Source organism: Podarcis liolepis (assembly GCF_965112155.1).
Source record: "Podarcis liolepis genome assembly, chromosome: 16".
NCBI lineage: Eukaryota > Metazoa > Chordata > Lepidosauria > Squamata > Lacertidae > Podarcis > Podarcis liolepis.
In genome coordinates, this window is record NC_139567.1 from 22,820,794 (window position 1) to 22,964,499 (window position 143,706).

Consider the following 143,706-nt stretch of genomic DNA (forward strand, 5'->3'; position numbering starts at 1 on the left):
GCCAAATGAAAACCATACACTTACTGTTGGGAGCAAACAAACAAACAACTTAAAGCAGGAACCTGGTTTATCTATCTATCTGTCTGTCAGTCTACAATATGCCAAAGTAATGTAGCATAATACTGGCCGACCTTGCAGGTTTGTTGAAAGGATTACTGAGATTACGGACGGGAATTGCTTTGAGCACATTTAAAAAATGTGATATAAATATTTGTTTATAAATTTTCAGTTGAGAAAGCTGTTTATTTCATAGAATCATAGAGTTGGAATAGACCACAAGGGCCATCGAGTCCAACCCCCTGCCAAGCAGGAAACACCATAAGAACACTCCTGACATATGGCTGTCAAGCCTCTGCTTAAATTACATTGATTCTATAGTAAATCCTCTAAAATTTTATCTATGTCTTCTAACAAACTCATTTCATCATGCATGAGGTTTGTTTTATTCTCATGGCAGTCCTGGGGGGTAGGTTTGGGTGAGAGATTGGCTGTTTACCTTCCCGCCGGAGTGGTAGCTATTTATCTACTTGCACTTTGACGTGCTTTCAAACTGCTAGGTTGGCAAGAGCTGGGACCGAGCAACAGGAGCTCATCCCGTTGCAGGGATTTGAACCGCCGACCTTCTGATCGGCAAGCCCTAGGCTCTGTGGTTTAACCCACAGATAGTAATACTTGCCTAATCATCATCATCATCATCATCACCCACCCTGATCTGAAATCTGAAGTGTTAAACAGTTCAGGATTCCACCACACAATTCTGTGCTGTGCTAGAACAGCTTTTTTAAATCTTTGGGGATCTTTAATGAAGCTCTCCTCTGCCATGATCACAGAATATGATCAACCCTTCTATAAGGTCAATTAGCAAAAATCTTGCTGCAATCAGGGTTTCTTCCCCCACCCTGCCCCATTCCTATCCAGCACTGCCTTCCAACTGAAGCTTGTACCGTAGAAATCTCGTAAGGAGAAACAATTTCATACCCTCCTTAATATCACGACCCCTAATACTCTGGAGAAACATTTCTCACTGATTGAGTCAGAACAGCTGAAAAGTACATAATTGCAGTTCACTCAATCAGTTAAAAAGAAAGAAAAAGGATGCTAACTAGATTTGGAAGTATAAAGCAGATCACAGGGAATGGCCTTGGCAAGATAAACACCAGTCCAATAGTAGGGATGGTCTGGCTTTAAGATCAATGTGTCGATGTACAGATGTTTTATTATGACTTTCTGTACTGGATCAGATTATTTCTATACCGCCTTATATTTTAAAGGAAGAATCTCAAAGCGGCTTACAACACATCAAAACATCAAATGAAACAATCCAGGATGAAACATATTCAAGCTTCAAGGAGAATATTTCAGATAGATAGATAGATAGATAGATAGATAAATTTATTGTCATTGTCCGTATATACACAGTATACACAACAACGAAAATCAAACACCCACCCAAAGACCGGGTTCACATATACATTTGCACGTATCTCCGACACTCTCATCCTATTTAGACATAATCTATAAAACATAACATAATCCAGAATATAGCATGACCTATTAAAGGCATAACATAACCTAAAACCTATCTCATTCCTTCCTACTCCCTGCTTACTAAACCTTGCAACTGGCCCTGAGATCATTATTTAGTGCAATCAGAGCTCTTGGATAGAAACTATTCAGAAGGCGTGTGGTTCGTGTTTTCATTGTCCTATATCTTCTGCCCGAAGGCAATAGTTCAAAGAAGTTGTGAGCAGGGTGGGTGGGATCTCTCAGAATATTATGTGACTTCTTGAAGATGCGAGACGTGAAGATCTCATCCAGGGTTGGTAGTCGGAGCCCAATAACATTCTGGGCAATTTTAATTGTTCTCTGTAAAGCTTTTTTATCCGTTTCAGAGCTGCTCCCATACCACAATAATATACTATAGGTTAAGACACTCTCGATGGTACTATGATAATAGAACAGAAGTAGGTGCTGGGATAGATTCAGTCTCCTGAGCATTCTCAGGAAATACAACCTCCCCTGCACCTTCCTCACAACCATATTAATATTTGCAGTCCATGAGAGGTCCTCCGAGATATAAACGGGTCAAAGATTATAAGGTGTGTGTTCTTTGTTGTATATTTTGTTGCTGTAAACTGCCTTGTGAATAGTAATATAGAAAGGTGGTATACTAATTAAAAGTGAAATAAAATAACATCAAGTCTCCTGCCCTTCCTCGACTCTCCCAAGCACATATGGTGGGGGGAAAGGAAGAGCAGAGGAGAGCCCCCCCTTTTTATTTGCTAGCTCAGCAAAAGTGCTTTCTCTTTCATCATAACACCCTTGGCATCAAGATCAACCCTCTGAGCATTTTTGAGAGCGGTAGGAAGAGAGGTTGATGGGGACGAGAATATTTAGCATAGCTTTAATATTCCATAATGGGCCCCTGCCACCTGCACAGGGAGAGTCAATCACATTCCTCTTTGCCTCTAACCCTAGGAGAAGCCGAGTGCTTCATTCTAGCCATTTATCATACAAAGCCCAGAGACGGAGGAAAAGACCTCAAAGGTCAGAAAATCCATCTTCCCGTTGTCAGGGGAGAATTGGCCATATATTATCATATATCATCCCGCAGAAGGTCTGACCTGGCTCATGCAAACGTCAGGAGAAAGAGGCATGGCAGGATGTGTTTGACAAGAGTTTGGGCCACCCAAAGGATCCTGGGAATGTTTGCTGGATTTATTTACTTTCCCCATTTAAATCCCATCTTCCTTCCAAGGAGGCAACAGAGGGGGAACACACAGTTCTCCACCTCCCCATTTTATCCCCACAACAACCCTAGGTTAAGCAGAGATACTGTGATTGGTCCAAGGTCACCCTGTAAGCTTCGTATCTGAGCAGGGATTCAAACTAGTCCCCCAGGTCCTAGCCCAACACTCTAACCACTACACCACACTGCCTTCTCCCACTCTGGCTCAGGTCCTGTTCTTGTAGCATCAACCAAACCACCCATTAGGACAGGGGTCACCTATGTGGCACTTATGGGTGTAACGGTGACCTTGAGGTCTGCCTCTGGGGTACATAGAATCATAGAATTGTAGAGTTGCCTAGACTGGACCATCTAGTCCAGTCACCCCCAAATTTGGCCCTCCAAATGTTTCCGGACTACAATTCCCATCATCCCCAACCACTGGTCCTGTTAGCTAGGGATGATGGGAGTTGTAGTCCAAAACCAGCTGGAGACCTAAGTTTGGGAAACACTGCTTTAGGATTTAAGGCAGGCATAGGCAAACTCAGCCCTCCATCATCCCTAGCTAACAGGACCAGTGGTCAGGGATGATGGGAGTTGTAGTCCCAAAACATCTGGAGGGCCAAGTTTGGGGATGCCTCATCTAGTCCAACCCTCCACAGTGCAGGAATATTTAGCTGTCCCTTACAGGGATCGAACCAGCAACCTTGGTGTTATCCGTATCTCCCTGCCAGCCACTGCCCCTTTGGTCATGAAGTGAGGGTGATTACCTTCTTCCCGAAAAATAACATAAGAGAATGGAAGTAGGAACTTGGAAGAATGATGCTCATTCCCACTTGAATCTTTCACTTCCATGTGCTTTTCAGTGTGTGTGCCCATGGCTCTGGCTCAAAAATCCAAATGTGCCCAGCAGTCTAAATAAGTGGGCAGCCCTTGCATTAGAACATCAGATAAATCTTTACAGAGTGTCTTGTGTTGACAAACGAGATTAACAGTCCCCTGTTGCCTGCCTTTTGTATACGGGAAACCGCATTGGCTGAGCAGTTGTGACATCATGGAATGCTCCCCCAAGATTCTAAGCACATGGGGGGAAGGAACCAGCTATAGATTGTGGCAATTTAGGAGCCTGGCGAACGGTCCAAGGGAACTGGATGCTGCAGCACCAGTGAAAACTGAAAAGATGGAGCAAGGAAGATGGGAGAAGCGGTGATCAGGTATGTGTGAACCACCTCTAAAGGAAATGGAAACACTAAGCACACAGTAGCAGAACGTCATTTTATACCAGGGTGGCTAACCTATGGTTAGCTAGATGTGCCTGGACTCCAAATCCCATCAGCCCCAGCTTGCACGGCCAATGGTCAGGTATGATGGAAGCTATAGTCACAGGTTAGCCACCCCTGTGATCTATGTGTAGTCAGATCACCACCTTTCCCATGAGTGCTCCTCCTCACTACTTAAGAGGGCCAGTGTGGTGTAGTAGTTAGAGTGCCAGACTAGGACTTGGGAGAACAGGGTTTGAATCCCCACTGGGCTGTGTAGCTGACCAGGTGTCCTTGGGCCAGTAGCTGCCTCTCTCTGCCTAAATTATCTCAAAGGGATGAAATGAATAGGTAGATCTGTGCACGCATTACTATGAGTTCCTTACTGAAAAGGTGGGATATAAATGCTGTAAGTAAATAGATACAGATATTGAATAAGCAAACATAACTCTACAGCAAAACAGATGCATCTTTCAGCTGCAGCATATTTAGTATACTGAACTTACCCGCTTTCGTTTTACAACATAAGAAAGTAAAGGAAGAAGAGCCGGCTGGATCAGGCCGCTGCCTTCATTTATACCCCTGCGTAGCTTCAGAAAAGCGCTTGTGACATGAGACCATGGGCTCTTCTGTAAAGCTCTAAAGGTGCTTTGAAACACACACGTGCACGCACGCACAAACACACACACACACCGCAGGGAACCCGGAGGAACCTTTCCAAGGCTTCACGTTCTTCTTTTTGCGCTTGCAAAGAAAACATTTCTGCGCGGGGCGCAACAAATAAAGGCGATGTTATTGACTTTTTTTTTAATTCGCGAAAGCCCTTTCGCTTTTAAGGTCCTGCTGCTGTACTTCTGGGAGGTCAAAGCCAGGAGCAGGCAAAGAAGATTATGGAGAAAAGCGTGCGTGCGTGTGTTTTGTGGGGGTGGGGGATGACACGTGACTTGCACCCGCACACCGTGGCCGGCTGGTGCAAGCCAGAGGCTGCGAATGCAAATACAAACAACAACAACAACAACAGCCAAGCGGATAATTTCGCCACGCACGCACACGCGCGCTCGCTGCTTTGCCCCGCACCGCGCAAAAGGCAAGGAAGGGTTGCAATGCCCCGGGAAGCGGCGCGTGCAGCCCCGGGCCCTAGGCGCGCGCCGGAGCCGAGCTGCCTGCAGCTGGCCTGAATCTGCTCGCTGCTGTTGCTCCCTCGCCACCCCTCCTTCCCCGCCGCCACCGGGTTTCCCGGCTTTGCAATCCTATTGCACATTCTGTCCTGGCGGCGGCGCCCCACTTTGCAGCTCGCCAAGCCGGCGGAGCGCGGAGGCAGCGAACATGGCGACAGGGAGAAGCCGCGCCGGGGAGCCGCGCTCTCCGCTCCGGGAAACGGCCGCCCGGCTGGCGATGCCGCCGCCGCGTCTCGCTCTCCTCCTCCTCCTGATCTCCGCTTGCAGCCTCCGGCCGGCCGAGTCCGCCGGCAGGACCTTGCGGCTGCACGCCGCTTTCACATCCCGAGCCCAGGACCGGGGCTTCGAGGTGCTGCGGGCGAGCAGTCCCGATGGCACAGTCAGGCAGCCGACGCCGGGCGAGATGCTGCGGAGCAAGCGGAGCGCCAACGCCGCCGCCCAGCAGCAGGAGTCCATGAAGGTGTACGGACAGGTGAGCGGGCACCTTTGGGACCACCTTCTGGCACCCCTCCATCGCCTTGTCTCGCAAGGCTCCCCCCGATTTGGCAAGCCAGCCAGCCAGCCAGCCAGCATCGCGCGGAATTTGGAGCGGGGAGGGGGCGCGCGCTCTGCTTCCAGGTCCTTGCGTTTTCTTTGCAACATCCTCCACTCCACCCCCTCTTTGCAAAAGGAGCTTTTGTTATGCCCCCCCTCCTCTTTGCGCGGCGCTGTCTGGTTGGAATGCACGCAGTTCTCAGTCCAATGTTCCTTCGTTCCCCGCCGCCTTTGAGCCACGCGCGGTTTTAAATTGGGTAGTGGGCGCCCTTCAGTTCGCCCTGCCTCTTCCTCTCCCCACCATCATACTCCGCATCCCCCCTCCTCAAATGGATCAGGGGCTCTGGGCTTCCTGGCTCTTAGGCGATCTCTCTCTTTGCTTTTTTTTGTGGCGGGGGGAGGTTTGCGACTCAGGTGACTCGCGGGTCCAGTTGCAAGGGTGGTTGGTGGTTGTTGTATCACACGCGTAACTGGTGGGAATCGAACTGTAAATATTTCTTCTTTGGAATCGTTCCGTGTGAGATGCAAACAATGCAGTGCGGGGAACGGAGCGCTGCTGCAGCTTCTCAGCCGCTGCTCGGGCAGGAGGCCAGTTTTGGGCAACCTTGGACCACACTGTCATTTTTATTATTTATTTTTTTTGCTCATCTTGCAGCCTTCTCCCTCCCAAAAGTTTAAAAGCGTCAGACTGGGATTCGGGTTGCCACTGTTGCTTTTTGCTCTGGAAAAAATGGCAAGGAATTGGTGCAACTCAGGTTAGCTTTGCAAATTAGTTAACTAGTCCAACATTGTGACACAGCCCTTTTTGTTTGTTTATGGTCGATGGAAGGAATGAAAGAAAGATATCCAACTTTTGCAAGACCTCCTTTCATGGTCACCTGATGGCAGTTCTGCATCGCCATAGGCGAGTAGCTGTGTACAGTGCCTTTCACCTTTTTGTCACAGGTTACTCTTTCTGAGATCCATCCAAACCAGAGGTTTAATTCTCATCTTAAGTTCTGGTGTAGCTTAATTGGCACGTCCCCCCTGGGAACAAGAGAAACACACCTGTGATTTAACTTAAGACAGTTGTCTCAGGAGTGGGTCTGACACACCTTGCTGTTGCTTATGCATGTGAGCAGGGGGGGAGTTACTTCAGGAGAAAAAAGCCCTGGGGTAGCAATTTCTGGATTTTGATTGTGCAAACATCTTATTGTTTTGCCTGTTTGCAAACCTGGGATGGCAGCCGGCATCTCATACTGAGAGCTTTCAGAGAAAATAAGTCTTTTTTTGCTTTTGCTTTTCCCTTTCTCCTCTTCCCTCCAAATCCCTTTTCCTTTTGTGTTGTGTTTTTGGTTGTAAGCCCTGAGGGTGGGGACCGTTTTTATCACTGACATTGGTAAGCTGTTCTGGGAACCTCCCTTCCCCAGCCGAAGAACAGGATAAAAGAGTTTAAATAAAAACAAAAACAAACCAGACCCCTTTGAATGATTTACCACAGCGGAAGGTGTGTAAGAGGATAATACCACATTCCTCTGAACATGAAATCTCTCAAATGCATCAAGTTGCATACCTCATAATAAACAGGTGCAGGTTGTGTGTTTGATCACTTTAGGCCGGACAGTAGTGATAGGTTTCTGGGTACCAAATACAGTGGTATCTCAGGTTACAGACGCTTCAGGTTACAGACGCTTCGGGTTACAGACTCCGCTAACCCAGAAATAGTACCTCGGGTTAAGAACTTTGCTTCAGGATGAGAACAGAAACCGTGTGACGGCGGCGCAGCGGCGGCAGCGGGAGGCCCCATTAGCTAAAGTGGTGCTTCAGGTTAAGAACAGTTTCAGGTTAAGAACGGACCTCTGGAACGAATTTAAGTTCTTAACCCGAGGTACCACTATAGTCTCCAGCTATTGTTGGACTACAACTCCCATCATCCCTAACTAGCAGGACCAGTTGTCTGGGATGCTGTGAATTGTAGTCCAAAAACAGCTGGAGACCCAGGTTTGGGAAACACTGATAGAGATTTTTCATCTGGCCTCCATTGTAACCTCTGATCCCAAGGTACAACTCCCCACCCCCGCTCCAAAACATGCACAAAAGAACATAGGAAGCCGCCTTATTTCATGTCTGACTGTGGATCCACCTAGCTCAGCACTGACAGGCAGCAGCTGTTCAGGGTTTGCAGCTTGAGAACATAACTGGAGATGGCATGGATTGAACCTGGAACCTTTTGCATGCAAGGCAGGTGTTCTAGCACTGAGCTAGGGCCCTTTCCACATGGGAAGCTGCCTAACACCATGTCAGACGGTTGGTCCATCTAGCCCATTATCGTCTACACTGATTGGCAGCAGCTCTCTGGGACTTCAGAGAGGCCTTCCTCCCAGTCCTGATCCTGGGACCTTCTGCAAGCAGAACAGATGATCTGCCTCTGACCCATCCCCTAAAAACACATGGTTCTATGCCTTGGATACCTCCACCCAAGTTGAGATGCAGCCAAGGGACTCCTTAACCTCCTCTTCTGCATCGTTAACACAGCATGGGATTCCTGCCTTGCAGGGGGTGGACTAGATGACCCTCGGGACCTTTCCAACTATACAATTCTATGATAGTCTCTCTCTCTCTCTCTGTCTGTCTGTCTGCCTCACGAACAAGATGCAGGGAAATGGTACTGAGCAGCTGAGTTCCGAAGGCCTGTCTTGCTGTTCTGGGGAATGAGCTTAAAAAGCCTATATTTTCATTATGACATTTGGATCTCCCTTTCCTCCAATGTGGTGTGCAGACTTCTTCACCCCCTGCCTCCATTTTACTCACACAACAACCCTGCATGGTAGGTCAGGCTGAAAGACAGTGAGCAGCAGCTTCCAAGGTCACCCAGCGAGTTTCGCAGCTGAGTGGGATTTTGGTCCCTGATCTCTCAAGTCTGTGCCTGATTCACTATACCTCAATTGTGGATCCATGGTTTGCTGGCTGGTGCCTCACCCTATTCTGTATGAACTGTTAAAAACAGCCAGGGCAGAGCATGGGTGGGGAGCTTCCGGTCCCTGGGCCCCAATATGGCCCTCCCAACCTCTCCATCTGGCCCCCTGGACTCTCCACATCCGGCCACAGCCATCTGTCGCCTTGCTTTGTGCCTTCCTTGAGGCTTCTTGCCTGGCTGGACTTTGCCCTTGAATTCTGATCATGCCTCTTGCTTGCCTGCTGGAAGGACAGAGGGGAATGTGTGTGTGTGTGTGTGTGTAGAAACTACCCCACTGTAAAAGGTAATATTTACAATTTTTTGCTTTGTCCACTTTTGGTTCCGGCCCCACCCACCACCACTGGGATGTGGCCACTGGAAGATTGTTGAGAAGGGAAGGTGGCCCTCCGTCAGAAAAAAATTGGAGGAACGTGTAGTCCCCCCCCCCAGTGAATTAGAGGACTTGTGTTTTGTTTTGGGAGGAAGGGTGCTGGACTTGTACGAAGTGTTAGAAAGGAGAAGAGTTAGAACATCCTTGTGGAAAGACTGTTCTTATCCGTGCTGAAATCAAAGAGTTACTTGCATTTCTAACAGGCTGCCGGATCCGTTTTCAGAAATGGCAACCACTATTTTTAGGCGATACAGAAAAGGAGCATTCAGAGCACAGTTATGCTTCCTTAAAGGCATTCCCAGACTTTATCCAAATTGTGCTTATTTGGCTCTTCCCATTAAAAAAAAATTGGCCTTTTGTTGATGGCGTGCGTCCACATGTTGGACTGGTTTGCATTTATATTCCTTCTTTCCACCTAGTTTCACAGATCTTTTATATATATATAAAAAAACCAGAAACTGGAAGCAGAAGTGACCCCCACTGTGAACTATAGAGTAGACCGTAAAGAGGTTTATTGATCCAACACATTTCAACTCCTGCTGGACTTCCTTCAGAGAAATTCTGAAAACTGATTCAAAATATATAGGCGCTACCTCTCTTCTATTTCTTATGCTACCTTATTTCATTTGCCTACGGCAATCGAATGGTTTTCAATTTTTGCTTCTGCTTTCACTTCCTTTTGGGGGTTCCTGTTTTTGTTGCATACTTTATTTTTAAAATAGTCCTGTAAAGAATAGTGAAATGTAGCCAGATTGAAAGGACAGCAGCAACTCACTTCCAATAGCAGAGGGGATAGCGGTACAGAAGGTATTCAGGCCAAAGATGCTCTGCAACAGAGAAGTTTTCACTTGTCATTTTAAATGCCGCTCAGTGAAATCTCCTGGGGCAGGGAGTTCCACAGGGGCACTTCAGTGGCAAAGGCCCTCTCCCATATTCCCATCTACTGTGACACAGATGATGGTGGAATATAGAACAGACCCCAGCCTGATTTTAAATTATTACGTGTATGGTTTTCTGATTTTAAAACATTATATGGTTTTTTAAAAAATTGTGTGGTTTTATAGATGATTATTCTAAAGCTCTCTGATTTTTCTTCTTCTGCGTAAACCAAGGTTTACAAGCCAACAGCAACAAACTATGGATTTAAGCTGTGCTTTGTTGCCAATAAACAAGCCACAGTTAAGCCTTCCCATGGGCTCTTGAATTGTAAGCCATCACAGTATACCGAACCGTGATTTATTAAACAATGGCTTAGCATTATGTGTGAACCTTTCCCAGTGGCTTAACTGTGGTTTGTTTATTGGCAACAAAGCGTAGCTTAAATCCATAGTTTGTTGCTGTTGGCTTGCAAACCTTGGCTTGCCTTAACTATGGCTTGGCATTCTGTGTGAATCTAGCCCACTTCCTTAACCATGGTGTATTTGACCACCCACCCCAGACCCTCATCAGGCTACAAAGACAAGGTCAGTTAGGGGTGACAGTCAGTGGGGGAGCAGGCATGAGCCCCCTCCATCAATTGTCCAAGACTGGCACTCTTGGAGCATTCTTTCCCCCTGCAAGATCAGCATTGTCCAAGAGCCTTGGGGATCCAGCTTGCTAGAGGCTTCACAACCCCACCTACCATTTTTGCAGTCCCAGGTAGGCAGCAAAATCAAGAAGTAGGGTGGCTGGATAACTAGGAACATGGGAAGAAGCTGCCTTAGTCCATCTAGCACACCATGAATTTGCCTCCATCTCCTCCAGATGTACGGGACGCGGGTGGTGCTGTGGGTTAAACCACAGAGCCTAGGACTTGCCAATCAGAAGATTGGCGGTTCGAATCCCCATGATGGGGTGAGCTCCTGTTGCTCTGTCCCAGCTCCTGCCAACCTAGCAGTTCGAAAGCATGTCAAAGTGCAAGTAGATAAATAGGTACCACTCTGGCGGGAAGGTAAACAGTGTTTCCGTGCACTGCTCTGGTTCACCAGAAGCAGCTTAGTCATGCTGGCCACATGTCCTAGAAGCTGTACGCCGGCTCCCTCAGCCAATAAAGCGAGATGAGTGCCGCAACCCCAGAGTCGGTCACGACTGGACCTAATGGACCTTTACCTTTTACCTCCAGGTGTTGCTGGACTGCAACTCCCATCAGCTCCAGCAAGCACGGCTGATGCGTAGGGATGATGGGAGTTGTAGTTCAGAAACGTTGGGAGAGCCAAAGATTCCTTGTGCCTGGTCTGCACTGCCAGGCCATGACTCTCCAAGCTTTCAGAGGGCACATTCCCAGTCCTAGCTGGAGATGCTGGGGATTGAATCTGGGACCTTCTGCAGGCATGTTGTTGTTTAGTCGTTTAGTCGTGTCCGACTCTTCGTGACCCCATGGACCAGAGCACGCCAGGCACTTCTGTCCTCCACTGCCTCCCGCAGTTTGATCAAACTCATGCTAGTAGCTTCAAGAACACCATCCAACCATTCACAGTTCCATGAAACAGGCAAAGCAGATGCTTTTCCACTGAGCTGTGGCCCCTCCCAAAATAGATCCACTGGATCCACTGAGGTAGATCCACCTACTTCAGTACTGCCTTCACTGAATGGCAGCACTTGTCCAGGATTTTGGACATGGTTCTCCTATAGAGACAATGAGGATCGAACCAGGAAGCAAATGTTCCACTGCTGAGCCACAACCCTTCCCATAGCCTCCTGTATTTAGAACGGTGGATCGCCAGACCCCTGCTTGTGCCCTCTTTATTTCTTTGTTCTCCGCTCAGATCCACACACCCCGTTCTGCTAGCAGAAATTGAAAGCTTATCTGTCCGAGGATTTACTTTCAGGCAGATAACTTCCCACAGTTATTACGTGTCACATGGCTTTTATTTACCTCCCACCCCACAAATAAAAGCAGACACAATGGCAGCCTTTTAAAACCCAAAGAAAAACAAAAGCTCATTACAGTCCCCTGCATTACGATTTCTCCTTATATCGACATTGATGGGTATTTTTTTTTAAAAAAAAACCCAGTTATTCCCAGAAGTGTTCTGGTTATCTAAATTTCATGGCCAGGCTGAATATGTCATTGTAACCTTGTGTCAACAATGTGTTGTGTTGCATCAGCTGTCTGGATATCCAAGTGTTTTTCTCCGTGCCCCTGGGGCTGTTTGGATGAAGGGAGTTTGCATGGAAATGCTAATAGCTTTCCAAGATCAAACAGGATTCTTGCTTATTCTCCCTCATCACGTTTATGTTTTAGGGCACACCTGCACTATTCATTTAAAGCAGCATCGTAGCACTTTAAACTGTCATGGTTTTCTCAAAAGGACCTTGAGAACTGTCGTTTGTTATGGGTGCCAAGCAGCTGTTTGTTTAGTCGTGTCCGACTCTTCGTGACCCCATGGACCAGAGCATGCCAGGCACTCCTGTCTTCCACTGCCTCCTGCAGTTTGGTCAAACTCATGCTGGTAGCTTTGAGAACACTATCCAACCATCTCGTCCTCTGTCATCCCCTTCTCCTTGTGCCCTCCATCTTTCCCAACATCAGGGTCTTTTCCAGGGAGTTTTCTCTTCTCATGAGGTGGCCAAAGTATTGGAGCCTCAGCTTCAGGATCTGTCCTTCCAGTGAGCACTCAGGGCTGATATCCTTCAGAATGGATAGGTTTGATCTTCTTGTAGTCCATGGGACTCTCAAGAGTCTCCTCCAGCACCATAATTCAAAAGCATCAACTCTTCGGCGATCAGCCTTCATTATGGTTCGGCTCTCGCTTCCATACATCACTACTGGGAAAACCATGGTTTTAACTATACGGACCTTTGTTGGCAAGGTGATGTCTCTGTTTTTAAAGATGCTGTCTAGGTTTGTCATTGCTTTTCTCCCAAGAAGCAGGCGTCTTTTAATTTTGTGGCTGCTGTCATCATCTGCAGTGATCACGGAGCCCAAGAAAGTAAAATCTCTCACTGCCTCCATTTCTTCCCCTTCTATTTGCCAGGAGGTGATGGGACCAGTGGCCATGATCTTCGTTTTTTTGAGCGGTTGTTAGGAGGCCTTTATTCCCCTTGTAGATCTACAGTTCCCAGAGTTCCCTGGTAAGAGGGATTGATTGTTAAACCACTCTGGGAATGTGGCATTTCAATTTGGAATAAGAATATAGAAGAGCCTGCTGGATGAGGCCAGTGACCCATCTAGTCTAGCATCCTGTTCTCACATGGCTAACCAGATGGCTGTGGGAAACCTGCAAATCAGGATCCGAGCACAAGAGCTCTCTAGCCTCCTATGGCTTCCAGCAGTTAGTATTCAGAGTTGTTCCTGCCTCCAGCCATCCTGGCTAGTAGCTGTTGATAGAGCATGTTCTCCTTCATGGAGAGCATGTGTTGCGGTGGGAGCAACCATGACATCCCCTGTTTGCTGGGCGGGTTAGTTTGGATGGCCACGAATTTGAATGGGCACCTCCAATGTTGCTGGGGAAAATTGACTGTTGCAATTTTATTTGATTGATGGGGGTGCTATATAGGTCCCTGTGCGCAGCGTTGAGCTTCCTCTTTTCGCTGCACACATGGATTATCTGCCCACCCTCCCTTTATTTAGGGTTTGTTTGCTATGCCTGTCATGGGGTCGTCTGCTTTGGAGCAGGGGCCTGGTAGGAATTTTACCATTTGGCTGATTGGCTGGTGCCATTTGGGTTTTGCCTACTGTGTAGCAAATTGTCACAACTTGTAAAGTTGTGGTTAAAGGTAAAGGTAAAGGGACCCCTGACCATTAGGTCCAGTCGTGACCGACTCTGGGGTTGCGGCACTCATCTCGCTTTATTGGCCGAGGGAGCCGGTGTACAGCTTCTGGGTCATGTGGCCAGCATGACTAAGCCGCTTCTGGCGAACCAGAGCAGGGCACGGAAACGCCGTTTACCTTCCCGCCGGAGCGGTACCTATTTATCTACTTACACTTTGACGTGCTTTCGAACTGCTAGGTTGGCAGGAGCAGGGACCGAGCAACGGGAGCTCACCCCATCACAGGGATTCAAACCGCCAACCTTCTGATCAGCAAGTCCTAGGCTCTGTGGTTTAACCCACAGTGCCACCCGCATCCCTAAGGTTGTGGTTAGGCATTGGTTAATTTTTTGGTTGGTGGAGGGGATGTGGTTGGCTGTGCCTGCCCCTCCAATGCTGCTGCTGCAAGGGCATTCCATTAAAGGAATCCAGGGGCTTGCCATGCTTTTGTCCGTATCCCTGACAAAGGGCTAGGGCCACGCAAGAGCCCCAGGGAGCATTTGGGGAGAGGTGTGAGCCTGGCACCCAGCTTTATTCTCTCCTCAAAATTGCTTACCCTTACTGACTTCTGCACGGGTGTGGTTGCCAGTTCTGTTCCTACCTCCAAGTGGGAACAGATAGTCGCTAACCAATGCCTAAGTAACCACTCACTTACTGTAATTCAATAAAGTTGTGGCCAAAATTATGCCAAAAACCAAAACAAAAATGATGTGTGAACCTGTTTTTATCCAGGGGTGTCTTGGGGGTCCTTGGCACGCAACCTTGTCCTCCATGAATTTGTCTGAGCCACCTTTAAAGCCATCCAAATTCATGGCCATCACTGTGGGAGTGAGTTCCATAGCTTAACTTCCCGTCTTGGTCTTGCTATTTTTAGTAGCAGTATTGTGTCTCAGTGCAGTGTCCAAAATATAATAAAAACAGCTAACAAATAACAGAGAAAAGACAACAGATAACATTTTAAAAGCTCTGCTCCCAAGTCACTGTGGTGTGTTGCCTCCTGAGATCTTTCGAACTTGAGAGAGACATTCTCCTGCAGACTGCAGTGACCCCACAATCGAGATGTAGGGAGCTTTTGGCAGACGATTTGGATTCCACCTTTAAATTATCTGGACTGAGCACATGGCCTAGGAATCTTCTAGGCCTGGGGCTTTAGAGGGAGATGGCGGGCAAGCTGTAGTTTATTGAGAGTGCCGGCAATTGAAGCTCTGTTAAGGGTAAACTACAGTTTCCAAAATTCTTGGGTGTGTGTGTAAATGTGCATTAAATGTGGTTCAAATGTACGGCGTGGATTTGTTTGTTTAAACCTATATTTTGTGCTTCAGTTATTGTGAGCTGCTCTAGCCTTTGCAGAGTAAGGCTTGCATTCAGCTGAATTCTTGAAGCAGACAGGTTGAAATTAATGAACCTAACTTAGTCGTGTCCATTAATCAAGGGGTCTACTTTGAGAATGACTGGCATTGGATACAACAATCCTGTGTGATTAGATTATTTGTGGTTTTAGACTGAATGAGGAAAGAAAATAGCTTGGGCCTGTTTAGCTTTTTTAAAAATAACAACAGCAACAACATTTAAAGTGGTTTGTGAAGCCAGCTTCGTTAGCATAGTGAAAATGGATTTCTGTGTTTGCCATGAACCATAGTTAATTTTAACCCAATTTGCTGGCTTGTCAGCCATGGGCCTTTTCCAAGAACAATCAGACCTTAACCTCCTAGTATTCAATTTTCTTCCTAGCAGGATCTGTTTGGCATCTCATAAAAACGGCTTGATTAAGGGGGAAAGCTCTATAAACATTAACTTTTGCTTAGTTTAGATAATGCCCCCCCTTTACAGCTGTTAAAAAATTAGTTATTACACAGAATTAGTTCCTTATAACCCTATTTCACCATCTCATTACTGCTCCAGCCCTGCAGGAGTGAATTATTATTTTAATTATGCAGATCAGGAAACTGAGGCTTGAGAGGTGAATTCTTGGCTCACGGCCACCCAGTAAGTTGGCAGCGGTTGGGACGGGCAGCTGGATTCTACAAAAAGCAGGCAGAAGTTCAGTTCCCTTCCCATCTTTATCTCTGCGCATCTGACTCCCAAAATAGCTAAACATTTCATCTCCATCTGTTGTTCTCAAGGCAGTTTGCAAGTTGAAAGTGTCTCTGTTGTCCCACCAGGGAGCTGGTGATGGAATAGAGATATCTTGACCAAAATGGCAGGATAAGGAAGAAATCCTTTTTTCTCTGAAAGTCCCAGACTTTTATTCTCCCTACCTGCCTCATTACAGTTGTACCTTGGATCCTGAACGCCTTGCAAGTTGGATGTTTTGGCTCCCGAACGCTGCAAACCCGGAAGTGATTGTTCCGGTTTGCGAACGTTCTTTGGAACCTGAACACTTCTGCGGCTTCTGATTGGCTGCAGGAGCTTCCTGCAGCCAACCAGAAGCCGCGTTTCCATTTCTGAATGTTTTGGAAGTTGAACAGACTTCGGGAACGGATTCCGTCCAACTTCTGAGGTACGACTGTACTTCCTTTCCAAAGGATGATCCTGCATCGTAGTAGAGTGGCAAATTCAGAAGTGCAGTCCCTCCATGATAGTCACAGCCGCACACCCTTCTGTGATTATACAACAGGATATTTCTATGATTATTTGATTCCAACCTTCTAAGACTATACAATAATAATAATTAGGGATGCATTGCAACAATCAATGCAGATTTCTTTGTGTTGTCTTTCGGCTAGATCTATTTTCTGTGCATGTAGATGGGCAATTGGATTTAGAGTGTTTCAGTCACTTCTTTTGGAGTGACTTAAGTTGTGTTTTCCTTGAACTTCTGTTGTACACAATAGGACTTGAACACTATTCTCTTGAAAACGAAGCACCTTGTTTGCAAATGCTTAGCTTTGGAGCACAGAGCTCCTCATTGTTCTTCCCGCGCGCCTTCTCCAGAGTAACCTCAGGAGCCAATCCTCGGTGGTTGACTCACCTCCTTTCATGCTGAAAGTACGCTGGAGACTGGGACCCTGCAGCTGAAATAGTAATGGGTTTTGGCCCCTGTGACCCCCAGCCCCATACACCTCTATCCTGCATCCAGCATTATTGCACCATCTGAGTGGGAAAAGGGATTGTTTTATCTTTTTATGAAAACATCCAAATGGGACCGCTTTCTTGTGTGAAAAACGTGGGAGAAAGATCTGGGTTATGTAATTAAAGACAGAATTGAGACAATTGTGGTCAAGCAACCATGTGAAGACAGTTTTTGCTAAAATTAAAGAGATTGCAGTAAAAATCATACACCAGTTATATAGGATATCTGTTAGGGTTGCCATATTTCAAAAAGTGAAAATTCAGACAGAAAAGTTTTGGGGAGGCAAAGTTGTTGAGCTTTTTTTAAATTAGTATGACAACCCTAATATCTGTGCAGTTGGCTCATTTGACCTCCACAATTAGCCCTGGGTTCAGGAGGGTATACCGCACTGAAAGCACTTGTCTGATGTGCATAAGGAACTGATTAACATTACAAGTGATAATATTGAATTTACTCCAGAATTATTTTTTATTTCTTTGTTTAAGGGTCATAAGGATCTCAAGTCTAAGGACTGGATTTCACATTTGTTAACTGCGGCTAGACAAACCGTCCCTCAACAGCAGAAATTTTTGGATTCCCTAAACCTAAACTTACTTGCGTGGTATAAAAGGATTTGGAGTTTAGCAATAGCAGAGCAAATTACACGTAAAACCCGGTTTGTGCAGGGAAAAGAGAACCCACAATAATTTTACGCCACCTGGCAGAGCTTTATTACATATGCACCAGGCCAACATACAACAATGCCAGTCATGGATATTTGGGAACTTTCATGTATGTGACATGATCCCTAGAACTTGTTAATCTTGGATCCTGTATAGTGCACTGGACTTATTGCTATAAGCGTTTTCTGTTTCTTATTGTGTTTAGTTTAGTTTCGGCTAAATAAATTCAATTTTTAAAAGCCCCATGGATGACAGAGAATTAAATACTTACTTAGTTCTGCTACCTGAAACACTGGAATTTTCAGATGAGATCTGTGCTGTTTTACCTGCCAATATGCCTTCCTGATCCAATGCAGTAAGTCCCATGCAGTGTAAAAACTGAGATATGAAAGCTAGGAGCTAAATGCCACCTTGAACCTAGGTTATGGGTGCAACAATGGAATGCCTAGGCACGCTTTTTTATAACAAGAAAACAAAGCCAAAAATGAATGAGCTGCAGCTAAAGTATTGTGTTCATTTTTCACATGGTCTAGTCCTTTCCCTGCCCGCCTACCCCTAATATTCTTAAGAGGGTCTCGGTCAGGTTTATCTCCATCTGATTGTGTCCTAGGTCTAGGTTTCAGCCCATCTGTTTATGTCTAGAGGGGTAGCTGTGCTAGTCCGTTCTAGCAAAAACAACAAAGAGTCTTATGGCAACTCAAAAGACTAAGAAATCTATTCTTTATTATGTATTTAGAACTCAGTGACCCAGTGCAGAGTCAGACATAGTGTTCTTGATCTGCAGATTGTGACCGAGAGACTAGGAACAGGTTGCTCACCTGTATTTTTCATCCTTTCCGTCTCTCATGTGGATGGAATCTTGTTGTTTATGCATAACTGTTTAGCATTGCACTTGCATTGGGCCAAACAAACTGTGGTTAAGGCTAAGGCTTTGGGAACTGTGATTTGAAAGCAGATTTTGATATTTATTTGTAATCTTTTGTACCTCGCCTCTTAAGGTTAAAGATCTCCAGGGCGGATTACCAAAGGCATGATGCAAATAAGAGTAATTTGAAACAATTCAAGCTATTTCAGAAGAAGTTTAGTAGTGAATCAGCGGGGGCAGGCTGGGGGAGCTCATTTTAGAATGGATGAAAAGCACCGTCTTCCATGTCTGCAGCACTTTGCAAAGAATGAGTAGTCATAACATATGTTTGCATGTTACTTTCTCTAATGTATAGCCCCTTTTTTGCAGACTTTCCCCCTAACATACGCGTTTGTTTACACATTGGTTGGTAGAAGAACAAAAATGCGAATTTTGAGGATAGTGAAAGTGTTTCGGCTTGTGTATGGGACTGAGAAGTGTGAATTTGCTAGTTTCTCATTAAATGCAAAACAACCACTACAACCCCAAACACTTTAATTTCTCTGCCATCCTTAGTGACCCCTAACCTAGAACCAGATGCTAGGTACACCACAGGGAAAGGGAAAGGAAATGGAGACTGGGAAAAACTTAGGTCCTGGCTATCTGCAGGGCTGTATTCTCCCCTACAAACCTGCCCAGGCTCTGAAATCTTTAGGGGAGGCCCTTCCCTTAGTCCTGCTACCTTTCAGGCACTCTTGGTGGGGATGTGGGAGAGGGCCTTTTTGGTGGTTGCACCCAGACTTTGGAAGTACCTCCATAGAGAAGCTAGACTGGCTCCCTCCTTGTTGTGCTTCCGCCAGCAGGTGAAGGCTGCTGCATTCCTTTTTAAGGGAAAGGGCTTCAGTGGTGACGTTTTCATTCTTTTAGAGTTTAATTGCAACAATCTTTTATAGGTTTCTAGCTTTTTGTGTTTTATTATCGGTGACGTTTTAATTAGTGTACGCTGCCTTGAGTCTCAGTCTGGGGAAAAGACTGAGTATTAATCATAATACAAATCAGGGCAAGAATATGCAGTTATTTTTAGTTGTATGGACTTGGGATTCGTTACAGTGCGGCAGGGGTGGGGAGTTGCTGGCCCCTCAGAAGTTGTAGGGTTATAATTCCTACTGTTCCTGAGAATTGGCCATGGTGGCTGGGACTGTTTAGCATTGCGCTTGCATTGGGCTGAACAAACTGTGGTTAAGGCTAAGGCTTCGGGAACTGTGGTTTGAAAGCAGATTTTGATATTTATTTGTAATCTTTTGTACCTTGCCTCTTAAGGTTTATGATCTCCAGGGCGAAGTCCCTTCTCCTCCATGGGGTTAGAGAGTTGTGCCAGCACTGAAAAGGCATTAAAGGGGTTCTAGGTAACCCTGAAAGACCCTCTCCACCTGTGGGGAAAGGCTGCAATCTTACAGCAATCTTAGTTGGCCTTGAGTGTACGTTGCTACAGATGTAACATGATTTGCTAATGCAAATCTCTTGTCGAGGGGGTGAAGGAATTGTTCTCAATAGGAGAATGAAGAAGAGCCAGTCAATTCTAGGTCCCACAGTCCGTCCTGCAATGCTTGTACCATACCAATGAGGGTGAAGCGACTGGCACATCTCCTGTCTCTTGCCGGAGGTTGGCAGAACAATGAGAATGGCCTTTTTGTGTCTGCTGACGTATGGTTACCCTCCCTGTCCCCAATCTCCTCCTAATGCACATTAAGGCCTCGCTGGAGAGAGGAGAGGGGGTGTAACGTAGCTCTTGAAATAGTTGCTTTCACGCTGGAACCTGGCAGGTGAAGTTTCACTAAGGTTGGTTTATGGAACGGCATTCAGGCGATGCTTCTGTTCTGCCTCCCCGCCCCCTTCTCCTTAGAACAAAAAGAGGAAAGCTGCAGCTCAGCCGTTCAGATCCAGGGTGGATTTGTTATGCAACGGCGTATTTCCCCCCCAGCATTTAGACTTCGGGCAGCATGTGGATTAAATTCTATTCTGCCAGTCTGGTGGAACTGGCTATGGACGGTAATTCCAAAACAAGCTGGTGGCTTGTGCAGATGGGCTGACAGCCCTGTGATGTTAGAAGCCCGGAAAACTGCCTTAACCCAAGGCTACATTCACACAGTAGTTTATTCCATTCCGTTTCCCTAACTGCTATATTTGAGCTTTCTCACAACGTAAAATCTGCATGCAGAAAACTAACTGTACATAGCACACCTTCAGTGCTCATTTCTGTGTTATTAGGTTCCAGAAAAAGAAAAATCAGTTTGCAGCCCCCTTAACCCAGAAAATGTCAGTTATTAAAGTGATGAAATTTGGTGGGGGGGGGTATTCTGCCATATAGATGTTCCCTGCTGTTTTCATGGGGGAACAGAAGCAGGCATGGGCAGAAATGGGGCTGGGGTGGGGGAGTAGCAGCGATGTTGTCCAGTGGCTTCCATTGTTGTAGCACACCATGTCCACTGATGTGAATGAAATTCATTGTGAAATGCTTATTTCTTGGACAAAAGGCCACAGTTCCATAATGCAACAGGTACCGCAGTGTGAAAGGAACGCTAGAAAATGGAACAGAAGCACTAGCATTAAAATCAGGAAAAGTGACACAATTATCCCTATGTCTGAATGGACCCCAAGGCAGACCATTGGGTCCATCTAGGGCAGTATTCCAGGGTTTCCCAAACTTGGGCCTACAGCAGTTTTTGGACTACAGTTCCCATCATCCCTGACCACTGGTCCTGCTAGAATGATGGGAGTTGTAGTTCAAAAGCAGCTAGAGAGCCAAGTTTGGGAAACCCTGGTCTACACTGACAGGCAGCGGCTGTCCAGGATTTATTGCAGAAGTCTATTTCAGACTTATCTAGAGATGTGAGGGATTTGCATGTGAGGAGTGTTCTTTACCGTTGAACTGTAGCCTTTCCTTTCAGTAATGTTACTGGCATTTATTTATTTCAGACAGATACACACACACACACACACACACAAACAAACAAACACGCCACTTAATTATTTGCATTTCTAAGCAGTGTACAGAGAAACAATCCACAGAGATGGAACGATAAAAGAGTGTCGCAACATGGGTGAAAGGACTGCACCGCTTGCAGCTGCTTCCCCAGGTAGCAAAACTCCCTGCCAGTAAGAAATAAACCAACCCTAGGCCATTTTTTGATGCGCAAACATTCACAGATCCTTCCCGTTGCCCTGTGAAGCAGCACAGTTCATTCTGGAGCCTCGTGCTCTGTCCACCTCATTTCGTTCTGCCAGGCCTGATTCATTACAGGGAAAATAGCTATTTACAAATCAGCCTTTCAGAGTTTTATGACTCAAATAAACCCGGCCTCCTCAACATGATGGGGATTAAGACATAAATTTGGGCATTGTGGTCTTGGGGTTGGGGGGGGAGAGAAGCCAGGAAGCCCAGATTTTATTGACTCATCACAAAAAAGAAAAAAAAAGAAAGAAATCCAGTGAAGGCGTTTATTGGGTTTGGGATTGTGAAGGTGGTTTTCGAGTTCAAAAAGGCTGGTGTCTTGTGGCTTCTGCTGCTTGTCGTTCTCTCCTGCTTCTAGTTTCCTTATTCAGTCCTATTGCATGATTTGGCGGCGCCAGATTCACATTGTGGTTTTGCGAAAGGCACAGGCGTCTGTTCCCTCCTCAAAACCTAAAGGAGGTCTGAAACCTCCTTGTGTCCACATCTTCAAATCTGTTCCGACCCTTTTGGCTGAAGCTGCTTCTTTGTGAAAACACAATTTGCCTCATTGCATCCCATACACTGGGGCTGGGGGGAACCTCAGGCCTAAGGGCCAAACATGGCTCCCCAGTCTTCTCTATCCGACACCTAGGACTCTTCTCAGGCCGTATCCCTCAGTAAGCTGCACTCTTCACTGACTCTGTCTGCACCTTCCTCGAGTGCTTTGGCTTGGCTGGAATGAGTCCCTGAACCTGGGAGACCAGAGTTCGAATCCCCACTGGGCCACAAAGCTCATGGGGTGACTTTGGGCCAGTCACAGCCTCTGACCGTAACCTGCCTCTCAGGGTTGTTGTGAGGCTAAAAAGGGAGAGGAGGTGAACCATGGACACCATGGAAAGGCGAGATAAAAATGTAACAACAACTAAATGAAAACAAATGTGGCCCTCCGGTGAGAAAAGGTTCTCCACCCTTGACAGAACATCATGTATATTATTGAAAGAGATGGTCGTGTTTTGGGTTTAGATGCTGAAATTCACATTGTAGAATCATAGGATGGTAGAATTGGAAGGGAGCACGAGGAACAACTGGTCCAACGCCCTTCAATGCAGGAATCTTTTGCCCAGTGTATGGTTCGAACCCACGACCTTGAGATTAAGTCTCGTTCTCTACCGACTGAGCAATCCCTCCGGTGCGTCTTGCCTCTGCTGCGAACTCGCAAAGCCGCACATAACTCTCTCAGCATCGACTGGCAGTGCGAATAAAACTGGCCTGCCTTACACAATTGTGGTTAAGGGTTGCTGAAAGAGTTTATGTGAAATGCTCTCAATTCTGAAGCATTGCAGAAGGGCTGAGTATTATAAATCAGTTTGCCAGGATCTCTGTACAAAGAGGAATAGCTGAGATGCAGGCAGGGTAGCAAGATAGCCTGTTGTCTGCTCCAAGCATTTGGGATTACAGTGGTACCTCGGGTTACAAATGCTTTGGGTTACAGATGCTTCAGGTTACAGACTCCGCTAACCCAGAAGTAGTACCTCGGGTTAAGAACTTTGCTTCAGGATGAGAACAGAAATTGTTTGGCGGCGGCACAGCGGCAGCGGGAGGCCCCATTAGCTAAAGTGGTACCTCAGGTTAAGAACAGGTTCAGGTTAAGAACGGACCTCCAGAACAAATTTAAGTTCTTAACCAGAGGTACTACTGTAGTGTCAAACCTATCTGCCTGGGTGTGTTCCCTGCTCCCCAATTGGAATAAAACTGGGAAGAGAAGTGCTGGGGTGCCGGTGTTCATATCTCTCGTATGAAAGAAACTGTTTTTGTATTGAGGCTTCCTACAAGTAGAGATGAGAGAGGCTGAGCAGAACAAATCTTTCTGCTGCATGCTCTGCTCAGTGCAGGGTTAACGTTACCAGCAGCAAAACACCTGCTTCCAACTCCTGTTTACTTCTTAAGGGCGGCTCCATTAAGGAAAGCTGTTCCTGGGGCAACTGAGTCCAACCACATTGTCTGAGTCACGAACAGGTGATTAATTAACAGCTGAATGAATGCTTGAAAACACCTCCGGCAGGCTGAATCTTCTGGGAGCTAAGTATAAATATCAGGGTGGGTGTTGAGGCGTCATTGTGTTGCAAGCTTCTGAGTGCTGTCTATCACACTGTCGAAATATATGTGACATGCACGCACGCACATACATGGGGCTGATCGTGATGTGGCACTACAGAACCTCCAATGGGGGGCTGTGTGATGACAGCCTTACATTTTTATGTGTATGGGAAGATATACATGACTTGCAGCATTGATGAGAGGTGTAGGGATACAAGGAGAAGGAAGCAATGGATGACCCTGGATGGACTATATGACATGGCTTGCAATAAGCTGTCTTGTTCGGGGTTACAGATATTTATAGGAACAGAGGACAGGATGAAAATTAAAGTTTTGGTCATGATGTGTGTGTGGGGGGGGGGGGGGAGAAGCCAGTGTATTTGAAAGATTGGTTTAGCATGAGTGAAAGCAACTACAGTAAGCCTTTTGAGGAGCTCTTGAAGGAGCTGGTTGTATTTAGCCTGGAAAAGAAGGGACTGAGAGGAGAGATGATAGCCATCAAATACCTTAAGTGCTGTCACGTGGAAGAAGAAACATGCTTGTTTTCTCCTGCTCTGGAGGGTAGGACTCAAACCAATGGCTTCAAGTTACAAGAAAGGAGATTCTGACTAAACATTCGGAAAAACTTTCTGACTGTGAAAGCTTGTTTGACAGTGGAACAGACTCCCACGAGAGGTGGTGGACTCTCCTTCCTTGAAGGTTTTTAAGCAGAGGTTGGATGGCCATCTGTCATGGATGCTTTATTTGAGATTCCTGCATTGCAGGGGGTTGGACTAGATGACCCTTGGGTCCTATCATGGGAATTGGGGTTGCTTGTGTGTAAACCTCCAGCCGTTCCCAACTGCTTGGGGTGGTTGCGTCTTTCCCTGGCTGAGCAGCCCTTTTGTGCTGCTGCTCAGTCGCTGGCAGAATCCGTCAGTGGGTGTCTCCTAAATTTCCTCCAGCATAAGAATTCCTTAACGGACAACCTTCGCCTCGCCTCTCTGCGCGGAAGCCTTCTGCGCAGAGTGGGCGTGCCAAGCGGTGGTCCTCCACTCTCCTCACTGACTTCACTGGAAGAGTCTCGGAGCCTCCCCTCCGAAGTGCTCTCTGCCTCTCCCTTCTTCCTGGTATCACCTGGACTTCTTTCCCCAGAGGACGTCCTCTCTCTTCCCTTACTCGTTCCCTCTCCTGCAGAATCTGGGAGCCTCGCCTCTCCCCTCTGCTCCGATGTCAGTTCCCTGACAGGCCCCTTCCAACTCTTAAGATTCTATGATTTATTTGTGATTAAAGTATCTCCTGCCCTTTGTTTCATAGGGGCCTAGGGTGGCAAACAAATGCTAAAACCATAAAAAACGTCTTTAAAAAAATCTAATACAGATGCAGACTTTCATGCAAGTATCTTGCAAGCATGACATCCGTGGCTATGCATGATGGCTTTCTCTGTCACACATGTTTCTGACCGCCAGTTGCTGGAAAGGTAGGAGGAGAGAGGACTCTGGTGCTCAGCTCCTGATTGAGGTTCCTATGAGAAGAAAATCCTCACCTGTACAATTGAAAGGGAAAAGTGACCAGCTTCTAAGCTTATTTTTGTTTGTTTCCATGTGTGAAAACATTTGAATCCTTCTGGCCTGTGTTTTCAAACACCCACAAGGTAACAAGCAATTGCTTAACATTTGATATGGGATATAAAATCATGCAGCATAAAGAAAACCCACAGCACTTCATCAAAATGGCAACCAGCTATTCCCCCAAAGAGCAGTTGATAGGAATCAATTGTTGGATGTCTTGTGAAACGTGTTGGTCTTGGCCAGCCTTGCAAAAGGCAACAGTCCACCATCTCTTTAGGGCAGGCACACAGTGTGAGGGTCAGAACTGAAAAAGTCCTTTCTGGTGCTTCCAGTATCTGGAGCCCAGACTGGTTTTGGCAGAGATGGGGAAACTGTGGAACTCCCTGCCTGTTGACACCAGGCAGGTGCTTTCACGCTACTCTTTTTGCCTTGTTTAGTTGTTTAGTCGTGTCCAACTCTTTGTGACCCCATGGACCAGAGCACACCAGGCACTCCTGTCTTCCACTGCCTCCCGCAGTTTGGTCAAACTCATGCTGGAATCTTCGAGAACACTGTCCAACCATCTCGTCCTCCGTCGTCCCCTTCTCCTTGTGCCCTCCATCTTTCCCAGCATCAGGGTCTTTTTCAGGGAGTCTTCTCTTCTCATGAGGTGGCCAAAGTACTGGAGCCTCAGCTTCAGGATCTGTCCTTCCAGTGAGCACTCAGGGCTGATTTCCTTAAGAATGGATACGTTTGATCTTCTTGCAGTCCATGGGACTCTCAAGAGTCTCCTCCAGCACCATAATTCAAAAGCATCAATTCTTCGGCGATCAGCCTTCTTTATGGTCCAGCTCTCACTTTCATACATCACTACTGGGAAAACCATAGCTTTAACTATACGGACCTTTGTTGGCAAGGTGATGTCTCTGCTTTTTAAGATGCTGTCTAGGTTTGCCATCGCCTTTCTCCCAAGGAGCAGGCGTCTTTTAATTTCGTGACTGCTGTCACTCTTTTTGGCCCTGCTAAAAACATCATTGTTTCAGCAAGTCTATCCAGACATGTATAATGTGTTTTAATATGGTCTTTAACTTATCGTTGATTTAAATTATTTTTTGAATGTTTTAAGTAGCTGTGGTTTTTTTTAAAAATAATTTTTATTAAATTTTCTAAATTACATTTCAAAATATTCATTTAAACAACCTTAAATCAATGACTTCCCTTCTTCTCCTTCCGTGGTTCATTTTGCATACCATACAGTACTATACATCCCTGCATATTTTACATGAACTAAACAATTCAGTAATCCATTGTTTTATCCATCAAAACTTATTTACACTGTTGAATTTACCTTAATGCTACCAGCATTTTAAAATAAACACAAATTTCACCTGTATATTCAGTAAACATTTTCCAGTCTTTTTTAAACTTGCGTTCTTCTTGTTCTCTTATTCTATAAGTCTGCAAGGTGCGCGTATTCCATCAGTTTAAGTTGCCTTAAATAGCTGTTTTTTTAAAGTTTTTTTTTTTTAAAAAAACTAATACTTTTATTATTATTTTCTATTTGTAAACAGCTTTGAGGTTTTATTACAATCAAGCAGTTTCTGCACTTTTTGGAAACAAATGAATACATTTTTCCCCCAGCTGGATAAATGAGTCTGTACCATGAGGCTCTACATGTTAGAGTTTTAAGTCTTCTTTTAAATCGATTTGTTGTTTGTGTTTTTAAATATCTTATGTGTGAATCACATTGAAACAGAAGTTTAGAAGGCTATTGATAAATGAATTGCAATTACATAATAGTGAAATAAAATTAATAATACTGAGCCAGGCCATTGGTCCAACTAACTTAGTATTGTCTGCACTGACTGGCAGCAGCTCTCCAGGGTTTCAGGCAGGGGTCTCTCCCAGACTTGCCTGGAGATGCTGTGGTTTGAACCAAAGACATTCTATATGTGAAGCAGATGCCCCACTCCTGGGCTGGGGCTCTTCTCTCAAGACGCAGGTACCCATATGGCTGCCTTACATTGTCAGACCATTGGCCAGTCTAGATCAATATTGTCTACACAGACTGGCAGTAGCCAGGGATGATTGGTGCTGTCACTGAGCAACATTTGAAGGGCCAGAGGTGAGCTATCCTTGATCTAAGGCTCTAACCATCAACACCAGCAGTTGCTATATTTAAGAAACGTGGAATTATATTTTGAAATAACTACGGGCCACAGAACGGAAGAACACAGAGAACAAAGCAATAAAACCACTAATTAAGGGATGAGGGCCTGTCACTGATTATGGTCCTTAGTATATAATGGGCGGAACAATTAGAATAAAGCAGCTCTAAAGAAATGTTAATGGAGTTCTGCAAAGTTTGAATGTCCCTGAATCACAGTCAGAGTAAGATGTTGGCATCTGAACTCAACTGGGATGTGGTCAGAAACTTCCGCTCTCCTACACGGGCGATAAATGGAACCGCGGGGCTGCAATACCTTTGATAATTCTTTGCTTGTTGCACTTTGCTGAGCAGCTTTGCACAGAATGCTAGCTAGGCTCTCAAATTTGATCAATCCACTGTTGAGAAGGTGGCTTGGGAGGCTTCCAGCTATGTTCTGCAGCATGCAGTTACCGTATTTTTTGCTCTATAAGACTCACTTTTCCCCTCCTAAAAAGTAAGGGGAAATGTGTCTTATGGAGCGAATGCAGGCTGCACAGCTATCCCAGAAGCCAGAACAGCAAGAGGGATTGCTGCTTTCACTGCGCTGCAATCCCTTTTGTTGTTCTGGCTTCTGAGATTCAGAATATTTTTTTTTCTTGTTTTCCTCCTCCAAAAACTAGGCGCGTCTTGTGGTCTGGTACGTCTTATAGAGCGAAAAATACGGTACTTAAGAAAGGTCTTGAGGCAGGAATCCAGGAGTCCTTTCGTTCCAAACCTATGGTGATGTATGGCTGCATCATGTCTTTTGAACTGGGACCTGGCGTAGTTATTTCACATTTGGTGATTAAGCTCTCAGCCGATGACTCCTGGTCAATCTGGTTTAATATTGTCCACACTCACTGGCAGCAGACCTCGAGGGTTCCAGGCAGGAGCTCGACATTCCTACCTAGGGATGCCAGGGATTGGATTTATTTATGTCATCAGTTTGTGAATCACCTTCCACACTGACCTCAAGGCAATTTGCATAAAAGCAACTAATAATATCTTTTTTAAAAGTGCAGAAAATGAGAACTTCAGATAGGTTTAAGAACAACACCTGAGGCAGAGATCTATTCGCCCAGCTGGAAAAAAGCTTGTAGAATCTAAAACGGCTTCGATTGTTTCCAGAAAGGACAAATAGTGGGTACCTGCTTTATCCCAGCCTCTCAGTGAGGCTGAGTGGTGTAGTGGTTAAGAGCGGTAGTCACGTAATCTGGGTAACCGGGTTCGCGTCTCCGCTCCTCCACATGCAGCTGCTGGGTGACCTTGGGCCAGTCACACTTCTTTGAAGTCTCTCAGCCCCACTCACCTCACAGAGTGTTTGTTGTGGGGGAGGAAGGGAAAGGAGATTGTTAGCCGCTTTGAGACTCCTGAAGGGGAGTGAAAGGCGGGATATCAAATCCAAACTCTTCTTCTTCTTCTTCAGTAGGCCTCTCAGTAGACCCTGCTCAGATTTATGGTGGAGCCGCCTTGAGCCCTCTGGCTGCGGAGGGCAGGGTATAAATTTATTATTATTATTGTTGTTGTTGTAAATTTATTATTATTGTTGTTGTTGTAAATTTATTGTTGTTGTTGTTGTTGTTGTTATTATTATTACTACAGTGGTACCACGGGCTACATACGCTTCAGGTTACAGACTCCACTAACCCAGAAATAGTACCTCAGGTTAAGAACTTTGCTTCAGGATGAGAACAGAAATCGTGCTCTGGCAGCATGGCGGCAGCAGGAGGCCCCATTAGCTAAAGTGGTGCTTCAGGTTAAGAACAGACCTCTGGAACGAATTAAGTACTTAACCAGAGGTGTTGTTGTTTAGTCGTTTAGTCGTGTCCAACTCTTTGTGACCCCATGGACCAGAGCACGCCAGGCACTCCTGTCTTCCACTGCCTCCCGCAGTTTGGTCAAACTCAAGCTGGTAGCCAACCATCTCGTCCTCTGTCGTCCCCTTCTCCTTGTGCCCTCCATCTTTCACAACATCAGGGTCTTTTCCAGGGAGTCTTCTCATGAGGTAGCCAGAATACTGGAGCCTCAGCTTCAGGATCTGCCCTTCCAGTGAGCACTCAGGGCTGATTTCCTTAAGAATGGATAGGTTTGATCTTCTTGCAGTCCATGGGGCTCTCAAGAGTCTCCTCCAGCACCATAATTCAAAAGCATCAATTCTTTGGCGATCAGCCTTCTTTATGGTCCAGCTCTCACTTCCATACATCACTATTATGCTCCAGCTCTCACTTCCATACATCACTAACCAGAGGTACCATTGTATTATTATTATTAAGGTACCCCTGCCCATCAGGGCCAGTCGTGACCGACTCTAGGGTTGTGCGCTTATCTCTCTCAAGAGGCTGGGAGCTAGCGCTGTCCAAAGACACTTCTGGGTCACGTGGCCAGCGTGACTAAGCTGCATCTGGCGAGCCAGCACCAGCGCCGCACACGGAAACGCCGTTTACCTTTCCGCTAGAAAGCGGTCCCTATTTATCTACTTGCACTTAAGAGTGCTTTCGAACTGCTAGGTGGGCAGGAGCTGGGACATTATTATTATTATTATTAATTATTACTATTATTATTCAGCAGTGGCGGCAGGCAGCAGCGCTTCCAGAGGGTCAGCACCACCATGGCCCCCCAAAGCACCCCTCGGCGGGCTAAAGCCAGGCAGCATCTCGGGCTAGCGCCAGTCGCAGCACACCAGCTGGGATCTCCTGTTCCTCCTCCTAGCAGACCTCGCTCTCTCGCTCTCTCACTCTCGCTCTTCACCTCCTTCCTCCTCGCCTCCTTCTGGCTCCCTCTCAGGGAGCCAGCCCAGCCAAAACCAGGCAACACCCAGGGGCAAGCCTGTCGCTCCAAGCCAATTTTTGTAAGGTGGCGAATATAAGCCATACTTTTTAACTTTTCACGGTCAGAATATGGAAGGAAAAAAAAGTGTGGCTTGTATTCAGGCCAATACGGTACTACTTCCATCCTTCACTGAAAGGGGGCCAGGATCCACACTTTCTGGGAAACAGACCTGGTTTCCCTGCAATCATGCTATGGGGGAGATTTTAATCCTGTGATAATATTTGCACTCCAGATGGATTTATTTTTAGCACATGCTCCTCTGTTCGCTTAGTTTCCCTTACTGTTGACAGTGTGCCATGCTGGGAAGTGGTTGAGTTGTCAAGATTTGTTTCGGTTTCTTTCTCCTTCTTACGTAGGGGAGGTAACTGGTACAGACATTAATTCATATCTACAGGTTCAAGAAGAAACAGGAAGGCACACTTCCTGCGCTTGCACACGATGTAATGAATGGTAAATAAAAAATAGGGGCTTGCATATCTCTCCTGTGGAAAGATGCATTTTCTCTCACAGCTCACAGGAACCTAAAGAAGAGCCCTGCTGCGTTATTTGTTGAAGTGGGCTTCTTAGAATTTGACAGCGTTTCCCAACTGGAGGAGTCCTCAAAGCAAATGTATTTATATATATTTCAGAAGCCGAAGCATCATGCTATAAGACTTCAGAATTTCTGTTTTGTTAGGCAATGTAATAGAGATGTGTGTGTATCATCTGTATATATCTATATATAATTACTGCAAGAGTGTTCTGCAAATATTCCTTAACTAATTTACATGGTTTTCAAATTCCTTTAATCCTTCCTTTCCGGTAATTTTGTTCCTCTGCTACTCTTTCTGGCTAATAGGCACACACGCACCATGTCTATCTCTCTCTCTCTTTTCCATCTGAGTGTTAGGATTCCCTTGAGCGGTTGTGTTGACCTGATGTAGCAGCCGGGTGACCGGCTGGTTTAGGATCTGGGACAGACACAAGCAACAGACAGAATGAGTGCAACTGAGCCTATGCACACAGATCCTCCCTCTCCCCCCCCCCCCATCCAACATAAGAGCTTGCCCATAATTTTTTATTTTTCTTTCTTTAAATGGCAGACAGGCATCTTCATAAATAAATTAGAAGTGTAGAATCGTCGAGTTGGAAGACACCTCAAGAGACATCTTGGCCAAGGCCTTGAAGCAGCAAAATAATGATTGGTCTTGACATTTGCTGTGTTTAAACAACCCTGCCATGGGTCAGATCCAGAGGCAGCAATGCACATGGGTTGTGGGGTTTTTTTGGTGTGTATGTGTGTGTGTTTGGTGGATGTACTAAAATAGTGGGATATATAGGCAGCTGTTGTGGTGGGGAGCCAGGCTTTCTAGTTAAGAGCGTGAAACAGACCATTAGTAGATTCAGGACAAAAGGAAGATATTATTTACACAATGCAGACTAATAATAATAATAATAATAATAATAATAATAATAATAATAATAATAATTCTATCCCACCCCTCATCCAAAGATCACAGGATGGTTTAAAGTTTAATTAAAATTCTAGAATCTTCCCTTTTATCCCACAGCCACTAAGTTTACTCAGGAGCCCCGGATGAGTGACCTTGTCAAAAGGATTTTGAAAATTATCAGTACTGCATCATCCAAGTCTACATGTTTACTGACACTCCAGTTGCAAGAATTCCCTTTGCAGAAGCCATGCTGATTCTAACTCTGCAAGACTTATTCTTCTAGTGCAGGGGTCAGCAAACTTTTTCCGGAGGGGGCCGGTCCACTGTCCCTCAGAACTTGTGGGGGGCCGGACTATATTTTGAAAACCACCCCCCACGACTCTTCCCTCCCTTCTCCACAGCACCGGACGAGCCCCAGTGGCTGCTTACCTGTGCCTTGTGAGCAGCGGTGGCGGCGGAGGGACGATGAGCGGCACGAAAGGGTTGACTCCGGAGAGGGGCTGCTTAAAATGGTGCTCAGCCAATCGCAGCTCAACAAAGCCCAGCCCACTTCCTCCTCTAGGCAGGGTGGGGAGAAGCCAGGAGGAGGAAGGGAGGAGGCGCCGCCACGGTGTGTGTATGTGTGTGTGTGGGGGGGGGGGGGAAATGGCGCAGCCCGAACAATCAGAATCCCCACGCCAATCCATGCGGCAATTCCCGGACTGTCCGTGGGCTGGATCCATAAGGCAATTGGGCCAGATCCAGCCCCCGGGCCTTAGTTTGCCAACCCATGTTCTAGTGCATAGGTATTTCATAGGATAGAAATACTTTTACAAATAAAGAAATAAGATGCACTTGGTAATTTTATCTTTAAAACTTCCCGTCAACTTGTGTGGGACAGTACAGTGGTACCTCTGGATGCAAACGGGATCCATTCTGGAGTCCCGTTTGCATCCTGAAGAGAACGCAACCTGCGCCTGAGGGTCACGATTTGCCGCTTCTGCCCATGCACGTGATGTCATTTTGAGCGTTTGCGCATGCGCGAGTAGCGAAACCCGGAAGCAACGCATTCTGTTACTCCCGGGTCGCCGCGGAGTGCAACCCGAAAACACTCAACCTGAATCAACTTTAACCCAGGGTACGACTGTATTGGCTCCTACTGTCCTGGATCTTAGAGATATGGTTACACTGGCCGTTTCCCAGACCTTGGGGACAGCATCTTTGGAGAAGTTACGTATTTATGTGAGAAGATTAGCAATATCTAATTTGAGGTGTGTGTGTTTTTTTAAAGAGCTCTCAGGTGGATACCATCCAGACGTAGCGATGTGTTCATTTTTTCATCTGTCATAAGGCTCGGAACTCAAAAGCTCCGCTTGAACCAGAACTCCATTTCTCATTATTCCTTGATTGCAAAGCTTTCTGATGAGATCAAGGCCAAGCATCAAAAGACCCTCAGCGAGGTTTGCTTGTCTTGACGTAACCCAGAGAGGCAAGAGCATCCCCTATGGGCTTGTTCTCACAACCGTTGAGCGGCAGCCCAGCTCTTCCTTGAAAAGAGGTTTTTGGCTTTGATATCGTTCATAATGTTTGGAGTGTTTAACATGCATTAATACTTGAGCTCTGCTCAGTACCACTTCAGAAGAGCGTAGGTGGTTCAGCTGCGGGTTTTTAATGAAAAAGGAATTAAATCGTTAAGTGGAAGCCTTCTAGCAAAAGCAGGGTTGGAAATGCGCGGTCCTTCAGGGGAGGTGAGCTCGCCGACTGCAGCCCATTGTCTCGAGAGTGCCTTCTCTTAGCATCACCTTCCACATGATGTAACAAACAGGTTTGCAGTTGCCTCGTGGGAGACAATCCCTGTCTCCTGATGCACATGCCTTGCTGAATAAACAGTGGGAAAGGGATGGCCAGGAGCCAGAGACCTGAGGAAGTGAAGTGATAATAGAGCAGGGAAGTGGCATGTTATTCTGTTTTTCTTTTTAATCCTGGGAAATGAGAAAGTTTGTGGGGAAATTGCCTGGTAATGACCCCCTGCCCTCCTTTTGTGTATCAGATTATTTTTCGACGAACCGTGTAGGCTGCACACTTTCTTGGGCGAAAAAAGATCTCATCACTGTTGTACATGCCTTGATTTAGCCTCGACTTGGACTGCTGTAGTGCTCTCTGCTTGGAGCTGCCCTAGAAGAGCGTTTGGAAGCCACAACGGCTGCTTGTAAATGACTGGTACCATGCTTGTTTTAGTTTGCCTGACTCCCAGTTTGTTTCTGGGTTCAATTAAGAGTGCTGGTTTTAATCTTTTACAGAGAAATCATAATCCTTAAACCTGTTTGCTAGTGAGGATTATGATTATGAATTGTGGCTTTTTGATCAATACACTGGCAGACTGTGCTGAAATTTGAAAGGTGGGAAAGAACTGTATGTTGGTCTGTTGCCTCAAATTATGTCAGCCTCCAGACATTTTCAGGGTTAACAAGGTTGCAAACAGATCCCCCCCCCCCCAAGGAACAAAACCAAACTGAGGGCCAAACTTTTGCTAGATTCCTCCAGATTTCTGGAAGTGGCTTTCACAACGGCGAAAGATCACATAAAATGTGAAGAACAGGTAAGGAAATGTCATGAAAATGGGATAAAATGCAGTCTGAATGCAGCTGTAATGTGACAAAACTCACACTGGACGTTCTTTTAACAAGACTCTTTCTTTCTTTCTTTCTTTCTTTCTTTCTTTCTTTCTTTCTTTCTTTCTTTCTTTCTTTCTTCTGCTTCCCCAGGTCAGCCTGAATGATTCCCACAACCAGATGGTCGTTCACTGGGCTGGAGAGAAGAGCAACGTCATTGTCGCTTTGGCTCGTGATAGCTTAGCCTTCCTAGGCCCCAAGTTAAGTGATGTAAGTAATTATGTCTGTGTGTGTGTTTTGTGTTTTTTGTTTTTAAATAAGTTTAAGGTGGAAAATAACACAGATAACCAAACTTCAACACAGTTAGTTGCTTAGCATGGATTAATGCTCCAGCCCTCAAATCAGTTTCCAACTAGTGCCTAATTTCTGTTTTGCACTGTTTTTGACACCTTGCTAAAATCTTCTTCATGTAGGCAAGTATAGCCAGTTATGTAAAGCTGACATGTATTTTTACGTGTAATTTTATTTTATAGCATATCTTTTAAACTATGGATTTAATTTATATTGTGGTCCCCTCACTCTGGGGTCATTGCTTTTAAGTTCTGACTTAGTAGTAATCTTAATGCATACTTTATGTAATCCACTTTAGAGGGTTTTTTTAAAAAAACACACACACAATTAAACAGTATGGTAATGAGATGAAATAATAAAGTAGGCCTTGATAAGTAGGCAGCTATCAAAGCCGTTTCAGGCTATCCCCAAAGTGTGCCCCAATCTTTTAGGGAATATTAACTTGTACTTGTTGTAGGCACGGCTCAATTTAGTTTATTGTAAGCTTCCTTGTTAGGGACGTGAGTGGCGCTGTGGGTCAAACCACAGAGCCTAGGACTTGCAGATCAGATCAGAAGGTCGGTGGTTTGAATCCCCGCAATGGGGTGAGCTCCCATTGCTCGGTCCCTGCTCCTGCCAACCTAGCAGTTTGAAAGCACGTCAAAGTGCAAGTTGATAAATAGGTACTGCTCCGGCAGGAAGGTAAACAGCGTTTCCATGCGCTGCTCTGGTTCGCCAGAAGCGGCTTAGTAATGCTGGCCACATGACCTGGAAGCTGTATGCCGGCTCCCTCGGCCAATAAAGCGAGATGAGCGCCGCAACCCCAGAGTCGGCCACGACTGGAGCTAATGGTCAGGGGTCCCTTTACCTTTAATGGGGAAAGGACCTCTTTATAGGAACTACCCATATAGATTGCAAAACACCATTTGTTTTGGAGCTGGGAGTGGGCAGGGAGGAGTCGGAAATCTTTAACGAAATCAGAAGGTCAAATTTCAAAGTAATTACGTTTTATCAGCTCAGTATAACAAATAGTAAAGGTTCCAGAGACATGACATTTGCCCTCACCTTCTCTGTTGCTGGAAAGCTCCACAAGGGCACAGAGACCTGCCTTTTGTTCACTTACATTATTCTGTGTAAGTTGCCATGGCTTAATGGCTCTGTATAAATATGACAAAAATAATACTGTTTAAGAACAATGAGGAAGCTGATCTGTTGAGCAGGTCCATCTAGCTTGGTGCTGTCTAGGGTTCGAGACAGGGAATAATTACCAGCCGTACCCAGAAATTCTGGGGATCAAACCTGGAACCTGCATACAAAACAGATACTCACTACCAGTGAGCTATGGCCCTTCAGGAACAAGTGATTGTTGTTGTACAGTAGCCTGTTCCCTGATTTGCAAACTCACTTCCCTACTCCCTCCCAGACCCGCTCCTCTTCCATTTGTTGTAGCTAAGGGGGAGCAGCTGCAATAGTCCGCCCTGTCTCCTGAGCAAGCCTGAGGACTCTCAGTTGACACCGTTCTTAATACAAGAAGGCAGTTGCCATAGCTCTGCACCAGTGCAATGCTATAGCCGCCCCTTCCTCTCATCCTGGTAAAGAAAAATAATTCTCAAATTCCTTGGTTTATTTTTTTTATTTTTTTAAAGAACCACATGATTTGGTGGGGTGGAACGGTCTTTTTGTGTGTGTGTGCGGTTTGTAACATTAGCATCTTTCCTTGCCAGGTTTATATTTCTTATGACTACGGGAAAACCTTTAAAAAGATATCGGAGAAGTTCAATTTTGGCCCGGGGAACAGCAGCCAAGCAGTGATTGCTCAATTCTACCACAGCCCAGCCGACAACAAGAGGGTAGGAAATTAGAAATCGTTTGAATGTGTAAACAAAGGATTTCAACTGCACACCCCCTAGATTTAAATAAGGGTGTTCTAAATATTTTGGGGTTGAAACTAGGGTAGGTTTCACATTTTTTCCTGAAAAAGATCTAATGCAAGTATTTGGCTTTCTCTCCCCTGCGCCACTTTGATCTTCACTTCTTTGTCTTTTCTGGGCTGGTTACATGGTTGATCCCACCTAACTGGGGGATCTCCTGAGCGGCGCTCAATGTGGTTTGACAATCCTTCTTCCCAGGGAACTCTGGGAACTTGTAGCACTGTGAGAGGAAAAAGGGTCTCCTTACAACTATGAGCACCATGAATAATCTACAGCTCCCAGGATCCTTTGGGAGAAAGCCATGCCTGTCGTGTGTTGAATGTGTGGTGTGAATGTGGTAAAGGCAAGAGACACATCCGTTGCTCCACCCACTTTTGTCTCTGGCTCCACCCACCCCAGGCACGCGGCCCCTGGAAGCCTGCCTGTGAGGCCATGTGGCCCTGCTATGATAAGTAGATATTATGGAAGGAGAAGCTGTACTTGTGGTTTCCATTTTTGGCAGCGGCTGCGAGGTTTGTTTTGTAATGTCTAGTTCCATCATTGGATGAGCTTCTCGGTTTGTGTAGAAAATGTCAATTAAACTCAACCCCCCCCCAGCTCCTTGTTTTGACCTCTGCGAAGTCTTCGCTTCGCCGTTTTGGTCAGTGATGTAGCGTCTCTGCCGTGCCTTCAGAGCAGACCAAGAGGTCTAAGTGTGTGCCATGCTCAGGCAGAACAGTAGAAATCGCTGCAACTAAACAGCTGTTTACCTAACAGCTAACGGGTTCGTGTAGCCGAGGGAAAATATTTGTCTCCTGAGGATTACAGATTGCGTTGGATCAAGAAAACTGACTGAGTCGCTTCTTATTTTGCGGTGGGGAGATGGGAGAGGGCAGAATAGAAAACAAAAGTCTTCCGTTGTTTTTTTACAAAAATTCTCTCCTTAAAAGCAAAGTCTGCACAGTTGTCTTCTGTGACAGATGTGAATCCTAAACTAGCTTTGCAAGCCAAGCTGATGGGTGCCTTGAAGAAATGAAGTCGCCAGGCTTGTCAACTCCACCACTGAAGGAGGGAGGCCTAGTCTAGCATTTAACTCCATAACCTGCCCGTCTCCGTCCCCCGTCCCCCCAACCATCCGATCCTGAGGGAAGGTCTAAATTACACGTTTTGAATTTTATTGTGCTATTATCTTCTTTAGTGGGTTGTGCAAACTGCTGTTCTGAATAATGCTTTGAATAGGGTAGGGGGCACTGGGGGATGAGTTTGTAGAACCAAGAGGGCAGTGGATGAATTTTTTATTTTTTTATTTGGAACCACTGTTTTAAAATACAATTTATTGTATCGGTGAGGGATTCTGGCTACAGAAACTGGTGAAAATGTAACAAAAAGTGGCACACATTTTTTTGTTGTGTGTATGCAACTTTCACATCCAAACAATTCTGCCAAGATCCGCGTGCTGATTTTTGAAGACCCACTGATTTTTTTTTTGTCCTATCCTTTCCTCCTTTTCCTTTTACAGTACATCTTCGTTGATGCCTTCACTCAGTACCTCTGGCTTACCACGGACTTCTGCAACACCATCCAGGGCTTCTCAATTCCGTTCAAAGCGGCAGATCTGCTTTTGCACAGCCGGCTCCCAAACCTCATCTTGGGATTTGACAAGACCCATCCCAACAAGCAGGCGAGTAGATCACTGGCGGATGCGTATGCCGAAGGCTCCCAATTTCTGCCTTTCTCTCTGTGTGTGGGGCGTGGGTGTCCTGCGAAAGAGATGCTCTGTGTGGGAAGGAGCCTTGGTGATCACGTGGAGCGCAGTTAAACTGTGGAACTCCCTCCTACTGGATGCAATGACGGCCGCCAACTTGGATGGCTTTAAAAGAGAAACTGGACAAATTCACAGAGGATACAGCTTTCAGTGGCTACTAGGCATGATGGCTGTGCTGTGTCTCCATAGTCAGAGGCAGTAAGACTTCTGAATGCTAGTTATTGGGAATTGCAGGTGGGGTGAGTGCTGCTGGTGCACTAAGGTCTTGCTTGTGGACTTCCTATAGGCATCTGCTTGGCCACTGTGAGCCAGGATACTGGCCTAGACACAGCATTGGCCTGATCCAGCAGGGCTCGTCTTATGTTCTTAATCATTTGTCTGTCTTTTGTGTTTTGGATTGTTAACCCCATTCAGAACCCAACTCTTTTAGAGCATGAGACTCTTAATCTTAGGGTTGTGGGTTTGAGCCTAACAACAACAACAACAACAACAATAATATACGATATACTATATACGATATCTTTATTGTCATTGTCCCATGCAGAACAATGAAATTGAAAAACTACATAAAACTACTGCAAAACTACATAAAACTACTACAAAACTACATAAAACATTCAAAAACCCCTAAAAACTCTAATAATAATAATAATAATAATAATAATAATAATAATAACCATAATAATAGTAATAATAATGATTTTATTTATACCCTGCCCTCCCTGGCCAGGGCGGCTAACAGCAGTAAAATTACAGTAAAAACATAATAGAGAAAAAACGCCAATTTAAAATACAGGTTAAAATGCATCCCATGAGAAGCAAAAGATGCCTGCATTGCAGGGAGTTGGACTAGATGATCCTTGAGGTCCCTTCCAGCTCTACAATTCCATGATTTTAACTTGGTGCCCTCTAGATATTTTGAGCTGCATCTCCCACCACCCCAGATCCTCGGCCATGTTGCATGGTGGCAGTTGGAGTCCAACAACATCTGGCAGGCACTATGTTTGATAGAGCATCTGCTTTACATGTAGAAGGCCCCCAGTTCTGCTCCTGACATCTCCTGTTGTTGTTGTTGGGGGGTGTCCCCTGCCTGGAACTCTGGAGATCTGCTGCCAGCCAGTGTAGACCAAAATGAGCTGGGTCGGCCAGTGGTCTGACAGCTTCTCAGTTCTATGGAAAAGAGGCCTTCTGCGACCCTGCTCTTCCTCCTGTTCTCAGCCATACTGTGTTCAGAGCCTGGTGAAGGAAGAAATTAGGCCAACGATTCCCACTTCCCAGCAAGAAGCCTGCCTTTGTTCCTCTTCAGGCCTGCTCTGCATTGTTCTCACGCCTGGCTCTCGAAAGGGGCAGGAGCCCGGGAGGTGGAGGGACGCCAGACAGCCTAACTCCGCTGCCCTGGTACTTGGCAGGAACAACAGTGTTTGTCTTGTGTGGTCACATTTGGGTGGTTTTGCTTCCCCGCTCGCGCTTTCAATGTTTGGATGTTTCCTTCACCATAACTGAAAGGCGGTTAGCGCCCTGGGGTTGGTGGTCAAAGCTCGGAGACGATTTCTCGCTTTGACTCGGTTAGCCAGAGCGACACTTCTCGCCCTTGAAAAGAAAAAAAGGGAGGAGAAATATCTCCCAGCTCCCAGCAGCAGAGAGCCAGAAGGAAGCATCGCTTGCAACCTCTCCCTGGTCCTTTCTCTTGCCGGCGAGCTCTCCTCTCATTGTGTTCCTCCCTTTCCACCGACATCAGCTCTCCCTGATCTCAGCAACCATGGCGCTTGCTACTCACTGGCATGGTGAAATTGCTCATAAGCGCTTTCTGCACCAGATCCGCTTGGGGTTAAAAGAGGAGGCTGGCTCTGCAAAGCTTTCGTGAGATTTCACGGGGCCACCGGAGTTCCCACAACCATCCCCGGCCTTCCAGGACCGTCACACTGAGAGGGTCTTGCCTCTCAAGCAAGGCCTTTCCCCCCTGCCAGGTTATCTGGAATAATAATAATAATAATAATAATAATAATAATAATTTATTATGTATATCCCGCCCATCTGGCTGGGTTTCCCCAGCCACTCTGGGTGGCTTCCAACACAATAATAAAATACAACAATGCCTCAAACATTAAAAGTTTCCCTAAACAGGGCTGCCTTCAGATGTTGTCTAAAAGTCTGGTAGTTGTTTTCTTTGACATCTGGTGGAAGGGCATTCCACAGGGTGGGTGCCACTACCAAGAAGGCCCTCTGCCTAAAAAGGGCTTCAAGCACTCCGGCTTGCAACCTGGGCAAGGAGCTCTGGGAGCACAGGGGGTTTTCTCCCCCTCCCCCACTTGCTACCTGCGGGGCAGCTCCAAGGATTTGGGTATCCCTGATTTTTGTGTACACATGGAGCCTTTGGAACCGAAGCCCTGTGTAAGATGCGACTGCACTGGGCTTGCTTCGTGGTGCTCAGGACTTTGCAGGCTTACTGTAATTTGAACCAGAGTGTTTCACTGGATGGATAAGGGGATAGTGTCTTCTTAACCACTGTGTGCTCATGTGGGGGAACACGGCTGTGGCCGCCAGACCCCTAGCCAAGTATAATGTGCAGCATATGCACTTTTAACTCCTTCCTGAACCCATCGTCGCATATTTCTTTCTCTCAGCACCGGCCTTTGGCAACCTGAGACAGCTTAATGCACAGCATCCAGGATCCACTTTGATCCATGCATTCCCCGGCCATCTGTGTTTGGCCGGTCCACCAGAATCCAAACATATTTCTCCATGTTCTAATTTCTTGCAGCTCTGGAAGTCGGATGATTTTGGGCAGACGTGGATAATGATTCAGGAGCACGTGAAATCGTTTTCCTGGTAAGTTGTGGAATTCTTTGCAGGCTTCTTGGGAGCCTCTTCTTCCTTCCCACCCATTGCAATGTCATCTACACCTCTTTCTGAGCAAGGGGCTTCAATCCCGGGCTCTGCTACTCCAGGATGAAGGCGGAGTGTGTGCATCGTCTCCTTCCTTAAAAAAGATAAAAAGTTCCTTGCATGGATTATCAGGGACAGGAGTACTCTAAATGTTTCTTTCAGGTGTGCATGAGGTTGCCTTTGTGCCTGGTTTATGAATTTCCTAGGCATCTGGCTGATTATTGTTGGAAACACAATAATGGGATAGTAAGGCCTTTTGTTCTGATGCAGCTGTGCTGTTCTTATGCACTAAGTCTTGACTACAGGAGAAAAGTCAATGAGCAGCAATGCTTGGCTTTCACTTTGGAGGTGTAGCCATTGTGTTTCTTGGCATTTTTGAAATCTGAAACCAAGGCAATGTGTGTGTTTTATTATTTCCTGCATCAGTGAGGGCTAGAAACTGTACAGTGGTACCTCTGGTTACGAACTTAATTCATTCTGGAGGTCCGTTCTTAAGCTGAAACCGTTCTGATCCTGAGGCGCGCTTTCGCTAATGGGGTTTCTCGCTACGTGCGCGCCTCCGGTGCACAATTTCCATTCATATCCTGGGGCAAAGTTCGCAACCGGGAGCAGCTACTTCCGGGTTAGCGGAGCTCATAACCTGAAGCATTCATAACTAGAGGTACCACTGTATTTAGAAGTGTTTATTATACAGGTCTATCTCCCAAACAGATTACTGATCGGATCTAAACACCTGTCAGGCTGTACACTGGACAGCCAGTTTCATGGACCTGGGGATTAGAAACGTAAACGATGAAATTTTGAGCAGCGGAGGTTTTCAAAGGCCACTGCAGGTTCCACCAAACTATCTAGGAGAAGCTGGCACTATTGCCCATTAGGTAGAGTAATGAAAATGATGAGCAGTAGATTTAGAACAGACAAAAAGGTGGGGATATAAAGGTAATGCAACAAGAATGGTATACATAGAAAAGATGGCTTCTTTTCTTTTTCTGACAAGGGGTTTTGAACCGTATGACAAACCCTACACAGTTTACATCGAGCGGCATGAGCCTACCCGGGCCTCCACAATCCTCCGCAGCACCGATTTCTTTCAAACCAGAGAAAACAAAGAGATTCTGCTCGAGGAGGTTGAAGACTTCCAGCTCAGGGAAAAGTATCTGTTTGCAACAAAATCTGTGGTAAGGAGCATCAAGTTGACGATCTATAGAGCAGGAGTGGGGAACCCCAGGCCTGGAACTGTGAACACGGCCCTCAAAGCCTCTCTGTTTGGCCCCTGGTACTCTTCCCAGGCCATGCAAATCTTGCTCCTCTTTCACTAGGTCAGTGTTTCTGCTTAGCCAGATCGTACCTCTTTCTTCCCTGGATGAAGGGTAGAGAAGGGCTGTTGCTCCACCCACTTTTTCCTTTGGGCATGCCTAATACTGGCAGAAGGTCAGCGGTTTGAATCAGAATCAGATCAGAAGGTCGGTGGTTTGAATCCCTGTGACGGGGTGAACTCCTGTTGCTCGGTCCCAGCTCCTGCCAAACTAGCAGTTCGGAAGCACGTCAAAGTGCAAGTTGATAAATAGGTACCGCTCTGGTGGGAAGGTAAACGGCATTTCCGTGCACTCCTCTGGTTCGCCAGAAGCAGCTTAGTCATGCTGGCCACATGACCCGGAAGCTGTACGCCGGCTCCCTCGGCCAATAAAGCGAGATGAGCGCCGCAACACCAGAGTCGGCCACGACTGGACCTAATGGTCAGGGGTCCCTTTACCTTTACTACTGGCAAGTGGCCCTCTGAGGATTGCCCAGAAAGGAATGTGGCCCTCGGGCCAAAAAAAGTTTCCTGTCCCTGCTGTGAAGGGAGCAGCTTAAAAGAAAAGCACAACCCAAATTTATAAAGCAGCACAGTGCATAGATGTCAAGGAAGCAGAGCCAGATTTTTGAGCATCCACCACTGTCCCAAAGCAATGCTCCAAAAAGCTCTCTGCGTTAGCTGCAGAAGAAGAGGAGGGGAACATGCTGTGAGCCTCAAAGGAAAGCATCAGAGCCTCCTTTGACTTGTGTTTGTGATCCAAATTTATTATCCCTTCATGGGGGTCTGGCAGGCAGCCTGTATGTGCTGCAATACTTTTCTGCTTAGGGAAGATTAAAATCACTCGGAGGGATGTCAATATAGACCACAGATAGGGAATCTTTGGCCCTTCAGATGTTGTCAGACTACAACTCCCATCATCCTGGAGGATTGGCCATGCTAGCTGGGGCTGATGGGAGTTGGAGTCCAATATCTGGAGGGCGTCAAGTTCCCCATGGATGAGCATCTTGGTCCAAATGCAAAATTTAACTCAGTAAGACATTACCATTGATGACTGTTTTAAACAGGGAACCCAGAATTTTTGGGTTAAAATTTCTCCTGTGCCTGACACATTTTATGATCAGAAAATGCACATTATGTACAGTGGTACCTCGGGTTAAGTACTTAATTTGTTCCGGAGGTCCGTTCTTAACCTGAAACTGTTCTTAACCTGAAGCACCACTTTAGCTAATGGGGCTTCCTGCTGCCGCCGCGCCACCGGAGCCCGATTTCTGTTCTTATCCTGAAGCAAAGTTCTTAACCTGAAGCACTGTTTCTGGGTTAGCGGAGTGTGTAACCTGAAGCGTATGTAACCTGAAGCATATGTAACCCGAGATACCACTGTACTTGCAATTCTCTTGTGTGAGAGTCAATGTGGGTACAGTGGTACCTCAGGTTACAGACGCTTCAGGTTACAGACTCCGCTAACCCAGAAATAGTACCTCAGGTTAAGAATTTTGCTTCAGGATGAGAACAGAAATCGCGTGGTGGCGGCGCAGCGGCAGCTGGAGGTCCCATTAGCTAAAGTGGTACCTCAGGTTAAGAACAGTTTCAGGTTAAGAACAGACCTTCAGAACAAATTAAGTTCTTAACCCGAGGTACCACTGTATAACGGTTAGCAAGCTGGACTGGGGCTTGTTTTTCAAGTCCACACCTCAGCCCCTAATCATGCTTGGTGCGCTTCTAACCTACCTCACAGGGCCGTCGTGAGGATAAAGCAGGGAGCACGTTCACTGCCCTGACCTCTTTGTAGGGAGAGTGAGCAGAAATAGCAGAACGAGCCTGAGTTTGTGGTTCAGGAGCATGCAGGATGCAAGAACAGGGTAAAAAATTGCCAGCCTGCTTCTATTTGATTTTAGTACTTTAGGCAGATCTAGGTCAGTGTGAAACACGGAGGCTCTGGGAAGGAGAAGTTTAGATGCCTGTAAGTAATAGGCATATGTAGGTGGGAATGGGAGAGGGGAATGGATGGGCAGGGTGTCATGGGAGAAGAAGAGCTTTTGCAGTACTATTGAGGAAAAGTGCTGTATTTTTCGCTCTATAGGACGCACTTTTCCCCCTCCAAAAATGCAGGGGAAATGTGTGTGTGTCCTATGAAGCGAATGCAGGCTCCTTGGCTTTAGCGATAGCAACGCGAAGCCTCTGAAGTGCAGAGGGAGAGCTCCCCCCGCGCTCCTTGGCTTCGCGTTGCTTTCGCTGAAGCCGTCTGAAGCCCCCGGAGCGCAGGGAATGCCCGCTGCGCTCCGGGGGCTTCAGGCAGCTATCCGCAAGCCTTTGGAGCGCAGCAGAAGTTCCCGCTGTGCTCCGAAGGCTTGCGGATAGCCGTCTGAATCCTGGAGAGCGAGAGGGGTCGGTGCACACCAATCACTCTTGCTCTCCAGGCTTCGCTTCGCTGGAGAGGCGCTGCACAGTTTTCTCTCTCTGTGCAGCGCCCCTTCAGTGAAGCGGGAGGAGAAATGGAAGGGGCTCTGTTTCTCCTGCCGCTTCGCTGAAGGGGCGCTGAGCAGAGAGGAGGAGAATCCCCCCCCCCCCTGTTCTCCCCTTCCTATGGTCCGGTGCGTCCTATAGTGCGAAAAATACGGTATGTTGGTCAAGCAGAATGAGGCCCTGATAATATCTCCTGATTGTCTGGATAGAGGATGGAGAGGAGCGTTTGAGCGTGCGTAGAAACTAGCGTACTGCATACAGGCAACACTTTCGTATGTTGCCCCACCCACTTTTGCCCCTGGCCCTGCCCACCTTTGCACACGGCCCCCAGAAGGCGTGTTGTATGCTCACATCTGGGAGAGTAGCCGTAGCTCAGAGGTAGAGCTTGTCCCCCTCATTGCTGGACACGTCATGTTATTTTTCTTTCAGAGCTCTTAACATGGGATGCAGCTTGCCGACCTAGAAATAAGCTTTGCCACTCCCTCACTCCCACTGCCCCGATTTTTCTGGTGCGGACGTTGCAGGCAGCGTAGCCCACTTTTGATCCCTGATATCTACAGTTAAAAACAAAAACTGATGGGAGAAAACCTTCTCTGCTTCGTGGGGATTGGTATCCTTGTGGGACTACGACTCCCATCATCCCTTCCTCATTGGCCATGTTGGCATGGGCTGATGGGAGTTGGAATCCAACATCACATTGAAAGTCACAGGCTCCCCCACCCCTGAGCTGGATGAAGGGCAACTTCATATATGGGCCATGGTACAAAATGACTTCATATATGGGCCATGGTACAAAATGATGAAAATCTCTTTCCCCCTCACTTCCGCCCCACTCTTAAGCCAGTTAAAAGTGCAGCCCTATGGGCTAGTTAGGGACGCGGGTGGCGCTGTGGGTTAAACCACAGAGCCTAGGACTTGCCGATCAGAAGGTTGGCGGTTCGAATCCCCGCAACGGGGTGAGCTTCCGTTGCTCGGTCCCTGCTCCTGCCAACCTAGCAGTTCGAAAGCACGTCAAAGTGCAAGTAGATAAATAGTTTCTCCTCCGGCGGGAAGGTAAACGATATTTCTGTGCCCTGCTCTGGTTCGCCAGAAGCGGCTTAGTCCTGCTGGCCACATGACCCGGAAGCTGTACGCTGGCTCCCTCAGCCAATAAAGCAAGCTGGGCGCCGCAACCCCAGAGTCGGCCACGACTGGACCTAATGGTCAGGGGTCGCTTTACCTTTACAGGCTAGTTAAAACATTGCAACGCCACTTAATGGCTTGAACCAGCAACTATGTGAATGTTGGCATAGGTGGGAATCCCAGAACCATTGTCATGTAATCCATCCCATTGTGGGTTTGGGTCACAACGAGTTTGGAGAGGGAAAGTGGTTCCTGGCAGACTCCCAGGTAAGAGGGCAATTTAAAAAATAATAAAACCCAGAAAACTGTGGTGTGTGCATACCTGTAAAAATAACTTGGCTAGATACAACCCAACATAGTTCCTTCCCCCCCACTAGTGCTTCACTCCAGATGTGCCTACATTAGTTACTTGTAGCTTGGGATATTGGAGAATCCCACTGGTGGCAGACACAGTGAATGTTTGCTTATTCGTCTCAAGTCTGCAAATGCTAATGTCTGCATATGAATCCCCACCCACTCTCAATTTGCATTGCATTTCCTTTTCATTGAAATGAATGGTGTGGAGTAAGGCAACAGGATCATAATTAATAATGTGATCTAACAACATAATTAAATATGTCAAATCCGCCACAGTGGAGAGCAAGCTGAATAATGTAATTTTTGCTGGAAGCCGAACTGCAGCAGAATGGAAACATGGGTCGGGATGGAGGTCATTGCATACGTCCTTTGCTTTGTGACATTGAAATCCCAAAAGAGAAAGATTCAAAAGAACCAACTCTCTTCCAGTTTACAATGGCTCCCCTGTCTGGTCGTCTGACTTTTTTTTTAGGTTCGCCATAGGTGAGCAAGAAAGTAGCACTTTCCAAGAAGTGAAAGGTTGGAAATGGGTAACACCATTCAGGAAAGAAACCCTATGACTTCTCTTGCCATTTTATTCCATTGCTAAATCTAACTACGTCTTGGGAACTGTCACCAAAATGTGCTTTCCTTTAACTTGGGAATGGGCATCAGGTCAATGTGGGAAGCTGTGCCTTTGTTGCGTGGCTTTGTTTATTTGTACAAGCTCTTATATCAGGCACAGGCAAACTTGGCTCTCCAGATGTTTTGGGACTACAACTCCCATCATCCCTGCCACCGGTCCTGTTAGCTAGGGATGATGGAGGGCTGAGTTTGCCTATGCCTGCCTTAAATCCTAAAGCAGTGTTTCGCAAACTTGGGTCTCCAGCTGCTTTTGGACTACAACTCCCATCATCCCTAGCTAGCAAGACCAGTGGTCAGGGATGATGGGAATTGTAGTCCAAAAGCGGCTGGAGACCCAAGTTTGCGAAACACTGTCTTAAAGCCTTCTTTTGTAAACAGTAACAAACTTAAGATTAACGAGGTACTCACTACTTTGATTTCTTCCCCCCAACCCCTTTTCTTCTCTCAGCATCTTTTAGGGACGCAGCAGCCATCCGTTCAGCTTTGGGTATCCTTTAACCGCAAGCCGATGCAAGCAGCCCAGTTTGTGACGAGGCATCCCATTAAGGTATTGACATGTGGGAGGGAAATCCTTTTACTGTCAAGGGCCACATTATGGCAGGAATAATCTGCTGGGGGCCGCATGTTGCTGGTGGGTGGGGTTTAAACCAGTTGTGGGCAGAGTCAAAAGTGGGGGGCATCACTCCTTTCCTTTCTCATTCCCTCCCTTTTTCTCTCCACCTTCTTCCCTGCCCCAGGGAAGGACAGATTGCCCTTGCAGCAAGTCTGAACTTGCGGGATTCCCCTGCCCCAAATTTCTTCCGTTATCCCCTCCCTCCATTTCAGCCTTCTTCCTCCATTTCTCCTGGCCTTCTTTGCCTACGGGTTTATCCCTCTTCCCCAGCATGAAATCAGATCATGTGCCACATATCCCTTATCCCCGACTGTAAGGGATGGCTGCAATCCAAAGAAAAGGTTTGAAGAGATGTTTCAAACCCTTTGCTGCTTTTCATAACAATGGCTGCACTCCCATGCACCTATTTTTCTTTTCTTTTTTAAAAAAAATATTTATTAACACTTTCCACAATACAATAAAAGACAAGCTAATTTACACAAAGAATACCACATTGGCCAGAATATAAGCCTCACCCCACCCTCCAAATTCTGACCGTGAAAAGTTAAAAGTGCGGCTTAAATTCACGACCTTACAAAAATTGGCTTTTATGATATCTCTGCTGAAACAGACATACGGTAAAACGGAATGGGTGTGAGTGCCTGTGGAATTTTAAGGGAGCAGCTTATGTTCAGGTATCGCCTTTTCTCTCTCTCCCCGCCCCCCATTGAATTTTAAAGGCACAGCTTATAATCAGGTGCGGCTTATATTCGGGCCAATACAGTAATAAAAAAGAAAGGAAAGGAAAAGATATAGAAGAGACAGAATAATAAAAGGTCCTCTCTCACAAATATATTTTACCCTCCCAGCTCTCACCTGGGAGCATCCCTCTCTTCTCACAGCCTCTTGCCCTGAGAGATCTCCCCTTCCCCGTCTCTCTCACACAGACTGTATATCTCCTTTACTCTCATGCACCTTTAATGTGGGAATGGATCCCATTGAACGGTGTGGGGCTTGCTTCCTAGTAGGCATGCATTAGGATCACGCTGCATGCCACTTTTTAGGTCTGTTTCTTTTTATAGTTGATGTTTATAGTGTGAGTTTCAACCAATTTAAAATTCACATAAACGTACGTGTCAGAGAAACAATAGGGGAAGAGAACATTTGTTTGTTTGTTTTTTTAGATGATGCTTAATGTGTAGCCATTGTGTTGCCTTAGAAAAGGCACCTCCACTCTGGCACAGAACAATTAGGTAGGCATGAGGCGGGGGCCTCTTCTAAGATAGCTTCCTTTCTATCTTTGAATGTACAGCTTACAGTCGTCCATCTTCTTTGGCTTCCTATTCGAACGTACACCCATACATTTTTGTTTGTTTGTAATCCTCAGAAGAGCCCCGAAAGGCAGTATAATTATTACCCCCATTTTACAGATGGGGGAAACTGAGGCTGAGAGAGAATGGTTTGCGTAAGGCATGTGATTTCGCGGCAGAAGTGCGAGTGCTGAACTGGCGGTTTCCTGGCTTGCGACTCACATTCGCATGCCTTCAGTGGAAGAAAAAGATTTCATTTTTTCTTCTCAACTTTTTCTTGAAGGAATACTATATTGCGGACACATCTGAAGACCAGGTGTTTGTGTGTGTCAGTCACAGTAACAACAGTACCAACCTCTACATCTCCGAAGCGGAAGGCCTAAGGTTTTCGTTGACTTTGGAGAACGTCCTGTACTACAGCCCTGGAGGAATGGGGAGTGACACTTTGGTCAAGTAAGTAGATAGATGTGCTCCACTCAAGTGGAGAGATGTGTCTGTGCTACTCTTGTGGATTTTGTCCTTAGCTTGGAAAGGTCAGCAATGGCCTCAAGAAATCTCTGTACCGCACCTGACTGCCAAGCGAAGGTGCATTAAAATGAGAACAAATAATTCCTGTTTAAACAATGATGGCAAAGCACAAAATTATTCCAGCCAGCCAAGGAACAAATCTAATAAGGGTTTCAGCTCCCTCCTTGCAGGTAGTGGGAAGTCTTTGAAGGATTTAACTTCAACCAGCTCCCACATAACCATCCAGCCACAGCTTCCAAATATCTGATCAGTGTGTCTGGGGCCGAGTCAGGATGGCTGTCCATCAACAGATAGAGTTGGGTGTCATCAGCATACTGATGGCAGCCCAAACCAAAACTCCAGTCAAGCTGGACGAGGGGGCACATAAAGATGTTGAAAAGCATCGGGGAGAGTATCGCACCCCGCGGCACTCCACACACCAAGGAGTGGTGTGACGACAGTTCCCAAGTGCCACCCTCTGTCCCCGACCAATGCCCCCCTAATTCTTATTATTGTATAATTACTCGATTATTATTTAATCTGTTGTGTAATCTTAGAAGGGGGTACGGCTGTGACAGGGTGTAGCTGTGACTATCGTGAAGTGGCCCTGCAGTTCTGAATTTGTCGCTGCACCACTGGTCATGATGGGGAATTGCAGCTAACGGAGGTGCGTGGCTCAGTGCTTTTGTTGTCGTTCCCCCCACCCCACTTTTGGCAGGTACTTTGCGAACGAGCCCTTTGCGGACTTCCACCGCGTGGAGGGGGTGCCTGGGGTCTACATTGCCACCTTGATCAACAGCTCCTTCAGCGAGGAGAACATGCGGTCTGTCATCACCTTCGACAAAGGTGGGACTTGGGAATTTCTCCAGCCGCCAGAGTATACTCGCTACGGCGAAAAGATAAATTGTGAGGTAATAATGCTGCGATGCAAAAGATGTCTCGCCGCCTCTTTGAGGGCTTTTGGATTGGGTGTTTATGTTCTTGTTCCCTGGCTAGGCTCAGCTGAAGCTTGTAGATGCATGTGATGTATATACCTGCTGGGTTGTGAATGGGCTATTCCAGGCTCCTGGGGAAGTGCAATGCTTCTTCTAATAATAAATTTTTATTTATTTATTTATACCCCACCCGTCCCGGTTCAGGGCGGCTAATAATAAATAATACAACAGAAACCAGCATAAAATACAGTATAAAATGTGAATAATAAATTCAGATTCAAAAATCAATTTAGGGCGGAAATCCATCCAATAAACATTAGATGATCACCAGGGCTAGCTGGCTAAATTAGTCCTATTTGGGCCAGTTTTTGAAGAATATTCTCCGGAGAATTTTCTAGCAGAGAATATTCTCATTCTTAAGTGTGAAAAACCTTTCCCATGTTTCTTTCTGTTTATGCAATCTGCACAGCTTCCAGGTTTGGGGAGTGAGTGGTGGGGAGAGGGGCTCAACCAACATTTTGTTGTTTTATGACTGTTTTCTATTTTAGTTTATCTTCTTAAAATAAAATATGCAAGCTAGATTTTACCAGCACTGTTTTGTTCCGCTTCTCTTGCATAGCTGTAGTTCTTGACTCTGTGTTTTTTATTATTATTATTTACTGCTGTGATTATTTCTATCTTTTAATTTGTACAATGCATCAAACAGTTTTTTGGGGGAGAGACGAGGTATACATAAAAGAAACCCACAAAGTGGGAAATAAATGGCCTCTAGCCTATACACCTGTGCCTCCAGAAGGAAAATTAAAAAAAAAAAGTACTAGCCTTTAAGGGTTCTTGTTTGCTTTCTCTGGATTTCCCTCCCACATAGGCAAAAGCGCTGTGCAAAAGAAACAAACAGCATTATGTGATTTGTCTTTGTAACGTGAAACGGAAGCTGTGCACATTTAGCATGCATGAATATGTACCGGGGTGGTGGTGTAAGCTTCAGACCTCCAGCGTTGCATTTGTTTGGAACAAGGGCAAGCACACATGCTGCCTGTACCATGGGGAAGCACAACAAGTAATACTCGCATGATTTGACTCTCCTAGCTTTCCAAGGGCTGCTCTCTTCACCTGGCCCAGCGGCTGAGCCAGCTCCTCAACTTCCAGCTGCGCAGAATGCCCATCCTCTCCAAAGAATCAGCTCCGGGACTGATCATCGCAACAGGTATAGTTTTGTTGGTTTGTATTGATCTGTAGTCCATTACTCCCGACTCCAGCAGGTCCAGGAAGACTCTGTTATAGGTAGAACACCGGTTAAAATGATTAAGCCGATGTGTTTCTCTATTCCTCTAAATCTATTTTGAATTGCCCAATTTATGGAAGCTGCACAGGTTCAGGCTTTGGTGAACCTCCAGAATCTCCAAAGATGACTAAGGATGTTTCTATGTATTGTTCCTGAGTTAGCTTGGGGCACTGATGGTGTGTTTCAAAGAGAGAGCTGTTCCCTGTAAGCCAAGCTAATTCCTCACACACAGACACTGTTTGCTGTTTAGCAGCTATGGCCACACCTCAGTGGGGAATGATGAATTAAAAAGCCGCCAGACCCTGACGATTCACACACTTGCTTTTGTAGGATCTGTGGGCAAGAACATGGCGAGCAAAATGAACGTGTACATTTCAAGCAGCGCGGGGGTCCGGTGGAAAGAGGTAAGGCTTTTGCAAGTCTCCGCGCGGGGTCTTCCCCTGGTCCTGGGGTAGCAAGGAAAAGCCCTCTGGAAGAAAACAGTCCATTTATCTGGGAAGCCCTGTTTATAGATGCCTTAGATCTTCCAGCTGTTTTGGACCGCAGATCCCAATCAGCCCATCTACTGTGGCCATGTAGGCTGTTGCTGATGAGAGTCATAGTCCAAAACATCTAGAGAACATCAGGCTGGTTTACCTATGCAAAAAGGGACGCAGGTGGCGCTGTGGGTTAAACCACAGAGCCTAGGACTTGCCGATCAGAAGGTCGGTGGTTCAAATCCCTGTGACGGGGTGAGCTCCCGTTGCTTGGTCCCCGCTCCTGCCAACCTAGCAGTTCAAAAGCACGTCAAAGTGCAAGTAGATAAATAGGTACTGCTCTGGTAGGAAGGTAAACGGCGTTTCCGTGCGCTGCTCTGGTTCTCCAGAAGCGGCTTAGTCATGCTGGCCACATGACCCGGAAGCTGTACGCCGGCTCCCTCAGCCAATAAAGCGACATGAGCGACGCAACCCCAGAGTCGGTCACGACTAGACCTAATGGTCAGAGGTCTCTTTACCTTTTTACCTATGCAAAGGCCACAGTTGGGTTGCCACTTCTGTAAACTGTTACAAGCAGGGGATAGCCTTCTCTCTCTTCCCCTCTTCCCAGTTTTGCTAAGCAAACATTGCAGACAGTGGTAGCCTTTATATGGAATTCCCTGACATGTTCCAGCCAGGCAAGGATACTAATGGTGCAAAACCGGGCAAAGGAGAGGGGTGTGGTCTGGGGAGAGGAGTTGTGGCCTCAGGAGAGTCCCAAGGGGCCAAATGGAGAGGTCGGGGGGGTCACACTTGAACCCAGGCCTGAGGTACCCCACTGCTGACGTAAAGGAAGCCACAAGAGTTTCCTTGAGCACATGCCATGTCCCCTGCCCTCCTGCCCTTTCTCTCCTTGCGGAGTACCTTCAAGCAGCTCTCCCAAAATAATAATCCGGTTAGAGCCCATGACTTGGATCCCTGCACCTCTCAGTTTGCAAATTAAGCACAGCTCTTTTTGAATTTAATGGCAAGAGAGCTGTGCATCTGTAGCGAATTGGGGTGTATGTGTGTGTGGATTTTTTTCTTCTCAAAATCACAGCTTTTGAAAAAAGAAGTCTGGCTGGTTTACTGTCATGTGTTATGTTTGGCTGTTAGCCTTTGAAAACATAGTCAATGAGATTCTCTCTCTTTTTTAAGGGGTGTGTGCGTGTGGAGAGAGTATGTCTGTGTGATCAGCCAAAGAGTTTTGGCCAACTTCCATCAGGGTAGGGCTTGGCCCAAATTTTACAAGTGCTTTTGGCTGATTGGGTGGTCTGGTCTGCAGTGGAGTTTGTGGCAGACCTCTCCAGACGGATGTTAGTCTAAGGCTGCATTCTAACATCTGCAAAGTGTTTAAATGCTGTGAACGGAGTCACCTCCTTTTCCTTTCTGAGAGTGGTGTGGGTTTGGTTTGGCAGCACCAAGGCTGCTAGGACAACAGCAGCAGCAGGCAGGGAATTTTTTTCTGTCTCTGGCCTTGTAATGTATATCATAGAGAAAACTATTTGGGAGCGACAAATGCTCTGTCATCTCAGTTCAGTTGTATGTTGCATTTTCCATGGCAAAGCGGCTCATTACTTCAGAAAGGTTTGAGTTACAATTGACTAACAAATCACTAATTATAAGGTGTAATTCAAATCTGAATACAGTGATACCTCGGAAGTCAAACGGAATCCGCTCCGGAAGTCCGTTTGACTTCCAAAAAGTTTGGAAACCAAGGCACAGCTTCCGATTGTCTTCAGGAAGCCACACCAGACATTCGGGTTCCAAAGAACGTTTGCAAACTGGAACACTTAATTCTGGGTTTGCGGCGTTCGGGAGCCAAAACGTTCGAGTCGCAAGGCGTTCATCAACCAAGGTACAACTGTAGTCATATAAATAGCCCAATCAAAGCAAATGGGGATTTTACTTTTTATGTCACTGGCCTTATAGCATATACCATATATAAAAATGGCTTGGGAGCGACTAATAGACTATCATCACAGTTCAGTTTTGTGCTGCTTTTCCATGGCAAGTTGCTCAAAGCAGCTCAAAGCCTCAGAAAAGTGTGTATAACAATTCACTGACAGTTGTAAGGCGTGACAAAATTCAAATAGGCGTGTGCATAGGAATACGCTATATCAAAGCATTTTGTATTAATAAGTAGACAATAAAACTAAACAATCCACTAAGAATGCCTTGCAGAGTGCCTGGGTGAAACTGCCTCAGCTCACGGGCAGAGGCCAAAGCATCTTGTTTTTTCTACATTGCGGTAATAGTAATAGTAATAATTTATTATTACGGTCAAAGACCAGCACAACTGAGACTGCTTTCACAAGAATGAAATAGATATTTAAAACAATATACAATAACAGCTTCTAGATTAAAATTAAAATAGTCACATGAACACAAAAGGACCTAAGGTTAAACTAACATGCAGATTGCCCCTGGGACGCCCAGGAGGCCAGCTACAACAGTTTTCCTAGTGATCTATTTGTTCCAGGGGTGTTCTATGCCTACAAATTTGCGCACAGAATCTGGCGACCATCCGGGTCACCTTGTGATTTTTGCCTAAGAGGAGAAAATTTAGTTTAGGCTTGTTTGGGAGGTCAGCAAGCCTCACCAGATGGGGGTTGATGGTATCTCTACGCACCTCATCGTAAAAAAGGACATCTAAAAAATAAGTCTTCAGGGCTTCCTATTTCCCTTAATGGGCAGACGCTACATTGCGGTATATCGCCAAACCGCGATGTTTGGCTGATGATACACTGCAATGTTGAAAAGCTGATATCGCCCTCTCTAGCCTCCAGCCTTCTTCCACTCATGCGCCCCTGTTTTTCTTCTTTCTTCAGGTCCTGTCCGGACCCCATTATTACTCATGGGGTGACCATGGAGGGATCCTCATGGCGGTAACACAGGGCACAGAGACAAACCAGCTCAAGTAAGTTCCATGGGCAAATAGGCTGCTGAATCTGAGCTAACAGAAAGCAGTAGAATAGCCGATAATTAGCTCTCCACTTGATTTCCTTTAGGCCACATAGGGAAGGATTCTTGAGATTTGTTATACTGAAGCTTTACTAATGGAGAGCTTGAAGAATTGAGAAATGGTGTGATTCCCCGCATTCCACCCAGCGCTGAGCTTTTAGAGGTGGCGGTGGTGAGCTAGAGAATCTGGAATTTTACTACAGTTTGTAGAAAAAAACGTTTGCAGCAGATTGCTCTCAAGAACAAACAATCCATCCAAATTGCCGTTCAGATTTGCATCACAATGCCTGTAGCTATTGCTACTTTTCCTGTAGCCATGAACAACAGGCTGCCTTCAATGCTAGTTCCACTCAAGAGTTAGACCTATTGCAATCAATGGACTCAAATGACTCGTGTCCCTTGATTTCTGTGGGTCTGCTCTAAGTAGGGCTAGCACTGGAGGCTACCTAGCATCACAAAGCACCTAAAATTTTCTAAGTTATCTACATACGTTAAAAGTGGGAAACTGACACTTCTCATGCTGTGCTTCAGGAAGAAATTGAAGACTAAAACAGAAGTTCTATATTTGGGCCTCTTTAACCCCTTTTTAAAAAACTGAAAGCAGCTGGTCCGAGCTCTGATTTTGATTGTAACAGGGGCACTTGGGCAGGGGCGCAAAAGGATATATGTGAGGCAGGGCCTTTTCAGTGGTGGGACTGAGACTGGAATGCCTTCTCTGTGGAGATCCACCCCCGGGCTTCTTCTTTTAGCCTTTGGGCAGGAACAGGTTGTCCCTGTTCAGCATGTGCTCAAGAGATCAACAGGTCCTAATTGGTTTTTCCCAAACTTGTTTTTGGACTACAACTCCCATCACCCCTAATTAGCAAGACAGGGATGATAGAAATTGTAGTCCGGAAGCAGCTGGAGGCCTAAGTTTGGGAAACACTGGTCTAGATTTTACTTTGTATTGATTACGGGAGTAGAGCAAAAGTGAACATTGAACAGTCTTGACCTGCCATTCTCTCTGTGTAGGTACAGCACAAACGAAGGGGAGACCTGGAAGGTGTTCACCTTTTCGGAGAAGCCAGTCTTTGTTTACGGCCTCCTGACGGAGCCTGGGGAGAAAAGCACCATATTCACCATCTTTGGCTCTTACAAGGAGAATAGGCACAGCTGGCTCATCCTGCAGATCAACACCACGGATGTGCTTGGTGAGTGAGGGAGTTGCTGTTTGGTGTCCCTCAAAGTTCTGCAGAGGGGGTCTGAGTATTGCACATTTTAAGTGTCATAGAACTATCCTGTAGAAGTACAGTTGTACCTTGGATCCCGAATGCCTTGGTACTTGGCCGCTTTGGCTCCCGAATGCCGCAAACCTGGAAGTGACTGTTCCAGTTTTCAAATGTTCTTTGGAACCCAAACATCCGACGAGCCTTCCGTGGCTTCTGATTGGCTTCCAATTGGCTGCAGGAGCTTCCTGCAGCCAATCAGAAGCCGTGCTTTGGCTTCCGAATGTTTTGGAAGTCGAACGGACTTCCGGAATGGATTCCGTTCGACTTCCAAGGTATGACTGTATTCTGGATATTGCATTTTGGCACTGAGACATCTCTGTTATGTATCCTCCCTCATAGAATTATAACTCCCATAGTTCCTTGGTGAGAGGAAAGGACTGTTTGAGTTGTTGTTGTTGTTGTTGTTGTTGTTGTTGTTGTTGTTGTTGTTATACTGCCCTATACCCTCAGGTCTCGGGGTGGTTCACAACATAAAATCACAATATAAAAACACAAAATACATAATAAAAACAAGAACAACCCATAAACACATTTTTAAAAGGTGTTGGATGTCAGCCAGCCTAAAGCCTGGTTAATTTAATTTAATCTTCACTGGATATTCATATATTTAGGAGACTCATTTAGGAAGTACACCTTCCTTCCTGCGGAAGTCTTTTGTTTAGACAGGACTCTACAATATTATTTTTCTTTCAGTCAGTACTGTATTCATTTGATGTTTTTTACAAATCTTTTGTTGATTCTTATCATTATATATTAGACTTGGCCTTGCTCTGTTTTTTAATGAAAGCACAGATTATAAATTTGCCAGTAAATAAAATTATAAACTGCCTTATTGAGGGGTAGCCAAAATGGCGCCCTCCAGAGGCTGCTGAACTACAAATCCCAGCAAGCCTAACCACTGGCCATGCTGACTGAGGGTGATTCTCAGGTGGCACAATTGTTCAGTGCATCTGGCTGTTAACCAGAAAGTTGATGGTTTGAGCCCACCCAGGGACAGCTGTAGGTAGGATTTCTGTATTGCAGGGGGTTGGACTAGATGACCCTTGGGCTCCAACTCTATGATTCTATGTGACAAGTTCAATCCCCGGCATCTCCAGGTTGGACTGGGAGAGAACCCTGTCTCAAATCCTTCAGAGAGCTGCTGCCAGTCTGTGTAGACAGTACTGAGTTAGATGGGCCAATGATATAAGGCAGTTTCATGTGTGGTGGCATAGATCTGTGGGGAGTGGGAGGCAGGAGAAATTTCCAGTCCTGAAATCCTGCTTTTATGGGTGTTTAAAATACTGGCATGCAATCACATCTGGAAACAGAAGAAGCAGTTAAACATGGCAGAAGAACGAGCTTGACTAAAATGTAGAACTGATGCCTTCTAAAACTGTAAGTGTTCTAAGTGGAGCTTCTTGGCAGCCCAAATGGGTTTGAAATATAAATAAGATACGTGACTCACTCCAAGGAATGTTCTGTGGAATAGGTTTGTTGCTGTCTGTCGTGGTAGGTACGGGGGAGAAATTTGATTCAGCTCGCATTTAAGGTTGGACCTGCCTAATTCACACCTTGTGAAACATCACATCAGCAGAAACACAACCATCCTGAGAAATCTAATTTTGCAATGTAGTTCTCCAGCCAAGAGATGTGTACAAAAAAATGCATAAACTGGTGCAAAAAGTGTGCATAAAAATGCAAAGGTTGGTAAAAAACACACACACATAAAAAATGACATTGGGGAAAATTATGTACAAAATGTGCAAATAGTCAAACCCACATTAAAAATGCTTGTTAAGAAATTTGTGTTTAAATCTTGCAGCCCCCCCCCCTTTGAAAGTGGATATGTTGAGTCCATGACATGGTGAACCCACTTTACGTTTAGACGCACAAACCCTTTGCTATCCTCCTCCTCACCCCATCTAATGTTGCTTGTTCATTGCATAGGGGTGCCTTGCACTGAAAACGACTACAAACTGTGGTCCCCCTCTGACGAAAGAGGCAATGAGTGTCTCCTGGGACACAAGACGGTCTTCAAAAGGCGAACTCCCCATGCGACTTGCTTCAACGGTGAAGACTTTGATCGCCCAGTCATGGTCTCCAACTGTTCTTGCACCAGAGAGGACTATGAATGGTGAGTTCATTAAGTTCCCTGTGGACTGCAGCTCAGATTACCGTATTTCTCCATGTATAACACGCCACCATGTATAAGACGCCCCCTATTTTGAGGGACTCAAATTTAAGAAAATGGGGGGGGAGGGCACAGAGGAGTTCAGCTTTTTGGGGGGGGATTGCTGAAAATCGCTCACCAGCACACATCGCAAAGTCTGCCTCTCGCCTGTCCCCTCACTGGCAGAAACTGCCAATTGCCCGCCCAATTGTTGCGGCGTCAGCCAATCAACACCAGCCATTGATGCAGCGACCAATAACACTCCCAATAGCAGCTGACAGCAACCAATCAAACGTCCACCCTATGCACTATCCATGTATAAGACGACCCCCACTTTTTAGAATACTTTTTAAAGAAATACACGAAAAAGTATGGTAAATGTCAGCAATGAAGGGCACTTAATGGCTGTTTCTGTTTTTGGGTGGGATTCAATCACATAGGGTGTACATTTAAAGTTGATTTGAAGCTCTTCCAAATCTTCTCCCCGCACCCCCTGCCAAAGTAAAATAAAAAATCAGGCATTTTGCTGTATGGAAATTGACAGGGAAATGCACTGCAGAGCATTGGATAACACTTGCTTGGCACAGCCTCAGCAGTGGTGTAATGATCTGGGGTTGCAGGATCCTTATTATTCCTGCTGAAGGGTCCCTATCTTCAGCCTCCTAGAGCCACCCAATCAACATGAAAGGGGGGCTTCTCAGCCGTCTTAAGCTCCAAGGCTAAACATTTAGGAACACTGAAAATACTGAGCCATTTCAAAAGAATGGCGTGCAAGTTCTGTTGCATACGCTGGAACTTCAAGGAAAACTCGAACGTAAATCACGCTGAACGATTAGCCCATGTTATGTGCACTGAAAATAGTAGGTATAGCTGAAAGGCAACACATGGAGATCTGTGCAGTTTGTTACAGTGCCCCCAAAATTATTATTATTGTATAATTGTCAAATTATTGTATAATCTTGGAAGGGGGCTTGGCTGTGACTTATCGCGAAGGGAGCACCATATAATCTGCCCACAAACAAACCAGAATGAATGCTCATCGAACAGACCCAGCTTATTTGAGCGCTGGGTATCTTTTGGCTTGACTGGCTAATCTAAATAGGAAAGTGCAGTGGGGAGTATCCTTTCCCCCCCCCCCACCACAAATGAGGTTTTAGCTGAGATTGTTGGAGCATCCAGAAATAGAGACAAGCAATTATTATTGCCTTGTCACTTTTTCCTTCAAATGAAGGCAGCTTCCCGAGGGAATGTTGGCTGCAGTTCCTTGTGTAATTATGAGCGCATAACTCCCACTGATCAGTTGGCCTTGAGCACTCAAACTGAACAAGGGATTATTAATACCTTAGCATTTATATAGCATTTTGGCATGTGTAGAGGGGCTTGCATACATCGTCATGTTGTCATCCTTGGTACATACTCTGTGAGTATTATTAGTATTATTCTGCCCATATTACAGATAAGGAGGCCTTGCAAGGAATTGGCTAGACTAATGGTCTCCTGGTGAGTTAAGGGGAGAACTCACTAGGCTGTGGGTATTTAAATATTCGTCAACACAGGGGAATGACAACCTCAGATATCGGGAATTTAGGTCTGTGGGAGAGGGGCTAAAAGAAAATGGAATTCTGGTTGCTGGATTTTGAGGTATTGACGCTTTGTCAGAAACTACTGATGGATTGCTGTGAAGTGTCCCTTAATATGATATTTAAAACAGCTTTAAAAAACCAACCAACACAACTTTCCTCAAAAGTACAAGGTGACTTTCTATCCAATAAAACAAGAGTCAAGGTGATCTAGAGTGTGCATGTGTTGTTTTTTGGAGAGGAATTTATTATATCCAATGAATTATTCAATATAATTCGAGACAGACTTAGCCACAAGATAAACGTAAAAATGCTGGAATTCATTAACACAGCTGCCAGTTACCTTGGATAAATTTTGACAGTGGTTTGGGCCTCAGTGGACCCATATTGCAGAAAGCAAGTAGCTCTTGGGTAGCATACAACCACTTTGATATTTGAAGAACTTCACTGGAAGAAGAAAACCCCTTGAGGTGAATAGAGCTTGTGGAAATAACTATTACTGTAACTTGGAGCTTTGGCATTCCGCGGGGCCATTTTGTTAACCTGGCAGTGGCCTGTGGACTGCATGTGTATTTCGCCACACAAGCCAATCCTCCCATGGCCAACCTCTATAATAAATTTCTTGTTGCTGAACTGTTAGGGATTGCCTGTTCTAGAGCACGTGTACAGAGGTAAGCTGGTGGGAAGAGCGTTGGACCAAGCTCAACAAGACTTGGGTTGATGTTCTCCTTCAGCAATGAAGTTCTCTGGGTAATATTGGGCCAGAACTTTATCCCTCCTACCCCATGGGCCAACTTTACTGGTGGGTTGGATCACCCACTGTCAAATCTTCTGATGTCATATTGAAAACCAGGTGATTGGCAGGTGGGTGGTCCAGCCGTCAAAATTGGCCCACCAGGAGATGAAGATGCTGCACAAAGCAGGATTGAGCTCCATGTGCACCACCAGATGGGGTTCAGTTCTGCTTTGTGTAGCATTTCAGTTTTCCTGGCTAGTTCTCAATGAGAACTACTTGGTGTACCTGAACTGAGATGGTTTGAAGTCCCCACGCATCAGCTGAACAGGCTAGAATGGGCCAGATGAGAAGAGCTGGTGAACCAGGTGTGGATTCCCCATGCCTGGCCTAACTTACTTTACACAGTCCTTGTGAGTTCTCTCTCTCTCTCTCTCTCTGTATGTACATTGGAATACGGACTTTCTTGCAGGTGTAATTGCGGGTTAATTCATTTTGCACTACACTCTGATTAAAATGTGGTGGGGCTATCATCAGAAAGAAAGAAAGTCCTTCATGGAGAAGCAAATGAAATTAATTTTTGGCAAGGGCAGGTGGGAGGGGGCGTAAAGATAAATTCTTTCAGCATCTGGCTCTTGGGCTGTGGAGCTGCCAGCTGGCAAGGCCTCCTGGGATGCATTAACATGTTCACAGGTCCTCCAGTGAAAAAGGGCATATTGTGAGATATTTGAATTCTGCTAATAAGAGTCTTCGTTTAAATAGCTGCATTTCCAGAACATTTGGTGCTTTAGCTTTTTTTTCTAATTGTAAAAAAGTAGTTATATAAATACATATGTATATAAACCTACACTTGAAGGGCACATTCTCCTCTCCTCCCCTTGCCCCTCGCCTCTGCTTTTTCCTGGCTCAGTGACTTTGGCTTCAAGCTGAGCGAAGACTTGTCATTGGAAGTTTGTGTACCAGACCCTGAATTTGCTGGCAAACCATCTTCTCCCCCTGTGCCGTGTCCCATTGGTTCAACTTACAAGAAGACCAGAGGGTAGGTGACTGCCCTGGTGGCATGCATTTATCTATTATTATTAATTATTTATTATTATTATTAACATTATATACTGCTCTCCCTCAAAAGGCCACAGGAGGGCCACAGTTCGCCTACCTCACTGTAAGCAGGATAGTTGGTTATATGTGAAAGGTGGGTCATGTATTCATGTAAGATAAGATAGGGACGTGGGTGGCGCTGTGGTCTAAACCACTGAGCCTCTTGGGCTTGCTGATCAGAAGGTCAGCAGTTTGAATCCCCGCCACGGGGTGAGCTCCTGTTGCTCTGTCCCAGCTCCTGCCAACCTAGCAGTTTGAAAGCACAACAGTGCAAGTAGATAAATAGGTACCGCTGTGGCGGGAAGGTAAACAGTGTTATTGTGCACTCTGGTTTCCATCACAGTGTTCCGTTGCGCCAGAAGAGGTTTAGTCCTGCTGGCCACATGACCTGGAAAAGCTGTCTGTGGACAAGCGCCTGCTTCCTCGGCCTGAAAGCGAGATGAGTGCTGCATGCCATAGCCGCCTTTGACTAGACTTAAACGTCCAGGTGTCCTTTACCTCTACCTGTTCCCTTCATGATGCCATTTTTTCCAGATGGATTCAGAAGAAGGAACAGGTTTAAGATGAAATGGGATTGTTCTTCCTATGGGTCTAAGTGGGACTGGCTACCTAGTCAGTGTGCTTAGATAAGACCATAAGGAGAGCCTGTGCAATCAGTGGACACAGAGCAGGACTGCAGCATTAACATTCTTCACTTTTCTGTGTTAGTTACCGCAAGATCTCTGGAGACACTTGCTCAGGGGGGGACGTTGAGGCTCGGCTGGAAGGGGAATCTGTACCATGTCCATTAGCAGGTAAGTGGGAAGGAGACAGTTCCCGCCCCCACTAGAACCACCAACCAGAGCAACTGTTCTAGCCAGAGGAGGTGGAGACCAAAGGCTGCATCCAATGTTCTCTTGTCTGCTTTGTCTGCAGAGGAGAATGAATTCATTCTCTACACCACACGGTACTCCATCCACCGATACGACCTCTCCTCTGGGATCAGCGAAGAGCTGCCGCTGACGGGGTTGCGAGGGGCGGTGGCGCTTGACTTTGATTATGACCGCAACTGTTTGTACTGGGCCGACGTGACGCTAGACATCATCCAGGTGAGTTTTGCCTTCTGAGCTTCTTTGGTGAAAGTTTTTGAAGAAAGGTGGCGTCGTCTAGGAGTCCCAGGGAGAGTTGCAGCCATATGGATTAGCAAGGGCGTAATGTTGGGGGCTGTTTTAGAGAACAGGGCCTCCTAGGACAGGCTATCGCTTTTGGTCAAGGATCAAAGATGGTGGGCAAAGATGCAGGGATATCATAGAGTTGGAAGAGACCCTGAGGATCATCTTGCCAACCCCCTGCAGTGCAGGAATATGCATCTGTCCCTTACGGGAATCGAACCTGCAACCTTGGTATTGTCAGTGCCACTGGAGCTATCCAACACTCTTAAAAATGAGTTAGATATCATAGGGAGCCTATTTCATTCTGAGGGCCACATTCCCTTCTCGGCAGCCTTGCAGGGGCCACATGCCAGTGGTGGGCAGGGCCAGAGGCAAAAGTGGGTGGGGCAATGGATATAAATTTCACCTTTGCACACTAGGGTACTTTATAGACACATTCACATGTCCCTCCGTCCAGGCAAGCAAGAGACAAGATCGGAGTTCTAGGACACATCCAAGCCAGGCAAAAACTTTACTGAATGACTTTAAATAGTTTTTTGACCTGATTTTCAAAATATGTGTGTTTATAGATTTTTTTTTTCATTTTGTAACCCATAAAAACAGCAGTAATTTTTTTACAAACTAGCAGCAGCTGAAACATTTTCTAAGCACAGCACATTGAAACCAGCCATTGCAAGACTGTGCATATTTCCCTGGGGGAGAGAATTCTAAAGGTGGGGAGGGGACAGCACCGAAAAGACCCCGCCCTTGTTCCCTGTCAGTCCTTGCAGCGCTCACAGCTGAGCCAGATGATGCTTCTTGCTTGCCTGAGTAGAAAAGGGTGTCTGTGGAAACTAGGCTATGATACAAAGGTGCAATTTACACTCACTGCTGCGCTCAAATTTGCCTCACCTACCGCCAGCATGTGTCCCCCAGAAAGTGTTCCAGGTGGAAAAAAAGTTTTTCCTATGCTTGATTCAAGGTGCCCAGGGATGTGCTTGTTTTCTATATCTCCAGTCCCCCTTTGATTTTATCTGTGCTTGTACAGGAATTGAACTCATTGATGCTTTAGATTCCTTGTTCTTATTTATTCTCAGCGCCTGTGTCTTAATGGGAGCTCGGGACAGGAGATCATTGTCAGCACTGGTCTGGAGACGGTCGAAGCGTTGGCCTTTGAACCCATCAGCCAGCTGCTGTACTGGGTGAACGCTGGCATTCCAAAAATCGAGGTATGTGTCTCTGCGCAACCTGGATGTGTTGTTGCCCAAAGCAGCAGCACCTCTTGGAGCTCAGTGGAAGCCGGGAGCGTCAAACCCAGGAGGTCAAAATAATAAATTAAGCCAAGAGTCAGTAAAGACTATCACTGTCCAGGCAGAGTCCCACCCTGAAGCTTTTATAGCCCTTCCTGTCAAGGAGAGCTAGCGGCCAGCCAAGACAGGCAGGGCCACTGCAGAAGCTTCACTGCCCTCGCCACTTGGCGCATCTGTGCACAGAGCCACAGGGTTCTGTTTCCTATCATGCCTGGCCATTGGCCATGCTTGGCAGGGCTGATGGGAGTTGTAGTCCAAAACACCTGGATGACACCAGGCCCGAGAAGGCAGACTAGGCAGAGCATAGGTTGACCTTAAGGGAAAATTAAGTTCTCCTGCGAGCTATGTATCTGAATGTATTTTGTTGCTGTCCTGTAAAGCTCATGAGTGGGGCCGTTTTGGCCACGTGAGGAACATTTCCCACAGCCTGGATGTTGAAAATAGTTTGCCATCACCCGCTCTGTCAGCCTTGGCCCACCTGTGAGCTGATAGTCCCCACCCCTTCTCTCCAGCTGTTTCCTGGTAACCAACCCATTTGCCCCAATAAGGCTTGGTATACAGGTGACCAGAAGGCTGAATCAACGGACAGATTAATCCAAGTTAGTGGCAGGAAGCTGTTTGCTGTGCTTTTACAGAGTGTGTTCAGGCTTTTGCTTTGCGTTTAACTACCTGTCTACCTCAGTAGAGCCAGTGGCATAGGGCAGCGTTACAACCTTCTGCTTCCTGCTTTGGTCAGGTTGGGAGTACAAGGCTGGGGTGGGCAGAGATGGGATTCGGAGCTACCAGTAGATCTCTGGGTAGTTGGCAGCAGTTTGGGAAGAGATCCTGGCTCCCAGTTGTTCAGCAACAACAACAAAAAGCTCCATCTTCCTCCTTTATGAAGCTGGTGAAGTGCGGGGGCAACTTCTGACCTGCCAAACCTCATTCTGTCAATGCATATTTGCACATGTGCTCCATATATATATATATATATATATATATATATATATATATGTGCGTGTGTGTGTGTGTGTGTGTGTATTGGAGGGGGGTTCCTACAACCTTCTGGAGCAGATTGAGGTTGCGGGGAAGAAGGATTGGAGCAAGTTCTGTTGTGCAATCGTAAATCCTTTGCTAAAGGAACACGTGCATTGAATAGTGCCCACTGTCCACATCCTTGGCTATAAGCCTTTGGAATGACTATGTACTGGAATAGTGCTTCTGCTGCTGCCCATGATGACAGCCAGATATGCTCCTTGTTTCTCCTCTTTGTGGTGTCACACTAGGTCGCCAACCCAGACGGAGACTTGCGACTTACGGTGTTGGATTCCTCTGTGCTCGAACGGCCACGAGCCTTGACTCTGGTACCTAAAGAAGGGTAAGTGAGACGTCGGAAACACTAGCAGCCAGATTTGTAAGACTCTGGGCGGAATGGTCGCCAGCTCCACAGGGCTGCTGGGAGGGTGAATGGTGCAAGGGCAGGACTGAAATTAATGCGTCCTCTTTCAGGGTGGTTAAATATTAAGCTTCTGCACTTAAAATCTCGCCAAAGACTAATTTTAGCAAACTTGCTGGGTTTTTTTTTCCCTACACCTCCTTTTCTGTAATATGGTAACATGTAGGGATGTTATTGTTATGATTCTTTTGGTTTTTTTGGAATTACTTTATATATTTGTACAGTTTCTTTTTGAATACTGTTCATTTTATTCAGAGTCAGGGGAGGAGGAGTACCTCTCGTGGGGGACACATTGTACTCCTGGGTTAGTTTTTCCATCTTTGGTCCCCACCCTGCACTCAGCTCTCACTTGTGGCTCCTAAAAGCTGCCAACATGCAACAGCGGCCACACCCCAGGAAATGGCTTCAACTGGCCAGCTAAACCAGATGAGGGTAGCCAATGGGTCTCTAACCCTCAGTGAGTTAGGGATTTCCCCTCCATGCGAAGACAGGCTCTGGCAGATTGAGTGGACAAGACCAGTAGTCTCTTGACCAACCGCCAAGAAGACTGTTTCTGCCCATGCTCTAGAGGGCAGAGGGGGGAAGATGAGGCTCATCAACCTAGGAAGATAGCCCATCTAGAAGATGGAAAGCTCTGATCCTAAACCCTCCACCGCCTTGCAAGATATCTTTGGGAAAAGAAAAGACTAAGGAGTAAACCCTACACAAATTTGTAGTGGAGTCCCTAAGATGGTTGATGGTATGCCTCTTATTGGCAACTCCTGCAGCCCAGCTGGTGCCAAACTTATCACTCTGCTTTCCTTTGGACTACATCAGTGAGGCCGAGAGGCGGGTCTGGTCATCTGGGGAGTACAAGAGCTCCATATACCCTGCCCAGGCTTGCGCCCTGGGGAGGTCACTTGGGTGCTGCTAATGCCCCTGAAGGCGCACTCCATTGTCCCTTGAGACAGACGCCAACCACAACAGCCATTCATTGACCTTAATAAAGAGATTTGGATTGATTGATCGTGTAACCGCGGAGTGCAGTTCATTTATGCAGAGTGTAAAGTAATGCTTTTGGAAACGGGGAGTACATTTTTCTCCACCGTGTCCAGAGGGCAGTCTCAGCACAGAGAGAAAGCGTGGAGCTTTCAGACCCTTGAACAGATGCTACTCCTTGCCCAAGAGACAGGGTTGTTTTGGAAAGGCAGGGAAAACCACTCCCTTGAGTGAAGTTGGAAGTTAGTCCTGTCTGTTGACCAGGAGGCGAGACCTTGTCCTAAATTCAGGGAAGGGATGATGTTCAGTAATGGGGCACTTGCGTTTAATACATGTGCAGTCCCTGGACTCTCCAGGCAGGGTTAGGAAAGGCCCCTGTCTGAATGTTGCTGCCAGTCAATGTAGCCCATTGGTGTACTCCATTTCCCATCACTCCTGGCCTGCATGGCCAGTGATCTTGGATGATGGGTGTTGTAGTCCAACAGCCGCTGGAAAGTCACAGGATCCCTGTCCCTGATGTGTACTGAAGGTCTGACTTGGTGTAAGGCAGCTCCTTATGGTTGCTCCAGGGACGTGCTGAAGAGCAATAATTCCCTTGTAACGTCCATAATTTGCCTTCTCAGGCTGATGTTCTGGACAGACTGGGGGGACTCCAAGCCTGGCATTTACCGCAGTGAGATGGATGGCTCTTCCCCGACTTGCGTTGTCTCCGAGGGAGTGAGGTGGCCAAATGGCATTTCGGTGGATGATCACTGGATCTACTGGACGGAAGCCTACATGGACAGGATCGAGCGCATCGATTTCAATGGCTTGCAGAGATCGGTAATCCTGGACAGCCTCCCGCATCCTTACGCCATCGCTGTTTTTAAGGTATTCCTTCATTTAAAGCTCTCATTTTTTATCCCTCCAACATGTTTCTCTCTCTTGGACCAAAATCTTGGGCTGGAGAAGGGATGGGGATCCTGTAGCCCTTTGGATGTTGTTGGACTACATCTCCCAGCATGCTGAGCTGGGGCTTTGGGTGTGGGACCAGCTGAGCGGGGTTGGGTCTCCCCAGTTGTGCAAATTCATGGACTGATGCAGCATTATCTATCACCTATCTATCTATCTATCTGTCTGTCTATCATCTATCTATCTATTTATCTATCTATCTCTATCATCTAAATGCATATTGTAAGTAAACTTGATTGTAAGTAAAACATCCAAGCAGTTTTCTAAAGAAATGAAAATAAGTGCCCACTAGAAGTTCAGTTTTTTTAAAAAAAAACAGATCCTTTTAAAAAGCAAAATATAATTAAGACCAGCAGTTGAGCTTAAGATCAGGTTAAAACATATGTTGGTCTTATAGAGATCTGGAGAGCCTTGCCTGAGCAAAAATGTTGTTTGCAGGTGCTGAGAAGAATACAGTGAGGATTCCTGGTTGATGTCAATAGGCAGGGAGTTCCAAAGTGTGGGTGATTCACACGAAAATATCCATTTCTTACAAATGCAGGGGAATAAAAATATGTGGATAGGTGCCAGTTTTGCAGATTATCCTGGGGTGATGAGGTGAAGTTGTTGGTTGACTACCCCCCATGATGGGGTCCCCCCTCACCCTCCTCTGAAGAGATCAATCCACTTCTGGTTCCAGGCTGGCCCTGATAGGAAGGAAGGTGCATTGACATGGCACTCCCAGAGAAACCCATGTCATTCTCTTGGTATAACTAACAACCTTAATGCTATTGCTGAAATCAGTTAGGGTGGACTAATTGATCCCAGGATAGATACAGAAAGCGTTTAATGTTTGTGTACAAGCCATAAAAGTTACGTTCCAGTCAGCCAGTTTCCAATCCCCCTCTGGGTACCCTTGTCCAGATCAAGGTTATGGGGTTGCCCCTGGCAACCTGATAAAGAAAAGATGTCCTTCTGTACAGGATGTCCTTGCAAGCACAGTGAGAACTGAGAGTAATATATGGCAATTATATTGCTTGATAAACAAGAATATCTGCGGGATTTTGGAGGTGTTTTTTTTTGCACAGCTTGTCTAGTGAAAGCATCACAGTCCTGATTTTTTTATCAATATAGAGGAGGGATGTGCAAATTAGGTACAGCTTTGCCCCTTACAGTGGGAAAAACCTCCCTTCCTCCTCCTCCCCAGTTTTGGTCCCTCCTGGTCTGTACCAGCAGGAAGCTTTGGTGTCGAAATTCCTCCTCTGTTTGCATATGGAAAAACTGCCTTATACCACCTCATCTTGCCCACTGTTGCCTGCTGTGATTGGCAACAGCTCTCCAGGGTTCCCACTGGAGAGTCTCTTCCACCAGCCATTTCTGGGTTCTTTTTAACTGGAGATGCTGGGGGCAGACCCAGGGACACTTCCACTCACAAGGCATGCGCTTGCATCACTGAACTGAGGCCTTTTTTGTAGGGACGTGTATAGATTCTAGGAGACGATATATTTATTAGATATTATCCTTCCTTCCTCACATTTGTGAGTTCAGCAGAAAGCCATCCCTTTGCAGCTTAAAAGGAAGTATCACATGCACCGTTGGTTCAACTGCATTGTAAATGCCTCGCACTTTCTTCCTTTGTGTTAATGCTGCATTGAATTGTATGGCTTTAAGTCTGTTTTGAGCTGCTTTTTCAGTTGACTTGCCCCGAGAGGTAGTGTGCAAATGTTGAAATTTTTTAAAAAAGCAAAACAGTGCAATTGAAGACATCCTTGACTGTGTGGTGTAGTGGTTAAGAGCGGTGGACTCATAATCTGGTGAACTGGGTTTGATTCCGCGCTGGGAGCCAGTGTGGTGTAGTGGTTAAGAGCAATAGACTCGCAATCTGGGGAACCGGGTTCGCGTCTCTGCTCCTCCAGATGCAGCTGCTGGGTGACCTTGGGCCAGTCACACTTCTTTGAAATCTCTCAGCCTCACTCACCTCACAGAGTGTTTGTTGTGGGGGAGGAAGGGAAAGGAGAATGTTAGCCACTTTGAGATTCATTCGGGTTAGTGATAAAGCGGGATATCAAATCCAAACTCTTCTTCTTCTCCTCCACATGCAGCTGCTGGGTGACCTTGGGCCAGTCACACTTCTATGAAGTCTCTCAGCCTCACTCACCTCACAGAGTGTTTGTTGTGGGGGAGGAGGGGAAAGGAGATTGTTAGCCACTTTGAGACTCCTTAGGGTAGTGATAAAGCGGGATATCAAATCCGAACTCTTCTTCTCTTTTTTCCTGCATTGCAGGGCTTGCGTTAGTGCAGGCATGGCCTAACTTGGCCCTCCAACTGTTTTGGGACTACAATTCCCATCATCCCTGACCACCGGTCCTGTTAGCTAGGTATGATGGGAGTTGTAGTCCCAAAACAGCTGGAGGGCCAAGTTTGGCCATGCCTGCTTAGTGTATTTGTGTTTGTAGACTAGCTGACCTCCAAGCTCTGTCCCCATTGAACGATTCTGCGATTCCTTGGATTAGTTAACATCTGGAGGGCATCACATTTGCGAAGGCCATAATAGATGGAGTCAGGGAGGGGATAATGGAACAATAATTGATTGCTTTGGATTGAGGGCTGCCATGGCCCTGACTGGTTCTGGAGCAGCCAACTCGACAACGTGCTTAATTATTTTGAAAATGGAAGAATCCCATAGGGACATAGGAAGCTACCTTACACCGAGTCTGACTGTTGGTCCCTCTAGCTCAGTATCGTCCAGGCCAGGCATAGGGAAAAATCCGGCCCTCCAGATGTTTGGGACTACAATTCCCATCATCCCTGGCCACTGGTCCTGTTAGCTAGAGATGATGGGAATTGTAGTCCGAAACATCTGGAAAGCCGGAGTTTGCTTATGCCTGGTCCAGGCTGACTAGCAGCAGCTCTCTGCAGGATTTGAAACAGGATTCACACTCAGGCCAACCTGGAAATGCCAGGCATTGGACCCGGGACATAAGATCATAAAGTTGGAAGGGACCCCTCATCTAGTCCAACCTCCTACAATGCAGGAATCTCAACTGAAGCATCCATGGCAGACGAGACTATTCAGCTTCTGCCTAAAAACCTCCAAAGAAGGAGAGTCCATCACCTTCCAAGGCACTCTCAAACAGCTCTGACCATCATAAAGTTCTACCTACTGTTTCATTAGAATCTCCTTTGTTGTAGCTTGAAGCCTTTGGTTTGAGTCCTGCCCACTGGAGCAGGAGAAAACAAGCTTTCTCCATCTGCCTTATGGATTGAACCTGAGACCTTCTGCATACAAAGCAGACCCTCTGCTGCTGAGATACAACACTCCCTCTTACAGTCTCAAAAGTAGTGCAATGGAATGAAATGGCACAGTGTAGTGGTTCGGTGTACAAGCAGTGACCTGGGATGCCTTTGACTCAAATCTCATCTCGCCCACAAATTCATAAGGTAGCCTCATCCAAGCCTCAGTCCCCGATCTATAATATGGCGATAACAACACTGATTTACATTGCAGAGCTGTTTTAAAGATAACCGAGATAATGTACGTGACACTTGAAATTCATAATATAATGTTAAGTATTATTGTTGCGTTCATATATCTAAATGGTACTTGCTTTGCTTGGTTTCATTTGTGTGTGTGTGTGTGTTTTAGCTTATCTGCAGTTGCGATTCTCATCAAACGTTATTGCTTAAAAGATAAGAGGTTTGCTTTTCAGAATGAAATCTATTGGAACGATTGGTCGCAGCTGAGCATTTTCAGAGCCTCCAAACACAGCGGGTCCAAAATGGAGACATTGGTTGAGCATCTCAATGGTGTGATGGACATGAAGATCTTCTACCGAGGAAAGACAGCAGGTATTTCTTGACCGCTGACGATCATGGTTCTGTTTATTCCATTTCATGATCTCCCTGGATAAGAGAAATTTGGCGTACAAAGGTTGGACCTGCAACAAAAAGTTGTAGGGCGAAGTCCTTCTCTTTGGGTTGTTTTCCCTTCTTCCTTCTTCTCCAGGGTTTCTTCCTCCTCCCCACAGTCAGTCACAATCCCCATTAGACTGTTTTGGTTCCACACAATTTTATGTCATTGTTTTAGTATGTGTGTGTGTGCATGCATACAGATGAGATGGTAATATTTTAATTCTTTTATGCATTGCTATGGAAGCTTGAAATGGAAGGCCTCTTGTTGATTTAAACCAGGGGTGGGGAATTGCAGGCCCGGGGGACAAATGTGGCCCTCCATAATTCTCTGTCTGGCTCTTGGAACTCTCCCTCTGCGAAACCCCTCACCGGTCCTGCTTAGCAGCCTCCTTGAGTGTTTTTAACCTTTCTGGAATGCGCCCTTGAACTACGAAAATCCATCTTGCATGCCTGGATGGAGGATAGAGAAGGTTGTGTGTGTAGAAACTAGCCTATTGCACAACGGTAAAATGTACCTTATGTTCTGGCGTATAAGATGACTTTTGAACCCCGAAAAATCATCTCCAAAGTCGGAGGTCGTCTTAAACGCTGGGTATGGTTGTGGCAGGTGGTGGCGGCTGCGGCTGCACGGGAGGCAGCCAGGCAGCGGCTTCCCACCCACTCCGTTCCAAGCCCTTGCCCTCTCGCTCGCTCGCCCGCCCTGCCACCATGGGAATCGCCGGATAGCAGGCAGCTATCCCGAAGCAGCAGCAACTGCGGCAGCCTCCCCTTCCCACGACAAGGTGGGGCGCGGCTTCGGCCAGGGCTCCAAGGAGCTGGGCATCCCCACAACTGCCAGAACTACCAACTGGTGAGTGCAGCCTGCTGCTTTGCTGGACGGCTGATCGGGGCTCGCTCACCTTGGGCTGCTGCTGCTGCTGCTGCGATGGCAGAGGCAGCGGAGGGGAGCGCGCTCTGCCCTGGCGGCACTCGGTGGGTGGCGCTTGGCGGGCTTTAGGTTGGGGGGCTGCCTCTAGTTGGCTGCAGGCGGGGGTAGTCTTATGCGGTGAGTATATCCCAAACTCTGTATTTTAACAGGAAAAGTTGGGGGTTGTGTTATATGCCGGAAAATACGGTAACCTTATTGTCCCGCCCACTTTTGCTGCCCGAGTGGCCCCTGGAAGATTGCCCCGAAGGGAATGTGGCCCTCGGGCTGCAAATGCTTCCCCCCACTGTTGATGGAAATAAAATAATGACTCAATGGATTATCCTGAAGGACGATCTCTGGAAGCTGCAGGATTTTATAATGTTACAGATAGGTAGCCGTGTTGGTCTGCCATAGTCAAAATAAAAAATTCCTTCCAGTAGCACCTTAAAGACCAACTAAGTTAGTTCTTGGTATGAGCTTTCGTGTGCATGCACACATGTGTATCTGAAGAAGTGTGCATGCACACGAAAGCTCATACCAAGAACTAACTTAGTTGGTCTTTAAGGTGCTACTGGAAGGAATTTTTTATTTTGATTTTACAGTGTGTCTCTCTCCTTCTTCTGGACAGGGCAGAATGCTTGCATCTCTAAGCCTTGCAGCCTTTTGTGCCTCCCAAGATCAAACAACAGCCGAAGCTGTAAATGCCCCGAGGGAGTTGCCAGCCATGTGCTCCCATCTGGGGAAGTGAGATGCGATTGCCCGCCTGGGTATCTCTTGAAGAACAGCACCTGTGTAAAGGAAGGTAAGAAGCACACCTCCACACTCTGGTGTGATGTGTGCATCTCTTCTGTTTGTGCATGTCTGCACTGCAGGATTAACAGTAACTCTCTCTTAAGGGAAACCGGGAAGTGTAGTTCTGTTAGCTGTTAGGAAGAGCTAGGGCAGTGATTCCCAAGCTTGGGTCTCCAGCTTTTTGTTGGACTACAGTTCCCATCATCCCTGACCACTGGTCTTGCTAGCTAGGAATGATGGGGGTTGCAGTCCAGAAAAACAGCAGGAGACCCATGTTTAGAAAACACTGAGCTAGGGCTTTGTGGAAGCCTGTCAAACTACAATTCCTAGAGTTTGCCAGGAGAGTACCCGTAACAGTTACTGTGTGCTATACATACAGTAAATGTGTGCTAGACATACTCCTTTATTTCATAAAATGTATATACCTCTTAATGGTAAAAAAACCAAGCAAACCTTAAACAGGTTTATGAAGAGAATAAAACGATCAATTTAGCAGTAAAAAATAATAAAAAAAACCTTCAGAAACAATTAAATCAAACAATAAGCTAAAAAGCAGTTTAAAACACCTGACAGCTTTCTATCATAATAATAATTTATTATTTATACCCCATCCATTTGGCTAGGTTTTCCCAGCCACTCTGGGCGGCTCCCAACAGAATATTAATAATAAATAAAATAAAAAAGCGATAAAACATCAAATATTAAAAACTTCCCTAAACAGTGCTGCCTTCAGATGTCTTCTAAAAGTCAGATGGTTTTTTATTTCCTTGACATCTGATCGAGGGCGTTCCACAGGGTGGGTGCCACTACCGAGTAGGCCCTTTGCCTGGTTCCCTGTAGCTTCACTTCTCGCAGTGAGGGAACCGCCAGAAGACCCTCGGAGCTGGAGCTCAGTGTCCCGGCTGGGGGTGGAGACACTCATTCAGGTATACTGGGCCGAGGCTTGGATAGGCTTTCCTAAAAATGTTTTTAGCAGGCGCCAAACAAGTACAGTGAAGGCGACTGCTTGATGTCAGTAGGCAGGAAGTTCCAAAGTTTGAGTGCTGCCACACTACAAGATTGATTCCTTACAAATGTGAAATGATCATTATGCAGCGCCTGTAGCCATGCTAGTTCTGCAGATCAGAGCGGTCGAGTAGGCATATTTGGGCTAAGGCAACTCTCAGGTAAACTGGTCCCAAGCTGTTGTGCTATTTCTCTTACAGGGCTAAATCCTGCCCCTTGTCTACAGTGAGGGGCCAAAGTCCCAAACTCCTATGAGAATTGTAGCTCTGTGAGGGGAATAGGGGTCTCCTAGCAGCTCTTGGCATATTTAACAAACCACAACGCCCAGAATCCTTTGGGGGGAGCTATGTCTGTTAAAGTGGCATGACAGCGCTTTAAATGTATGGTCCGGATGTGACATGCTAATGCTGTGCTGGGCCCTGGCTTCTTAACACTGCATTGCTCATTGAAGCCTGGCTGTACTTTCCTTTTAATTTTTTGTTTGTCTGCGCTGGTTTCCTCACCTGCCCTTCTCTGCCACTGTGTACCAGAAAACACCTGTCTCTCCAACCAGTACAGATGTTCGAACGGGAATTGCATCAACAGCATTTGGCAGTGCGACAACGACAACGACTGCGGGGATATGAGCGATGAGAAGAATTGCCGTAAGTCAACGTCGCCGCTCTGGTTCCCTCAAGTTGATTTGCACGGGAGCATACACCAAACAGGTCCCTTTCTTGAGAAGCTTTTTTAATTTTTTGGCAAGAGGAAAGGGAGGTGTGAGAGGAGCAGGAAAGACATATACAGTCATACCTTGGGTTACAGACGCTTCAGGTTGCGTTTTTTCAGGTCACAGACCCGCTAAAACCTGGAAGTACCGGAACGGGTTACTTCCGGGTTTCGGTGGTTGCACGTGCGCAGAAGTACAAAATCGTGTTTTGTGCATGCACAGAAGCGCTGAATCGCAACCCGCACGTGCGCAGATGCGCCGCTGCGGGTTGCAAACGCTGCAGGTTGTGAACGTGCATCTGCACAGATCACATTCGCAACCTGAGCGTCCACTGTAATATATACAGGTGCAGTTCTATGTGCTGAGTGTCCTAATTCTTCCAGCGCTGTTGTGTGGCTTGATATCCTTGATGCCTTACCAGGAACTGTTCAATGAGTCTTAAAGTTCAGGTTATGACGGGAACTCACAGACGAGCAGCACAGGCAATATTGGATGTTGCTTCAGCACTGGTTAGACTTCTGCTGAGCATATTTATAGTTAGTGTTGCTGCTGCAACTCTTCCTGGCCTGTCATCATAGATCTCATCCACAGCACACAAGGAGTCAGATGTCTTCAAGAAGGGGACTCGGGTGCTGTCACCATTTTAAGTTTCCAGTCAGACATGCTGCAGCCTCCGAACACACGGCTGACTTAGGCCACATGGGGTAGTCTCTTTTTTTAGTTTAGGAGCACTTTTAAAGAGAATGAGATACTTCTTTTTTTTTAAAAAAAAAAAAATTGAAGTGGTACGTCTGCTTCAATTTGGAATTTGTCTCTATTTGGAATTTGCAGACTGCAAAAGTTGAACCACCGATGTAGCTTGGGGTGTTTGTGTCTTCCAGCTCTGCTAGGCAGCAGCTCTCCAGGGTTCCAACTGAGGTCTTTGTGAACCCGGTCAAATGAAATCCTTTACCTGCAGATGATGGTAACTGAATTTCTGGTCCCAGAGCTACAACTTCGCTCTGGCTCTCTGCCAAGATTGGGGACAGAGTCGTAGATCATGGCATGTCGAAGACACAAGTTCAGATAGGGAAATTTTTAGGATGGCCACATGGAATGGCTCCCCACTATCTGCCAGGCTAAGGAGAAACATGCTTCGACTGCCTGGGTTTATTTTAATAAAGCTGCTGGCCTCTCGTGGTGACTCGTTTAGGCTCTCCAAATATTGGTGTTTCCTCCCCTCCCAATAGCAACAACTGTGTGTGATGTTGACACTCAGTTCCGGTGCCACGAGTCGGGGACCTGCGTCCCGCTGTCCTACAAGTGTGACCTGGAGGATGATTGCGGAGACAACAGTGATGAGAGCCACTGCGGTAAGTGTGCCAGCACCATACATCTCAGGGGCTCTTTGCACATATGATGGATTTGCTGCTTAGGCAGTGTGTAACCCAGGGTCTGCCAACCCTTTTTGGGCCAGCAGGAGAATTTGAAATTTTGGGGAAGTGCACTGTGGGCGCCAGTCACAAAATGGCTGCCGTGAAGGTGTGGCTGTCACATCTTAAAGGAGCAGAAAAAAGAGGCAAAATGGCATTACCCCCCCCCCGGCTGCCCTGCCTCTGTGTTGTTGTTGTTTGTTTGTTTGTTTACTTACTTATTTTTATATTTATATTCTGCCCATCTGGCTGGGTTTCCCCAGCCATTCTGAGTGGCTTACAACATATATAAAAACATAGTAAAACATCAAACATTGAAAAGTTCCCAATACATGACTGCCTTCAGATGTTTTTAAAAAGTTTTGTAGTTCTTTATCTCCTTAACATCTGATGGGAGGGCGTTCCACACGGCGGGCACCACCACCGAGAAGGCCCTCTGCCTGGTTCCTTGTAACTTCACTTCTCAGTGAGGGAACCAGCAGAAGACCTTTGGAGGAGGCCTCAGTGTCCGGGCTGAATGATGAGGGTGGAGATGCTCCTTCAGGTATACTGGGCTGAGGCCATTTAGGACTTTAAAGGCCAGCACCAACACGTTGAATTGTGCTCAGAAATGTACTGGGAGCCAGTCGAGATCCTTTAGGACCGGTGTTACCTGGTCCCTGCAAGCAGCTGCCTCATCAGTAGGAAAACGGTATAACTAGGATAAAAATCCATTCTTTCACTGTAACTCAGTACTTTGTATTTGAATTCTCACACTCCCTTCCCTGGGTCTTTTTTTCCTGCCCCCATGTTTGCAGAAACCCACCAGTGCCGCGAGGATGAATTCAGCTGCAACTCAGGGATGTGTGTTCGCCTGTCATGGAAGTGTGATGGGGATAACGATTGCCGAGACTGGTCTGATGAAGCAAACTGCACTGGTGAGCTCTTTTTCCCCATTTTATGCAAGCAATAAATTCTTGGTGGGAATTGATAATGACCTGATTATTCTTTAGCATTTTGGTTTGACCACATTTTTTTTGTTTTTTGTTAAAGGCTACTGGAGAATTATTTTGCACTTGAGGGTAATCTTCAGGGGCAAAACACTGATTTTTCTCCCTTGGCTTTAGGCTGTCCCTCTCCTTTGTGAGATAGAAGTTTAACAATTAAATAAAATAACTCTAATTCCCTCTTCCTCTCTTTTTGAATACAAATTCCCTGCACCTCATTCTAAATGTATTATGAGGAGGGAAAGTATGTCAGTAACACAGTAGACTACAAATACTACAACTAAGTCTCACCCTGGTATATTTTATCCAAGTTTTTATTTATTTAAAAAAAATCAGTGGCACCACTTTTTTTGTCACTTTTGATGCTGTTCAACTGCAGTTGTCCCCCCCCCCCCTTTTTTTGTAAATTCTGTTCTTCTGTCTTTGCCTGCAGTGTTTAAAACTGGTTGGCAACTTTTGAGGAAATGTAACGTTTTTATTATCAGAGATGCACCTTGCCTAAAGTCTTTGGGCAAAGAGGCAGTTCATAAATATTAAAACTAATGATACATCCCTTAGGAAGGACATGTACCTATGCATGTCCAAGGAAATTATGGAGGGGAGAAAACAGAATTGTTTGTAAGAAGAAAGAATGGTAACACTTATTCAGAGCAAATTTGCCAGGGTTTAAGCACTGAATTCTAGCCCCAGGATTAAAAAATATTCTACACACACACACACACACACACACACACACACACCCTTGTTCTGCACACCTCTTGACTTCTACACAAGAGGGGAGAAATTAGAATTCAGCAACGGAATTATCAGTCTCTTGCCAGTGAAGAGAGTGAATCTTCCCCCTCAGCAGCAAAATAATTCCCCTTTGCCCTCCCCCCCCCCCATGAAATCGGTGCCTTGATGTTTTCCTCACTGTTTTTGCCATGAAGGCATTAAGGGGGGAAAGGGCAGGAAAAAGATAAGCTCTGAGGGGAAAGAGGAGGCTGAGGAGATAGGCTGCTTTTGCTTTTTGTACTTGATGCTGGTGAATTGGGGCACAGCTGGAAGAAAGAGGGAGGGAAGAAAATAACTTAAAAGCCTGAGGGGAGGAGAGAGACAGCGAAGAGCTGTGTCTAAGTAGGTATGCTCTGAAGCAAGGGAGGAAGCGAACTGTGGCCTCTGTGGGAAAGGAGGGACAAAGTCTTCCTTTGAAACCTCAGAGTTTCCCGCCTTTGAAGAACCTGCATGCATAACAAACTGAGTGCCCCGTCACAGAACTGTGGTCGCTCCTCACAATGTTGCTTAGCTATTACGATTTCTATTTACTAGTCACTTCTCTCACGAAAGTCACCCAAAGCGACTTACAATAGAAAATACCAAAACCAATTTCAACAAACGCAACCAATGAAAACCTAAGAAACACTGTCTGTGCAAATGAAAGACAGGTCTCAAGAGATCCTGCCCCACTAAAAGAGGCCACAAGGTGCTTCAAATTAAGGGCCAAATGCCCGAGGAAAGCTTTTTCATGGCACATAAAAATAGATAAAGATGGCACCAGTTGAGCCTGCCCAGGAAAAGCATTCCACAAGCAGGGAGCCACCACTGAAAAGGCCCTTCTCATGTTGCCATCCTCTGGACCTCCCATGAAGGTGGCACACTGAGATGGACCACCAGTGATGATCACAGGGTCCAGGTTGGTTCATCTGGGGAGAGCTGATCCTTGAGATATCAGGGCCCGAAGCCTGATATTATAAGGCTCTGTAGGTCGAAACCACCATTTGGAATTGAACACAGATATTTTATTGGCTCTCACTTGACAGTATTTGTCTTCACGTCCCTGAGGGCTGTCAGGATGGAGCAGCTGGTATTCTCATGACATAGGTACTCCTCGAGGGACATACATAACATTGCAGTGGCTTATCTTTCTTGCAAGTTTCCAAGAGTGATAGGACAGCAGCCCACTCTGAAAAGTCCGTTGTTGTTGTGGAATGTTATTTTGTTAAGGCCTGGCTTGAAATTATCTGAGGATAGCAGTTATTTTAGAAGCAGCTCATCTGGCGGCTGTGCAGGCTGAATTCATGCCTCTTATCAAAAATAATTGCATTTCACAGTGATTCTTAATAGAATATTACTGCCGGAAGAGCATAGCAGCTTAGAATATCAGGAAGCACGTCACTTGCATGTTGGCAGTAAGTAGCGTGCAATTCAATTATGGCGAACATTACTTCCTTTCTTGATAAATAGAGTCCTGGCAATATATTTTTCTGTATTGGCAATATTTTTCCCCCCACAGAGAATATGAAATCCTAGAAGCTCATCAGCTTTTGCTTCTTTAACCCAGCCTTGTGCCTTCCTCCTGTGGCACCTGCTAAAGGTCTCAGTATATAGACCTCAAAACCCCACAATATACAGGATACATTTTTCTTCTCCTGCTGAGTTGCGGTTTGCGCTGGCTCAGCCTCTCCATCATTGAACATGCCTCCTTACATATGTTGGTTTAGTGGCGGGGGGCGGGGATATATAAAAGGAGTATTCCTGGATGCCAAGATCCACGTTTGGGAAAGTACTCTTTGATGAGAGAACCCCAGCAGAGGTTTAAAATCATGAAATAAGGAAAACGTGGCAATGTAGGCTGTTAGACCTTTAAAATATACCCTTGTAAGGTTCCTTGTAATCAACCGCCGGTCTGTAAACCAAATCTTATAAGAAGTGGTTTGAGGGAGTTGGGTAAGTTTAGCCTGGAGAAGAGAAGATCTGAGAGGTGATACGATAGCCCTCTTCCAATATCAGAAGAGGCTGTCACGTAGAAGATGGAGTAAGCTTGTTTTCTGCTGCTCCAGAGGGTAGGACCTGGACTAGTAGATTCAAATCACAAGAAAAGAGATTCCAACTAAACATTGGGAAGAACCTTCTGACTGTAAGAGCTGTCCAACAGTGGACTCCCCCAGAAGGTGGTGGACTCTCCTTCAATGGAGGTTTTCCAACAGAGGTTGGATGGCCATCTTTCAAGGGGTCCTTAACTGTTTTTCCTGCATTGCAGGGAGTTGAACTAGGTGACCCTTTCAATTGTGCAGTTATTTGATTCTGGCATCTCCATGTAGGGCAGGTAAAGACTCCTTCCTGAAGCCCTGGAGAGCTGCTTCTGATGGGCGTAGGTAATACTGAGCCAGATGGACCAGTGCTCTTGAGTCGGTGTCAGACACCTTCCTGTGTTCTTACCACTTAAGGTCACCTCTCAACGGTGTCTCCACTGTTTTTGCTTTTCAGCAGTGTACCACACTTGCGAAGCCTCCAGTTTCCAGTGCCATAATGGGCACTGCATCCCCCAGAGGTGGGCGTGTGATGGTGACGCCGACTGCCAAGATGGATCTGATGAGGACCCCACCAACTGTGGTATGGGAGGGGCTCTCAGCTGCACTGGGGAGGGTGGAAGATGGTTTCCCTCTGCCTAAATGGACAGTCCGCAGCACACTCGAGGAGAGAAGGAGGTCTTGGGATGTTTGGCTGAGGACTAGGACCCTTAATACAGAGTTAGCTAGCATGGCGCCCTCCAGATGTTATTGGACTACAACACCCATGTGCTCCAGCCTTCGTGGCCAATGGTCAGAGCTGATGAGAGTTGCAGTTTGAAACATCTGGAGGGTGCCATGTTGGCCACACCAGCCCTATTGGGAGGCTTCACTCACTCAATGCAGCCTTACCTTTATCTAAGTGTGGAACAAGCTATGGGTTGGCCTTCCCAGGTATGATTTCACATGTCTCTTTCCAGAAGAGAGAATGTGGAGTGAGGTACTCCTCCCACTCATTCCCACCTCAGCATTTAGACCAGCTTTCCGTGACATTTGACCCTTCAGATATTGTTAGACTACAACTCCCATCAGCCCTGACCTTTTTTCATACTGGCTGGGACTGCAGCATAGTTTGGTCTACCTATTGGCAATGATGGCGGCATGGGTCTCCATCTTCCAAGACCTAGGCCCAAAACCTAAGTCCATCTGAATGCCACTGAACAGCTGTTGCGGCTGATTTCCCAGCAGCATCAGGCTGACTCCTGTAGTGCTGACTCCAGGTGCTAGACTTGATGGAACTTGGATGCGACCTGCGTTGTGTCTTTGTTAACATCCACAATCCACCCACCTCTAAGGTACACCTAAAAAGAACTCCAAATGTCTTGGAAGAAACCTTAAGACTATCTTCCCCAGCCTGATGCCCTCCATCAGTTGTTGGCTTCCAATTCCCATCGGCATGGTCAGTGGTCAGGGATGGAAGGATATCCAACAATATCTGCATGACACCAGGTTGGGAGAGGCTGTTTTAGCTGGGCAAGCTTCCAGGGGTCCCTTGTGACGTGGGAGGAACTCCACCCCAGTTCCTGCCCTGCTTTCTCTGTAGAAACAGGGTGGTTTTTTTTAAAAAAAACTCCTGTTCCATTGTTTCTTGTCCTTTGGTTAGGGAATGGGAGGAGAGGAGTCCTGGGTGAACCTTGTGAAAAACCCAACACTCTTCCTTTATTCAGGGGCCATTGGTTAGAGCCAGTGTGGTATAGTGGTTAGAGTGTTGGATGAGGACCTTGGGAGACCCGGGTTCAAATCCCTACTCAGCCGTGAAGCTTACTTAGTGACTTAGAGCCAGTCACTGCTTCTCGCAGGTTTGTTGTTGGTCTGCTTGGAGAAAAAGTGGGATATAAATGTGATAGATAGATAGATAGATAGATAGATAGATAGATAGATAGATAGATGTGATCCAATTTCTGCAATTTCACCCTTCCTGGTGAAGGAAGTCTTGTGTGTTCACTCTTGGTCTGGGCTTGATGTTCATGCCAGCCATATAATTCTCTACCTGGCCCCGCTTTGGTGGAGCATTTTGGATCAATGGAGGCACACCCTGGAAGTTGTTCGTCATTGAATGTTTTCTGTGTTTGTTCTGTTATTACAATTGAACTGAACTGAGCAGAGAAGAAGTGCAACGGCTTCCAGTGCCCTAACGGGGGTTGCATCCCTTCCAGCAAGCGCTGCAATGGGGTCCGCGACTGCTCTGACGGCTCTGACGAAGAGCATTGTGGTGAGTGCGTCTGTGGGGTTGTGTGCTGGGATGATAGGGGGTATTGGTGGTGTGAGGAAGGTATTATTATTTAATACTATTCTAATGATTGTTGAATGTTACTTTTTGATGTAGATTGCCTCTTTTAAAGTTTTATTATCACATTTTTGTATTGCATTAGATTGTTATAAGATGTACATTTTTTGTTTCTTCAGCTTGTAAACCACCTTGAGTATTGTAAGATAGAAAGACGGTATACAAATTAAAAAATGAAATGATCCAGGAACATCAGGAGATAAATTGCTCCACCGCTTTAAACCCTGGGCAAGCTTCATGCATAATGTTCAACAGCGGTCTACTGAGGTTTTATTAAACCACAGTTTACTGTTACATGCAACCAGGCCATTCACTGAACGAGCAGGCGATGAGCCAAAGGAAATAGCAAAAGGAGAGTCCATTCTAAAGGACATGTTGGGGAGGGGGGGAGGAAAACACAATCCTGGTTCTCTTCACCTTTTAAAACTCTCTATTTTCTGTCTGATTGCTTGGCTGTCTGCAGAGCCCATCTGTACGCGCTACATGGATTTCGTGTGTAAGAATCGGCAGCAGTGTTTGCTGCGTTCCATGGTTTGTGATGGCACCGTTCACTGTCGAGACGGCTCAGATGAAGACTCTGCCTATGCTGGATGCTGTAAGCATTGTTAAAATTGTTTTGCTTTGCTTGTTTTTTTTCCCTTCCAAGCAGGGCAAGGCTTGGGCACCATGGTAATTAAGCACTCCGTAACAGCAGCTGGTCCACCTTTTCTCATATAACCTTCCTGTCTTGGAAATAAAGAGCCCCAAGGGCTTTCTCATTAAACAATTGTAGAGATGTTACAGAATCTCCAGTTTCTGTGCTGTTGAGCCAGTGCAATGCAGAGGAAGGGAATCTTTTGCAGCCCAGGGGCCACATTTCCTTCTGGGCAAGCTTCCAGGGGGCACATGCCCATGTGGGTGGGGCCAAAGGCAAAAGTGGGCTAAGCCACAGGTGCAAATTTCACATTTACACTATATGCTCAGCTCTATACTCTGTTGCCTTACAAGGTTCTGGTAAGACGATAATATTTGCGAAGCAGCCTTTGAACAATCTCTGAAGTGCTATTATAAACACTAGGTGTTAGATAACCCAGTTGCTGAATTCAGCCCCCTTGCTTGTAATGTGTGATTGCAGAATCACATAGTATTTATTTATTTTAATGATTTATATATAGCTTAGTATGGCAGTTTCTAAGCAGAGTACAAAAGGGATGCAACCTAAAAATCATTTAAAATTAACCATAAAATCAGAAGGAGAAAACTGTTGAAATAAAAAGGAGTCTTCATCGTGAGCCGGAAGCACTACAGTAACTGTTATCGCGGGGTGTGGGTGTGTGTCCAACTTTTCATACTAAGTGGGCTGCCAGAGTACTTCGACACAGAACCTACGCGCCACACCCTGAATTAAATTTCCATATCATAAATTTAAAAGTGTTCACAGTACAATGGTACCTTGGTTTAAGAACAGCTTAGTTTATGAGCAACTTGGATTAAGAACTCTGTAAACCTGGAAGTAGGTGTTTTGGTTTGTGAACTTTGCCTTGGGAGCACAACACATTCCGCTTCCTGTTGAGGGTGTTCCATTTGTAAATTGAGTCCCCTGCTGCTACCGGAAAGCACGCCTTGGATTAAGAACGGACTTCTGGAACGGATTAAGTTCATAAACCAAGGTACCCCTGTATAGTTAATATCATTTAGTATACACAATGCACCTAATTAATATACATACAATCAAGGCAATTGACATACAGTGAACACAATGTGCACAATTAATATAGACAATATAGACAATTAATATATTTAATTAAACATATATAATAAAATACCCAATTGGTAGATTCGATTCGTTTAATATTAAACAAAGTGAGTACACTAGCGGATGCATGTGCTTTTGTTAACAACTCATGACACACAAAATATTTTTTTTACGGCTTTGGTATGTTTTTTTCTTGGACGTTGCCGAGGGTCGCAGGGTGGGTTGGGCCACTCTGTATTTTAGCATAGTACAAATGCTCAGGCTGAAAGGGGAGGACGCAACACGGCCTCAGCAAGAACTGTATAGGTCAGGGGTCAGCAAACTTTTTTAGCAGGGGGCCGGTCCACTGTCCCTCAACCATGTGGTGGGCTGGACTATATATTTTTTTTTGGGGGGGGGGAATGAACGAATCTCTATGCCCCACAAATAACCCAGGGATGCATTTTAAATAAAAGCACACATTCTACTCATGTAAAAACACAATGATTCTGGGACCGTCCGCGGGCCGGAATGAGAAGGCAATTGGGCCAGATCCGGCTCCCAGGCCTTAGTTTGCCTACCCATGGTATAGGCTCTCTTCTGCCTTGTCCACATGTATACCAAATGGAAGAGGCAGTGACGGGGTGGAATATGAAAACATTGCCTTATCACTGCAGCTCTTACATATGCTGGGTGGGGAGGAGGCAGCAATCGCCAAGGAGGCACAGACTTGGAAAATGCCATTTGTGGTTGTTTCTAAAACAACAAAATCAATTCTTTAACTTGCAGCCCAAGACCCTGAGTTCCACCACACTTGTGACCAGTTTAGCTTCCGGTGTCAAAATGGTGTGTGCATTAGTTTGGTGTGGAAATGTGACGGCATGGATGACTGTGGGGACTATTCCGATGAGGCGAACTGTGGTGAGTAGAAAAAGGAAAGAAAAAAGAATCCTGCTCCTCCTCCTCTCCTCTGATAATGGAAATGGATGAGGAGCAGCCCCCTATGGAGCTAGAACCCAAGGGTTGGACCTGTTTGGGGCAGAGTCTCCTCATCAGTGCTGTAATGGCCCATGGTTGCAGGAGGCTGAAGATCCGTTACTATTTCTGTAGCCGGGTTTCTGTCTCCATCATCCAAGAGTTGTCCAATCAGCATCAAAGGGGAGCTTTTTAAACGGCATGAGATGAAGCATTCTCACCCTTTGTGCTGATTGGTGCCAATCAGAGTGACAGGAAGGCAGCCAGCCAGAGGATTGGCTCCTGGGTCACTCTGGAGAAGGTGTTTGGGCAGAGCCCCTAGGAGGATGCTAAGCGTTTAGGGAACACTGAAAAACTCAAGATTCTTCCGTTTCAAGAGAATAGTGTGGAAGTTCCGTTACCTACCATGGAACTTCAAGGTAAACACACTCTAAAAGAAGAAGCACGCCAGATCCCTTGCCCATGTACTTGCACAGAAAATTGCAGATCTAGCTGGAAGGCAACACTTGGGAGATCTGCATTGATTGTTGCAATGAAATCCTGCAATTCCTCACAGAGCTACAATTTCCAGAGTTCCCTGTGAAGAGAGCTTGACTGTTAAAGCACTCTGGGAATTGTAGTTCTGTGAGGGGAATAGGGGCCTCCTAGCAACCGCCAACACTCTTAACAAACTACAGCTCCCGGGATTCATTCATGCCTGCTTAAAGTGGTGTGATAACTGCTTTAAACGTTTAATGCTGATGAGGCCTCAGTTTCAGCCTTGGTTTCTTTTATTCTGTGCTTACTCAATTGCTCTTAGTAGGCAGGAGATGATGGGAACTCTTTGTCCTCCTCAGAAAACCCAACCGAAGCCCCAAACTGCTCTCGGTACTATCAGTTCCAGTGTGACAATGGGCACTGCATCCCTAATAGGTGGAAATGTGACAAAGAGAACGACTGTGGCGACTGGTCCGATGAGAAGGCCTGCGGAGGTAAGAAAGTGAGCAAAAGGAAGGAGTTGTTTGGAGGACTTGCTAGCCCCGCGGTCAGGTTGCCCTAGGCTGTTCTTGATGAGATCCCGTCTTACCGGTTTAATTTTAGGTTCAGCTGTCGTCCCCGCCACCACCTTGGCCCCTGCCACGTGTTCGCCTAACCACTTCCGGTGCAATGGCGGTGCTTGCATCATGAACAGCTGGGTTTGTGACGGATACCGGGACTGTGCAGACGGCTCTGACGAGGATGCTTGCCCCACGACACGTAAGGCTCCCTCGCTAAGGGCTGCTCCTGTTTTTAATTTTTCTACAGCTTCTTCATCTGCCTCCCCCCCCCCCCGCCCCACACTGGGCTTGTGGTCTACATTGCATTGAAAAGGGGCTGAGGAGAAAGCTAAGGGGTCATATGTGTGGGAGTGTTGAGGATAGTAGGAGAGGATATATTGATTAAATCCTATCCTTCCTCACTCACGCTAGTGAGCTAGTAGCAGAGCACATTCCCTTGTACATTGCAGGTAGCTAGTTGATGGATTCGTTAGAACCGTTTGAGTTTAGCAATCCAGTCCGGCTTGTCCAGATTGGATAGTTCCCTCTTGAAAACAATAATGACACAACTGTTTTCTTTTAAAAGTAATGATAAGATTTACTTACATTCAGTTTACAGTATGCTCCTGAAGGCAGTCTTTAGCTTGTAGTCACAAAGAAAAGCGTGGGTTCATCCTCTGTGAGGGGTGAGCCCATGTGCTGCTGGGTGGGGCGAGCCCATGAGAGCCAGCACACAGCAAAAGGCAAGATGGAATAAGGCGAAAAAGGAAGGTGGCTGCATGACCAGCCCTTTTGTAGGGTCTGCTAGGGTCACACCCATCTACCTGGTCAAACACAGGGGGAGGATGCTCCAGACCAGGTGTGACAGGAAGTCCTCCTGGCTGGACACTGAGATCCAGTACCGAGGGCCTTCTGGCGGTTCCCTCATTGTGAGAAGTGAGGTTACAGGGAACCAGACAGAGGGCCTTCTCGGTAGTGGCGCCCGCCCTGTGGAATGCCCTCCCACCAGATGTCAAGGCAATAAACAACTATATGACTTTTAAAAGACACCTGAAGGGAGCCCTGTTTAGGGAAGTTTTTAATATTTAATGCTGCATTCTTTTTAACACTCGATTGGGAGCCGCCCAGAGTGGCTGGGGAAACTCAGCTAAATGGGTGGGGTATAAATAATAAATTATTATTATTATTATTATTATTATTATTATTATTATTATTATTATTATTATTATTATTATTATTCCCCTGTGTGTACACTCTGGGCAAACAGGAAATGTTGTATTTGACTGCTTTTGTGCTGTTACATCCCACAATATAGAGCACTGAAGGCAGGGGCTGGCATGCTCAGAAGCTTGTCCAGGGATTCCCTGAGCCGATTGGGAATGGCAGGCTGGCTCCACCATTAACATCTCCTTGCAGTATGCAACCCTAAAAGTCTGTCTGGGGCCACGTGACCACGTCCACACCATACATTTAAAGTGCTATGGCACCACTTTAAACAGTCATAGCTTTCCACCCAGTAATTCTGAGAGCTCCAGTTTGCTAAGGATGCTGAGAATTGTTAGGAGCTCCCCACCTCCTAGAGCTACAATTCAGTTCCCTGGGAAGAGGGACTGGTTAAACCACTCCGTGGCCTGGGTGTGTCCTGAGATTTGCTCTTCGTTCACATGGGTCTGTTCAGTGCCCGGTATGGATTAAGCGAGCTCTTTAGAACGATTCCGAAAAGTGTGCTAGGGTTCTGGAGCAGAAGGCGTTTCCCCGAAGGAAGGAAGTTTGGAAACCTGACTTAGGGGAGCAGCAGGTGGCAACAGGGACAGAGGTTCCTCTGGAGTAGCACTCCAGCCTTCTGAAGCCCATTAGCAGGGTGGACGAAGTCTTGGCTCAGCTTTTTTTGAGGCTGCTGTAGGTTGTCCTCATCCCTCATGGCAGGCAGAGGCTGCCATCTGGTGGTAAGGAAAGCGAATCAACTTTTTCTTTTTTTGGACCAGTGAAAGTCGTAAAAGTGAAATGCACATAAAAGATGCAGAATCTAGTTTTGCTTCTAATGTGGGTTTTAAAAAAATATGCTTCTCTCTCTACCCCGCCTGCCCAGCAATCGGTGCAACTTCAACATCGCCCAGTGTCCCCGGACGCTGCAGTCGATTTGAGTTTGAGTGCCAGCAGATGAAGAAATGTGTCCCAAATTGGAAGCGCTGCGACGGCTTGAGAGACTGTCAGGATGGCACTGATGAGCTGAACTGCCGTAAGTGCTTATTGGGATTGTGTTGAGCAGAGCACCCCTGGCTGCTTGTCATCGCCCCTCCTCAAACTCTGGTTCAGATTGTGCAAAACGGGCCTCTTTATTTCTCTGGCTGTTTATGCACAAGGCACAAGGGCCGCAGGTACCTGTGGATATCCAAGCAATGGCTCACTCCTAGGGAGAAGTCCTCTTGCTTTGCTGTTGATAGGGAAGGGAACATTTACCCGACTTGTCTTCCTGTGCCTGCAACCCCCCCGTCCCCAAACCTCAATTCATTGATGCCTCCATCTGACCTGTGCTGTCATTTGCACATATGCAATGACTGTTTCAACTGTACACATCTTGTTTTGAGGGACGCGGGTGGCACTGTGGTTTAAACCACAGAGCCTAGGGCTTGCCGATCAGAAGGTCGGCGGTTCGAATCCCTGCGACGGGGTGAGCTCCCGTTGCTCAGTCCGTGCTCCGGCCAACCTAGCAGTTCGAAAGCATGTCAAAGTGCAAGTAGATAAATAGGTACCACTCTGGCAGGAAGGTAAACGGCATTTCCGTGCGCTGCTCTGGTTCTCCAGAAGCGGCTTAGTCATGCTAGCCACATGACCCAGAAGCTGTACGCCAGTTCCCTTGTCCAGTAAAGCAAGATGAGCACTGCAACCCCAGAGTCGTCTGCAACTGGACCTAACGATCAGGGGTCCCTTTACCCAGTGTGAGCCAGTGTGGTGTAGTGGTTAAGAGCAGTAGACTCATAATCTGGGGAACTGGGTTTGCGTCTCCGCTCCTCCACATGCAGCTGCTGGGTGACCTTGGGCTAGTCACACTTCTTTGAAGGCTCTCAGCCCCACTCACCTCACAGAGTGTTTGTTGTGGGGGAGGAAGGGAAAGGAGAATGTTAGCCGCTTTGAGACTCCTTTGGGTAGTGATAAAGCGGGATATCAAATCCAAACACTTCTACCTTTACCTATACACCAAACAGAAGTATTTCTCAAGGAACTATGGGATATTTGTGGATTGTGGTTAACGTCATGCGTACTCGGCTTCAAACACTGGAGGTGGGAACGCATTGCAGGCAGAGTAAATGGTAATGTGTGCACGGCCTTATTCTTTCTGTGTTCCAGCTACTCACAGCACCTTGTCGTGCCCTAATGGGTTCAAGTGTGAAGATGGAGAGGCTTGCATCACAATGACGGAGAGATGTGACGGGTTCCTGGATTGCTCAGACAGTAGCGACGAAGGAAACTGTACCGGTAAGTCATGCTGCCCTGCTGGACATATAAGACCCTTTGCAACATCTTCTGTGTTTCAGTGGAGTAGTTGGTGCTGACTTCAGACCTTGCAGTTCTCAGGGAACTCTCCCAACTGCAGCTCATCCCAGTGGAATTGGCGGTGGTGCTGACAGCAACCGCCCCTGGGAACTGGGAACTCCCAAGTGCAACCAACCACAGCTGCAAACCTCACTTTTGGCAGGGACTAGTTGTGCTTGGGTGTTCCCGGGTGGAAGCAGTTCCAGCAGGGTTTGCATCTGGCGCCAAAGGCAAGTCATCAAATGCAAGTCTGGTTGGGACAAGGAGCAATTTGGGTGTGTGCCTGAAGGCTCTTGATTGCAAGATCTTCACCTGTTATCTTTAGATGACGGGTGAAGGGCAGACGGGCATGGCTTGGATAAAGCAATTGGGACTGTTTAGTTTAGAGAAAGGGCGAGTAAGAGGCAACACAACAGAAGCTTATGCAATTATGAGTAGCGTGGAGAAAGTGGATGGAAGAAAGTTTTTATCCCTCTCTCATAGCGTTGCAATCTCCAGTGAAGCTGAACGTCGGAACATTCAGGATGGATAAAAAGGAAAGCACTTTTTCATGCGGCGCATAGTTAAACTGTGGGACTCCCACAGAAGGCAATGATGGCCACAAACCTGGATAGCTTTAAAATGGCATTAGATGAATCCATGGAGGGTATGACTTAATGGTTGATGGCTGTGCTGTGCCTCCAAAATCGGAGGCAGCAATGCTTCTGAATTCCCATTGCTGGGAACAACAGAGGTGGGAGCACTCATGTGCTGGGGTCCTGCTTTCAGGTTTCCCACAGGGTGGCCACTGTGAGAACAGGATTCTAGACTAGATGGGCCATTGGCCTTATCCATCAGGCTTTGCTTGTGTTCTTATGAATAATAATAATAATAATAATAATAATAATAATAATAATAATAACAATAATAATAATTTATTATTTGTACCCCGCCCATCTGGCTGGGTTTCCCCAGCCACTCTGGGCGGCTTCCACAGAGACCAAAAAATACACTAAAATGTCACACATTAAAAACTTCCCTGAACAGGGCTGCCTTAAGATGTCTTCTGAATGTCAGGTAGTTGTTTATCGCTTTGACATCTGATGGGAGGGCGTTCCACAGGGCGGGCGCCACGACCAAGAAGGCCCTCTGTCTGGTTCCCTGTAGCTTTGCTTCTCGCAATGAGGGAACCGCTAGAAGGCCCTCGGCGCTGGACCTCAGCGTCCGGGCAGAATGATGGGGTCAGTTTCGGACCCCCTCCTGGGCCTTAGGTGGACCATGGACCAGAGGCTCCCCAAGCCTGGCAAAGTCCTTGTGTGCTAGATGCTGTCTTGACAGATCCCCCCCCCCTTTTCCCTCTCCTCCTTCTCCTATGCATCAGCTTTGCTGGCAGAAGACTGTTCTGTCAGCACAATCCCTGACCCTCAATTCATTATGGCTTAGATAATAGTCACACTAATAGTTATCGATCACTTTCTCTCTTTCTCCCTCTGCCCCCACTACACCTCTCCACCTTGGGATTCAACCAATTTCCTCCTAAAGCACAGGGGGCGCTGAGCATCAATCAGTTTTTAGTTCTTTAATTAAATATTGATTTGGAGAGGCTGCCCAGTCTCGGCTCACCCACCAGGACACCGAGATCGGCAGGCTGGCCAGAATTCTAAAGAGACACACACACATATAGCAGTTTTGTGTTATCCTCATGAGTGCAAACTGCCTTTGAGAGGCTATGCAACCTCCCGTTGATGCTTGGAGAGACTTTGAGCTGACCTGTGAACATAAGGACATACGTACGGACCCGCTGAATCCGGCCGAAAGGCTCATCTAATCCAACATCGTTCTCACAGTGGCCAACCAGATGCCTCGTTTGGGAAACCCAAAACCAGGACCTGAGAGTGCGACAGCACTCTCCCTGCTTGTGATTCCCAGCATAAGGTACTCAGAGGCATAACTGCCTCCGATAGTGGAGGTAAAATATAGCCATCGGGGCTAGCAGCTGTTGACAGCCCTATCCTCCAGGAATTTGTCCAACTCCCCCTTTTAAAGCCATCCAAAGTGGTGGCTATCGCCAGTAGCTTTTGCAGAAGTGAATTCCATATAACTATGTTCTGTGTGAAGAAGAATTTCCTTTTGCCTGTCCTGACTCTTCCAGGATGACCCCGGCATCTGGAATGACAAGAGAGGGAGAAAAACTTGCCTCTTTTTATTTTCTTCAAATCAGGTATAATTCTATATACATCTCTGTCGCATCCCCTTCCTCACATCTTTTCTAACCTGAAAAGCTCCAAATGATGTAGCATTTCCTTGTAGCGGAACTGCTCCCACCTCCTGATCAGCCTGGTTGCCCTTTTATGAAGGGTCTTCAACTCTACAATATCACTTTTGAAGTGTGGCAACCGGTGCTGTTCCCAATGGCATACGTCCTGGGCCCTGGGTGCCAGGTTTGCAAATTTAAAAGCCCCCCCCCCCCAATGCATAACTTGAGGGATGAATTCAGAAGGGATGCAGATAAATGCAAAAGCTACTTAAAATACTCAAGAGAGAATGAGAATTCTTACACTCCCCACCTGCAAAGATGCACCCAAGGTGGCTGGTGTAAAACAGGCTTCCTCAGCCTCGGTCCTCCAGATGTTTTTGGCCTACAACTCCCATGATCCCTAGCTAGCAGGACCAGTGGACAGGGATGATGGGAATTGTAGTCTCAAAACAGCTGGAGGGCCGAGGTTGAGGAAGCCTGGTGTAAAAGCTGACTCGTCACTTGGTCACTGTGGGCTGTGATAGGCGTTGTGTAAACTCATTCCCTTGCCTCTACCAAACTTGGGATTTTTACATTCTGTTTCCCTAGATGACACTCTTGTCTATAAAGTGCAGAACCTCCAATGGACAGCCGATTTCTCCGGCAACATCACTTTAACCTGGACCCGCCCTAAGAAGATGCCCCTTGCATCCTGCGTCTACAATATCCATTACAGGTAGCCTGGCTGGGCAGCTTTAGCATAGCAGTCATGACTAAAATCAGACTGTGTGTGCAAACACCTAATTGAATCCGAGCTTATTAGTGCAGTTGTTACTATACCATGAACAAATTACAGAGGTCCATTTGCAGCAAGCAGAATCAAGGGCACTGCTCCCTAGGAGACTACAATGTAAACAGAGAAAAAAGCAACAGAAGGAGAAGAGGGATACAGATGATTATAAGCGTTGAATGTAGCCCAAAGGAGTTGTAAAAAAGAATTGATTTTGGCTGTGGAACGATGTTAAGGAATGGCTCTCTATTCAGGGCTTGCCCAAATGATGCTCTTGGCAAGACATATTGCCTCCTCTCTGTTCATACTTAAAATACATTAAAAAACAACAACTTGTGTCCCATTTTTGGTTTTGCTGCCCGAGTATCTTGCATATAGCTGCCCCCAGCCATGGCTTTGGTTGGTGGGTCTCAGGGTTCTAGTAAACGGCATTGGAGATCCTTTGGTTGTGCCTGATGTAGGTGCTCCTTTTAGATAGACCAGGGATGGGGAATCTTTCGCCCTCCAGATGTTGTTGGACTTCAGCTCCCCTCAGTCCCAGCCAGCCTGGTCAGGAATGATGGGAGTTGTTGTTCAACATCGTCTGGAGAGTCACAGACTCCCCGTTGCTGTTTTAGACCATGCCTTGCTGACATTGTAAGAGTACCAAAATCATACCCCCCCCCAGTAGAATTAGGTGATGGATTATGTTTTTGTGAGCCAATTCCATGATGTCCAGCTGCCGAAATGGCTCCTGCCTGATTTACATTTCAAAGCAGTGTTACTGATGCTTCTTTGAAACTCCCAAATCTAGGATGGTTGGCGAGAGCGTGTGGAAATCCTTAGAAACCCACAGCAACAAAACCAACAGCGTCTTGAAAGTCCTGAAGCCAGACAGCACGTACCAGGTCAAAGTTCAGGTTCAGTGCCTGAGCAAAGCGTACAACACCAACGACTTCATCACCTTGCGTACCCCGGAAGGACGTAAGTCAGCTCGCTCGTTTGTGGCACACGTGGAATTAATTACAGAATGAAAGATGCCTTTGTTAAGCCCAAAGTACAGAGGACGTGGCTTGCAGTCTTTCTGCACGATCCATTGCCCTTGCATTATTTTGCAGTTTTCTGCATTGGGTGAGATGGGCTCATTCAGTTTGCCAGCGCTGAAATTAGGCTTGAAATTCTGTATGGTGACTCAGGGTGGCGTTGCTATTTCATACATAATTCCAGTGTGCAAAACTTGATTAGAAAGATGCTTTCCCCTCATGCAGAGGGAGGCAGAGCGAATTAGCTGCTTCAGGCAACAAGTGTTGAGGGGCAGGGCACAGACAAGAGCTCTCTTGTGTCCTGTGGCCTGCCTTGTGCCCCCTAAGGTAGTCCTCAAGTGTACTGGGGGAGGCTGTCCCCCCGCACGGCTATTAAAGTAAGATTTGGTTGCCGGTCTGGTCAGCATCTTTAGATAGCATTGTTTATTTATTATATCAATTTGTGGGCTGCTTTTCCACATAAATGTGCCCAAGGAGACTCATAAGAGCATAAGAAGAGTGATGCTGGAGGAGGCCAGTGGCCCATTCAGGCTAATTGAGTAAGCAAGTGCCTTTAGGAAGCCTGCAAGTGGGACCTGAGCGCAGCAGCATCTTTCCCCGCTTTCAATTCCCAGAAACTGGCATTAATAGACTGCCAAGAGTGGAGTCGAGATATTGTAACATTGGAAATCCATCATAAAATAAACTGTCTTTCAGTAAAAGGCAGCCCTGTTCAGGGAAGTTTTTAATCTGTGATATTTTATTGTATTTTTGGTTTCTATGGAAGCCGCCCAGAGTGGCTGGGGAAACCCAGCCAGATGGGCGGGGTACAAATAATAAATTATTATTATTATTATTATTATTATTATTATTATTATTATTATTATTATTATTACTTAACATTGGTTAGTTAACGTTTATAGTCCAGATTCTGTATATAGACAATCTTTATAGAATTCCTTCAAACAATAACAAGTTCAAAATGAAATCTTAGACACAAAGTCTCCGAAAGTCTTTAAATGAAGAGAGGTACCAAACTTTGTACGATGAAAGATAAGCTGTGAAGCTTTGTATATTCAGCAAATATAATGTCCAACACTGAAAAGAGATTCCGGACATTTACTGCTGTTTCATAGATCTTCGTCAGCGTGGTGGGAAAAGATAGAATTGTTTCATAAACTGAAAAAAATTTTTTACAGATGATGACCTGCATGACATATCACTTTACAAAAATTATAAACTGATACAAACAGTAATGAGAAAGAGTACACACCCCATCTTATTTCGAATTAATATATGTGAACTAAACATTGTTGATGTTCTCTTTGGCAACACAGGGGTTTGTTTGGATACGGATTCTATATATGACAAATCTTTTCTGTGCAATGGGATATTCATGGAATGGAAGGGGTGCAATCTTGTGCAATCAGCAAAATGTCTTAGGCCGGCTCTGTCCTTGTCACTAATCATACCCACCCACCTTTCTCCCCCCCCCCCCAGTGCCAGACCCTCCCCGACATCTTCAGTTGTTGCTGAAGAGAGAAGCTGAAGGCGTTGTGGTTTGCCAGTGGGCACCGCCAGCGAATGCCCACGGCCTGATCAGAGAATATGTTGTAAGTATTAACTGGACTGATGCCATACTGAGGGGGAGCCTTGGAGAAATGTGTGTGCTCACAGAAGTATTTCTGTACTTTCTGTATCATGAAATGCCCGGGCAGTGTGCAGCACTGAGACATAAAAGCATAATTAAAAACAATACATGTAGGAAAATGATAATCAGGGAATTTGGCCTGGGGCCTCATTCCTAGAGCAGAAAGGGCAGCCCTCTTTGGATCTGGCTGAACTGGCCAGTGGGGAGTTGGGGAGAACAGCCCAGGCAGCTCAGACTGGAAGTTTCACTTCCACCCAGTGCATTGTCTTGAAGAAGTGGGTCCGCTGATGCTTTGCTATAGCTGCAAACCAGGACTGCTCCTCCCTCTTCTCTACCATATCAGGTGGAATACAGCAGAGCTGGTTCCAAGGAATGGTCGTCTGTGAGAGCCGCCAGCAACTACTCGGAGATAGAGAGCCTGCAGGTCAACATGTTATATACAGTCAGAGTGAGTAGATGTCTTGAAAGTGATTTGCCCCTCGCATAGGCAGGTGGGAAGCGGCCTTTATACCCAGGCAGGCTGTTGGACTTTTCAGCTCAGTATTCTCCACACTAGGTCAGCAGTGAAAGTCACAGGTTCACAGGCAACAACAGAAGCTTTTGCTGGTGCTGGTAGGGTCCCTCCTCCTTCCGCCACCTGTAAAAAGTAAAGGTAAAGGACCCCTGACAGTTGTCCAGTCGCAGATGACTTTGGGGTTGCGGCGCTCATCTCGCTTTACTGGCCGAGGGAGCCGGTGTTTTTCCGCAGACAGCTTTTCTGTGTCATGTGGCCAGCATGACTAAGCCGCTTCTGGTGAAACCAGAGCAGCACATGGAAATGCCATTTACCTTCCCGCTGGAGCGGTACCTATTTATCTACTTGCACTTTTTGGCGTGCTTTCAAACTGCTAGGTTGGCAGGAGCTGGGACCAAGCAACGGGAGCTCACGCCGTTGCGGGGATTCGAACCGCCGACCTTCTGATCGGCAAGCCCAAGAGGCTCAGTGGTGTGGACCACAGCACCACCCTATTTCAAATGAGACTTGAAATAGGTCTTCTATTCTGGGGTGTGTGTGTGTTGCCGATAATAGTTTCTCTGGTTTCAAAAGGTTGGCTGCTTCTGGTCTGCTGCGCAGAAGAGGGCAGCGGCCTGTTAGTTGTTGCCCCAGAGCTCAGGAGTAGCTCTGATCTGGTGAAGCTGTGTGTGTGTGTGTGTGTGTGTGTGTGTGTGTGTGTGTGTGTAGGAGGGAAACTCAGCTCACAGGCCAGTCTTGGCCTATGGAGCTTATATTTTCAAAACAATGTCCACCTGTCAATTAGCTGGTGTCATTTCAGTGGGCAGCTGGCATCAGCTGACGGGTGAGTTGGCGCTGCACTGTTCTGACCGTTGGCACGTCTAGTTCTGGGGTGCAGAACTTGCAACCCTCCAGATGGTGTTGGAGCACGCATTTCATCCAGCAACAGCTGGAGGGTCACAGGTGCCCAGTAACCCTTGGTCTAGATCCATGGCTAGCAGTGGGACTCAGACAGGTACCGTATTTTTCTCTCTATAAGACACACTTTTCCCCTTCTAAAAATTAAGGGGAAATGTGTGTGCGTCTTATGGAGCGAATGCAGGCTGTGCAGCTTTCGCTGAAGCCAGGAGAGCAAGAGGAATTAATCCCTCTTGCTCTCCTGGCTTCGGGGATAGCTGCCTGAAGCCTCCTGAGCTTAGTGGGAGCGCTCCCACTGCGCTCAGGAGGCTTTGCGTTGCTTTTGCTGAAGCCAGGAGAGCAAGAGGGATCGATCCCTCTTGCTCTCCTGGCTTCGCTTCGCTGGAGAGGCGCTGCGCAGCTTTCCCTCTCTGCGCAGCGCCCCTTCAGCGAAGCGGGAGGAGAAATGGAAGGGGCTCCTCTTCTCCTGTCGCTCCGCTGATGGGGCGCTGCGCAGAGAGGGAAAGCTGCGCAGCGCCCCTTCAGCAAAGCGGGAGGAGAAATGGAGCCCCTTCCGTTTCTCCTCCCGCTTTGCTGGAGAGGCGCTGAGCAGAGAGGGAGAGAACATTTTTTTTATTGTTCTCCTCCTCTAAAACTAGGTGCATCTTATGGTCGGGTGTGTTTTATAGAGCGAAAAATACGGTATTTCCCAGCCCTGTCTTGGGAGAACAGAGTTTAAACAATGGGATGTTCTGCATGTAAAGTGGGTGCTCTTGCGGTGAGCTATAGCCCCTCCTTACACCCGCTGCCTTCCTTCAACTTGGTTAACATGTTGCTGAAGGGGGTAGGTGGGCATCATGGTCTCCCTTTGCACCACCAGCCTGCCCAAAACATGTCTTGAGTGCCTGACAGAGCTGCATAACAAAGATCTGCGTGCCCCACTCTTTGAAAAGCAGCCCCCAGTGCAGCTCAGTAAACTGCGTTTGAAACTCTCCTGAACATCAGAGACAGTCTGTGATGGCAGCAGCAGAAGCTTCTCTGTTCCTTTTTGCTCCTCTGAGTCCTGTGTGAAACTAGGCATTGCCAGAGGGATGGAGAGCAGGTGGGAGGAGGCGATGAAGCTGAGTGAGGGTTAGAGAAGTGGCCTTGCTTCAGGACCCCTGGCTACTACTGGCACCTGGAGGCTTCTTGCTTCCCAGAACCTCATTTTCAGGCTCCCAAGTCTGCAGAGGAACAGAAGCAAGGCACTTACACACCATTTCCCCATCAGCTGTCGCCTGTAAACCTGCTTTGTTTTCATTAAAAAGTCAAACAGCATGCCTTCTTGCATATTAACTAGCCTTCTCATTTGAAAAGGTTGCTGCGGTAACTAGCCGTGGAGTGGGAAACTGGAGTGATTCCAAATCCATACGAACCGTAAAAGGCAAAGGTAAACTATTAACTAATTAATTTCTTTTACCTCTTGTTTTGTTTTGCTGCACCAGGAAGCAGACCAGAGAGAGCAAAAAACCCAAAACCTAAATCTATAAATGAGTCTGAGCCGTCTCACATTTTGTTATTTTAATATTAATATATTCACTGGCAGCCTTGGGACGTTCATTATGTTCCTCTCGCTCTCTTCTCTAGGCTGTTCAGTGTGCCAATTACAAATCCATCTATAGTAGCTAACGACTTGCACATATTGTAAATATTAATCACTTGCTACATTAAACAGCTATGCCTTTTCCCAAACGTAACCATTCCCTACTAACAACACTTTTTTAAACCCACCAGCTGTTAACGGACTACAATCCCATCATCCCCAGCCACCATGGTAAATGATCAGGATGATGGATATTGTAGTCCAGTGACAATATTGGTGAATATTGGCTAAATGATCAGGAATGGTACTGTGAGAATGGGCCTTTTCCTCCCACCAGCTCATCCCCTCTTGCCTATAAATTATGCCCCCCTACACACACACACACACACACACACACACACACACAAGCACAAGCATACTTGGGATGCCTGTAGCAACATCCATCCTAACCCTAGAGCAGGGATGGGGAACTTGTTTCTGGACTGCAACATCCATAATCTCCAATTGTTGGCCATTCTGCATGGGACTGATGGGAGTGGGAGCCCCCATAGCATCAGGGGTGCAGGTAAAGGTAAAGGTACCCCTGACCATTAGGTCCAGTCGTGACCGACTCTGGGGTTGCGGCGCTCATCTCACTTTATTGGCTGAGGGAGCCGGCGTACAGCTTCCGGGTCATGTGGCCAGCATGACTAAGCCACTTCTGGCGAACCAGAGCAATGCACGGAAACACTGTTTACCTTTCCGCCAAAGCGGTACCTATTTATCTACTTACACTTTGACATGCTTTCAAAGTGCTAGGTTGGCAGGAGCAGGGACAGAGCAACGGGAGCTCACCCCGTCACGGGGATTCAAACCGCTGACCTTCTGAATGGCAAGTCCTAGGCTCTGTGGTTTAACCCACAGCGCCACCCGCATCCCTTCAGGGGTGCAGGTACTTGGTTTCAACTGTTAGTTTAAGAGGATTGACTGTAATTAATTTAGCACAGTCAAATCATACACCTAATCATGGTTGGCACTGACTTTGCATGCAAAAGGGAGTGGGAATGTGAGACTTTACAGTCCATGCTTTGGGGACTGTAACGTATACATCAGCCCCTATTATTTAAAAAGGAATGGGTGGTTGTTGTTGTTTATTAAAGGCTGTTGAGACCCACTTGTGGGCCACAATCTACCGGTTCATTACTAGTGTCCAGATACATTCACTGTGATGGACTGGCAGAGTAAGCTGAAAACACAAAAAAAGAATTTTCCATTGGAATTTTGCAGGTTTCAGTTTAGTGTCTGATGCCAGTTTCCTCTGTTTCCTCTCTGCCTTAGTTATCCCACCACCTACGATCCATATTGATAGCTACACTGAAAACTCCATAAGCTTCACCCTCAAAATGGAAGCTAACATTCAGGTAATAAAAATTTGTGGCTGAAAAGCCCAGCTCAAATACACCACACAAAAGAACATTTTGTGAACTGACGTATAAATGCTGTGCTTTGGAAAGGTTCTCTAAGGTGATGGATTGGGAGCAGGTGTTAGGAGGGAGGCAAATAAACCATAATCGTGATGCCATTAGGGGTTTGCAATTCCTAGGCAAACAGAAGTTTTAATTATGCTAGCTCTGAATCTTAAACATAATAAAATTCCTGGTATTGGTATCCATTTTGTCTGACAGAGCCTTTTTTGGAAGGTGCAAAGATAATAGAGTATATTTCTGCCTTGCAGAAATTTAGTTAACTCTTAATTTAGTTAACAATGATCCATTATGTTTCTGTTGCACCAAGTTCCTTAGAGAGCTGCCTTTCAAAACCAAAGATGGGGAGGAGAATCAGAGCAGATTATCGCATAATTATTCCCATTCCTGAACTACCTCCCAAGTTGACATATAGAGGAGTGATCAGTCAGTTACAAGGAGCTTTTGGTACTTCAAACTTGCCATTTAAAACACATGGACTTGCTTACTTGTTTGTCCTATGCATTCTCTGCTGCCGCCTGACAGGTGAACGGTTACGTTGTCAAAATCTTCTGGACTTTCGACACCCACAGACAAGAAAAAATATCCTTGCTCATTGATGGGGGAAAGTCGGCACAAACTGGTAAGCCTCACCGGAATATTCATTTCATCTGGCAACATCTAATGGAGGATTACCACTGATCAGCAGGGCCGGTCCTATCGTTGGACACGGGTGAGGCGTCAGCCTGAGGCAGTGGGTGGTGCTTGCAGGCAGGAAGGTGTTGGAGAACAATGCTTGCTCTGTGTGTCACATGGCTTGCTGCCCACTACCTAAGCTTGCTGATGACCCCAGGTGCATTGGATGAAGGGGGGGGGGGGAGATTCATTTACTAGTCTAGTGAACTTCTTGTACAGGGAATATTCAGGGGAGGTGGAGGCACTGCCTTGTACTTCACCCTAGTATTTTGGGCTGCCCCTCTGGATTCTCCCCAGGCGACTCACCTGGGAACAGCAGAAATGCTAAGCGTTCAGAAAGCTGGTGAGCAACACCACCCTACCTGAACCTTCCGCTATAGGGCCCACATGACCACTAAATCAGGTGAATTTCACAGGGCCAGATGCAAAATCTTCAGAATGCTTCCCCTTTTTAAAACAAGCAAGCAAGCAAGCAAAACCCTTTGCAACCTGGAAATGGGCTGCCAAAGTGGGAGATTCTTTTGGCTCGGCCCTAGACAAGCCTTATTTGGGGAGGGTGCTCCACATCCTTGCTTAGCCCCAATCGTTTTCTCCACCCTCCACAGTGAGTAACTTGACTGCTCAGACACAGTACGAGATTTCTGCGTGGGCCAAGACGGAGCTGGGGGACAGCCCTCTGTCTTTTGCCCACGTGTTGACCAGCGGCACAAGACCGCCCCCTCCCAGTCTGAAAGCTAAAGCTGTGAATCAGACAGCGGTGGAATGCAACTGGACTGGCCCCAAGAATGTGGTAAGGGTTCCTTTCTTTTTCATCTTGTGGAAAGAGCCCCCAGACAGAGCAGAAGAGCCCGTTCTCTTTCTAAATGTCTGCCTGCCATTCACATGTAATTTTTGCAGTTGGTCCCAGATAGCAGAATCCTGTGTTCAGGATGCCACATAACCCAGCTGTTAAAGACAACGGTTTTTCATCAAAAAGGGGCAAGCTTATTGTTTTCCTATTTTCAGGGTGTAAATCCCATCCCAAGCTGGTGTGGTAGGCCATATATTTGTTACTTATTTTTTTTTAAAGTATCAAAGCAAATAACAATTATGAATGCGTACAAAGCACAAAATTTAAAACGCAGCATAAAAAAGAAATTTAACTAAAAGTGTTTATCTTGCAATAACATAAAAAGGAGAAATCCAACCTTACTAAAGTTGAACATCAATACAGGCTTGCGGATAATCATACCCTACGTCCCCAATTAAGACCTAATCAGGAACATCTTTGTCTGGTGCCTGAAAGTTGGTAGCAGTGGCACCAGGTGTCTCTTTCTGGGGAGAGCACGGTTTGGGAGCCACCACTGAAAAGGCCCGTTCTCATGTCACCACCTTCCACTCCTCCTTCGGAGGAGGGCCTCAAATGATGAACATAGGATTTCCAGGTTTGTGGTAGTTAAGTTAGTGAGCTGCTCAGAGCCATCCAATGAGCTTTATAACTGAGATTTGAACCTAAGTCTCCCATGCAAATAATAATAATAATAATAATAATAATAATAATAATAATAATAATATATTATTTATACCCCACCCATCTGGCTGGGTTTCCCCAGCTACTCTGGGCAGCTCCCAATCGAGTATTAAAAACACAATACAGCATTAAACATTAAAAACTTCCCTAAATAGGGCTGCCTTCAGATGTCTTTTAAAAGTAGGATAGTTGCTTATTTCCTTGACATCTGATGGGAGGGCGTTCCACAGGGCAGGCGGCACTACCGAGAAGGCCCTCTGCCTGGTTCCCTGTAACCTTACTTCTTGCAGTGAGGGAACCACCAGAAGGCCCTTGGTGCTGGACCTCTGTGTCCGGGCTGGATGATGGGGGTGGAGATGCTCCTTCAGGTATACTGGACCGAGGCCATTTAGGACTTTAAGGGTCAGCACCAACACTTTTAATTGTGCTAGGAAATGTACTGGGAGCCAATGCAGGTCTCTCAGGACCAGTATTATATGGTCCAAATTGTAGAGATTGGCTGTGAGAGATGAGGCTTTCAGTAAATATCTGTTTAGTGTAAAATCCACTTGTTTGGATGTGCATTTGGTCCAGTTAATAGCTGGCAACCAGACAAAAAAGCCTTTATACTCTTGAAGATACAGTCTTAGTCGTCGAACAAATTGGCTCCCGAATGTCGCAAACCCAGAAGTGAGTGTTCAGGTTTGCGAATGTTTTTTTGGAAGCCGACGTCCAATGCAGCTTCCGATTGGCTGCAGGAAGCTGTGCCTTGGTTTTTGAACCATTTTGGGAGTTGAACGGACTCCCAGAATGGATTAAATTTGAGAACCAAGGTATGTCTATAATTCATTCCTTTTTAAACTTCAGGAATCAGTTCAGTTTGCCACGAAGACCACTGCAACTGTGGATGGCTACATTTATTTATTTTTTAATGGGTTGGAAAATTCAGTGGATTTGTTTGCAAGACTTTAGAGTGGGGAAAGAGTTTTAACATGCTTTTCTTGCTTGCATCTCTCCCCGCCCCCCTTGACAGGTATATGGCATATTTTATGCTACATCTTTCCTGGAGCTCTACAGGAATCCTACCAATGCCACCACCACACTGCACAACATTACAGTCATTGTCAACAGAGATGAGCAGTACTTATTTCTGGTAAGGAGTGCATCGTTAATCTTCTCCCCCTCCCCGCTCTTGCCAACCAATGCAACTTGGGCTTTTGTTTATAAATTCAATATCAAAAGAGGGCAACTGATTAGGGAAGGGCCATAGATTGGGGCAGAGCTTCTGTTTGGCACGCAGACGGTTCCCACTCCGATCCCTGACATCTCCAGATAGGAAGATCCCCTGCCTGAAATCCTGGCATGCTGTTTTGCCAGGCAGTGTGGACAACACTGAGCAAGACTCCGTATAAGGGCAAGTTCCTGTGCTCCTATTCTACTACTTTGAGGAAGCTGCCGGAACCACAAGGCGGTATAAACGTCACAAAGAGCAATATGATATTCTCAGGGTTGCGACTTATTCTCTTAAGGGCCAGCAGCCTTGTACCCATTTAAGGTGTTCTAGTGTAAGCTCATAGGGGCAGATCACCTGTAAATTTTGGCTTGGGCAACTCTAACATGTGCCACGTACACTGCATGCACACACATGCCTTTGGTATCTTGGGAAGAGGCTCTTCTGAATAGGTTCCTTCTTTTTGTGATGTAAAAGTCCCTAAACGAGAACAGCGGGGTCTTCTCTGTTGGGACACCAACACCCATGTTGTGGGATTTCCTGCCCATTGTCATCACTTTTCAAGTGTCAGATAAAAACCTTCCTATGTGAGAATGCTTTTCAAGCAGCTGGATTTTAAGGCTGAACTGAATTTCTTCCAGCAAACGTTTTGCTTTTTTGTGTGTGGGGGGGTTGCTGTTTCACCTCTGCATGCAGACTCGATTGGCTACGGTGCCCTCTATGGTCTGAAAGATGTTTGTTCTCCCTACTCAATGCTGCCATCATATAGAAGCATTAGCCAGCTTGGTGCCCTCCAGCTGCTGAACTTCTAAGTCATATCAGTCCCAGCAACATGGCTGATGGCCAGGGATGATGTGGGGTGTAGCCCAGCAACACCAGGAGGGTACCAGCTTGGCTGCCCTTGCCATAAAGCCATTCAGATTCAGTTTCAATCTTGTTTCCAGAGATACGTTTGTTTCTGACACATTCCTCGTGAATGTATCTTAACAGGAAGACCTCGAATTTGGTTCAGACAGGCAGCCAATGCAAGATCCTTAAGTGCAGGAGTTATATGCTGCGGATGCGAAGCTCTGTGAGCAGCCGGACTGCTGCGTTGTGCGCTAGTTCCATGCTCAACATAACCATTTTGCTAAAATGGCTTCGTAGCAAAATACAGAGGTGTGCATTTAAAGCAGTTCCCATAATCCCTGACCACTGGTCTGGCTAGCCAGAGATGATGGGAGTCGTGGTCGAAAAACAGCTGGAGACCCAAGTTTTGGGAAGCACTGATTTGAAATAACCTTCCCAGAGTCAAGTAACCTTTATTGAATCAAGCGGCTGCGGTTATTCTGCTGAGTTGTGGGTTATAAAAGGAGGCGGGGGACATGCTAGAAAGCTGTATAACCGACTAACAACTGCTGACCTCCTTAAGGTACGTGTGATATCCCCATACCAAGGGCCGCCTTCTGATTACATCGTTGTGAAGATGATTCCTGACAGTCGCCTCCCCCCTCGGCACCTTCACTCTGTGCACCTGGCAAAAACCTTTGCGGTTATCAAGTGGGAGTCTCCTTACGATTCTCCTGACCAAGATATGGTGAGATTGTTGCTGTTGTTGTTGTTTTATTATTATTATTATTATTATTATTATTGGGAAAGGATAGAAATCAAACACAAGCTAAATTAATGCCACCCGGTTCCACCAAACTTTTTCTAAGAGATGGGCTTTGGAGAGCGCTGGGTGGGGAGATGGCATTCTAGGCTACTGTAGATTCCGGCGTATTAGGCAACTGGGCATATAAGACGACCCCCCAAATTGGCAGCTGCCAATTTGGGGGTTGACTTATACGCCCAGTGTTATAAGCAGTAGCGGCAGTGGGCAGCGACTCCGCGCCGGGAGGAAGCTGCCTGGCGAAGCTGCCCAGTGATGCTAAGCCAGCTTCGCTGGGCGGTTTCCTCCCGGCGCGGAGCGGAGCCCGCTGCGCACTGCCGCTGCCCAGCGAACCCATACCCGGCGTATAAGACGACCCCCGACTTTTTAGAGGATTTCCCGGGGTTAAAATGTCATCTTATATGCCTGAATCTACGGTGGTTATGCAGCTCTCCTTAAGCGAAGGCCAAATCCTCTTGATGCTTCAGCTGGCCTTTAGCATTTCAGGCACTTAAAGGGAGAAGTGGGGTGTTGTGGGAGAAGGAGAAACTCACCATTCTGCTCCCTTCAGTTGTATGCTGTAGCAGTGAAAGATTTAATAAAGAAAACAGACCGGATCTACAAGGTGAAAACTCGCAACAGCACCGTGGAGTATACCATCAAGAAGCTGGAACCTGGTGGCAAGTACCATATCATTGTCCAGCTGGGAAACATGAGCAAAGAGGCCAGTTTGAAACTTAACACAGGTAAGGAATGTCCGAGAAAAAGTAGTGGAATAAGAGGACCATGCTGAGTTTGTACTTCCTTGTTTCCCTCCCCAGCCAAAGCCTGCATTCCTGTTGTCACAAACCTGGGTGTGTCTTCCTCCTGTGCACTTGTAATTGTGTACTTTTTATCTTTCAATAAAGAAGAAGGCAAAGCAAAACCTGGGTGTTTAAGCCCCATTGAACTCAATAGGGCTTGGCTCTTGAGTAGACACGCTTTGGAATCCAGTGCATATTGCATTCTCTATCTATAGGCATTTCAAAGAACTGAGCGAGACTGGCGGACAGATTGCTACTTACCTATATGTTTCCCTTCTTTCTTTGCAGTTTCCCTGGCTGCACCAGATGCCTTAAAGATTATAGCAGAAAATGACCACATCTTGTTGTTTTGGAAGAGTTTAGCCTTAAAAGAAAGTCATTTTAGTGAAAGCCGGGTAAGTTGCTATTGGAAGTTTGGGAGCAGCTCAGCTTGCTGAGAGACGTTTCCATGGGCTGAGACAGATAAAGGCATCTCCAGCTTTCCAGACTGTCCCTGGACCTTTTTCTCTATGCTGACTTCTCTCTATCTCTTTGATGTTTAGACTGATAAGTCTTAGGTTGCATCCTGCTTACAACTTCCTGCTCTTCCTCACACACTTTCTCTGGGCCTGGAGGTGAGAGGTCATCTTGGATGTATCAGTGCACAGTGGTACCTCGGGTTACATATGCTTCAGGTTACAGACTCTGCTAACCCAGAAATAGTACCTCGGGTTAAGAACTTTGCTTCAGGGTGAGAACAGAAATCGTGCTCTGGCGGCACGGCGGCAGCAGGAGGCCCCATTAGCTAAAGTGGTGCTTCAGGTTAAGAATAGACCTCCGGAACGAATTAAGTACTTAACCCAAGGTACCACTGTATAGAGAACAAAGGGGCAAGCATGGCTTATTTGCTTCTCTAACTTAGATAGCTAGCACTGCAGAACTCTTTCATATCAATAATGTACTTCATTTATTAAACAGAAGCTTTATTATTTTACACCATGTCTCAGTTTGAATACCTTTCAACTGAGGGTGTGTTCCAAGCAAGGATTCACTTAACTAAGCTAACCTCCGCTGCTGCATATTAACTCTACATGCTAGCAGTTATAACCACACTCGGAGTGCCATGCTTTTTTTAACCACTCATTCTTTCTTGATTTGATTGACACCCTGCCCTTCTGCAAGTCCCCAGGGCAGCTTAGGGAAAGCTAAAAAAACACAAGATGATAAAAGTAAAGACATCCACCGTGTGAAAGCAGTATAGTGGCAAACAGCGAAATTGAGATGAGCACAAAGCAGCATTAAAAAAAATGGACAGAAGATTGCAAAGCCTGCGAGAAAAAACAAAAAGGTGTTTTCCCCAAGCCAAGTCCAGAATGTTCTAAGGCTCCAGCAAGGGAACTGGCAGTCGATTTCTCCTCCCTGTGTCCAGGATCAGGTCAAGGGCCCATCTAGTCCAGTACTCTGTTCTTGCTGTGGCCAACCTGTGGGGAACCTGCAAGCAGGATGTGAACACAATAGCCCTCTCCCTTCCTGTGGCTTCCAGCCACTGGTATTCAGAAGCATGACTTCCTCCAACTATGGAGCCAGATCATAGCCACCCTGGCTAGTAGCCACTGATAGCTGTATCCTCCATGAGAATTTGTCCAACGCCATTTAAGGAAACTGACCCCCTCCTTCTGTAAACCTCATAGAACTCTAGCCCAATGGTTGCCATTAATTTGACTCTGAATTGATTTTAGAATGAATTGAGCTGTCTTGCCCCTATGTTTCCTTTTTGATTGCTTCAACACAGCAGCTCTGGATGTTTGTTCCTGACTAAAATACGCCAGCAAGCTGTAGCCTGTGTCTTTCTATTGCACTAGCGACAGTCCTTCGATTAGAGTAGTGAGCTGGCGGTAGGGTAGCCCAGGTTGTGACTGCATCCTGGTTACCCTGTCCTGCACATTACTGACGGTTCCCAAGTGGGGAAGGCAGCAGGGAGCTCAGCGCTGTACAGGCAGAGCAACAGAACCACCCCAGCCGCACCCACTCCAGGCTCTCCGCTGCCGTGCCCCTCTCCCCTCCCAGTAACCAGCAGCAACATGCAGCATTGGGAAGACATCTTGGAGATCCCAGGCCACAGGGAGGTTAGGCTGGCCTCAACCAGAGCCAGGGCTTTTTCGGCTGTGGCCCCGATCTGGTGGAACACTCTGTCACAAGAGACTAGGGCCCTGCGGGACTTGACATCTTTCCGCAGGGCCTGCAAGACAGAGCTGTTCCACCAGGCCTTTGGCCAAGGCACAGTCTGACCCCCTCCTCCTGTAATCCTCATAGAACTCTAGCCCAATGGTTGCCATTAATTTGACTCTGAATTGATTTTAGAATGAATTGATTTTAGAATGTATTTCAATTAATTGATTGTGATTTTATGTAAACTGTGTTATTTTTTACTGTTGTTAGCTGCTCTGAGCCCGGATTCAGCTGGGGAGGGGCGGGATATAAATAAATTATTATTATTATTATTAGGTCCATTCATTTCAGTGGACCTGCTCCGGGTAAAACTTGATTTGGACACAACCCAATATTTCAATCCACAACCAAATTACCTTGCTTTTTGTGTGTTTTGTGCTTAATTTCAGGGGTATGAAATACACATGTTTGACAGTGTGACAAATAGCACGTCGTACCTGGGCAATACCACGGAGAACGTCTTCAAAGTCTCCAACCTGAAGATGGGGCATAATTACTCCTTCACGGTGCAAGCAAGGTGTCTTTACAGCGGGCAGGTGTGCGGGGAGCCTGCAACGCTACTTTACAATGAAGTGGGAAGCGGTAAGGAAAAGATCTCCCCCTCTGATTCACTTCTGCTTCTGTGTATTTTCTTTTCAACACTCAGCATGTTAACGTTTGGAAGCCTGGAACGTTGCGGCTATCAATGCCCTTCAGCTAGATCTATCATCTTCTGTTCATGTTTATGGGCAATTTATCTCGAGTACTCCAGTGTCTTCTTTCAGAGCGACTTAAGTTGTGTTTTCTGTGAGCTGCCAATGTACATTACAGGGCTTGCACCCTATTCTCTTGAAACTGAAGCACCTTGAGTTTTCAGAGTCACTAATTGCTTAGCTTTAGAGCATACAGAACAACTCCTCCTTTGTTGTCTTCCCATATGCCTTCTCAAGAGTGACCCTAGGAGCCATTCCTCAGTGACTGACTCACCTCCTTCCATGTTAATTTGGTGGTTCTAGGATGCTGGAGAGAGAGACCCTGCTGCCAAAATAGTAACAGGTCCTTAACCCTGGACCACCACATCACTGCTTCCAGCCAAATAATTATCAGGCTAGAACAGGGGTCTGCAACCTTTAAGACAAAAAGAGCCACTTGGACCCATTTCCGAAGAAAAAACAACAACTGGGAGCCGCAAAACCATTGCGACATTTAAAACAAATATATCTCCAGAGCCACGATCTGACAGCGGGTGGGAAGGTGACGTCGGGACGGTGCGTGACTAACGCACGCACCGCCCCCATGCGACGTCACAGCCAGTACAGTGCCCGCCACAGTAAGGAGTGTCAGGGCGCACAATGCACCTCCTCCCCTTGCTAGTATCCACCCCGGAGCCGCAGCAAAGATGTAAAAGAGCCACATGCGGCTCCGGAGCCGCGGGTTGCAGACCCCTGGGCTAGAAGGACACCTGCCTTCAACTGGCCCTGCCCAGGGTTTAGCCTTCCAACTTTTCATAACCATAGCAGTATGTGGAACTTTATAGCAGCATAATAAAAGTCTCGGTTCACATTATGGTGTAAACAAACGAAATGCAGGTTGCAAACAATGGCTTTCATTCCATTGATGCATTTCACAAAGCCTTACAAATCAGTTCCCCAGGCTTTTCAGACCTGATATTTTCTCAATCTCACTGGAAATCTATGTCCTAATACTGTTGTTAGAGTTCTGTTTACGAATACTGTAATAGCAGTTTATCTTTGTGAGATGCCCAGGGAGCAAACATGTGATGCTCGTATTTGTGTTGGGTAGCCAACAAAATGAATCGCATTCTTTGTTTCTCCTTCTGCAGGCAGAGATCCTGCTGCATCCACCATGAGCAAGCCTACAGACGTGGCTGCCATTGTGGTGCCGATGTTATTCCTTTTGCTAGTGACAGTGGGCATAGGGTTTGTTGCCTTGTACATGAGGCACAGAAGACTTCAGAATAGCTTCACGGCCTTCGCAAACAGCCACTACAGCTCCCGACTGGGGTCAGCAATATTCTCATCAGGCGATGATTTAGGTGGGTGAAGCTGTTTTCCTAAGCCTTGGACAGGAGGACTTAAATGGGTGGAATCTCATGAGGGCAACAATTGCATTAAGCTACAGAGGTTGAATGGGACGCGGGTGGCGCTGTGGGTTAAACCACAGAGCCTAGGGCTTGCCGATCAGAAGGTTGGCGGTTCGAATCCCCATGACGGTATGAGCTCCCGTTGCTCGGTCCCTGCTCCTGCCAACCTAGCAGTTCGAAAGCACTTCAAAGTGCAAGTAGATAAATAGGTACCGCTCTGACGGGAAGGTAAACGGTGTTTCCGTGCGCTGCTCTGGTTTGCCAGAAGTTGCTTAGTCATGCTGGCTACATGACCCGGAAGCTGGCTCCCTCGGCCAATAAAACGAGATGAGCACCGCAACCCCAGAGTCGGTCACGACTGGACCTAATGGTCAGGGGTCCCTTTACCTTTACCACAGAGGTTGAGGGTGTTTTGGTAATTAGCCTTTGTGTATATTTCCATTGCAGCATTTACAGTTTGAGGGGGGCCCTCAAGGACCACCTCTCCCCATATGAGCCAACCCAGACACAACAATTATTATCTGAGGCCCTCCTTCATGTGCCTCCTCCACAAAAAGTCTGGAGGGTGGCAACACGAAATCGGGCCTTATCTGCAGTGGCTTCCCGCTTCTGCTATGCTCTCTGCAGGAAGGCTCGCCTGGCACCTTCAATATATATATTTAGGTGCCACAGAAAGGAAAAACATTCCATTTCACCCATAATCTATGGTCTTTTAAACTGTTGGGGGGTATTATTTTTGTTACTATGTTACGTATTTTTGTGTTCTTATATTGTAAGTTGCTCTGCGATCCTCAGATGATCCTCAGTATAGAAATTTGATAAATATTAATAATGATTAATAAACAATATTGATTGTAAGTTGCCTTGGGCAAGATAAAGCGACTAAGAAATAGCACTGGAGCTCTCATGCCGCTGGTCAGAGAACGTTGGATACACAGCCCAGAGAGACCAAAACACCTGCAATGGGAAATGTTGGATTAAACATTAGGAGGAATTTCCCGTTGGTACAACTGTTGAACAGGCAGGTTCGGAAAGTAAAGGACCATGTTGGCCAGCTCTCCTGGGATCCTGAAGCAGAGGATTCCTCACGTTGACCGAGTGTTAGGCCGGGCGACCTTTGGTGTAATTTCCCAGTTCTCCGATTTCTTTCTGAAACGGATGTGTTTCATTCCCAGGAGACGAGGACGACGAAGCGCCGATGATCACAGGCTTTTCAGACGATGTCCCCATGGTGATAGCATGAAGAGCGTTTCTGACTCTGGAAACCAAAATGGTGTAAATATTTTATTTGATAAAAAAGGAGAAAAAACACAGTCAACTGTTTATTTTAAAACAATATACAGTATATATATATATATATCTGCACTTTTGAGTTGCAATATGTTATTTTTGTATGGCCGGAAAAAAAGAAGAAGAAATAACTATTACACTTTGTAGTACACAGCTGTGAACTTTCAAAAAACCAGGTTGATTTAGTAACAATTTCTGTTTCTTTGTTTCCCTCCCATTTCCAACCTTTAATTTAGTCTTACAAGGCTGTGCTTGCTGGGCATGCTTTTAAGTCTGTGAGATAATTCTCTCCCCCACCCCCTCGTCCTTGTTGACTTTGACTCTGATCCTCTGAGAAGTTGTGCGTAGTCAGAGAGAAACCGCTTGATGCGCCTTCCAGCTTTGACATGATACCATAGAATTGGTTGTGAAGAATGGCAAAAGTTTGGCTGCCACCGACATGGAAGCACCGTATTCATCTCCCCCTCGTAATGTGTCATATTGGAAAGGCGTGTGACCTCTACCATCCCTTTCCCCATATCGCTGGCCCCCACTGCGCTGGGATAGGGGCAGGTCACAAAGTGGGGAGTCCCAGTACTTGGGCTGCAGCATGCCACCTCGCCACTGCCCCTCTTTCCCATACACAACTCAGTGGTTCACTGGCGCCCCCTGGGATGCAGTAGCTGCTTGAGTTAGCCTTCTGTCATCACGCGGGCCATTCGTCGGCTTCAGAGCTTGTTCCCCAGCCTGAACAACTTGGTTGCCGGAGGTAGGAACGCTTCTGAAGGCCAGTTGCTAGAAGCCACAGGAAGGGAGAGTACTGTCATGCTCAGGCCCTTCTTGCTGGTCTACCATAGTCATCTGGTTGGCCACCACGATGACAGGGTGCTGGTTTAGATGGGTCACAGGCCTGATCCAGCAGTCTCTTGTGAGGAGACATTTCCTGGCCTACTCTCCTGCTTCTGTTCCCTGATTTGCTGTCTCAGATCATTTGGGGGACCACAGAACTGCTACCTCCCCACTGGATAAGTTTCTGAAAGTCCACCTGCTCCTGACACAGTTTCTGACCGTTTCCAATGCTTGGCCACCCAGAGCGTAATTAGGGAACCCTGCAGTGTTATGCAATCACATCATGAGTTTCCATTACTGCACATTACCAGGGAAGGGGGACGAAGAGGGCTGTTTTCAGAGCCCTGGTTCTAGTTTGGATGAAAGATACGGGGGCAAGGAAGGACGGCTGAGAGGTTCCTTTGTGGCTTTCGTTATATGGTGGTTATGCAACTGAAGTGGGTACGGTGGGGCAACAACGATGTCTTGCCCATTCGCTATCTTAGGGCACACCCCTGCCCCCCAAATGCTGCTGCTACAAACCTCTCTTCATTTCCAGAGGTCTTGCATGAAATCCTTACCCAATTCCACGAGGCTAGCAACTAGCAGAACCACTTCTCTCAGGATCAGAGTCCAAACTAGCTTCTTTCTTTTTTCCTAAGAGAAAATTTTATTTTAATAAATTCAGGAAAATATAAATATATATCTATATATATATATATATCTATGAAGAGAGATTCCTGAAGGTTTTAACATTGGCTTAAAAAAATATTTGGATCTTGTTTTATATGAGATTTTTTTGTTCTGTTTTATTAATTTATTAGGAAATCTGCTTTTGGTCAGAGTTCCAGAATTCTCAGTCATGTTGCACACTTATTGTGTGAGGAGATGTGCCACTTTAACCTTTTGCAAAATAGTTGTTTCTTCCCTCCAACCCCTTATGTGTCTTGTAATTGAATCAGGTATTACTGCCATAGTAAAAGAAAAGAAAAAAAACATTTTTATCTTTCAATACTTTTCCATGCTTTAGGAGAAAACGAAACAAGAAAAGTGGGGAGGGGGGTAGAGTGTGAGACTTGTTGATTTGTAAAACTGAGGGCTAAAATAGTTTCTGCAAAGCACTTAGTACACATTCACGGAAGCAAAAAATATATACATATCTAGGCGCACAAAGGTTCTTTCACTGGTTAACTTTTCTGTTTGTGTGTTTTTAATGCAAGTGAAGATGATGAAGTCCTGAGTGCACCCCAGTGCAGAGGTAACAGCTCTTGCATGATGAGGATTCCCCATTGACTCTAATGGAAGGGGCAGTGTCCATGATGGACCACTTTCTGCAAGAAGAGCTGCCTGCTCCATGTGGGCCCTGTGCCTCCATATGCACTTGAGAAACCCTCCCGCGTTTGTTTGTTTTTTACATTCAATGGGTATGGGAATTTGGGGGCCACCTGCCACCTGCTTGGATCATTCCCAATAAGTGGGGGTTGCATCCAATGCAACAATAAGCAACCTATTCCATTAGTTCAAGGGTTTACGTTTGCGCAATGAAACTTCCCTATGTGCCTGCCAAATCTGGGTTTTCCCTTTCAACCCTCTGGGGCAGATTTGAGGAGGGCACATTGCATGTGGGGGGGTTGGAATCCCCATGTGCAACTGTAAATCCTTGAGGACAAGGGCATTTGGGGCTGAGTAGGAGTTGCAGACTTAGCATAGCTATGCAACTTTGGCTCCAAAGCCAAATACCTGGTTCTCCTTGTCTTGTATTTGTGTGAGTTACAGTGTGGATTCCATCATTAAAAAACAAAACAGTAGGAAGAAGGTATTGCTTAAGAATTAGGTGCCCCGCACAAAGGCTGCTAAAATTACAGCTTCCCTGTGTCCGACAGGGTGCAAGCCCAGATGTGTGCCTGCTCAAAAGTTTCCTCTCCTTGCCTATGTTGCGTGGCCCTGTTTGACCTTTGGTTCGGACATTTCCAAAGTATCCCGTGTACTAGAGGACCAGGCCTGTTTTCTGTCCTTCTACCTTACGTCTAAGCCAGGGGCCAATTGCTGCCCTCTGGACCTCTCTATCTGGCCGTCAAGATTCTCTGCAGGCGTCCTAGTCAGCCACACCCCTACGGGCCCTGCTCTGCACCCTCCCTGAATGTTTTTGCCTGGCTTGAATGTGTCTTTAGCTCTGTTCATGCCACCTCCTTGCTTGGATGGAGGATAGAGACAGGTGTGCGTGGAAGGATGCAGGAGGGTAGCCTAAAATCTAGAGGTGGACTCTGCATTCATTGCTCTTCCCACTTCTTCCAGGCTGAAAACAGTTCCTCACTGCTGATCTAATTTTAATGCATGGTACAAGTGCTCCATGGGGCGGGGGGTGTGTGTGTGCCCACACATACAACATCCTGCGTCAAGTGACTGTTCCCCCTTGTTCTTCTCTTTCCCCCCTATCCTGGGGAATAAATAGTGCGATTTGGGCTGCCACATATGCAAGCATCCATGCTGAGCACCCACATTGCATGGATTATGTGCTATGGCGGGAAGCAGAAGTACAGGCCGGCTCTACCATTAGACAGAGGCTCTCACCACCCACTAAGTATTGAACAGTGGTTCTAAAAACTAGCATAAGGGGCAATGGGGTTTTTTAAACCACCTGCTCTGCCAAAGCTCTTTTCAGCAGCCTAGGATAGGGGATTGCAACAGTCCACAGCCCTGTTTTGCTGACATGGGTCGCACCTCCCCAAATTCTGCATATGCAAACCTAGTCGAGAAATTGCAAAGCTTCACATTTCTCAGATGCAAACATCCATACCGGTTTGAACCAAATATATATATATACCGTAGATTGCGGCGTATTAGGCGACTGGGCGTATAAGATGATCCCCGAATTTTTAGAGGATTTTCTGGGGTTTAAAAGTCGTCTTATATGCCAGAATCTATGGTATATCTTTGATGCATATAACTTAGTCTTCCTAGGGCTGGAGTGAATATCAAACTGGCCAAGCATGACTTGGATAAGCAATCTTAAACTATTCCCACCATGCCTTCTCCGTAACTGATTATTATTTCGCTGACAATGGTGGGCTTTCCCCCTCTGATTTTTGCTGTTTTGACCTTTTCTCCTTCTACGAAGAAACACCTAACGGTTACATTTCAGTAAGTGTGGGAAGTTTGCCAACGTTATACATACAGATGTTCTTCCCTTTTCAAGTAAACTCAGCAATAGCCTGAAGGAGGTCAGAGCTATCCTGATCTTGTGACTCGTTTGTGTGCTGTGTTTGAAATTGACCCCTCGTAGGTTATCTATAATGATTACGTTGCGGGAGGTTAGACTTGGATGAAACTTTGGGTCCCTTCGAACTCTGCAGTTCTGTGATTCTTACACTAGATGAGTGGTCTTCACGGGGTTGCAGTTTCCAGACTGACTTTACTACCGAGGAACCCTGAACCCAGTCACATAAATTGGAGATGCGTTGCAGAGATGATGCATTGGAAATAGGGTCTTGTTTCAAACCGGACGCTAGCAAGGGATGCCAAGAACTGTAATGGTCTTTTGTCCTATTGTCAGCATACCATAGCCTCAGCTGTAAAATAAGTTTGTGGTGGTATAAACCGGATGTTGACACACATCCATCTCCTTTGAAGTGCAGGAGCCTCACGTAATAGAGAGACTTCGAGACATAGCTCTGGGATAGCTTAGCTGGTAGAGCGTGAGTTTCTTAATCTCAGGGCTGTTGGTTTGAGCCCCACGTAGGGCTAAAGATTTCTGTATTGCAGGGGGTTGGACTAAATGACCCTTGTGATCCCTTTCCAGCTCTATGACTCTTATCTTAAAAAGACATGATGTATTTTTTGCATAGCATGGAACAGCAGCTCGTTAAGTATGGCTCTGAAAGATGTGATTGTTTTTTGTTTAAAGAAATTGCGAGCACCACACATTTGGAATCTCTGTATATAATTTTGTGGCACCGTTAATAATAATAATGAATTGTGTTTATACCCCACCTTTTTCTCCAAGGAGCACAAGGTGGTCCTACAGGGTTCTCCCCCCTTCTTATTTAATCCCCTCAACAACCTTGTGAGGTAGATTAGGCTGACAAGCAGTGACTAGCCAATGAGCTTCATGGCCAAGTGGGGATTGAACCCTGGTCTCCCAAGTCCTTAGCCCAACACTCTAACCACAACAGCCACAATCCGCTGCTGAAATCTGACTTCCTAGCAGATTTCAAGCCTTAAAACAATTTCATGGCTGCTTGAGAACTTGAAAATGTGCCTAATAGCTAGCGCAGTATTTTCTACACTGACTGGGAAGGACTCTTCAGATTTTTAGACTGGAGTCCCTCCAGAGATGCCATGGATTGAAGCGAAGTTTGGTTGGCCATTTTGGTAACAGAACTAGAACAGCCATTGGCCTGATCCAGCAGGACTCTCCTTATTTCCTTATGATTCTTCAGCATAAAGAGCTCTACCACTGACCCACAGCCCCTTCCTGAAGTTTAGGAGATCAATTTAGAATGCTGTGTGTGGCATTCAACTACGTTTTGCTACAGAATAGACCCGTTGGAGTCATTGGACCTGTTCGTTCATGTCACTGTGTGTCTTCACTGAGTAAAACAATACCCATTTCTTGGAAAGAGGAGTTTAGGGACAAGGGGGAAAACTTTTGCACAAGCCAAGGGAGGCTGGAGGAAGGAAAGTTACAAAGGATGCAATATTTAATCCAAGAATAGGAAAGTGCAGGAAGGGAAAAGCCAGTTAAAAAAATAATAATTCTTAATGTAACAGAGGAAGCAATGTCCCACACAGAAGGGACACTAAAGAGAAAAAGGAAATGAAGTTTAATAAGTGCATTTAATGTATAGTATCCCAATGCTGTACTATTGGAGCTATGCTGGTACACCAGGCCTTTCAATTCCTCCCCCCACAAAAAGAAGAAGAAATCTGTTCCAGAGTTTTCCCTGGCTAAGTTAGAGGCTGTCACTGCATCTTGTAGCAAATTTCACTATGCATCGCGTGAAGTCCTTCCGTAAGCCTCCCTATCTTTGACTTCATCGGATGACGACAGTTTTTTTGTGTTACAAAAGAAGGGGGGGGGGGGAGAATGAGAATTCAGCAATTGTTAGGAGAGAGGCCAGCACAGGTAGCTTCATGAACCATTTTCAGCGTTTTGTCTATAAAGGACTGATGTTAGCGCATACTGATTTCTTGCCGCCTGATCCAGAGTCCTGTCTTCACCCAACACCAATAATCATTTTAGGTTTCATGGGATTTCACGGAGCTCACTTTCGACTGGGTTCCTCACGGCAGTCTTTTGAGTTGTCTTGGTACTTGATTATATGTGATTCACCCTCCCCTTTGGTGTTCCTTTTCCATTGGTGGTTTCCACTAGGAATTATTATTACTTCTTTTTTGCACACTTTGGAATGAATTTCCTTTGTCTTTCAATGTCTGCCATCTTTCCCACTTGAGTAATAAAAACGTAAACTTGAGTCAAGAAATAAAGTTGTTTGCAAAATAAAGAAGTATTGCTGATCTGACCTGTGTCCTGAGTTTATTCGTAAATCTAAGGGAGCCACTGCTTGGGTTTTGCATGGAATTGAGACCTGTTTATTGAGTCCATCTCAGTAGAGAGAAACTGGGGGACAAATTTGACATGCTGCAAGGCACACAATGGAGAAGAGGAATCGAACACCTCATATGCATTCACCAATGTTTTATTTGGCTTGGATGCCTCAAAATAACAACAACAACAACAATAATTTATTTATTATTTATACCCTGCCCACCTGGCTGGGTTTCCCCAGCCACTCTGGGCGGCTTCCAACAAAATATTAAAATACAATAATTAATCAAATATTAAAAGCTTCCCTAAATAGCTCCCCTGGCTGGGCTTTGGGCTAAACTGCATTTTACACTACAGTTTTCTGCAGCACTTGCCCAGCAGCCCCTTGGATCTTGCAAAGCACCTTTAGAGTACTTGCAGAAGAGGAGATGGGCATGGAAGGGAGTGCTGAATCTCTGGTAATCTAATGTTTAATTGTTTTTTAATGGTTGGTCCCAATCCTATGTTTTTAGCTGTTTTGTTTTAGCTGTGAGCTGCCTTGAGTCCATGTTAGAGAAAAAGGTGGGGTATAAATAAATAAATTGTTGTTGTTATCATCATCATCATCACCATCACCATCAACTCTTGTACTTCATTGGGATGTGCTTTTTGTTTTGTTATTGTTCTTCATTAACATAAAATAAAACTACAAACAAACAAAAACAGTTACAAAACATAGGACTGGTACAGAGGCTGTACTTTCCAAATAAATAGCAGGTCATGTAGAAAAAAATAAACACATCATGACAGCCAAGTTTTGCAACTTGGTAGGGGAAGAGTTTTGTATACTAGAAATTGATGAAATCCCACTGAATGATGCAGAAGGGTTCCAAGCCCCCATCATCCTTAGAAACATGCAATTTTGAATTGTTTGCTCTGCAAGAGCTGAGCCCACTTATTCTTGGACCAAAAGAGGAGGTTTAAGTTCTGTTGTGTCCTATATTTGGGGGCCAAAGAACTTCTCGCTGCAGCCTGCATCCATGTCGAAGCTCCTAAGATTGAAAAATGCATGACCCATGATGGGATGCTAATGGATTCGGATTGTCTTGGTTTAAGCTGAGCTATATTCCGGTAGTGCATTTGGCAAATATGGCTGGAGCAGAGCGATGCAAGATAGATTCATCTCGGAAGGCACACCTACCTAATTTGCAGTTTTCGAACCAATTGAAATAGCTACCTTACACATTTTTCACTTCTAATTTTTCCCAGTTCCGTTTTCTCCACCCCACCCCAGCCAAGTAACGTTTACAAAAACGCATATACTGGGGCAAAGTGAATAAAAATGCACACATGAGTGAAAACACCAAATTAGGGTAAAATTGCTTTGCAAAATGATACAGTGGTACCTCTGGATGTGAATGGGATCCATTCCGGAGCCCCGTTCACATCCTGAAGTGAACGCAACCCGCATCTGTGCGGGTCACGATTCGCTGCTTCCGCGCATGCGCGTGACGTCATTTTGAGTGCACATGCACGAGCAGCGAAACCCGGATGTAACGTGCTCTGTTACTTCCAGGTCGCCATGGAGCACAACCCGAAAATACTCATCCCCAAGCTACTTCAACCTGAGGTATGACTGTATTAGGGGAAATTGCTTTGCAGAATTGTGCATTTGGGGAGAAATTGCTTGTATATTAGGAGACATTTGGACCAGGCTGCTGGCAGATTTTCCTGATATAATTTTTTTAAAATGCAAATTGATGTGGAAGTGTGATCAACTTGAACTTAAGATTGGAAAAATGAGAAACTGAAATTGACATGTTCACCTCTTGGAGCATCGTGCCACAGGCCTCCCGACATGCCATCATAACAGCACTTGCATGCTACCATGAGACTGTCTGGGCTGGTGAAGCACATGGCACATTCAGAACGTTAATCAAAATCCCCTCGCCCCGCCCCTTTCCTAATGGGCTTTTCATTGCTTTCTCCTTCCAGCAGTCAGCTCAAGACGACACCCTTGTTGTTGGGTGTTTGAAATGTAATTTACGGTATGCAAATACTTCGCAGACACCCACGCAGTTTGGAAGGGAGAACACCGAGGTATTCCCTGTGGATCGAGATAATGAGGAAGGAGCAAACTTGGTGGATGCGTGTTCACAGCTAGCATAATTGGGAAGGCACAACAGGAGGAAAACAGACATAACTAATTCAGCCAGCCAGGCTTGCTCTAAAGTGTGTTGCCGTGCTTCGTTAATGCTTCACTTGGGGCTAAATTTTAAAAGGAGCCTTAAAAGACCCCAACTACTTATCGTACGCAGACTGTCCTTTTCTCCCAACGGTATTGCAGAAGTCCTACAATCTCTGTTTTTGAAAATCCCTGTTGTGCAGATATGCCCCACACTGCACCGATCCTGTCTGCAAAGCCCTCTGGGTGCCACAGTTGTCAAGAGAGGGCTTGTTGAGATACACCACATTATCCTACAATAACAACCCTCTAACACTCTGAAATCTTAGATTTGTTCACACAAATGGATTAGGCTGAAGCATGTGGAAAGCAGGAAGAGCCCCAGGATAATTTGAGGCTTTTGATACCTGCCTCTGTTTTATTTGGTGGAGGAGGGTTAGCAGGACACATCAAACAGGTGAGGATCATGCGTCTCCTAAAAAGGTTTGATATAACCTGTTGTTTGTTTTTTTGTTGATTGTGTCTATTTCCTGCCCGTCCTCCCCGAGGAGCCCAGGGTGGCAAACAGATGCACAATTTAAAAACATTTTAAAGCAGTTATTTATTAAAAAGCAAACAAAACTCCAGAAGCAGTTACAGTGAAGAACATCCTAAAGACACAGTTAAAAAATATTCTTCCATCCAGTGATGGGTGCCAGGAACAGTACCCTTCGGCCACCAAACGCCTGGGGAAAGAAAAATGTTTCTCTTATAATCCTTGTGAAAGTCAGTAATAATGAAAACCAGTTTTAGAGCCATGGTGGGATAGGACGTGGCCTTTAAGGAGACACTGATGAAGCATCTCATTAGTGGCGCTAATTAGTGGACACAGGTCTAAACCACTGAGCCTTTTAGGCTTGCTGATCAGAAGGTCAGCGATTCAAATCCCCGCAATGGTGGGGTGAGCTCCCGTTGTACAGTCCCAGCTCCTGCCAACCTAGCAGTTCGAAAGCATGCCAAAAAGTGAAAGTAGATAAATAGGTACCACTCCGGTGGAAAGGTAAACGGCGTTTCTGTGAGCTGCTCTGGTTTTGGTGTTCCTTTGCACCAGAAGTGGCTTAGTCATGCTGGCCACATGACCCAGAAAAACTGACTGCGGACAAACGCCGGCTCCCTCGGCCTGTAAAGTGAGATGAGCGCCACAACCCGAGTCGTCTGCGACTGGAATAACTCTGAGTCTGGAGTAAACATGCAGAGGACGTGCATCATTATTTGGAGTTGTTGCACAAAAGTACAATGGGGTAGGTCCTAGCTCTTATTGATATGGGTATAATCTGCTTTTTTTCTGGAAAAATAGGTGCCTGTACTCACCATGAAGTTGTTGCAGTAAGTGTCACACTTTTTAACACAAACCAAAAAAGAGGCGCTGGTACTGCGTTCCATTGAGCACCCCCTGAAAATAAAAGTACAGTCATACCTCGGGTCGAAGTACCTTCAAGTTAAGTATTTTCAGGTTGCTCTCCGCGGCGACCCAGAAGTAACGGAGCGTGTTACTTCCGGGTTTCACCGCATGCACACACACTCAAAATGACATCACACACATGCACGGAAGCGGCAAAACGCGACCCGTGCATGCGCAGATGCACAGTTGCGTGTTATGTTTACTTCAGGATGTGAACGGGGCTCCGGAATGGATCCCGTTTATATCCAGAGGTACCGCTATACTGGGTATAATCACATACACTGTTGCTATTCCCTCTTTCTGTGACACACACACACAACCCTACTTTTAACGCAGGCAATAGCTTTGTGCCCAGAATCAGCCCTAGTTCAAATGGTGCCCCTCTCCCCCATTTCACTTGTTGAGTCATGGCACTGATGATGTAAACTTTCCTTCAAATAAAAAAAGAAGGTGAAAGTTGGTGCAGTTTAAGCTATGCAAGCCACTGTTCCTGGTTTTGCAAGATGAGCTTTTTGTGCTATTGGATGCAGTAGTAGTTGAGCGGATAGCTGAACAGATCGGCCCATGACAGGACCCCAAGACTGCTCCCCCTCTCCCTCGGCACAGCAGTTGTCCGAATCACCCGCCCCTAAATCTGACCCTGCTTGCTTTGGGGCACCAGATTTGTCTTTAGATGCACCCTGGCCTTTTTGCAGCACTACGTAAGGAAGTGCATGGATGTGAGAGCCTTTGCGTCGTTCCTGGATTACCTTTCATCCCTCCCTGCAGATTGCAAAAGCAGGCAATAGAACAACTGCGGAAACACCCACCTCCTCAATATGTCTTTGTTCATGCAGAAGCTGAATCTGAGCTGGAGAAAATGAGGACTGCAAGAGGGGCAACTTGATGTGCACAAAGGAGTAATCAGAAGCTGAAATGGAGGTGACGGGGGGGGGGGGGGGGCTTGTGTGCAGAAAATGGGAAGGAGAAAGCATGCCTGCCTATTTGGCACCGTCTACGTGTATGTGTGCGCTGTGTTCTTTTGACAGTTGGCATGTTGGATATATAACAAACCTTAAAAGCAGAGCAAAAGTTTGATCATTAGATTACAAGAAACTACCTTCCGACTCTGAGTCAAAGCGAGCGGAAAGCAGCGACTTGCTGCAAGTAGGATCGAGGATTTTAAATAAGAGAGAGATCTTGGCTGGTGTTGGATGGCTCTTAACCTGCACATGGAAAATCGCTCTGTGCAAAGCCTGTATGTTAATTGCAAAAATCACGTACACATACGAGCAAGCAGAGATCTATGAATATATGCCCTTGGCTAGCATAGGGCAATATCGGGTCTGGAAGAAATGCAAATGGGCAAAGCAAAACCATCATCACTACTATATAAATTGACCTTAGAAAATGATGCTCTAGCTCACCTGCTGAATGGACCTCAGGCCAAATGAACAGAGACCAGCTGAGTTCATTGTTTGGGTAACCGGCTGGTGGTTTGGGAGCCAATTTCAGCAGGTGGTGCTAAAGAGCAAGGGAGAAAAGGACTCTTAATGTCTACTGAATGACCAAAAAACCAAACCTGATGTGATTCCCCTCAGCTCTTTGCCAGTTGCCCAGGGCTTGGCTTTGCATTTTCTAAATTAAAGTCAAAGCTCTCCTGTGTGTTGGACGGATTGGGGCAGTGAATCCTTGGCACACACAAAGCCTTTGGCTCACCCACTTTACTTGTTCCCAAATGAAATGAAGCCTACAAATGAAGCAAACTGGGTTACACTCATCTCTTGTTACTTTTCCATTCCTCCTCCCGCCTCCCCTTTCTCTTCCTTTGTCAAACTGCTCCAGTATCAAAAAATCAGACTACAAGCTCCTTGAGGTGGGGACCAGATTTTGTATGCTCTCTCTCTCTCTCTCTCTCTCTCTCTGTGTGTGTGTGTGTGTGTGTGTGTAAAGCACTATGTGCTTTAACAGTGCTATGATATGTGAATGTCTCGTTTTCATTGTCAGCTATAGGGCTGCCATATGTCCGCAATTGACATCCAGGGTGGGTGGGGACTTCTGAAAGGCGGTGCTTTGTCCTGTATCTTAGGCAATCACTTTTTTTGGGGGGGGGTTACTTTTTGAAATATGGCAGCCCTAACTATGTATCTTGGAAATGTCATTGCTTGCTCACTATGCATTTGGACACCCCTTCAGATATCACCACCAGATTTGGCACGAGTTTGAGAAGAAGGCTTTTGTCTGATAAAATCGGATTCCATTCTGAATCAAGGTGGCAGCCTGACCTTTCAAAACTGGGCTGATTTTAATTCCTGATGTCAAAACTGGGCTGATTTTAATTCCTGATGTCAAAACTGGGCTGATTTTAATTCCTGATGTCAAAACTGGGCTGATTTTAATCGCTGATTTCAAAACTGCACTGATTATCTCTCTTATACAATTCCTGAGCAATGCTGCTTATGAGGGTGCCAGTGGTTCCAGCAACTTCATCGAAATAGGAATTTAAGTTTCTAGGAACCTGCCATTTCTGTATCTTGCTTAGCATTTTCTGCAGTGACTGGCAGGGGCTCTCCCCACCTGGAGATGCCATCAGGGACTGAACCCAAAACCCTGTAGAGTTTTCCTATGTATATCATTCTGCAAAGAGGGTTGATGACAGACCTTTCTTGCTAGGGTGAAGTACAGATTTCACTGTTGTGCAGGAAATACAAAGGAACACAAGAAGCTGCCATGCTGAGTCAGGCCGCTGGTCTATCTAGCTCAGTACTGTCAACACTGACTGGCAGCCTCTCTCTGGGGTTTCAGACAAGGGTCTTTCCCATTCCCTACCTTGAAATGCTGGGACTTGAACCCAGGACTTTCTGCAAGCAAAGCAGATGCCCTTCCAAGCAGCTTACAAAATATAAATTGCTGTTTCCTTATGGAACCAATTCAAAGCTGCAATTTTTTAATGTAGTATTTTATTTTATTTCTTTGAACTAGTATTTTTTTTTATAAGAACCCTCCAACTAAAAGTTTGGAAATTGACGGCTGGTCACAATAAAACAACAATTGGCAAGAGAATAAGTCAGGGTTACCCCACACCCTACCCCACAATGCCCCCCATTGCAGCATACCTCAGAAAGGGTGGTGACAATAAAATATAAAAAATCAAACTTCAGCTGAAATCACAGCAAAAAGAAGCATCTAGGTAACGGCTCACTGAGCTACTGCAAAGGTTTTCTGTAAAAAGCACAGAAGAAAGAAATCGCAAATGGTTTAAAACATCTTCAAAGTAAGCTTTTTGGACAACAAAGGACTGGGTCGTACAAGATGGAGGGATCTCAAGACAAGATTCTGCAGGGCCTGGTACATTTTTGCTAAAACAGATCATGTTGCCAGGTTTCTCGGGCCCCCTTTTGAGTACAGTGCCCCCTCCGTTGCAGCAGACCGAAAAGAAACACACTATTAAATCGAAAACTTCCCTGCTTGTTGCAGTGCTCTTGAAATGCGGCAGGGGGCAGCGTAGACTTTGCATCCTCCTCCACCACCAAACCGAAAGTCCATTTTCTTTCTTTCGCTCCTGGTGGTGGCCTCCAAAAATTATTTGTTCCAGATGAGTTCTTGCTATTGTAATATTTTTGTTTAACTCGGCCTGCTCTGAGTGAAGTCGGCACAAGGATACAGTCTCTCTCCCCCACCCCCCCAACACACCAGCGGACATTAGGCACACAGTTCTTAAAGGGCCAAACACCCCCTATTCACACTTCGACAGCTGGCTGGCCTTTTGAGTTTAAAGAATCCATAGCCGATGGTAACAATGGCACTTCTGTGGAAAGGATATTACCGGAGGAGAAATGAATGTACATATTGGACTAGGATTCCCTGGCCTGGATTTCTCTTTGAAGATTAGAGTTACTAAGTCAAAGGCAGGGATGGGGTGGGGGCCCAGCGTGTATTCATTTTGTACGAGAAAGATTCCCTCTGTCAAATGGAGGCCTTTGACGAGGCACTTAGTTTCTGTCAAGTTCACCTTTCTGTCTATGTGCTGTTCTTATGGTGACGGCTCCATCTACATTATACATTTTAAAGCAGTATCATACCACTTTAAGCAGTCACGGCTTTCCCCAAAGGATTCTGGGAAGTGTGGTTTGTCTAAGGGTGCTGAGAATCGGTAGAGATATATTTGAAGCAGAGTTTTAAATATCTGCTTTTCAATCCTTCTCCCCAAGGAACTAGGGGTTTCCTAAAAGCTCTCAGTACCCTTAACAAACTACACTTCCCAGAATCCTTTGGGGGGGGGAGCCATGATTGCTTGATGTGGTATGATACTGCTTTAAAATGGATAGTGCAGATTGGGCCTGAGAACAGAAAATGCAAACAGTTGGTGTATGGCCTTTACCAGTTTTTTTTTTTTACATCCCAAAACACATCTGCGTCCTTTTAAACAGCTTCTTCACATTTTACGTAAATCATGAGTTATTGTGTGGGTCTTTGGAAATGGTGGAATCCCTCAGTTGTAATAAGTAGGCAACTGCTTGCCAAAATGTGCACATTAGTCCAAACCACTTACACACACAAAATGTGTTTGGAGAAATTCTCACTACAATGTTGATGAATTTTCTTGTAGATTAAAACAAAAACCAAAAAACTAAAAATGAATTGCTGCAGAAATGTGAATTCAAGACTGGAAAAATAAGAAACGGAGAGAATTGATATTGACAGATTCTTTCATTCCTAACCCCAGCTGGGTATTATCTCCTTGACCTGCAGAGGTTCTCATGGGATTCAGTCAGAGTGGGACTTCTCTCCAAACCATTGGATTGTTTTTAGCGGGTGATGCCAAGAGTTGAAAACCAATAGCTCTTCTGCATGCAAAGCATGAGCTCTGCCACTGGCCCCCTCTTAGTTTTTGTGGCTCCTCTCCAGCAACAGACATATAGACTTCCCCTCTGCATGCCACAGATTCACCTCTACTCTTGGGAAAGTGCATTTGTTCCTTTCTGGGATCCTAACCCTTATGTTCTGAGTGTAGGAAAGTAGTGTGGGATGGATAGATTAAGAAGAATAGAAGAAGAAGAGTTTGGATTTGATATCCCGCCTTTCACTCCCCTTCAGGAGTCTCAAAGCGGCTAACATTCTCCTTTCCCTTCCTCCCCCACAACAAACACTCTGTGAGGTGAGTGGGGCTGAGAGACTTCACTTCAAAGAAGTGTGACTGGCCCAAGGTCACCCAGCAGCTGCATGTGGAGGAGCGGAGACTCGAACCCGGTTCCCCAGATTACAAGACTACCGCTCTTAACCACTACACCACACTGGCTCTCACTTAAGGGGTTCTGCTAGGGACCCTTCAAACATTAATGGCCCTAGAATATGACAACATCATTTATCATCAAGGATAGTACTCATGCAGGGAAACGGTGGGTCTCTTTCATTGTTTTCCGGACAACCAAAGTAGCTGCAAGGTTGAAGAGCAGCTGGAGGGAACAGAAAGGCATCTTGGCATCAGACACTTTGAACTTTTCAGACCTTCCTGGAAATGTTGCAATTGCAGTGGTCACAATGATAAGTCACCCCCAGTCCAGTTCTAATTCAAATGAAAGCGAGTGACTCAGGAATGGGATGTGGAGGTGGGGGAATGTTTATCTGCAGCTAGTCAGTTAGATCCGGATGAGTACCACAGAAAAAATGCAAAGGCACCAGGGTCACCAGGTCTCATATTTTCGAAAGCCTGAGACTAGTTGGGGGGGTGTAATGATGTCACAGGGCAGGGTCTTATGGCAGCCAACCCCTGAAAGACAAAAAAGGGACTTTTTTGGGGGGAGGGACTTTCCCCAGTTATTTCCCCTGGAAAATGGGGAAACTGAAGAACAAGAGAGAGAGCTTTTATGTTGTATTTTCTCATTCAGAATGCTAACTTGTTTGTTATTGTTTTACAACGACACTGCAGCAAAACTCCTTCACTCAAAAAGCTTCAAAGCTAGTGAGCTGAGGCCAGCTGATTGCCCTGGGATTTAAGCTTGTCAAGCTGTGGAACTGTCTATAAGAAGTCAACAACGGGATGAGCAGGTTCAGTAGATGGACTTAAGACGATTCCTTAAAGGTAAAGGGACCCCTGACCATTAGGTCCAGTCATGACCGACTCTTGGGTTGCGGCACTCATCTCGCTTTATTGGCTGAGGGAGACGGCGTACAGCTTCCGGGTCATGTGGCCAGCATGACTAAGTTGCTTCTGGCAAACCAGAGCAGCTCACGGAAGCGCTGTTTACCTTCCCGCCGGAGTGGTACCTATTTATCTACTTGCACTTTGACGTGCTTTCGAACTGCTAGGTTGGCAGGAGCAGGGACCAAGCAACGGGAGCTCACCCTGTTGTGGGGATTCGAACCGCCAACCTTCTGATCGGCAAGTCCTAGGCTCTGTGGTTTAACCCACAGTGCTACCCGCGTCCCTGGAAGATGCCTTATACCACATCAAACCACTTGCCCATCTAGATCAGTAAAGTGGTACCTCGGGTTAAGTACTTAATTCGTTCCAGAGGTCCGTTCTTAACCTGAAACTTCTTAACCTGAAGCACCACTTTAGCTAATGGGGGCTCCTGCTGCCACTGTGCCCCCGCCACACAATTTCTGTTCTTATCCTGAAGCAAAGTTCTTAACCCGAGGTACTATTTCTGGGTTAGCGGAGTCTGTAACCTGAAGTGTATGTAACCTGAAGCGTATGTAACCCGAGGTACCACTGTACTGTCTACACTGTTTGGCAGCAACTCTCCAGGGCTTTAGGCAGGGGACATTACCAGCCCTATGTGGAGACGCCGGAGATCAAGGCAGGGACCTTCTGCACGCAAAGCAAATGCTTAGGTCCTAGCACATCTTTGGTCATATTGGCGTGGCAGGATCTGATTGCAAATGCCAACTCTGTCCCCATGCCTAATCCACAGGGCCCCTTTCCTGTTGACCTATTGGGATATGCTCTCAGGCTATTTCTACCGTATTATGAATATGTGCTTTGCTTTGCTGCTTTCTGCACACTTTCCCCAACATTGTTTTAGCCTTTTCTGCTTATCGGGTCTCCATCTCTCCTTCCTTCCCTCTTCTTCTCCTTTGCAAGCTCCTTTGTTCCCGTGTTTACAGTGGCATCGATTTGCTATCAGCGAGCAACATGGCCTTCGGACTGCCGCTGTGTATACATCCAGACGAAAGGCAGCCAAGTGGAACTTCCTTCTCCGGGCTTTGTGCTCTGGGGAAATAGGTTGCCGGGGGGCTCCGTCAGGTGTGGCTACCACGCGGCTCCGCCGTGCGCACGGTTGCCGGCGACCGGTTGCGTGTGCTTCGCTGTGCAGATTTCCTAATGCCAGATGAGTACCAGCGGTGGTTTCCTCCGACTAGAAACGATTGTCACCGTTGATGCTTAATTGCTCGCTTCGTATGCTAGACAAATGCTGGCAGGAGTGAAATGCCCCATTTCTCAAGTCTGAAAGAGAATTCCCGGATCACCCAGATTCTGCATTAGAATGCAAAAGCAGGCTTGCTTTAGAGTTTGTCTCCCCACCCTCTGCCACTTCAAGGAGATGAAAAGGAACCTGCATTGTACTGTAGGGCTTTGCAATCGCTCCACAATGTTGCCCCTCTGTTTCCTGTAAGGTGACGTGCCCAATCTTTATTTCAGGCACAGAGGATGTGCCTTCCATCTCTCTCTTCTCTTGCTTTAGAAGTGGTACCTCATGTTACATACTTGATCTGTTCTGGAGGTCCATTCGTACCCGGAAACCGCTCATAACATGAGGCGCACTTTCGTTCATAGCACCTCTCACTGCTGCCGGAGCGCAACTTCCGCTCACATCCCAGGGCAATGTTCGCCACAAGGGGCATCTACTTCCGGGTTAGTGGAGCGTGTAACCCAAAGCATTCATAAGGGGGACGGTATGTAACACGAAGTACCACTGTACAGTGGTACCTTGGGTTACAGACGCTTCAGGTTACAGACTCCGCTAACCCAGAAATAGTACCTCGGGTTAAGAACTTTGCTTCAGGATGAGAACAGAAATCGTGCAGCAGCGGTGCAGCGGCAGCAGAGGCCCCATTAACTAAAGTGGTGCTTCAGGTTAAGAACAGTTTCAGGTTAAGAACGGACCTCCAGAACGAATTAAGTCCTTAACCCGAGGTACCACTGTATAGGAAGCTGCCTTCTACCAAGTCAGACCAATGGTCTATCTTGCTCTGTATTGTCCATACCACTGGCAATGGCTTTCCAGGGGGTTTAGTCCCAGCCCTACCTAGAGATGCCAGGGATTGAACTTCTGCATGCACAGCAGATACTCTGCTACTGAACTACATCCCTTCTCCATTTGGTCCCATTGTCCAGCTTCCTCTCCCACCTGATGCTTCTCCTATCTATTTCTCCTCGTCCCATTGCCCTCCTTTCTCCTCCCACCTGAGCAGAGACGGGATGCTTGTGTTGCATTGCAGCAGAGAGCAAGAGAAGGCTGGTACCATGGATGGCTGAAGCTGCTAACACTGGCTTCTCTCGCATTCTCTCCTTTCTAGCCTTGAGTTAAATTTGCCACATTTCCTTATTGGTTTGCGGTTTTTCTGGGGGGTTTTGGGGGGTTAAAACAAATCTTCATAAAAATTCACCAGCATTTTAGCAAACATTTCTTCCAAATGCCACAGGCTATTCGCAGTACTTTGTATTTAAAAAATAATCATCATAATTATAAAGGAAATCTGATGGCTGATCATTCTGTGGCACTTTATAAAAAATATGGACGAGAAAACCTGTTTTTATAATCAATTGAACAATTGGGCTAGATGACCCTTAGGGTCCCTTCTAACTCTACAATTTTATGATTCATTGGTCAAACCTTATAACTCTGTTTATAAGCCTCTCCACCTCAATTGAAAAAGAAAAAGAAAACCGGGAATGAGGATCCTTGCTCCATCTCTGGTGGGAGCAGAGTTCAGGGGAATTTTGGCAGTCTATATGGACATCACCTTGCCAACAAAGGTCTGTATAGTTAAAGCTATGGTTTTCCCAATTGTGATGTATGGAAGTGAGAGCTGGACCATGAAGAATTGATGCTTTTGAATTATGGTGCTGGAGGAGACTCTCGAGAGTCCATGGACTGCAAGAAGATCAAACCGATCCATTCTGAAGGAAATCAGCCCTGAGTGCTCACTTGAAGGACAGATCCTGAAGCTGAGGCTCCAATACTTTGGCCACCTCATGAGAAGAGAAGACTCCCTGGAAAAGACCCTGATGTTGGGAAAGATCACAAGAAGAAGGGGATGACAGAGGACGAGATGGTTGGACAGTGTTCTCGAAGCTACCAGCATGAGTTTGACCAAACTGCGGGAGGCAGTGGAAGACAGGAGTGCCTGGCGTGCTCTGGTCCATGGGGTCACAAAGAGTCAGACACCACTAAACAACAACAATGGTTACAGTGACAGTGGGTCAACAAGAAGTAAATAAGGATTCAAGTCTTGCTCTGCTGTCTTCCTTCTGGGGTAAAAATAACGCCTTACTTCACAAGGCTTTCATTGCTTACCTCCTCTTAGCTGCCAGCACACTGCTGGATAGGTGAGAAGGAGTTTGTCTGAAAGAGATGGGATGACAGAGGCTGGCAGCTGGCAGTGGCTGCCTAGCTAGAGGAGACATTGAGCATGACACATTTGAAGAAATGAAGATCCAACTTCTTTCATTTATTAATTGCACCCCGGAGGAACCTAGGGTTGTAGCCCAGTGTTTCCCAACCACTGTTCCGCGGCACACTAGTGTGCCGCGAGATGTTGCCTGGTGTGCCGCGGGAAAAATTAAAAAATTCAAAAGATTTTTATTTTTTTTTAAAGTCAAATTTTCGATTGGGGCGCCGTCACTAGATGACCCCTGGGGTTCCCTCCCTCCCTCCCGCTCTGCGCCTCCCTCCTCCTCCTCCTCTGGGGAGGCCCTTCCTGGCTCTCGGCCAAGGCTTGGCGGCTGCCACTCACTCACTCGCTCGCCCACCCGTCCCTCCATCCCTGCACCCGGCCTCTCCCCCTCCGTCCCCGGCGCGGGGGCTGCCGGGATCCGTAGTCCCCTCGCCCTTGGGCTCCGCGCCCACGTGGGGTGCGCGAACTACGTTTCCCAGCGTGGCCTGGCGGGCCGGGCATTTTGTTTGAAGCGCTCTTCTCCCGGCCATGGAATGAGCGCAGCGGCGGCGGCCGGGCGGGCAGGGGCTCTTCCGCGCAGACCCCGCGCAGCCTACCTGCGCCCCCGCAGAGATCGGGCGGCAGGATGGAGCCCGGGGATCCCCGCGGAGGCGGAGTGGTGGAGGCGGAGGCTGCCCCCCCAGGTAGGGCTGCGTCGGGGGGTGTTTATTTTTGCAATGCTGCATCCGCGCCGGAGGGGACGCATCGGACCGCGGGGAGACCCCTTGGCGGGCGTGCAAGGCAATGCATGCGTGCAGGCGTTGCATGGAGTGCAGTGCAATGCAATGGCAACGCAGCGCCCTGCATGCATGCATGCAACTTCCACCGGCGCTCCAGACTTGGCAGGTGAGGGGGGTCCCCAGTGGGCGGCAGAGAGAGCCGGGAGGGCGAAGGGGAGCCGGGGGGAGCAGCGCTGCTCCCCGAGCCGAGCCCGGGGGGAAACTTCGGCGTCATTGCGCCGGGTGTTGGAAGCGGAGGCTGGCGGGGGCCCCTCACCTGCAAAACCTGGTCGCCTCTCATATATTTCGTGCATTGCATTCATCGCCCGCTTTCTCCTCCAAGGAGCTCCCGGGGGCGCGCGTGGTTCTTCCCGTGTTATCCTCGCAACAACAGCCCTGCGAGGTGGGTCAGGCGAGTGGCCCAAGGGAGCTCCCAGGGATTGTCCTGGCCAGGTGGGGTGATTTGAACCCTGCTCTCTGCCCGGTCTTCGTCCTCATTTAGCCCCCACATGTGCATGACTGTGCATGACTGAGGTTTTCCCCCCTCGTCTTGGCTATGGTGTGAGTCTGTGCTGTTAATTAATGGGGTTCTGCCTTCGGAGAAGATGAGCCAGCCCTCAAGGAGGTGATTATGTAATTTGCTAGCAATTCATGTCCCTCCCGGCGTGACGCTGCGCGCTGACGTCACGGGGCTGTAATGGTGGTGTGCCTCGAGATTTTTTTCATGAAACAAGTGTGCCTTTGCCCAAAAAAGGTTGGGAAACACTGTTGTAGCCAACATAGCACTAAGTCGAAGTCACTTATCGGTAGGCTTCCTTCCGCAGGCTTAGTGTTTTGCAGCAGTTGAATGCTGTTGTGCAGGAGAATGTTGGTGAATGTTGTCGTGCAAGAAAATGCATAAGCTTCTGGTTACTGTGTCACACAATGGATTGTTCAGTCTGTTCCCCAACGAGTTCGAGCTATTGCAAATGTTGCATTGTTGTGCAACCTTAAAACTCATCTGTTCACAGGAACAAGAGTCCTTGTGCTAGTGGACGGGATGCATTGGCTACAGCCCATCGATGGTCTCTAAATCAGCAACCAGTTTGGAGGGATATGTTGGTTTTGCTATAGGTCTAGATGTGATTTGTGGATTACTTTCCATAAGGCTGTTTGCTATACATGAACCTGCTTTCCATGTGTACATTGCACAATTGTTAGGCAGCTAAGTGTGAAACACCACTTGTTGGACCCTTGTTTAATGTGTTCGTGTTGGTTTGCTTCTTAATATAGAAAATAAAAAATGTGAAACCTCGCCATAACTTCCCAGGAGGAAACCAAAGGCAGAACGAGAGCCTGACCCCAGGTTAAGGGTAGAAATTGGATGGCTCCCAAGCACTGCTCCCTCCGTGTCCAAACCACACCAGCTTCCTTTTCCTAAGCTATAATGATAGGCCTGTAATAAAAGCTTGCTATAAATGCCCTCAGTCGTTTCCCAAACTGTGGTACCAAACACCCCCCTTTCCAAACTGGCAAGCCGATGTTTCTCTGCATCAGGCTAGCTTCTGCCTTATAAAGTCCTCAGATGCCTGAAAGGGGGGTAAAAAACCCCACTCACACCTCCTTCTTTTTTTAGCACCTTCTACAATTGTTGCTCTGAAGTGTGAAATGCACTAAAGCACCTGTAAATGCCATTTTAGGCAATGAAGTGTGAATGATCTTCCTATATAATACAGTTTGCGGGAGATGACTGTACCGTTATTTTGTTCCCTAATATAGGAGCTGTTCTGTTTAGATCTTAATTACTTACTTAAAAAAGAAAAAAAACCACCCCCAATTTAGTTTTCTTTATTATTATGCAGCTCCTATAATGCTCTGCAGCATAGGGATGCGGGTGGTGCTGTGGGTTAAACCACAGAGCCTAGGGCTTGCCGATCAGAAGGTCGGCAGTTCGAATCCCCATGACAGGGTGAGCTCCTGTTGCTCGGTCCCTGCTCCTGCCAACCTAGCAGTTCAAAAGCACGTCAAGGTGCAAGTAGATAAATAGATACCGCTCTGGCGGGAAGGTAAACAGCGTTTCCGTTTGCTGCTCTGGTTCGCCAGAAGCAGCTTAGTCATGCTGGCCACATGACCCGGAAGCTGTACGCCCTCAGCCAATAAAGTGAGATGAGCACCGCAACCCCAGAGTCGGTCACGACTCGACCTAATGGTCAGGGGGTCCCCTTTACCCTTTATTATCATGCAGCTCCTGCTATGCTCTGCAGCAATGAAACCACTGGGTTTGCAACAAACACCCGCAGAATAACATGATCCGAGCTGGATCAGGCCAAAGGCCCATCTATTCCAGCATTCTGCTCCCACAGTGGGCAACAGATGCAGCACCTGTTGGGAAGTCCACAAGCAGGTCATGAGCACAATTGCACTCAGGTTTCCCAGCAACTGGCATTCACCTTCCTGCCAGTATTCACACATGTGATGCTGTCAAGTTGCTGGCAGATCTGCAGGAGTGTCATGTGACTCAATCGGGTGGTCCAGGGACCTGCAGAAGTCTCCCATGACCAGGTGACCTAAATAAGCAATGTATGGGTAGTCTTTGGGTGGGTGGGTTGTACATAAGGGATAGTTGTCCTATCCAAGCTGTCTTGGGATAAGGAAGAATTCCACTTCTGGCTTTGCTGTCAAGCTAGAAGGTAAGGCTTTTATGCTGGGTGGCAACCTGAGATGGAATCCCAACTGGGTGCATTAAAAAGCTACTTGTTCCATAGAAGTTTCATCATCTGGTGATGTCTGTCCTTTCCACATGTAGTTTTATGGGTTTGTGGGTGACTCCCCTGTGTTCTGAGTTTCTGGGTGCCAGACACTGAACCCCTGGATTCAGCAAATGTTAAAATATAAGCCAGGCTCCCTTCCTGTTGAGGAAATCTCCTGGGGTGATGGGCTATTAGGAAAGTCAAAGAGAGGGGGCTCTGTGCCAGACAGGAAATCCCTCAGCTCAGAGTTAGTTAGTCAGAGTCAGAGTTTGAGGTAGAGTCTTTAGAGGTGGCTGCAATGTGACTTGGAGTGGAAAAGGTTGCAGTCTGGTAAAGGCGGCAAGATGGAGAGAGGGTTCAGAGGCATGGCTGAGGTTTGTCTGAATCCTTGCCTGCCACTATGGGAGAAGCAAGACCCTCTTGTGAATCTTTCGATCATAGGTTCAGCTTGTAAAGGTAAAGTGACCCCTGACCATTAGGTCCAGTCGCAGACGACTCTGGGGTTGTGGCGCTCATATCGCTTTATCGGCCGAGGGAGCCGGCATACAGCTTCCGGGTCATGTGGCCAGCATGACTAAGCCGCTTCTGGCGAACCAGAGCAGCACACGGAAACGCCATTTACCTTACCGCTGGAGCGGTACCTATTTATCTACTTGCACTTTTGACATGCTTTTGAACTGCTTGTATATATGTGTAAATACACCACATATCATAAAGATACAACCATCTCCGCTGTGCCACATTTCCAAAAGGAAACAAGGAGTCTGGGTCTGGAACCCCTGGAATCTCACACTTCTTGGAGATTGGGGTGGAATGTAATAGTATTAATGCCTTTTTCCTGGTATTAATTATTTCCTTTGCCCCAGAAGCCTCCCATCTTCCTTTGAAATTCCACCTGGATACTTTGGAGTTAGTTACACGATACTGAAGTGCATTGTGTGGTTGTTTCTCTAGCTGGCAGTAGCAGGTGGAAAGCTTGTTTTGTAGAACTCCGTCTAAAGGAGCAACAGCCTTAAGTCTGGGGTCCTGGGTCAATTGCCTAGATAGCTTTAATGATTGGTCCAGCCCCCTATAAGTCCCCAAGCAAATAAAGAGGCTGCTTTTCAGATGCTCCAGGTCCATTTGGGATCCACCCTTACATAAATGCCCCGACAGCACAATGTATCTTCTGTCAGGAGAAGGGGGATCGTAAAATGATTTGACTGCCTGCGGTTTGAAGATGTGCTCCAGTTACATGAAGGAATGAATTCCTTTGGCTAAAAGCCACCCAACCAAGTAATCTGAATCTTGGATTTGTATAAGAAGAGGGCCCCACACTGCCTGCTTTGCAAAACTGTACAGGCTGGTTTTTATAAGTAGGCTAAATGATGCCATTGAGTCTTTTTTGTTGTTGTCGTTGGTAACGTAGAAGAAATCAAAGCTAATTTTTGTGAACTGGAAATATAACATAGTTAGACTTAGTCCACCACAAGCCTCCACTGAAAAGTCCTCTCACAAACTGGTTACTTGCTACAGTGGATCCATATAGGTGACCAGTTGAGCTTTGCTATCAGGGCTCATCTCCACTTGTGTTTCATATGGATAGTAAGCTTCCTGCACCTCTACTAATTCTCTGTTGACCATATGATATCCTTTTCCAAATCTCTGCCTCCCCACACTTTTCCCTCCCTCATTCCATATTTTCCCACACAAGGGATACTCTCAAAAGGAGAAGGGGTGAGAAAGTCTGGGCTGAGGGAGGGGAACATGTGTGAAAGCAGTGATTTAGAGATCGTCATAGGGACAATGTAGAATTAATGGATGCAGAGGAAGCTGACTATATTAAACAGCAGTACAGATGAGCCCTCAGCGTCACTTTTCCAAGTGGTAAGGGGAGATAATAATAATAATAATAATAATAATAATAATAATAATAATAATAATATATTTGTACCCCGCCCATCTGGCTGGGTTTCCCCTAAATGACTTAGGCCTCAAATATTTGAAAGACCATTTCATGCCCTATAACGTCTCTTCGGTGTTTAGATCAGCAGGGTGGTTCTCTTGGTAGCTTCCAACACCATCAGAAGGGCAGGGCAGGGCATCCTAGGAGGGGACTTTTTTTTTTTTGACAGCCCCTAAGGTTGGCATTCCCTCACCACAGGGGTATGCCTACCATTTTAACTCTACAGCTTTCGCTTTAGCCTGGCCTCTGACCCTTAAAACATCTTGTTTTGTGGGACTTTATTTTTTTTTTTTACCTTGTCTTACTGAAAGTCTAACCGTGGCCGATCATTTGAACTGACTTGCCTTGATGAACGTGTTGTTGTTGTTGTTACTTTTATTAGATGCTTTTTTGCCATGGCCAAGTCAACATGACTTACAGTATTTTCAGCAAAAAACAAAGACATATACATTAAAACCTACATTAAAAAAAGACAATCTAAAAAACTGTTTATTTTTGCAGTAAATTTATACCCCACCCCCTTCCTCTAAAAAGAACTCAGGATAGCAAACACACAAAGGATAGGACAATTTAAACATCTAAAAACACTCCCAGTAGAGATGCTGACTCGGAAAGATCTTTACTTGAAAGCCTTTTTGGAAGAGGAACTCCTCAGAAAAAGCCAAAAAGACGATAGAGGCAACACCTGTCTAATATTTAATGGGGAGAGGGAGGGAGATGCCACAGCACTTAAAAAAACCAACTGATTCATATATTGTATGGAACAGAAGATGCTTCCTGTCAGATGCCCTCACCTACAGATCACAGTGATCAAGTGGGTATATAAAGTGGGTGAAATGATCTTTCAGGGATCCTGGTCCCAAGCTGTATCAGGTTTTATTTGTCGTGTTGGATTGTGGGTTTTAATAATATGGGCTCATTTTTCTCAAGATGTTTTTAAGATGTTATCCGTCGTATTCTATCTTGGCGGGGGGCTTGGAAATCATTATTGAAAGGCAGCGCAGAAAACTCCTGGATCTCAAGCAGTTAAGAATGATGGGCAGATAATTCTGCTCACTTGTCTATTTGTCTGCCAAGCCCATGTAGACACCGGCGCAGACACCAGCTTAAGCAGAAACCTTTTTATAGCTCGGCTGGGATCAGAAGTAACACAAACGTGTCCCCTGTCACTTTGCAAAAACGTGGCACTTTGTGCATTCAGTATTTTATATTTACAAGGAATATTCTATTTTGTTTCCCCTTCACACCCCCATCCTATTTCTCTCCTGTAGCGCTTTGCTTACATTTGAAACCCCACACTTTCTTCCCTAATCTTGCTGTCACAAAGGGATGGTAAACCAAACTGCATTGAATAAATGCTTGCTTTTTGGGGGTAGTTTTAAAAAAATGGAAGGGGTAGATGCTTGGTTAATGTGAGAACTTATTGGTATATCTTTTCTTAAATGGCTTGCTCAGTGAGGATGACTCTAATAGATTTTTAAAAGAAGGAAAGAAAGAAAAACATCAACATTATAGGACAACCGGCATCAGTGTGATTTGCACTGCCGGGGAAAAATAAGTAATAAAAATGTTATATAATTCTCTGCAGTGTAGATGATTTTGCTACACTTGTCTTAAGCCCAGAATGTGCACTTCAACATCTGACTCTTAAGTCTTTTAATTACTTTTTTCCAGTAGAGCTTCATCATGCATTGACATTGGGTAAGTTTCTTTTTTAAAAAAGAAGAAGAAAAACATTAATATACATCACTTTGCTCTACAATTTGCTTTGACGCTGAAAACACATTAATTGTAAGAGCTGGGCTAGCTTCTCTCCTTCTCATTTCTATTCTGACTTCTGCCTGGTGATTGGCTTGCAGGAAATCCCCAGGAACCAATGAGGACTGACTTTGCCAACCATGTCCTAGCAACAAGCGTTGTTCCAATCCTTATCCAGAAAACTGACACCTGAAAAATTACATCATGAATAATAGCAAAGCAACAAGGGCCAAGACATTAAAAAAAAAATCTGTCTGCTGCAGAGTTCATTTAAGGTGTTTCAGTTTAGATTCTTAAAGCTACACAGTCCTAAAACGGTTTGCTGATCTCTGCAGTCCTCTGATATTTTTACCTGTGGTGCAGAATTCAGATTCAAACGGCACGTGTTTAGATTGCTCTGCAGATATATTCCTAGATTGCGGCGCATTTGGGTGACAGATTTAAGTGTGCCAAAGCATTTGTGAGAGAGAGGTTAAGGCCAGGAGATATATATATCTTGCAGTGATATAAAGACCCCTTTTAAATATGCGGCTCTTGCTTCTATGTCGTCCCTTCTAATTTTCCCCAGAACATCTGAGTAAGGCATCATTTAAGAATGAATTGATTCATAAAGGTTGTGGGGTGTGTACAACAGTCTTAAATCAGTCGGTGGGAGGTGGTTTTTTTGTTTGTTTTTTGGGCACAGACTGCACACTGTTTCTCTCAATTGCAAGATCAAACTCTTTTCCTTTCTGTTCTGTGTATCATTTTTTATTAATAAAGGAAGAACTGCCAGCAGTCGAGAGGGTGGTTGAGAATTTTATCCCAATTTCCCCCCCTCTCCATTGTATTTTCAAGTATCCCGGGGGGGGGGGGGGACGCGGGGAGGAGAAATACTGCGATCAGCAAAGATTTTACGGTAACATTGCCCGCAAAAATGATTGCCTTCCTCTTTCCTTTTTCGTTTTGCTCTTTTTTTTTAGGTGGGTAAAAAGGAAGACGGTTTTAGGAGTCGGATTTGATTCACGGGGAATTAATGGCATGTTAGCGAGCTGGAAAGCCAGCAGAGAACAATCCAATTGCAGAGATATTTAAGGCGAGACAAAGGAAAGGCAGCCCAATGTACAGGGCTTAAGCACGGTTCATTATGAAGAAGTGTCATGTAAATGAGAGGAGGAAAATCTATTTGGATTTGATGTTAGGGACTGCAGCGTGATTGGGAGCCTCAAATAATCCCTCAGTCATTTGAATGGCATTTGCTGTCTTCTGTTTTCTGAATCAAGTCGGGGAGAAAGGCAGAGAAGGGAGGGGGAGTCTCTGCAGACTAAAAGGTACAAAGGATGCTTAGTATAGATCGGAAATGCTGCCATTACCCACTTTGGCCTCTGGGGGGTCTCTAACATCATTATGGTTAGGGAATGTATATGTTGAGCAGAAAGAGTGTGTGTGTGTGTGTGTGTGTGCGCGCGCGCGCGCGCAAACACACACCTCAAGCAACAAAGTTGCATTTAAGGATCTCCACCGGAGGCTGTGCAATGCGGGTCCACTGGGTTGCAGCCCTGAGCTCCTACAGATCCTTATTATGCTCTGGGTGTCTACCCCGTACATCTATTTATTTATTCCTCTGAGCGTTTGCATTTGCAGCATCTCATGATGCAGCAAAATAGATGTTTCAGTGTCTGAGTTCCGACTTGATTTGCAGCTCTGGGGCTCCGTCGGCGCTGGCATGAGGTCAGAGGTTCTGGCGAGCTGCCTTGCCACTTGGAAATCATAATAACGATGCTAATCCGTTACTATATAAGGCTAGTGGAGGAAGGAGAGTAGAGACGCGAAGTTTGAGGCGAGGGAGAGAAGCGAACACTTTGCAAAGCGTGAAGTTCGGCTGAATCTTCCTGGCCGATTCCACCCGTAATTGTAGGCAATAGGTGAAAAATGTTGTGTGACACTTCCACTGTTGCAGCTGTGTGTGCATCCTCATAAAGGTAAAGGTGAAGGGACCCCGACCATTAGGTCCAGTCGTGACCGACTCTGGGGTTGCGGCGCTCATCTCGCTTTATTGGCCAAGGGATCTTGGGCCTTAGTGGACAGCTGGTGGAAGGTATTCACCTGTGCATGGCAGCTGGGGAAAAGGCAAGCTTCATGCTAGGGATCATTAGGTATACAAGTTTAATTAACAACAACAACAACAACAACAACAACAATAATAATTGGGGCTGAAATTAAACTGATAAGATTGTCGTGCCATTATACAAACCTAAGGTGCACCAACACTTGGGATATTGTGTACAGTTCTGCTCACATCACCTTAAAAAGGATATTGTAGAAGTAGAAAAGGTTCAGGAAAGGAAAGCCAACATGATCAAGGGGTTAGAACCACTCCCCTAAAAACTATTAATGTATGCAACCACACCTGCTTAAATGAAATATGCCCAAAATTGGAAAGAGGAACTGGCTCCAAAAAAAGAGATGATTGGCAATTAAAACTGATGGCATACGCAGAGATAGAGAAAGTCACCGGAAGATTAAGAGATCAAGATGATAGACTTTTTTTCAAAACAGAAAGGGGGAAATTTATCGAATAAATGAAAACAAATTGTAAACAATTAAAAGCGTTAGCAGGATTGACATAAACACGAACAGCAAGAATTTTAAAGGAATTATAAAGGATACGTTTGTAAAAAAAAAAAGGATGAACTTGGATATACAGTAAGACTACGATAGAAAAATATGAAACTGCAGAAGGGGAGGGAGGGAAGTTGCGGAAAATATTGTATGATTTGTGTAGATTTATATTCATTGTTGAAAGTTGTAAAATGGAAAATTTATTATTATTATTATTATTATTATTATTATTATTATTATTATTACTATTAAATAGAACCACTCCCCAAGCAGTTACAAAATTGGGGTGGGGAGATCAGCAAGGGAGGACACAATAGAGCTGTGTAAGATTACACACAGTGTAGAGAATGTGGATAGAGAGTTTTCCCCCCTCTCTCGTAATGCTAGAATGTGTGGACATCCCATGTAGTTGAATGTTGGAAGCATTGGGACAGAGAAAACAAAGTCATCCTTCACACAGCACATAATTAAACTATGGAACTCGTTCCCCCAGGAGGCAGTGATGGCCACCAACTTGGATTTAAAAAAGGACTGGACAAATTCATGGAGGAGAAGGCTCTCAATGGCTACAAGCTATGATGGCTCTGCTCTGCCTCCACTACGGTTGCCATATTTCAAGCAGTGAAAATTCGGACGAAAAAGTTGTTGAGCCTTTTTGGCCAAATTGGCCAGAATGACACTGCCAACAACGTGGGTTGCCATATGTCTGGATTGCCCTGGACATTTTTCTTCCAATTTCCGCCTGGACACTGCTGCCGACTGCAGTATTCTGGACATGTCCAGGAAATTCCAGATGGTAACCCTACAATCAGAAGCAGTCATTCTTCTGAATGACAGTTGCTGGAAAGAGATTGTTTAACACAGGCACATTGTGAGAACAGGAAGCTGAATGAGATGGGCCATTGGTCTGATCCAGTGGCTCTTTTTATATTGTCAGGAATGAAGGGAGTTGCGCTCCAACAACATCTAGAGGGCATCCACTTTGGCCCCCCACTACCTCTCAAGGGATGCATTGCTAAAATTAGATTTAGGGGGGAAATAATAAAGTTCAAGAACTGGGTAAAGACCTTCCTTAGATTCTTCAAGTAGTACAGTCGTACCTTGGAAGTTGAACGGAATCTGTTCTGGAAGTCCGTTTGACTTCCCAAACGTTTGAAAACCAAAGCACGGCTTCTGATTGGCTGCAGGAACGTCATGTAGCCAATCTGAAACCTTGGAAGCCCCATCGGACATTCGGTTTCCAAAATAACGTTCGAAAACCAGAACAGTCACTTCTGGGTTTGCGGCATTCGGGAGCCAAAACATACGAGAACTGGGCTGTTCAAAAACCAAGGCACAACTGTACTTAAAACTTTTAATAGACCTTAAAAGGCACTACTACCTTTTGCCCCTACTGAATCTAATTTGTCACATATGTTGATTTCTTGCTGATACTTCTGCACTGATAGGCCATGTGCTAGCTATCCAATGAGTTTTGCAAGAAAACGAACAGCATAGTATCCACAAATCCCCTCCCACAATCTGTACATTGTTACAGCTGCGGATTGTGTCTTGATTCAGACTAAACACTTGGCGATGTTAAATGCTACGGTTTTGTTCTCCAAAGTCGAGGCTTGCTACAGAAGTGGAAAGGAAACCGCAGAGCCAAATGACCTGGAAGTTGAGATGGAGAGGAGATCTTTCGATCAAGAGGCCAGGAAAGTTACATTAACATCGACCAATTCTGTGAAAGTTTACCCAGTAATATACCGGGAGTGTTGTCCTCCTAACATCTGGTTTCAATAAAGTTCCTTATTAAATAAAAGGATGTGATGCTCTGTTTATTTGTTTGACAGGAGAGCGACACTGAAAAAGGCGAGATTGCCAGCTAAATTGCGAACAGGAAATTATTGCCTATACCCTGGGTTTGCCCAACCACTCAGTGTTGTGCTGTGGGGAAGGCACTATGCTTTGGGGCAAGAACGATAAGTTTCCAATCTGAAAGGAGTGCCAAAGGATTGGTTGCAAAGCCACAGAGGGCAATGGGGTGCAAATTTCAAGGTTGCATGAGGCTATGTATGACCTGTGAATTGCACTTCAGAACCCTCTGCGTTGTAAGCAGAGATCTGGGCAGAAGTTTGAAATTGCCTGGTTGGCAATGTGAATTGGTCCACCTTGTAATGCCCAGGGGTTTTATGAATCCCCCCAAGTTCTTCTCTGGCTCAGGATATAAAATGAGGTCTTGTGAATGAGCATCCAGGAGACCAGATATCCAAAGCCACCTGCTTCTTTAGACACAGGCACACATTTTTGTTTTTTAAAAAAGTTAAACCCCTATGTGGACAGTCCAACAAGCCAAGTGGCCTTAATTTGATGAGAATTTGTGTCAGTTCCAAAGATCTCAGAATCCTGCTCCAATGCAATTCAGAGCAGGGCTTTTAGTGTGGCTGCCCCTGTTCTGTGGAAAGGTATCCCCGCTGAGATAGGCACCCAAAAGCTGCACTATCTGGAAAAACAGCTGATTTGTTTGTTCCGACAGACTTTCCCAGCTGTCTTTACCACGAGTATCCCCTTCTTAAGGTTTCAGTCTTGCTTTTAAATGTATATGTAGTATTTTTTTGAACTGTTTTTTGATTATTTTATGTGTAAATTGCCTTGTGACAGTTGTTTAGAATGCAATTAATAAAATAATTGTAGTAATTAATAAATACATATTTCATGTTGTTGTTGCTCAGATCCATCCAGTGTTTTCTTCTTGGCAGGGGGAGTGTCTGTCTCTGCATACATATATTTCTAGAATAAATGGAGACTGAGTACTTGTTTTTTCTTTGTGGCCCACAAACTACATCTAGACCAGGGGTCTGCAACCTTTAAGACAAAAAGAGCCACTTGGACCCGTTTCCGAAGAAAAAAAAACTGGGAGCCGCAAAACTCGTCATTATAAAAATAACCTTTTTTGTCACTTTTTTATTATTTCTTTGTTTGACCCCTCAGAATTACTCCTCCTGATAGAAATAAACATTAAATTTACAAGTTACCTTTTTGTGTGTGTGTGTTCTTAACTCCCCTTCAAAACAGTGACAAGCGTACATGCCCCCTTTCAATGCAGTGACCAGCGTACATGCCC

The 143,706-nt window shown here is 46.2% G+C and overlaps 1 protein-coding gene and 1 long non-coding RNA gene across 3 annotated transcripts; both read left to right on the plus strand.

Annotated features, from left to right (window-relative positions):
* The first annotated feature begins 3,920 nt into the window (after positions 1 to 3,920).
* SORL1 (sortilin related receptor 1) lies at positions 3,921 to 117,575 on the plus strand. Of its 2 annotated transcripts, none has more exons than XM_083480879.1 (48): positions 3,921 to 3,942; positions 34,367 to 34,483; positions 36,268 to 36,393; positions 37,973 to 38,134; positions 40,980 to 41,047; positions 42,102 to 42,282; positions 47,416 to 47,514; positions 49,153 to 49,322; positions 50,095 to 50,287; positions 51,401 to 51,518; positions 51,927 to 52,000; positions 54,922 to 55,010; positions 56,066 to 56,244; positions 58,252 to 58,438; positions 61,698 to 61,826; positions 62,594 to 62,679; positions 62,801 to 62,973; positions 64,113 to 64,244; positions 65,591 to 65,682; positions 67,362 to 67,608; positions 71,379 to 71,517; positions 73,116 to 73,289; positions 74,815 to 74,928; positions 76,223 to 76,345; positions 77,203 to 77,322; positions 80,638 to 80,763; positions 82,324 to 82,431; positions 82,970 to 83,101; positions 85,010 to 85,141; positions 86,032 to 86,166; positions 86,276 to 86,431; positions 88,301 to 88,450; positions 89,560 to 89,688; positions 92,570 to 92,696; positions 93,544 to 93,713; positions 95,252 to 95,364; positions 95,746 to 95,850; positions 98,149 to 98,221; positions 99,692 to 99,774; positions 100,363 to 100,459; positions 101,118 to 101,302; positions 103,035 to 103,154; positions 104,644 to 104,808; positions 105,434 to 105,608; positions 105,954 to 106,060; positions 108,263 to 108,455; positions 109,696 to 109,908; positions 111,132 to 117,575. In XM_083480879.1, the coding sequence occupies exons 2-48, from the start codon at positions 34,394 to 34,396 to the stop codon at positions 111,197 to 111,199; spliced, it is 6,327 nt and encodes a 2,108-aa protein (XP_083337005.1). In that variant the 5' UTR covers positions 3,921 to 3,942; positions 34,367 to 34,393; the 3' UTR covers positions 111,200 to 117,575. The 2 variants fall into 2 exon arrangements, with proteins under 2 accessions (XP_083337005.1, XP_083337004.1); XM_083480878.1 differs by lacking the exon at positions 3,921 to 3,942 and adding an exon at positions 5,239 to 5,637.
* LOC310696123 lies at positions 101,310 to 101,570 on the plus strand. The gene is made up of 2 exons (XR_014520445.1): positions 101,310 to 101,434; positions 101,467 to 101,570. It is a non-coding gene; the product is annotated as an uncharacterized lncRNA (long non-coding RNA).
* Positions 117,576 to 143,706: the final 26,131 nt, after the last annotated feature.

Bases quoted from the DNA above. Each gene is read 5' to 3' on its own strand.
- SORL1 (XM_083480878.1), top strand. From the start codon at position 5,314: ATGGCGACAGGGAGAAGCCGCGCCGGGGAGCCGCGCTCTCCGCTCCGG. The intron at 86,432-88,300 runs GTAAGGCTCCCT...CCGCCTGCCCAG, and splicing joins GGATGCTTGCCCCACGACAC to CAATCGGTGCAACTTCAACA. The intron at 93,714-95,251 runs GTAAGTCAGCTC...CCCCCCCCCCAG, and splicing joins CTTGCGTACCCCGGAAGGAC to TGCCAGACCCTCCCCGACAT.